The sequence below is a fragment of the Microchirus variegatus genome (assembly GCF_963457635.1).
Source record: "Microchirus variegatus genome assembly, chromosome: 7".
NCBI classification, from domain to species: Eukaryota; Metazoa; Chordata; class Actinopteri; order Pleuronectiformes; family Soleidae; genus Microchirus; species Microchirus variegatus.
Window position 1 is genome coordinate 10,966,976 of NC_139808.1, and position 144,179 is coordinate 11,111,154.

At 39.7% G+C, this 144,179-nt stretch overlaps 8 protein-coding genes across 16 annotated transcripts in view; 3 read left to right on the forward strand and 5 right to left on the reverse strand.

The window, feature by feature from the left end:
- The first annotated feature begins 12,413 nt into the window (after window positions 1–12,413).
- Window positions 12,414–20,348, forward strand: tnnt2b (troponin T type 2b (cardiac)). 2 transcript variants are annotated; one of them, XM_083892988.1, is made up of 12 exons: window positions 12,414–12,523; window positions 12,617–12,680; window positions 15,562–15,579; window positions 15,709–15,724; window positions 15,809–15,872; window positions 15,954–16,070; window positions 16,169–16,246; window positions 17,113–17,214; window positions 17,337–17,446; window positions 17,540–17,630; window positions 17,809–17,849; window positions 19,961–20,348. In XM_083892988.1, the coding sequence occupies exons 6-12, from the start codon at window positions 15,972–15,974 to the stop codon at window positions 19,998–20,000; spliced, it is 561 nt and encodes a 186-aa protein (XP_083749114.1). In that variant the 5' UTR covers window positions 12,414–12,523; window positions 12,617–12,680; window positions 15,562–15,579; window positions 15,709–15,724; window positions 15,809–15,872; window positions 15,954–15,971; the 3' UTR covers window positions 20,001–20,348. The 2 variants fall into 2 exon arrangements, with proteins under 2 accessions (XP_083749114.1, XP_083749115.1); XM_083892989.1 differs by lacking the exons at window positions 12,414–12,523; window positions 12,617–12,680 and having other exon boundaries at window positions 15,559–15,579.
- Window positions 20,349–23,147: 2,799 nt separating this feature from the next.
- pkp1b (plakophilin 1b) lies at window positions 23,148–34,970 on the reverse strand. Its single transcript, XM_083892381.1, has 13 exons — window positions 34,731–34,970; window positions 33,048–33,142; window positions 30,986–31,374; window positions 30,751–30,889; window positions 28,377–28,584; window positions 28,104–28,251; window positions 27,678–27,795; window positions 26,788–26,964; window positions 25,709–25,879; window positions 25,465–25,618; window positions 24,365–24,551; window positions 24,092–24,176; window positions 23,148–23,734 (listed from the first exon to the last, which is right to left on the reverse strand). The coding sequence occupies exons 1-13, from the start codon at window positions 34,921–34,923 to the stop codon at window positions 23,660–23,662; spliced, it is 2,139 nt and encodes a 712-aa protein (XP_083748507.1). The 5' UTR covers window positions 34,924–34,970; the 3' UTR covers window positions 23,148–23,659.
- A 3,349-nt stretch (window positions 34,971–38,319) lies between these two features.
- smpd2b (sphingomyelin phosphodiesterase 2b) lies at window positions 38,320–47,948 on the reverse strand (the record flags this gene model as incomplete). The annotated part of the gene is made up of 11 exons (XM_083892657.1): window positions 47,886–47,948; window positions 45,352–45,468; window positions 45,173–45,269; window positions 42,423–42,499; window positions 41,877–41,970; window positions 41,511–41,600; window positions 41,258–41,340; window positions 40,924–41,056; window positions 40,332–40,436; window positions 40,045–40,222; window positions 38,320–38,738 (listed from the first exon to the last, which is right to left on the reverse strand). The coding sequence occupies exons 2-11, from the start codon at window positions 45,399–45,401 to the stop codon at window positions 38,320–38,322; spliced, it is 1,326 nt and encodes a 441-aa protein (XP_083748783.1). The 5' UTR covers window positions 45,402–45,468; window positions 47,886–47,948.
- A 2,091-nt stretch (window positions 47,949–50,039) lies between these two features.
- tead3b (TEA domain family member 3 b) lies at window positions 50,040–83,472 on the reverse strand. Of its 8 annotated transcripts, none has more exons than XM_083892168.1 (16): window positions 83,339–83,472; window positions 82,732–82,902; window positions 66,832–67,086; window positions 60,720–60,784; window positions 59,051–59,113; window positions 58,845–58,907; window positions 56,731–56,742; window positions 55,578–55,703; window positions 55,448–55,491; window positions 55,242–55,295; window positions 54,560–54,624; window positions 54,313–54,449; window positions 52,420–52,593; window positions 51,831–51,974; window positions 51,566–51,718; window positions 50,040–51,269 (listed from the first exon to the last, which is right to left on the reverse strand). In XM_083892168.1, the coding sequence occupies exons 3-16, from the start codon at window positions 66,836–66,838 to the stop codon at window positions 51,156–51,158; spliced, it is 1,221 nt and encodes a 406-aa protein (XP_083748294.1). In that variant the 5' UTR covers window positions 66,839–67,086; window positions 82,732–82,902; window positions 83,339–83,472; the 3' UTR covers window positions 50,040–51,155. The 8 variants fall into 8 exon arrangements, with proteins under 8 accessions (XP_083748294.1, XP_083748290.1, XP_083748291.1 ...); XM_083892164.1 differs by having other exon boundaries at window positions 54,313–54,463; window positions 54,559–54,624; XM_083892165.1 differs by lacking the exon at window positions 83,339–83,472 and adding an exon at window positions 83,033–83,126 and having other exon boundaries at window positions 54,313–54,463; window positions 54,559–54,624.
- Window positions 83,473–87,462: 3,990 nt separating this feature from the next.
- On the reverse strand, window positions 87,463–97,077 carry LOC310930142 (uncharacterized protein; the record flags this gene model as incomplete). The annotated part of the gene is made up of 13 exons (XM_083893070.1): window positions 87,463–87,596; window positions 89,266–89,437; window positions 91,129–91,227; window positions 91,319–91,427; window positions 91,519–91,631; window positions 91,718–91,882; window positions 92,016–92,098; window positions 92,176–92,346; window positions 92,456–92,587; window positions 94,670–94,786; window positions 94,874–94,990; window positions 95,106–95,238; window positions 97,063–97,077. 13 exons carry the CDS (start codon window positions 97,075–97,077, stop codon window positions 87,463–87,465), a joined length of 1,560 nt encoding a protein of 519 aa, XP_083749196.1.
- Window positions 97,078–118,859: 21,782 nt separating this feature from the next.
- Window positions 118,860–120,676, forward strand: LOC310929652 (adenosine receptor A1; the record flags this gene model as incomplete). The annotated part of the gene is made up of 2 exons (XM_083892470.1): window positions 118,860–119,215; window positions 120,040–120,676. 2 exons carry the CDS (start codon window positions 118,860–118,862, stop codon window positions 120,674–120,676), a joined length of 993 nt encoding a protein of 330 aa, XP_083748596.1.
- Window positions 120,677–123,622: 2,946 nt separating this feature from the next.
- Window positions 123,623–125,923, forward strand: rplp2 (ribosomal protein, large P2). Its single transcript, XM_083891853.1, has 5 exons — window positions 123,623–123,748; window positions 125,091–125,214; window positions 125,303–125,351; window positions 125,438–125,539; window positions 125,790–125,923. The coding sequence occupies exons 2-5, from the start codon at window positions 125,092–125,094 to the stop codon at window positions 125,864–125,866; spliced, it is 351 nt and encodes a 116-aa protein (XP_083747979.1). The 5' UTR covers window positions 123,623–123,748; window position 125,091; the 3' UTR covers window positions 125,867–125,923.
- A 17,396-nt stretch (window positions 125,924–143,319) lies between these two features.
- Window positions 143,320–144,179, reverse strand: part of LOC310929809 (potassium voltage-gated channel subfamily A member 10-like) — a gene marked incomplete at both ends in the record, with an annotated part of 1,659 nt that continues 799 nt past the window's right edge. Inside the window, one exon of the mRNA XM_083892658.1 lies at window positions 143,320–144,179. This exon is cut by the window's right edge and continues 799 nt beyond it. Coding sequence (XP_083748784.1) covers window positions 143,320–144,179 — 860 coding nt within the window.

Here is a 144,179-nt window from a genome sequence, read left to right on the forward strand (position 1 = left end):
ATAGTCTGACTTAATAAATAATACATTTTATTTAGTATACTATTCTCTATTAGAACTAAAACCCACAAAGTGCCTCACAAAAATACATTTTTAAGCTATATTAAATATTATTATAATATATTATAACTTAAAGAGCCTTAAAACGCAGGGTTTCGTGAAGATGGGGGCATTTCAAGATGTGTTCTGTGCAGTTAAAAACGACAAACAAAAATCACATACATTGCCATGAGTACTCAGCTTTTGCTTATATTCTTTTCTTTTTTTTGTGCATGAATGTTTTAAATTGTAAAATAAAAACATATATATACATACATTTTAAAAGGTTCAGAGTGTAAGATTTAGGACGGTCAATAGCCAAAAATTAAATATTCTATCCATATAAGCCTATATCATTTAGGCAAGGTTTGCTTTACAGAGGCCATTATGTTTCTGCAACAGCCCAAACAGACAAACCAGCCCGTGCCTGTGTTGCGTGTCTGGAGGAAGACGCATACAACGCTAACAAAAGCTAACTTCCTTTCTGGTACCCAAAGCCACCACAGTTCCACAACGTGCATGGGAAAGATAGGGGTGAACGGAAGAGTCCTACATGTTATAATCTGCAGTCTCACCATTAGATCTCATTCCCTCTTATAAAGTGGACCTTTAACAGGCCAATTTGTTTAAAGCTGAACAATTCTCTTTCTCATAGACACTGTGTCAAACTTGGTCATCGGATCAAGACCCTCACCTAGCTGACTGGTTAAAAATCTGCTCTAAAAATGGTTGTTTTGGCTGGTGGAGATTTGTGCAATCCATCCAAGGTAATATAGTTGGGATTTTTTTCACTCTTCTTTCAAACCATCTTCTCTGACCAAAGTGTTCAAGAGTTTATCTCCAAAGTACAGACCAGGAGTTGAGAGTTTGGTTCATTTCCTGTCATGTCAGGTACATTTCAAGTTGAAGGCAGACTTTGCTTTGAAATCGATTCAGTTTCTAATTGTTGGCAGAGGCTGTTGGGTTCACTGGCCTTAGCATTTGTTGTTTTTCTGGTCCTGGTGTCATCGAAAGAGTGACCTCCGGCTTGCACTGCAGTTTGCAGCCGAGTGTGAAGCGGCTAGGGTAAGGATTGGCATACAAGTGTGAGGCAACCTTATCAGCCAAATGGTGGAATGCCTTTTTCAAATTGGGAAGGGGCTGCTGGCCCAAATAAGAGTTCAAATATCTTGTGGTCTTATTTGTGAATCAGAGGAAAATAGAGTAGAAGGTGGACAGACGGGGTTGCATTCAGAGTGATAGTGCACGTAATATGCCGTCAGATGCCTGGAGACTTCAAACAATTGTAACCCATGGCTGTCAGTTGGGAAACAATAATCTGAATAAATCTGTCATGTTATTAAGTATTACAGTGTATGACCGACCTCTAAATAGTACAAATAGAGACCAGTTAATTTTTGACACAATGCATAAGCCAAGCATGATAGATACACCAACAGACGAGCAAAAACAAAGACCAGTTCACATCTACTGCAGCGTGGCAGCATCACATGTTTAATTGTGCAGCCTTGACCAACTGCACTCTGGAAACCATATTCCTGCTTTAAAGCAATGGCTTAGCATTGTTTACAGCTATTATCCTAATCAGGTCCGCAGGGGCCCTGCAGCCTCAGAGCGAGGAGCTAATTTCTAACTGTACTCAACAGGGAGGAAAAACACAAACTTGGTTTGACTTAAAGTCTGCCAACATCAATACATGGTTGAGATGATCCTACATAGAGCTTTAAAACAGCTGACCAAAAACTAATGAGGTTTATGAATTAACGCTGTCCTGGTGTGCATAAACATGCAAACAAATTATAAAGAAGCAGAAAGCGGTGATCTATCAACAGAACACAAGCATCACAATCACAGTCATCCTGAGACCATCCCGTCTCACGGTGTGTGTGTGACTATTTAAGTCTCCATATGTGAGGAGGGACAAAGGGAAGCCAATGGGACAACGTTGATTAAATATTCTGTCATGTTCCTTTCTCCATCACTTTCTGTCTACTGTATCACCACATCATCATCACAAAAGGTAAGACCCTGTTTCTCTCCTGCATTAAATCAGTAAAACTGTATTTATTACTTCTGAAATAATAGTTATAATCCATCTCGTTTGTGCTTCAGTTGTTAAGGTTTTTGTCTTGAACACTATACTGATTTTTATTGAGTTCTTTTTTGCAATTTCTGCAAAGAATCAAATTTCAAAAAACTGTATGACTGTATTGATGCAGTATTTTGCAATATTGGCTTAATAAAAATAGTTGTAAAGCAGTATGATTTGTTGTTTCCCCGTTGATCTTTCTAATGACCTAGTAACACCCAGTGACATAAGGCAGTGATGTCACAAGGATTAGAGAAAAAAACTAACTAATAAATCCACATAAAATTGCTTTGTTTGATTATTAAATAATGAATAATCAAGAAAATAATGTGTATTTTGCAGCAAAGTGTCTTGGTAAAGTAAGTAATCCTAAATTAAATCAATCTTACCCAAGTTCAGTTCTGAGAGGCTATTTTTGTCTTCAGCTAGTGAGAACATGGGGTGAAAGTGGGAAATCTCATCAGTCCTTGCATGTGTCTGTCATCACTTTTCTCTCCGGCAGGGCACTGTGCTATCAGCACTGGGGGTGATGTGAAGTTGATTCTGTTTATGAGGCTCTTTGAAAAACATGCCACAATGACTGATAAAGATGTGGGAAAATTCACATTAAATAAATAACATATAGTTTCTGATGTTAAAAAGCGATAAAGTAAAAATTAATCAAAAGGTAAACAGATCTAACAACGGTCAATCTGCACTGTATCATTTACAACAAACTAGTGGAAATAAAAAGAGAGCTAAAAAGGAACCACCATAAAGACCCACTGGAATTACATTTCAGAGACAAATGTCATTGAGTGGAATTGCAAAGTTCTGCAAAAGACAAAGCCCGTAGCACAGTGAAAGAATTCACATTTCTTGTGAAATGGTAATCGACAGCTGAAATACCAGAGCTTTGGCTCTATCCAATATATAAAAACATCTTTGATGATGTAGGCTGGCTTAAATCCTTCTTTCTCTTCAGGTCATAATCCCAGACACAACTTCATGACATTGGCTGCATGCTTGGGGTCGTCATCCTCCTGCAGAATAAGTGTGGGACCATTTGGACACCTCCCTGATAGTACTGCATGATTGATAAGTATCCATTTCTTATTAGTAGGGATTCCAATAATTCAGACCAAATCCTCAACTCCATTTGCAAAGATGCAGCCTCAAACTTGGAAGTAACTTCCATCCATTATACAATCGTTGCTCACATTGTTGCAGTACCATTCTCCAGCCCTTTGAACAAACTGCCCTCTGCTACAGCCAAATACTTTTAACTTTGACTCCATTCCAGAGCACCTGCTGCCATTTTTCTACACCCCATTTCTTGTGTTTTCAGACAGAAGAAACTATCCTCATTTCTCACAGATCTACACAAATATCACACAGTAATCATTTCAAATAGAGTGTTTTAACGGCGCATCATCATCACGTCATCAAACCGGAAGTTCGGTCATTTGGAAAAACATTTGGAGTTTATAGATTACCAGAAGTTATAACAAATCAGGGAGAACAATATCAAAAGTTATCAGAGAAAAGGAGGCACTCAACTGAGGCAAAAATCTGGACAACATCCAAATTTGTTAGGCCCATTTCTTGTCAGGTAAGTGAATTGTTGAGCAGCTGCTCTTAACCCTTTTTAACCCTTGGCTAACGTTACACCTTGGGTATTCATGATATCATACAGTTAAGGTTAGGTTGAATAAAGACGTTATTGAATGTTATTATATAGAGTACCTCCAATATGGCCGCGCATCCGGGTTACTGCCACGAACGTGACGTAGGTGAAAACCCCCTGTATGCTATACATATGAAAATGACCATTCCCACATATCTGGAATTGTATCTCAATTGCACAATTAGCCAAAAATAATTACAATTATTTATTTGTATAAATTCGTTCAGACCGACTAAAGCATGTTAAAAACCACGAGGAAAACGGGGTGAAATAAGAACGTGTGGTTAGGACCTCATTGTCATAGTAGCATCAGGAGTGGCTGTTATTGGCTGTTTATTTGAGCTAAAGTTTGAAAAATGTCAAAAAAGAGCATGGAAGCTAAATTTGGAGGACAACAATGACTCAAAACCTTAAATGAACCTAAGCTCTGTGAATAACACCAGAGGTAAACATGGACACAGTGGATAAAAGCAAACAATTAGCAAAGAGCATAGAGACCATGAGTCAGCAGTATAGTGTACTCACGCGCAGACAGACGTCGGTGGTGAAATGACGTCACCTGACATTTCAGCGACGAATACATCCCATAATTCTGCAGCCAAAGACACACACACACACACTCTTTCTGTGAATCAGCCTCATGACAGAAAAAGACACGAGCCTGGTTTGTCCACCACGCAGTTTAAATAGTCCGCCTCACTGACAGGGGTGTGTTTGATTTGCTCTGCAGCGGCTCATGTGTGGGTGGAGTTTCAGCAGAGGCCTTCTGTCAAATCATATTAACACTTATCTACAAAATAAAGAAACGTTAAAAGTGAAATAATGCCGATTATAAATCGATATAAAAGGTATTTATTTTTGATTCAATGCGTACAGTTTTCTGGTTTTCCTGTTAAAGGTACTGCAGGTGGTTAAGATACATTCATACATTATCAAATTTATAACAGAGATACCATCATTATCTTCCTGTAAGATAACATCCATTCACCAGCCACTTAATTGGGTACACCTGATCAACTATTTATTTTGCAAATATATCACTTACCACACACGATTTTTTTTTTTTTTTTTTTTTTTTAATAGGAAAAAAATGTAATTTAAGTGACTGGACATGGCAATGTTATTTGAAGTCAAACAGGCTTATTTTGAGTATTTTCGAATGTCAGTAAAGAGAAAATATCTGATAAGCAGCAATTCTCTTGATGAAAATGCATTGTTGTTCAAAATTATAGTCTGACAATAATTCTACAAAATACCTTTTTCTCAATGCACATCAGTAGATCTCACCTGACCAGTTCATTACATACACATCATGCTCCACCAATGTGTAAGAGAAAAGCTTTTGGCTGCAGTCTTATACTCTGCCACCAAGTGGCAGTATCATATCACATAATGACTTAAACCATCCATCCATCTTCTACCACTTTATCCTCCACATGAGGGTCCCAGGGGACATGAGTGCCAATCCCAGCTAACATATGGGGCAAAAGGCTTGGACAGGTCGCCAGTCCATCACAGGGGGCCACATAGAGACAGCCACCAACGCATTGTCAATTTAGAGTGTCTGATTTGCCTAATCGTCAAATCTGCATGTGTTTGGATTGTGGAAGGAAACCGGAGAACCTGGAAAAACCTACGCACACACACACACACACATGGAGAACATGCAAACTCCCGTGCAGAAAGGCTCTTGCTCTGATTGGGTCTTGCAAAGGCAAGAGTGCTAACCCCTACACCAACCGCGTGGCCCTCGTCCAAACCAAGTAGATTAAAAAAAATAATAAGAGAACAAAATAATTTTGAGGTTATTATTATTGATATAATGAGTCTTACGCATATTGAAACTTGTCCAGGCTGAGATTCCTTATGTGCCACGTTAGGGTTAAAACGTCATTAGTAGGCCTGACTGCTTTGTGTTGTTTGTTTTGGTGACTCCGGTTCCCCCCCCCCGAGGGCCGGGGATTGAGGCGGCTATAATGTGTAAATCAAAGCAAAGTACATGAAACTCAATCCTGTTATTGTCTGACACTTCCTGACACTGTGTCACGGCTTTTTGTGTCGCTTCTCTCAAAGCTTGGGCATGAAGAAACACATACTTAAAGATTGTTTTACTCAGGCGTGACTGAAAACGGAAGAAGTGAGAGTATCTGCATTACACCATGATGTGTTTTATTATGAATGTGACATGAATCTGCATGTGGACAAACAGCACAGTACGTATGACAGCTGAATAACTGGATTTTATGTCAGAGAAAACGTTGATTGATTGATTGATTGATTGATTGATATCTTTATTTCGATCATGTAAACGACAGTGTAAAAAAAAAAAAAATATAATAATAATAAATAAATAAGATAAAATAATAATATAATAAGTGAACAGAAAAAATGTATACACAACATCTCATAAGCAACGCAGTTTACATGAGCAAAAAGGAGTAGGAAGAAGTATAAACTTATCTAATCCTACCCCTATAATTTTAACTATATGTTCTAATTAAACATTTTACACATTACACATTTTAATCCAAATAGTAAGTAATCAAACACCTTGTGTGAATTATTCAATGTACCTCTGGAAAATCATTTCTTTATGTCTCTTTTTAAACATGATTACACTCGAAATGTTTTTGATTTCAGTACTCATATTATTCCACAGTTTTACTCCACAAATGGTGATACAGAAACTTTTCATTGTTGTACGAACTCTACCAACCTTTAGATTTGATTTCTCTCTTAAATCATAACCTTGCTCTCTTTCATGAAACATTCTCTGAATATTTATTGGTAGCAGATAGTTCCTTGCTTTATATAATACTTGGACTGTTTTATGCTCCACCAAATCAAACAATTTTAGAGTTTTAGATTTCCAAAATAAGTCATTGGTGTGTGCCCCATAGTCAACCCTGTGAATAATTCTCATTGCTCTTTTTTGCATTATGAAAAGTGGCTGAAGTGCAGTTTTGTATGTGTTTCCCCATGTCTCTGTACAGTACTCTAAATAAGGAAGAATCAGTGAGTTGTACAGAATATAGAGTGATTTATGATCTAGGACATGCTTTGCTTTTACCAAAACTGAAATACTGCGAGACAGTTTAGATTTGATATGTTTTATGTGAGGTTTCCAGCAAATTTTGTCATCTATTATCACTCCCAGGAATTTATTTTCATTTACTCTTTCAATATTTACACCATCTATTTGTACCTGTATTTGATTGTGTATTTTACAGTTTCCAAATAACATGATTTTTGTTTTGTTCAGATTTAGTGATAATTTATTCTTGTCCAACCATTTTTTAATTTTACTTAACTCTGAAGAGATGACATCCAAAAGTTGCTGCAAATTTTCACCAGAACAAAAAATGTTTGTGTCATCTGCAAATAAAATACATTTAACTAGACTAGACACATTACAGATGTCATTAATATATAGGACAAAGAGTTTGGGTCCCAACACTGACCCCTGGGGGACACCACATGCAATATCCAGACATTCTGACGAACAGTCTCCCATCTTCACATATTGCTGCCTGTTTCTCAAATAACTTCCCACCCAATTCAAGGCTACCCCCCTGATCCCATATTGCTCCAATTTATAAATCAATCTATTGTGGTTAATTGTATCAAATGCTTTTTTTTGATCAATGAATACTCCTGCTGCATATTGCTTTTTATCTATGGAATCTGTTATAGTTTCTATAAGTTCTGTTAGAGCAAGTGATGTTGAATGGTTTGATCTGAAACCATATTGACTGTTACTGAGTAAGTTGTGTTTTTCTATAAAACTGTCCAATCGGTTATTAAAAAGTTTTTCTAATATTTTTGAGAATTGAGGAAGAAGAGAAACAGGCCTGTAATTTGTGAAGTGGTGACGATCCCCAGTTTTGTACAGCGGTGTTACTTTTGCTAGTTTCATTTTATGAGGAAATTGCCCGGTTTGGAATGATAAATTGAAGATATGAGTGAGTGGTTTAGAAATCCCAGCAATAACCCTTTTTACTGTTTTCATGTCTATGTCATGACAGTCAGAGGACATCTTATTTTTACATTTATTAACAGTTTCTATAATTTCTTTTTCTTCTATTGCTCTGAGAAACATAGAAGAAGGATTCCTTTCTATGACCTCCTCATTGGTACTTCCAGTCATTGGTGGATCTGGGATTTTTTCTGCCAATTTCGGTCCAACACTTACAAAGAAATGATTGAACTTATTAACCACCTCCTCAATATTATCAACATTTAAATCATTATCAATAAAATATTCGGGGTAATTAGTCTGTCTAGAGCCATTTCTTATTATACTGTTCAAAATATTCCAAATACCTTTAATATTGTTTTTGTTGTTTTCTAATATTTCATTATAATATTCCTTTTTACGTATTCTCATAATGCTAGTTAATTTATTTTTATATTTTTTATATTTGTTTTCAGCTTCTGCTGTTCGATGTTTTAGAAATTCTCGATATAATGTATTTTTCTTTTTACAAGCGTTTTGAAGTCCCTTTGTGATCCACTGATTATCTTTATGATTTTGTTTTTTTCTATATTGTTTGATTGGACAATTTTTATCATAGAAAACACAAACAATTTTTAAGAATTCATCATATGCTTTGTTGCAGTCATTTTCTTTATATATTCGTTCCCAGTCTTGAGCTAGCAAATCATTTCTTAATTTAACCATAGACTCTTCTGTCCTAACCCTTCTATATTGTAGTTTGATATCCTGTTGGTTATTCATGTGGCTGTTGTTGTAAGTTGTAAAAACAGGCAAATGGTCACTGATATCACAAACTAACAGTCCGCTCACTGTGTCATTATCTATTTGATTAGTGAAGATATTATCAATAAGTGAGGCACTATGGGAAGTAATGCGGCTGGGTCTGGTGATTTTAGGATATAGACTTAAGCTGTATAAAGTGTTGATAAATTCTTCTGTCATTTTGTGTTTATTTTGGTTTAGTAAGTCAATGTTAAAGTCACCACAGATAAACATGACTTTCTGACTTATTCTTGAGAAATTTTCCTCCATCCAGTCCCTGAACAAGTCTATGTTTGAACCTGGTGTTCTGTATATACAACTCACAATAATATTTTTCTTTCTCTCCATTACAATTTCTATAGTAACACATTCAAGAAGATTATCTACTACTACTGACAACTTTTCATCAACCTTGAAATTGAATTTCCTGTCCACAAACAAAGCAACACCACCACCATTCTTGTTTTTTCTGTTTACATAGACCAATTCATATCCATCCAGTTCAAAGTCAATAGCCCGTTCACTGTTCATCCAAGTTTCTGATACAGCAATGATGCTAAAAGGCTGTGTGATCTGGCTTAGGAAATATTTTATGTTCTCAAAATTGGCATACAAGCTCCTGCTGTTAAAGTGGATTATTGATATTTTGTTTCCAGATTTTATAGTGTTGTTGAACTGTTCTTCAGTGTAATAGTAGCAGTTGTTCTTGATGTTAGGGAAAAAGTTGTTTTCTGGATCAATATCATTTTCTATGTCCTGTGGATGATGCTCAGTATATTGAAAAGGGTTTAGCTCTAGATCCTCATATTCAGTAATATTTTGTGTAACATTATTATTTCCAGAATGTGTTTGGGTTGTGTTATCATTAAAAGTATGTGGGGTTACCCATACCTGCTAGGCTTGTTGCTCTTGACTATTTTGGAGTACTGCTGCGAGGACGAATGATCAGTTTGTCGTGCCGTAGGTAGGCAATGTCCCCCCTCTCTCTCGCAGCTCTCAGATCTGGCATCAGTTCTTTCCTCTTCCTCCTCACAGCATCTGTGTAGTCCTCATTTATGTAGATTTTACTTCCCTTCAGGTTCTTGGTGTGTTGTAGAATGGTTGATCTATCCTTATATCTTAAAAACCTCACTACTATGGGCCTGGGTCTGTCACCTCCGGGTTTCCCTGTGCGATGGGCTCTCTCCATCTCCATGTCCTTCTTTAACTGTAGCTTTTCAGCCAGAACCTTCTTCACCTTTTCCTCTGTCTCAGCCCAGGTTTCTCCTGGTGACTCCATTATCCCATCAAAGACCAAATTGTTTCGTCTGGACTGTCCCTCTAAATACTCCATCTTGTCAGTGACAACTAGTAAACTGTCACACACTCTAAACAAATCTGTCTGCATGGAGTTGCAGCGATCAGCTTGATTAGCATTATTTGTTTTGATGTCATCCACCTCTTTTTGGGTAAATTGAAGGCTTGTTTTTATGTCTTGTAATTCTCGTGTTAATGTTTCCATTCTGGTGTTCGTGGAGTCCATTATTATTTTAACAAAGCCTTTAAAATGTTCTTGCTGTTGTTGAAGTAAAGCTGTGAACATGTCCTTCTGCTGTTGTAGCAGTTCTGATACTTGTGTGAGTGAAACATGATCTTCATCAGATTTTCCTTCTGCTCTTAATTTAGGTGGCATTTTTAGCTCTTAGTAACAGTACTCAAACAAAGTACCTGCCCTAGCCTGGTAGCTAGCTGCTGCCTGCAGGTGGCTGCTTCTGGGCTGCTCCTGGTGGCTGCTCCTGGGCTGCTCCGGTGGCTGCTCCTGGTGGCTGCTCCTGGGCCTGGTGGTGGCTAGCTGCTGGTGGGCCGGGTGGTGGCTAGTAGCCACAGGGCCTGGTGGTGGCTAGCTGCTGCTGGTGGCTAGTAGCCACTTGGCCTGGTGGTGGCTAGCTGCTGGTGGGCCTGGTGGTGGCTAGTAGCCACAGGGCCTGGTGGTGGCTAGCTGCTGCTGGTGGCTAGTAGCCACTTGGCCTGGTGGTGGCTAGCTGCTGGCGGGCCTGGTGGTGGCTAGTAGCCACAGGGCCTGGTGTTGGCTAGCTACTGCTGGTGGCTAGTAGCCCCTTGGCCTGGTGGTGGCTAGCTGCTGCTGGTGGCTAGTAGCCACAGGGCTGGTAGTTGTCTGACTGCTCAGATCACTTCAATTCACTTAGGGTCTTTATTTCAAGTTTTGTGTTTAAAATTGCCTCGTGTGTGGAACAAGTAGACAATTGTGAGCATAAATAGTAACAGTTGAGTGAGAAAATACTCAGGATTACCAAGATTTCAAGCAGATTTTCAGGAGGATTTGCTGCTGCTGCCAACTATACTATGTCGTCCAAAATTTAACCAAAATAAAGTTATAAAATAACTACTTTTTGGGGGTAATTTCCACATTCTGTTACAGTACAGTATGTTGACTATTTGTGTTCCAACACCAAGCAACAACCACAGAACAACATTAACAGCTGACCTGTTTTAAACTCAGGAATATTTGTATAATATGTGAAATGTCAGTCAAATCCATATCAAATATTACTTTCTGCATACCAATGCGCAAATGTATGGGTGTCAACGTGCACTTCATTATACACATCATAAAAGTGTACATGCCCAGATTGCCTCCAGGTGTCCTTAAGCCTATTACCTGAGTTACAGCTGCATTAAGCCTGTCAAAGATAAAGCAGAGCACATTTATTATTTATTATTCATCATGGCAAACATCAAAGTGAAGAATCTGGCTATGAAATTAGTCAGTACTGCACTCTTAGAAATAAAAGTGCTAAGTAGAATTGTATAAGGTTCTTCGGCTTGTCCTCATATGAGAAGCCTTTTTGGATCCAGGAATAAACTTTTTTATAAAGGTTCCACTTGGAACACTTTTGGAGGGTTCCACCAAGAACCCTGGAACTATTAGTGTTACCAACAACCCTTGAAAAACCCTTTCTTCTGGAAAGGGTGGTTCCAGGTAGAACCTCAGCCCTTGTAGAAGGACCCTTTTGGATCCCTTATTTCTAAGAGTGTATCATAAAAGGTCATCTCGTCATTATTATATAAAATTATCTAATGTTTGACTTGTAAAACATAAAAAATCAACTTAACGTGAGATGTTCTTTATCCTAAATCTTGAAGAATAACAATATGCACTTTTGAATGGAAGGCGCTCAAATGTGACAGAACTTGTTTTGACTCGACTGGAGCTGGCCTCCAACGGCGCGAGAATTTGCTTGAACTTGCCAAAGGAGTCCTCAAAAAAACATGATGTGCCTTTTGCTAAAGGAGAAGACAAAACACATGAGGCAAACCTCACAAATGAAGTCTCTGTTGAGTCACAATCCGCTGGGTTCGAACACCGGGAGAGCAACAAAAGACTTGGCAGGTCATGAAGGGTGTCACTTGTAACACGTCGCTGCATGCGAGGACACATGAGGGCAGGGATGCCAGCTGCAGGAGATGCAAAGTGTTATGGTTACGCGCTCACTGTGGGAATGGAGCGCAATTAGCTTGTTATTAGATTGTGTAACACTTCCAGTTTGTGTAGCACGCCGTGGCTGTACAACATTACAGTAAATAATGTCTGTCTTCACTTGGAAATCAGAGGAGATGGAGTTGTATTTGTGTTCACACAGGAGTTGGTTTACAGGGATTACTTTTGAACTTCTCCACGCCAGCCAGACCTAAGACACTGAAACCTTTTGAGAGCAATAATCCTCCGGTGTCTGGTCTAGGTTTTTGCCATGTAAAAATAGACAATGCAAGTCCATGGGGGAATACATGTTTTCCCATTCTATTTAATGCCTTCTGCCATCTGTTTACAGGTATGTGCCCACCCATTGTAGATATGGGCAGCTTTCTGCCATGTGACCCCACTACTGGGCTTAAAAGCTTATGGCCAACAGAGAAGGGCACAGTATACAACTCCACATTGAGTCACGTCTGAGGTGAACATCGCACCACCTGGGTAAGTCTGTGCATTTTCCATTGCATGTTAATATTTATTAATAATAATTGTATTATCTCATCATAATGCAGTGGCGTGCCCTTCTCTGTCCAGGTGCTGCATTAAAAAAAAATAATCATGTCAGACACCGAAGATGCATATGAGTGAGTACATGCAGGTTTTCTGTAAAACGAGAATATTGATATTTTTAAGCGAATCAATCACAATTGTCTTTGTTTTTTTTTTGCATGTTTCTCTTTTTTTCAGGGACGAACGTAAGTCATACTATTCTTTCACTGAACACACGCTCTGTAGTGAACTGGCTGTACATTCATGCTGCTAGATCAAAACCCCGCTTCATCCCCTGCAGCGCAGAGAATTGCAAAGGAAACGCATGATTAACCCGCTTGAATGTATCAGAGATTTATTATCCCCTATAGGTTTGATTGCTTTTTAACTTTCAATGTGTGTGTACAGTGTGACGGAGAGGAGGATATTATTTGTATTGATGACACCAACAATATCTGTAAAGTAGAGAGAGAGAGCACTCTGAGAACACAAACCTCTGCCAAGGCCGCTCAGTTTCCTACAGGTCAGTTCACTGCCTGTAAAAAAAACAAAACAACCTGAATCTGTATTCGGATTATACCAAACAACATTTTCTTGACCTACATCCCCAGAAAATGTCATCTAAAGCTCAAAACTCAGTGGAAAACATAAACTCCTTGGCAGAGGTATACGGACGTACTATATCAATCCTAAAAAGCTGGTTGCATGTTTTTTTTCCTGCTACTTTGTTACCTGCTTTACACACTTGAGCCTTGTATTAAAGCATTGCTGGTTACTTAACACACTGCATCCGCTAAGCTCTTGGCTTCACCGCAGTGTACTGTATTTTTGGCATGCTGGTGCCACTGTAGAGGCAGCTGCTGTGCCTCAGCTTTTCTGCCAGACTGACCTTTGTGCGCTCAGCGAGTCCCTCTCTGCCCAAGGCTGAAGATAGTTAACCTTGAATAAACATCCCAGCGGATCTGTCCTTTCGATTCAAACGGTGCATCGGGTTGCCTTTGCCGAGATAAAGGGCCGTTCCTCTATTTCTGTCTCCTTTGTGAGGCCGTCTGTGCGGGCCCCTCTGTGCGGCCATGTTGTCCCCGCAGCCAAGCATCACCTGTCTTTCTGTGCAGAGTGGAGTCACTGTTAGAGACAAATGTAGGTCAGATTCTTAATAGAGAACCCTGGGGTAGACAGCGGTGAAAGCACAATGTCCACTTTCACTTTTATGCCCATTAAAGACCCGATATCTGCAGGTTGGCTTACGTTCTCTGCAGTGGAAACAAAAGATTGAGTTTCCCTCCCTCTGTGGTTGAAGGGACTAAAGATTTGGTGTCACTTTTTTTCTCGAGAGGCCCAACAAGGAAAGCGATAGTGGGAACAAAAAAAGAGCCCGTCAGTAAAAAACTACTGTGCAAAAGCCCTTCAGTGGAGGAATGCTGGTGGCTAAACCAGCATTAGATGCAAAAGATGCACAAAATCATTACAAAACAATATTTAATTACATTTAAAGGTGCATTATGTAATAAATCTAAAGCAACTGGCCATAAAATCCTCCTAATATGTCACAGAGACTCAGGAATAATGTTCATATAACAAACTGAACTCACCAACAACAACAGTACAACCAAAATATTTGCATTAAAAATATATTTTGCAGACTGCAAATCATGTTTATGGTTTGAAATCATGTTTTGGCATGTGGCGCCACCTACCGCCGTCTACCAATCATTGCAGTCAGTGGAGTCTCAGCTGCCGAGCAACCACGGGTTGCCAGTTACGTCAGAAAACGAAACCTAAAAGACCTCGGTATTTTGAATTTGAATGTAGTAACCGTTTTTGGCCACATTCTTACATATGGCACCTTTAAAACATTTTACATCCCCATTGCTACAAAATATTAATGTGGTGATGCAAGTAGATGACTAATTTACTGATTAAATGTTGAAAGGAAGAAGGAAACACTGAGTAAATCCTATTACTGACATACAACAAATTGCGTTTAGAGATTGTCTTGTTTTGAAGGGATCATCAGAACTGTCGCTAACCACATACTTGCTTTGCACAGAAGAGGAGGAGGAGGTGGAAGAGGTAGTAGAGGACGAGGAGGAGGAGGAGGTAGAAGGTAGTACTGCTTATGCTAATATGTGTACCCTGCTTGCATGTTAACTGTAAACAGATATCAGTCAAACAGTGTTTGTGAGCCTGTGGAATAATAACTGGGAAACCATGCACAGTATGTCCGTGACACTGGCGCTTCACAGTCTGGTTTCAGTCACATGTCACAGCGTTTTTTTTTTTTTTTTACATATACAGATACATATTTTCCTTCACACAGTGACAACAAGCCTGGAGGAGTAATGTCACACTCTCTTCAAAGCTGTGCATGTACCCTGTGATGAAAAGTGGGGAGTTTGCTGTAATAGTTGAAATTTCCATTTCAAGCTGTATAAGCTGTAGAAGATGCTCTTTGTTTCTTCAGGCCAGGGCTCAGAGGAAGTAAACATCTGTTATCTGTGATGTTATCTGTGGTGATGATAATCTCAAGCAACTTTCTCTGTCACTGCTCAAAACCACACCCATCCTCCCTGACAGGAGGTGGTCAACAAAACACTGCCTCATTCTTCTGAGCTCATCCTCCAGTTTCAGTGATACCTTCCTTTAAATGACAGACAAACAGGATGGCAGATGTGTGACACCTGTTTTGTTTGTTTCAAAACTCACTGAACCAGGAGGTATTTTTTTCAATTTATCATATCAATATCAATGCATCATAAAGTTTTTTTTTAAAACCCTTAATCTTACCGAGAATCACTCCACAAATGTTTTCTGCACGCAAAGCTCTTAAGTGCAGAACTTTTTGCAGTGGGTGTTAGGAAGGGTCATGACCTTTGACCTTTCGGGCTTGTGCCTCAAACCTGTCGAGAGCGTATCATTGTCTGCACATCTGCACACATGCTTCACTGACACCTGACCTTTCACTGGCTCTATTCTGTCAGCAGATGCAGGAGAGGAGAATGACGGAGGTATGGACAGATTATTTAACAAAAAATACAGATTATACCTGTGTTTGTGTGAATAATCATGTTGTCTATGTGTCTTTAAATTGACTTAAAAGCTGTACAATTTCATTTGTTCGTTTTGTGGACGTGCAGAAAAGCCCAAAATAAAGTAAGAAAAAAAAATGAATTGAAACTAAATCAGAGAGGCATTTTTAAATATATACTCCCAGTGATATTTGTAAATCCTCCGCAGGCCTGGTTTCGTCCCTGGCCTGGCAGCTCCAAAGATCCCAGAGGGAGAAAGAGTGGACTTTGATGTGAGTTTATCTCAAAGTTAGAACCTTTATTAAGCAGTTGCTTTGGACAACTCATTTGTCCGTCTTTTGCCGTCGTTTCAGGACATTCATCGAAAGCGAATGGAGAAGGACATGAACGAGCTCCACACTCTGATTGAAGCTCACTTCGAGAAGCGCAAGAAGGAGGAAGAAGAGCTCCTGAGCCTCACAGATCGCATTGTATGGTGCACAAATGACACATGCACTCATATATAATCATCAAGTGGTGGATGAAAAGATGAAAGATGGAAAAAATGATCTTTGTTTTCCTGCTGCAGGACAAACGCAGATCGGAGAGAGCAGAGCAGACGAAGATCCGAGCAGAGAGAGAAAGAGAGCGGCAGAACAGACTCGCTGTGAGTGAACTTTCTGGTCAGCATAGAGATGTGTGCTTTGTTTCGGACACTTTTCATGTTATTCATTAAAATCCTCCTCACGTAATTTGGACCACATAGTCATGTGATTGGCTCGTGGACCAGTTTGTCAAGCATCGACATGCCTGCCTGCAGAGATAACAGCGATAAGTAAGGGAATGAGTCAGTGACTGACAAAGGGCAGAGGAAGTGCAGCCAAAAAATTTTACACTTCCAGTACAGACAACAATTTGGAGCGTTTTGGTGGCGGAGCTTTCATGGGCGTGTCAATGGACGTACCAAGCGTAGCTTGTTATCAAGCGACTCGGTTTGTTTACACTGCCATGTTGGCAGGAAAAGTGAACAGTGCCAGTTTCAAGGTGTCAAGGAGTTCACTGCACACTTAAAATCCACCTTGCTCAAGCAATATATAATCGCAGAACTCCCTTATAACGCCCCCCTGGTGCTTTTCACGGGTATGGAAACAGACCTGCAGTAACGTCACATCTTCAACTTTCTGACATCTTTCCATCGTCCTGTAGTATTCTGTAGCTTTGAGCGTGTTTTATGGCAGTGATCTGCCGTCTCTCTGGATCTCTAATGTTCTGGTGAAACGTTTGAGTGTTTGTGCTATCCGTCCGCTTCGGCAAAGTTGCCCACCATATTGCCTGGTATAGAGGTTATACTGTATGTATCTATGGATTAGAACAGTGCCGTTTCCTGCCAAAATGGCGTCGCTTTTGTTCCAATTGTTGCACGATGGGATTGCATGACATCGGCTCTATTATTAGCTTCCATCCAAACAAACACGTTGTATCAAGCCGCTGTCGCTGACAGATTAATGGCCCTGTACTTTTTTCCCTCACCAGGAAGAGAAGGCGAGGAAAGAAGAGGATGAGGCCAGGAAGAAAGCAGATGATGATGCCAGGAAGAAGATGATTCTGTCCAATTTGAGCTTCACTGGATACAAAGTGATTTCTTTTTAATTTCTTCCCTGAAATTGACCTAATTCAGACTCAGACTGATAGGGGAACATGTTGTTCTGTACAACAGGGACACAGTAGTCAAACTCTGCCCTCTTCCTCTTGACTAGCAAACACAACCTGGAGCAAAGAAACAAACTGAGCGAGAGAAGAAGAAGAAGATCCTGAATGATCGACGCAAGGAGTTGAGCGTTGATCACTTAAGAGAGGACAAACTCAAGTAAGTCCCTAGTTTAACTTCTCGTGAAGACGAAAATGTCGTTGTTCTTTGCAATCTGAAGTCTTCTGAGCATTTTCATCTGCACTGAAACAGGGAAAAAGCTAAGGAGCTGTGGGAGAGGTTGCGTGAGCTGGAATCAGAGAAGTACGACCTTCAGTGTCAGAATAGCAAGCAGAAATATGAGGTAATATGTCATATATATACTGCATATGTCAGCACTATACAGTATATAGTCTGCATCAATCTCAAATAAACATATACACAAATGTCACATTCAATTTTGGGTGATATATTTGTATACAGTGCAGCGTTTCTGCACTATAGCATATTTCACACTTTGTTTTGAACCCATCTTTGCACAGGTCACCGTGCTAAGGAACCGGGTCTGTGATCATCAGAAAATGTAAGTGTGCAATATGACTATCATGATGCTTTATGGTCACTTTTGTAATACAGTTGTCTGACTTGAAGTGAATTGACATGATGTGACCAAGTGGCCAAGTGGGACTCAGACTAAACCACTGACTATATTAGGTCTGGACTAGAAAATAGAACAACACATGACAAGTGTTTTCACAAAGACTTGAGTATGTGTGTGACGTATGTGCACGTCGTCTCCAAGGAGAGACGGGCTTGTAATGGAGATGCACAGCTGAGCGAGCTCATACCTGGCATGTGATATCATCTGTGTGAATGTGCCTCACAATAAAACAGTGACCGACCCCCTGCTGCCATCCAAATCATGTCAATCCTTTCTCTGATCTGCAGCTTGTGTTACAGAGAGAGCTCAGTCTCTGAAAGCCTGGAATGAATATGCCTTTAATTCATATTTTTATGATATGAATATGAATATTTCTCTTTGTTTCGTTGGAGCTGACTGAACTAAATCTGTAGACATTCATGAAGTCATCGTTTGTATTCATGCATTCATATATTCACTCAGAGTCATACATGTACTGCAGGTGTCCAACGGTATAGCAACAGTCGATAAAGATAGCAGTCGATTGGTAGGAAATTCCCTTCCAACAGCAGCAGCTGTGCAAAGCTTACTGTGAGGCAGTGGTAGCCAAACGCAAGAATAGAGCCCCTTGTAAGGAGTCGAATAATAACAAGTTGTGAAATATAAATAAAAACTGGAGTAATTAAAATCCATAAAACACTTTTTTCTCTGCGTAATGATTACCGCATTACTGAACAAGCAGAGAAAAACAGCCCTTTTTGGAGTTGTGGTTCCTGATTGGATTAAGTGAAAAACACATCCGATATGTTTCCATTGATGTGAATCAGATTTAAAAAAAATATTCAGGGCTGTGTGGACACAGTAAAGGCCTTGTTTAGACTGCAGCACAATTTGGATTTTGTTTTTAGCATAAGCACATTTGATTTGTTTGACAGTCTGAACAGCTTAAAAAAACACATGTGAAACGATTTTCCAAAGCTGATTCAAACCACATTCTGATCGGATTTTTACACATCCGTTTCAGTCTGAAAGTCTCGGTCAATCAGGATTTCAAAGTGTCTTCAAACAATAACACCATCTAAGATGTAGATCCAGAGACGCATTAAATTATAAGGGCTACAGGTCCACATAACCATTCGGGACAGAAACAGGCAAAGATTTCTATCGTCCATTTTCTTTGTTTTGCTTAGACTACTTGTTTTTCCGTGGCGTTGCCTGTAACTACAGAAATCCATGTGGAAAACTAAACTAGACAATGTCAGTATGGACAGGACACATGCAGATTGGATCTGATCACTTGTGACGTATAATATGAACAGCTGATCAGGGAGATCAGATTCTGATTCGGGTAGGCTTACAAATCCAAGTTGGGCTGCAGTCTTAACGCGGCCTAATAGTCTATTCAAGTTCTCAAACCAGATCTGAGTCACTTCGGTCTGTTGTCATAGATCAGATCTACACGAGACGTGGTTGAAAACAAACTGAATCATATGGCTAATACAACAATAAAAGAAGAACAATAGTCTAAGGGACCCTTAAAGGTGCATTATATAATAAATCTAAAGCAACTGGACATAAAATCCTCCCACTATGTCACAGAGACTCAGGAATAATGTTCATATAACAAACTGAACTCGCCAACAACAACAGCAGAGCCAAAATATTTGCATAAAGAAAAATATTTGGCAGACTGCAAATCATGTTTATGTTTTGAAATCATGTTTTGGCATGTGGCGCCACCTACCGCCATCTACCAATCATTGCAGTCAGTAGAGTCTCAGCTGCCGAGCAACCACGGGTTGCCAGTTACGTCAGAAAATGAAACCTAAAAGACCTTGTTATTTTGAATTTGAATGTCGTAACCGTTTTTGGCCACATTCTTACATATGGCACCTTGTAGCTGTCTGAATATAGAGCTGTTCAACATGTATTTTAGCTTCGGTACTTTCATGTACAAAGTATAGGGTTCAAAACAATAATGCGATTTCAAAAGAAGAACATATGCAAGGTTCAGTGTGCAGTGTGCGCCGGCTGATGTGTGCTTTTATTCTCAGCTCAAAGGGCGCCAGGAGCAAACGTGGTCTGAGGAAGTAACATTGGATATAAACAAGAGGAAAAGTGGCTTCATCTGGCATCAGTGAATTCTCATATGTATACAATGTAATACTTGAACATGCAATAAAAAGTTACAGTTCTGAAAATATTATACGATGCTCTTAAGTAAATTGCCTATGAAAGGGTGTCCAGGTAGATTTCTGATCAAAAACAATGTGGTGCATCTGTGTGCAATGTTTTTTTTAGCTTCTTTAGGGAGAAGGGATGAATCCAGAATTCCTAGTCCAACACTGAATGTATCACTTGAAATATGCAAAGTGATGTGGAAATTAATCTTGTGTGTTGGACTCTGAGATAACAAAGAATAAAAACAATTAATTTAACAAACCAGGTGTGCTCTCTTTCTCTTCGGTTTTTAGGTACTTGAAATAGCTAAACAACAACACACAAAGCTGGGAGAGGTTAAATTTAACATACTTCTGTGGATTGGTGCCCAATAAGCAGCTGTCACAAAAAGTATAGCCCGGGATTGGGGATGCTGCTGGGGCTGTCATCAGCTCCCCCTGGGTCAGCTAATGTGACATGGGTATGAGAGGTTGGGTGTTGAGGGTGCTGGTACATTCTCTACTGGAGGATGGTGCACCATGCCCAGGACACACACAACAATGGAAACATGAATACTGTGGCCTTTCTACAGCTCTTACGATATGAGCTACTCACATTATCATCTTTAACACGACAATTATTTCGTAGACTGTGCACGCCTGCTTTATTTTTCACTCGCTGCCAAAGCAGCTCGACTCTGGTGCGTCATGAAAGGTCAGGATTTGGTTGTGCAAGTTTTTTGGTTGAAGCAGTTTCTGCTAACCAGAATGGCAAACTGCAAGGCCAATCATCCATCCATCCATTATCTAGCGCTTTATCCTCCTGTGGAGGGTCGCAGGGGGGGGGGGGGGGGGTGCTGTGCCAATCTCAGCTGACATAGGGCGATAGGCGGGGTACACCCTGGACAGTTCTCCAGTCCATCACGGGGCCACACATAGAGACGAACTACCATTCACTCTCACATTCAAACCTACGGTCAATTTAGAGGCCCTTGTTCCAACCGGGGTTTCAAACCTGGGTGTTCTTGCTGCAAAGGCAAGAGTGCTAACCACTACGCGAAACAAGCGGGCAAGCACGCAAGTAACAGTCACACCAACACTGACGGTGAAGATGAAACCTTTTTGAAAGGTTGGCAGAAGTATAAAGGCTACACCTTAATTCTTTGCCAAAACATTATGAGATCAGTTTTCTTTAACGGATTGGCAGTTTCACGTCATTTTCTTATGCCACTTTATGCTGGAGACACCTACCAGTTTCGGTCATAAATCCGTCAAATTAAATAAATCTGGTTAAACTCTCCACCATAACCCAAGAACTCTCGTGGCTGTAGAGTAGACGGTGTGGTTGTTGAACTGCAGCGTTCCAAAGTTCAAATCTGCTTACTGATAATTCACAGATAAAGCAGCCGTCACGCCTGGTTCTAATCACTGCGTCTTGGGCTGCAGAAAAAAAAAATTAATTACGAGGGTGGAGTTAACTGAATTTGAAACATGTGTGGCTCATCTGCCTCCAAGCATTTCAAACATAACAGCCAAAATCTGAATGGGTGTGACAAAATGCGAGCGAGTGACAAAACTATGGTGACAACCGACTGATCCAAATGCCAAACTTATTGGTGGAGGGATGGGCCGTAAATCAGTGAGGGACTCATTAAATATCAATTCAAATCAGGTCAAAGGGGCTGAACAGGGTAGAGTAGAATCACTACAGAAAATGGTTAATTTTGAGTTATAGCATTTTGGAATTGCCAAAGCTTCTCTCATAAGATGATCACAGACAGATGCACATGATTCATACACAGCAGACGACCCGAGGTATCTCTAAAAACTCTCTGTTGATAGTGAAACTCTTTTTACTTACTGACCTGTATGGACAGAAAATAAGTGTCAGATTTCCCTAAGACTGAAAACAATGTGAGTCTATACTGTAGAGGAGGTGCAGAATTCTAGTTCTCTCTTCAGCCTCTTTCACACTGACGTTAGCAGGAAATGTTAAGATGATTTGTTCTGCCTTGTGGTTTTTCTTTTTCCCACCCATGTTACATATTTGTGAATTGCAACATCATAAATGTGCCGGAAACAAAACAAGTTCACTCACTCACTCACTCACCGTCTACTGCTTTATCCTCCATGTGAGGTCCAAGGGGAAGCTGGAGTCGATCCCAGCTCACGTAGGCTAAAAGGCAGGGTTCACCCTGAACAGGCTGCCAGTCCAAAACAGAGCTAACCAATACAAACAACCATTCAGTCTCACGCCTACCTAGTATTAACCTCTGAATATTTTTGGACAGTGTGTACCTAGAGAGATCCCACACACACACGCATGTACACGGGGAAAACGCCACAAAGGGCTAGCAACAACAAAGCGCTAGCAACAATTCCGCCATGTTAGCACACAAAATAAGCTGGAGATAATGTTGGGGGTGATTACTATATTGCATTTTTTGCTTCGGTCTCTCTTTAAATGGATTGTTTGAATAGTCTGATTGATGAAATTAAAGTGCTTTGAAAGAACCGCTACAAACTTTAATGCTAAAGGCTATGCTCACAGCTACGCTAGTGGCAGGAGGATGAATGTTGCATGAGGAAATGAGTGTGTTCACTTGGGTCCTTAGTTTTCCACTTATCAAAGTACCATAGTTGATAAATACCCTTTTGTATCTGTGAATGCTGATTAATAATCCCTGGTGGTGAAAAACACAGATTAAAGTGGTATTTTAGTGGTAGTTTAACTTGGTAGAAATTACAATTTAAAAAAAACACATTTTGCTCAGTTTTTTTTACTAGAGAGGTTTTAAAATATATTTTAAAACTCTTCTGGTCAAGCCCCAGCTGTACTTTTAGTGTCCACATGACAATATTTTTATTTGTCATTATCTGAATTAACCGACCTTTGTTTCTATTTCAAATAAAATTTTCTTGTCTTTGAGTAGCACTCCATTTAAGAAGAGTAAAATAAAATAAAACTATTATTATTATTATAATTATTATTATTATGATAGACTTTCATCAGCTTTATTGACACATTTTGGCATATACATTTTTAACAATTACACGCATATGAAAATACATACACCACCGAAAAGACGTAACATGTAAACACACATCACTGCTTAAGACGATAACTCTTACAAACTCTCCAAAGACAAATGCTCCATTTTTTACATTTTACATTGTCAAATACAATCTTATGTCACGATATTAAAACTGGAATTTCAGTGCAAAAATAAACTGTTAACCCTCATGTTTTTCCTTTTTTTTTTATCAAATAAAGCAAGCAAATGGTCCCTTATTACACAATGCAGACACAGACACATATTCCTTAAAAACGTACTAAAGCAAATCTGCCGGAAAGGCAAAAATCTCATCTTATTTTTTTTCCGACAAACAAAGTCACCGAACAGCATATACAGGTTTGTGTAATCATCTGTTGATGTTTATATGGATTCGTAGATTTAAAAAAAAAAAATGTCTGCAAGTCCTTGTGAAATGAAAAAGGATGCTGCTCAGCCTCTGTGCCTCTACGTCGCGTCAATGTGCAGAAACCTTGCAGGAGAGTTTCTCCTCCGTCTGTCGTCAGTTAAAGCCGCAGCATTAATCGACCACTTGAATCGACCTTAGTGCCGACGCGGTGGCGTCATTTATGAACGAGGACTTAGTCATCCCTTGCTGCGGGACAGATAAAGGTTAATGAGACTTTCACTTCTGTAACTTCACCTTGCACCAACAAATTATCACGTTCAAATGTGCATTTTTCAAGTGTGAAAATGCATCATGCAAAGTCCTGCAAGTGTTACTTAAAACCTGAGCGGCGAGATTCCTTGGCCGTGCAATTAAGTATCTGCTTCACGCTCACTGGGGCATTTTCGAACCTAATCCTCTCAACTTTATCCCTCTGTTTCTCACAAATACCAGAGGAAGGTGTGGACTTTTAGTTGAAGGAAAAAAAAACAAAAAAAACAGAGGACACACCCAAACCCTGACAGATCTTGGCACTCAGGATTAAACTGCAAAACTGCAACTTACCTTTTTCAGAAAGCTTTGTAAATCCTTTTCTGACCACAGGTTGTGAAGGAGCAGGGATGCAGCCTTGCTGGATTTGGGGAAATAGCTGAAGAGGAGAGACAATGATAAATAATAGATCAGTATGGACTTGTGGAAACCAAACAGGGTGCTAACCACATTCCCAAGTGAGTCACAGGTTTTTCCCCACATCTCATATTATTGTATCTATTGGTCTAAATGCATATGCAGGCACATTCTCTTCCTCTCTCTCTGCACACAAACAAACAAACCTACTTGTTTTGGCTGAGATCATTCAGTGACTTTATCACGTTGCTTTTTAACAGCTGTTTGCCCATCTCAGGCTCCTTCATCAGCAGGCAGTTGGCAGCCTGACAGGTCATGGACAAAGTGTCATCAGACTCATTCCCTCCCTTGGTGCCGCCACCGATGATGTCCAGCAGCTCGGGGAGAGCTTTACGAGCTTCAGTAACACGGAAAGACAAAACCCACAGACTGTTTAACACGTAGTATGCACATGTTAAACCACACCAACAACTTCATCGTGCCTGCTTCTTGCTGCCGATTTGGGCGGATTGAACCTTTAAAACTTGAAGTATTTTTAGACAAAGTAGTATTTTTATGAATAAACCTTTAAACCTTGGAGAGAGACTCGCAAGCCCATCCCTGTTCCCAGCACCTTTTTCTAACTGTCCAAAACCGGTGAAAAACAGAGAAAACGGCGTGTTTTAAAGTTGTCATATTTCAAGAATGGTTGATGATAGAGATTCAAGATTTGGTTTCTGAGCGTCAGGAGGCTTTCAGGAGCTCCCACACAAATTTGTGAAAAACAGGAGTTAATTGACAGAGAAATTACAGTTTTAAAATCAGCCTCGTCTTCATTTTTTTTTTTTTTTAAACTCCAAAGCAGAGTTTTGACATGGGGGTCAATGGGAGGTTTGACCAGAACTCTCTCTGTGCTCTGGGTGATTTTAAGAAAAACTGCGGACGCGGAACAATAACAATGGATGCTTTCTCTGCAGTGCAAACCCATGAGGACTCTAGGGGAGTTCTCAGTGGTGTGCATTGCTGAGCAGGCACTCTAATAATGGAGTTCTGGGTAATGACACCAAAACTGGTCAGTGGAAAAGCTTGCAACAGTTGTTTTCACTGCAACCGATGACCCCACTCCCTCCTTTCGGCCCAATTTTCAAAGCTGTGCCCTAAGAAAATGTGGCATGAATGCATTAGAAGTTGGCATGTTGTGGTGAAATGTCACTCTGACAATTTGGCTGACATTTCACCACAACATGCCAACTTCTAATGCATTCAGGTCATTGGTAGCTTTTGATGTGTGCACTGGGTTACAACTAAAACACAAAAAGTGGATACTTTACCTATGGTATTGTGAAGGTTCGGGTTCTTGGTCAAGTTTCCTACCAAAGCCACGATGTTCTTCTGTAAGTTAACTTTGTTTGACTTCAAAAGGGGACTGATAACCTGCATGCCATTCAGCTTCTGCACAATGGTCTGGCTCATGACCTTGGATACCTGGGGTTAAAAAAAACAAATGTAAATCATTTTTCTTCAAAAGGGCGAACATTTACAACGATGGTGTCACGGAACAATATCCTCACTCACGATGCCTTCATGTGCGGTGAGGTTGTGCAGCGCTCCACAACAGGCTTCCTGTGTGTCAGACTGCTGGCTCGAGTCGAGCAAATTCAAGTAGCTCTGCATAGTCTTGGAGTGGAAGAGCAAGCCAGCTCCGCTCGGCTGAGAATCCTCAACGACCGGGAAGTCGAAGCGATGCTGGGTGAGAAAGATCGCGATCAACATCAGCTGTATTGGTCAAATGGTTGACCTTGTGTAGCACGTTATCGTGTTTGAATCCTTAATGTTATTTTGCATGTTGCACTTATGACTAAAGCAGCTTTTATGTTCAAAACCAGGTGGTAAAAGATTAATCCAAATGTAAAATCTGCCAAGAACAACAACACACATGCATGGTGCTACGTCTTGAACCAACAGCAAAGCAGTGCAACTAGTTTCATGCAGTACGTAATCTATATTTTTTTTTTCCCACAAGCACATTGTTCCTCATCTGAAAACGCATTGACGTGTTGACATGTCGCTACACTGAGAAATTGGAAGAACAGCTGCGTGATTGATGAACCTGCTCTAAAATCAACTGTACAATCCATTATTGTTATTTTAAGCGCAGCACAGCACGGTAACATCTGATCACAAAAGTGGGCGCTCAGCGTCTTTTTTTTGACACATACCTGCTCATGACACTGAAAATTAAAATAATTTCCTCTCAAGAGAAGTGTTAATTGTCACTAGCTGGAAAATCCAGCAGAGCAAATGGCAAAAGTGCAGTTTAACGTTTTCAAAGAACACGCCAGCGATTAATTATAAAAGACTGCGCACGGCCCTTTGAAACCACCTGAAGCAGCTGTCTTTTATTTTTCCATTCTTGAATGAAGTGAGGATTTAGAGACTCCCTAATAACACATGCTTTAAAACAAGTGCTCACAATATCAAAGCAGACCATACTATACCATCAAAGCCTTATAAATGCTATAGTGTTGAGGTAAAGGATTAACAACACTAACAGATTATGTCTAGACAAACTGGCAGGCGATGTCTAGACAAAGTGACAGTGAGCAATGAGCTGCAATACGTGAAATGATCTTCATCATTTCTTCGGCGCACACCTCTTGCTCCGAAGACTTGTTCTGTGGACTGAAGCAGCCGATGGGGCCGTTGTCGCTGTGGCTGTTGCTCCTGTCCACCGTCCTGGCCAAAGTCGTGATTCTGCTGAACAGAGCTGGAGCCTCGGCCTCCAGCTGGAAAGTCAGGTTGTGCAGGATGCACACGCAGTTTTCGACAGACTGTTTCAGCAGGAAGGAACGACACAAACGATAACATTAAAAAAAAAAAACGATTATAAGACAGAGAGGGAGTGGCAGTCGTAAAACGATGTCTATCAATGTGTTTTCATTGTGGTGCAGCCCATGGCAAAGCGGCAAAGGGAACTTTAATCGCTGGGTAGCCAATCCCCATTGTTCCATCATTGTTAATTGGACACTCTAAATTGATCCCAGCTATGGGGACACATCCAGAACCTAAGGCCGGATAAACAGGAGGGTAGAAGGGCACCCGGCGTAAACTCATGTAATGTACCGATTGGATAGCTTTATAGCCTATTGTGCAGGTGTTGTGCAGGTTGATAATTACTGTAAAATATGATGTTTTAAGTTAATTTGCTATGGGTTTGCTGTGAAATTAAAACATTTTAATGCAGCACACTGTATAATATTACTGTAAGCCTTTGCAGCCTGCTTCACAAAGAGCTTTCATGGCCTCACTAGTTAGCTGTAGGCAACTAGAGCAAGCAAGGAGTGAAGAAGCCTCTTGGATAATAGGTGAAAAGTCTTCAAACTTAACTCAAGCGAGTCCAGTCGCCCAACGACTAACTACTGAAGATGACCTGGATGATCGAGAACCTTCACAGACATTATTTCAGTGTTCCACGTGTAGGAGCAAGGTGAATGATGGGTAAAGTAAAAGAGGATTAAACTGATTAAGTATAGATTTTTTTTACCTTATCGTCTGGGTTTCCCGCTTCCACACAGTCTTTGACATAACCGACCAAAGAGTCGACCAAACCCCGAGACTTTCTCATCACCTGTCTGTTGTTTTGCTTTGCGCTGCTGAGGTTTCTGATGAAAAATAAAAAAAAAGGTGTAATGATTTCAGGCACTGCACTGGGTTTGTTTATTGCCCCCAAAGGAAAACGGAGCAAAGATTTCATCTTTGTGATCTTGTTTGATATGAGTTACACCATAGCCAACAATCACAGCTTTTGTCTACAGTAAATGAAACAGGAAGTCACTCGGATGTTTCCATCACAACCGCATGTTTGCTGGCAATGCGAGATAAGATGTTACCACCTGTCACTGTGGTTTCATTGATGTTGGCATTAACTTTAATGCCTTCTTTCATGCTTTTCTTTCTTTCTTTCTCTGACCTTAGAAATCCGGTGGAGTTGTAGAAGACTTCGGGATCGTGGCTGTTGGTGTTGTAAGGCAGAATCACGCGCTCCATGACGACAGGCAGCGCGCTCTTTAGCAGGTCTGGCTTCAGATCGTCTGCGGAGGACAAGTTCCACAGAAGACCTGCAGAAAATGGGGGGGGGGAAAAACAACACCAACAACAACAACAGCGATGAGCTCAGCAAACCCAACAGCTGCTCAGTTACTAAGTAAATATTTAAGCGCGTAATCGTCGTGTTGAATTGTACCCGTGAGCTGCTTCTGTATCTCCACAGAGTCTGTTCGTTGGAGCAGAGCCACAGTCTCCTCGATGCCGCCGCTCTGATGTATCGCCTCCTTGCCCTTGGGACTTTTGAAGGACAGGTTACGGAGGGCGGCCGAGGCGGTGTGGCTCACTTGCGAGTTGTGGCTGCGCAGCAGAGCCACCAGAGGAGAGATCCCCTTCAGCTTTAACACCTGTGAAACATACAGGAAAAGGCACAGCTTAGCACAGCTTGGCAACACGAGGATTTACCGCAAAACCCGACCACAGATGAATGTTCATGCCTGCCATTAAACATCTGATCCGAGTACATGCTGTACAGCACATGTGGACGCATCCAAGAAACATTGAGATCAGATTACTCACACTTCAACACTTTCAGCGCTGCTCCAGACCTCATATTAATTAATCAGTGAGTACCTGAATGTCCCTTGGGCGAGAATGAATGACAAGCTGTCTACTCAGCTGGAATAAGAGGACGTACATACTTTGTGGCAAATTAACACAAGTCACTCAAACCATGGGGGGTTGTTTCATCTGTGGTTTCCAGAAAAATCTTAAATAAATATAACACAACAGCAATTTCCTGGAATAAGCCAAAGTTGGCTGCCTCCCAACAGTCAAAAACCTTCATTTGTAAATAAAGACAGGCCGATCAGACGTTTGCAGCTTGGATAGTCGTTTACCACATTAACAGTGTATAGAGTGTATTTCTGATTCATTTAATGTTACATTCATTGAAAAAAGGTGATTTTCCTTCAAAAATAAGGACATTTCTAAGTGACCCCAAACGTTTGAACAGTAGTGTATGTGTCTTAGAGGTGACAATGTAAGTATGCAAACTGCAAACACGCAAAAGTCCGGTTGGCCCAAACATGTTTTTGCCTCAGGGAGCCCTGAACAGGTTCATCCAGCTTTAAGTCAGGGATCAGGAGAAGGTCATAGAGTATATTTAATGAAGAAACTAACTAACTTCTTTAAGTTGTTAGTGAGCAGCTCCTATTTGGTGACTGCTGCAAAGACGCGGCAGAGGTAAGACGCTGGTGTCTTTCTTGGACAGCCAGTGTGTTTCATTATATTGTGCCACTCCTACGACCGAAATCATACCCCTGCATGTTCATGTGACTGGTGTGTGTTTCCAGACATGAGTGCTGAATGTTTAAAAAAATTAAGCAGCAGGAGAATCAAGTCTGCGGTCTGTAAACACAGTCAGCATTCTCCGCAAAACTGTGTCCTGGTAGCCAAGAGAACAACAAAGCAGAGCGAGGATCGTGTGTCATTTTAAAAAAAGAAAATGTCATGCAAACAACACGAGACAATTCATCTATTCAAATTCTCAAACTTGCATTGGAGTATATTAAATATCCAATGCATAGAACTTAAGATTATCTATGAGCAGCAATTTATTTAAAAAAAGAAAAACCTAACAAACTATTTAAACTGATGCTGACGCAAGAGCAGCAGAGTTGATTGATGACAGGTTCTCATGATCAGCTCTAACCTTTGGATTTGGACTGAGAGGTTGAGTTCAGAAGCTAATGATGGATTTCTTTTTAAAGGATTCATAATATACCCCGTTTCTCCAAGTTAACCTAGTTCCCTGGTGTCCTAATGAACATGTCTGTGACATGCTTTGGTCTAAATACCATACGGATGAAGCGCCACAGCAGTTCAATCACTCTGCCAAATCAGCCCTGTTCAGAACACTCTGTTTTGAGTTCCTGTCTCTTTAAATGCAAATGAGACACAGTAAACTACGTCAGCGTCACTGAGGCTCCGGCAGCTTACAGCAGTTAGCATTTGGAAAAAGCGATCATTTGCAGACTCTAGCCGGCACATTGACGTCATATGTAAAACTGGACAGATAAATCCTCTGAGGTTGGAAGTTTGTGTAGAACTCTGTGCTGCACTGTGGAGCCAAGAATAGAACACTTCGTAGACTTCCGCTCTTCTGGATACGATTGCCCTCCCCTGCACTCTCACGTTTTTTTAGGGACAAAGCGGAGCTCCGCGAGACACAAATTCACAATGAGTGCGGAAGTCAACATTGCGTGTTTTATTTCCTGTACTTAGACTGAGGAGGACCACAAAAACATGACTGAGACATCTTTTTTCACACTTTGCTAACTGATAGGACCTCCAGAGTCCCAAATATCAGTATTCAAAATGAGTAAAAAGTTGATTTTGCAGAATATTTCCCCTTTATCACAGTCAGATAATTGTTCAGCCCTAAACACCATTCAAAATCGAATCATTTTCGACATAATGAAAAGTCTTGTCCAAATTGTTCGTCTACATCAGTTCTACCCTTTGGGGGTTTTGGGTTATAAGATGAAAAAACAAACAAACAAACAAAGTACCTCCTCCTTTGCCCCGTCGTCAATGAAAGTGTTGTGCTGGATGTAGGATGCGCCGCAGTGCTGATAGGTCTCATTGCTGCTGGAGAGACACTCCACAGCCTCCTTCATAGTGTCTACAACACTACTGGTCCCATTCGTCCTGAAGGGAGGAAAAAAAAAAAAGTGTTATCTACAGGATACTTCAATTTCCCCAAGGGGATGAATAACGTCCGTCTGCTCGTTTGCTGACACTCACCCATCGTCTCTCTTTGTTTGCTTTGGAGGCATTTTGGATCTGTGTCCATCTGTTTCACTGTATTTGACCTGGGAGGTTGATTTGGAGGTGATGAAACCATTCGAAGTGTTCTGAGCGGGACCTTTGGACGGAGTGACAAACATACTGCTGGGCCTCTCCGTCTTCTGGGTCACTCTGCTGGAGAGGAATCTCTGCATCGCGACGGAGCGTTTCGGCGCCGGCACCGAGCGATGCCGGACCAAATCGGGCTCGCTGCGGCTGGGCTTCGAGTTTTGAGTGGGGGCAAAACCCATCTCGTACTGATGGGTAGAAGACACAAAATTCCTCTTAGCAGTGGATTCCTTGGCGATGTTGACGACCTGCTGTTTCATGTTCTTCTCAAGGGCGAACTGCAGAGCCAAGAGACACATGGGTTTTTAATGAAAGAAAGTGTTGTTTTTCTCTCTCTCTCTCTCTCTCTCTCTCTCGAAGGCTTATTTTGACAGCAACGGAGCAAAAGAGTTACTGACACTGGAGTTGGCAGTGGAAAATGAATATTTGATTGAGTTTGATATAATGCCTGTTACATAAATGCCTGGCTGCTAACAAGGGAGCAGAGAGAAAACAGATTTCTGACACTCGAAGTGACTGGAAAACATGTTTTTGAGAGAGAGCTGGGAGAAAAGTTTGAGTCCCTCTTTCTGGTTAGCAGTAAACTGATAAAAAAAAAAAAAAGCGAAATAATAAAGCAATTAGAGCTGCAACTAACGATTATTTTTTTTTTTTTTATGTAATCGATTAATCTGACGATTATTTTCTCGATTAATCCATGAATCCTTTGGTCAAAGAAACCAAGAAAATATTCACATTTAAGAAGCTAAAACAATCAGAAATCTTGTTTTAATCATGAAAATAAAAAAAAAACGATTATTATCGGGTTTTTGCAGTTATCTGGTTATTCAAGTGCTCATGTAAACGGAATAAACAGATATTCATTATCGCTTTATTGCCGTTATCGTTTCACACACCTAGTAGGTTTCTGTCAATATTCGCATTTCCTACAGACAAGTATACACCTTAAACCATTGGCTCTCAAAGTGCGGCCCGCGGGCCAATGGCGGCCCGCAGAAACATTTCTGGCGGCCCGCAATGAATTACAGTCGATAGTTTTAACCCAGGAGCTACGAAGCTTGTTAAATATTTATTGGACATTACTGGATACAGACCAAAATAAAGTGTGAACTGTAGAACTGCAATCTGGTCATTAGAATTATTACAAATGGGATTTCTTTCCCTTTTTTTTCCTTTGGCGGCCCTCAGTTAACATTGGGTTCCTAAATTGGCCCTCAGGCATCAAAACCCCTGCCTTAAACGGTTTATTCCAGTTATTCGATCATTGCAAGTAATCTTTTTTTTTTTTTTTTTAGTCTGCATGTAAACACGCTCACTGTCGTAAAGGATATAGGTATTCTTATTTTCCCTGCGTCATAATAAGCACACCTGTGTGGAAAACACACGATAAACACCGGCTGAATGCCACTCCACTAATAACTGCTTTAGATGTGAAGTAATGCTGTAAGTTAAGTTGTAATTTTCCCCCTATTAGGCGAGATAATAGTATGTGAAACTAATTGCCCTTTTCCTGTCAACGTTTTATTATGACATGTTCAAAACGTATCTATTCACTCTAGCCTTCAATTAGCTCTTTTTATTCCACCCTGTTGAGTTTTATTTGGATTTTTGAGTTTATTTTTAAATTAAAACAGGGTTTTTAACCTCTTGACTAAAGCCTTTTCCTATTTTATCGCATGCTGCGAATGTATTTTAGCGTTTTTATTTGCAGCTTTTGTTTTATTTCAAAGATTTTGACTTTAGACCTCTTTCCTTTTCATTCCACCCTGTGTTTTTGTTCCCTGTTATTGTCCAGCACTATGAGCTGTAATTATTGTATGAAAGGTGCTTACACATTTGTCTATTTCTGCTCCAGTGCCTCATCATCGTCTCTATAACAACACTGTGACGGTAATAATAATAATAATGCACCAGCACTGCTACTAAAACGCAGACAAGCGTCATATCTCACCGTTTTATTGAGGCCATTCCCAAAGAAAACGCTTCCATTAGACACGTTCAACTGAGACTTCACAGGCTCCATAAACACAGGCTCGTACAAAGGACCTGAGGACAAATGAGCTGTTATCAATGACACGTAGAGGAAATAGCTGAGATCAATGCCGCAAACTGATTACCTCAGATAATGTATTACATAAGTTATTTATTTAGATAGTGGGCAACTAAGTGTTATCTAAATCTATAACAGTAGGTCTGTGCTCTGAAGAACGTCCAACTTTGAAACTGGAAACAATCTTTTTTTTTTTTTGAGTTCATTCCAAACTCGTAAACGACTTCATAAAACCAGGCTTGTAAACACTGTAACGTAAGGTAGGCGGTGTCTTGTTCAATAAACCAATCAAGGTCATGTGTCGTTTGGAAAAATGCCAACAACGTCACCTGACGACTAAAAAAATTATTTATGAACTTTTACATAACACATTTATGCAGAGTCATTTCAAAGACATAATCCGCCAAAGTGTGTATACAGCAAATACTGTCGTACTACAGCTCAAACATGACTCGGCTAAAATGCTTTTGCTGACTTTTATTTTTTTTCAGTCTGTGCATGCAACATACGATTTGGAAAGCATCTGTTTTTTTTTATTTTTATGTCCAATATCCGACCCAGTATCAGACCGATACTGATTCCCATCCCTAATTTAGTCTAGAAGAAATTAAATTACAAAACTTGAACTCCAAGATCTCCAATTTTTTTACAGATTTTCCTTATTTTATAATATTATATAATAATATAATTAACATTTATAATTCATGTGGGACATTTTCTATGGAAGCCCGTTTCTGCCACAAAAACTGCCAGGTACAAATGTCAAAATTATGAGATTTAAAGTCAAAATTATGAGATACAAAGTCATAATTATGGGATAAAAAGTGAAAATGATGAGATACTATCTCATAACTATGAGATGCAAAGTCATATTTATGAGAAATGAAGTCGTAATTTTGAGATTTAAAGACGTAATTTTTAGATTTTAAATCATAACTATGAGATAAAAAGTCGTAATTTTTAGATTTTCAAAATTCGACTTTTCATCTCATAGCCTAATTATGACTTAAAATCTCAGCATTTTGACTTTCAATCTCACAATTTCGACTTTTTAATCTCATAATTATGACTTTTTATGTGATAATTTTGACTTTTTGTCTCATAATTCTGAGTTTCCTATCTCATAATTTTGACATTTAATCACATAATTATGGCTTTAAATCTCAAAATTACGACTTCATTTCTCATAACTATAACTTTCTATCTCATAATTTTGACTTTTAATCTCAAAATTACGAAATAATTTCTCATAATTTTGACTTCTAAACTCATAATTATGACTTTAAATCTCAAAATTATGACTAAAAATCGCAAAATTACGACTTCATTTTTCATAATTATGACTTTCTATCTCACAATTTTGACTTGGTATCTACCAACCCCCCCCCCCCCTCCCCCCTCCCCCCCAGTGGCGGAAACGGACTTCCATAAATGTTTAGCTTAGTTAAACCAGACAAACTTATTAACTATCTCTTAACTCCCACTGAAACAACCACAAAGTGTTTGTTAAGAGAAAAAAAAAACATCCAGTGAACGGCAGGTTTTTTCTCCCCTCTGAGGTGACGTCAGAGGACGGTTCCTTACTTGTGGGGGTCATTGATGTCGATGCGCTCCTGCTGCTGCTGGACTGTCTCGACCTCGTCCTCCGGATCGTCTGCACTTGCTCCAGCACGCGCTGCTGTCCGGACTTGCACTGGTGCGCGGACGGCACCGCCAGAGACGTGTCGTCCACATTTCCGATGGAAATGACGGATTTCAGCGGATCCTGAGTCGTCATTGTTTTTGTGCGGGAGGTCGACGAGCGGAGAGTGGCGACTGTGTGTCTATGTGTGTGTTTGTGTGTGTGTGTGTAGTTATTAAATCGTACCTTGCCCTGCCCTGAACTATTAGACCGCGCCCATGAACACACTCACACACACACACACACACACACAATAGACGTTTGAGACACAGTGGTGAACTCTGCGCACTTTCTCTCACTATCAGCTGCTGATCTCGTGTCAGTCAGTGCGGCAGGTGAAACTGTCACACAGCAGCACAGGCAAACAGGAAGTTAACTTCTAAACTTTATTTAAAACAAGGCAAACGCAAACATAACACACTGTAAATAACTGGGACAACCCTGAGCTCCATGGGAAATCAAGTCAGTTTTAGTTGTAGAGTACCAAATCACAAAGGAATTTAACTAATTGACTAATTCTTTTAAAGTTAAAGGTGCATTATGTAATAAAGGAACAATAAAGGAACTGGCCATAAAATCCTCCTAATATGTCACAGAGACTCAGGAATCATGTTCATGTAACAAACTGAACTCACCAACAACAACAGTACAGCCAAAATATTTGCATTAAAAAAAATATTTTGCAGACTGCAAATCATATTTATGTTTTGAAATCATGTTTTGGCATGTGGCGCCACCTACCGCCGTCTACCAATCATTGCAGTCAGTAGAGTCTCAGCTGCCGAGCAACCACGGGTTGCCAGTTACGTCAGAAAAACGAAACCTTAAAGACCTTGCTATTTTGAATTTGAGTGTAGTAACCGTTTTTGGCCACACTCTTACATATGGCACCTTTATACTTACAGTTATCAATCGTCTTGGCCAGTAGCTTGCACAGATAGGGGACATGGGAGGCAATGACCCCCCCTGGTGCCCTAAAGGACAAACAGGCAGCACGCTAGTGCCCTCTTGAGTCACAATACACACTAAAGTTCCCTCTAGAAGTGTTAAAAACGTTACCTTACGGGTAATATGTGGCATCTAAAGCAAAATATACATGTTGAAAAAAATGGATCGTTTCTAAAGCCTTTCTGCATGGAGTTTGCATGTTCTCCCTGTGTGTACGTGTGGGTTTCTCCAGGTTCCTCCCACAGTCCAAAAACATGCAATATAGGAATTGGGTAAATTAGGCACTCTAAATTAACCATAGCGCGTGAATGTGGGAGTGAGAGTGAATGGGTGTTTGTATATGTTGGCCCTGTGATGGACTGGTGAACTATCCAGGGTGTGAGGGTGTCAGCTGAGATTGGCACAGCACCCTCATGTGGAGGATAAAGCAGTAGAAGATGGATGGATTGTTGCCTTTCTAGTGGAGAAAGTGATGCAGTGTCCTATAAATTGCACTTGCAACTATGCTTCCTAAAGGTGTCCAATCAAAAAAGGCTGCCGTTATGAAGTTCCCTACTGTCCCTACAATGACAGTGTCCCAAAGTACTGTAAACACAAATGGACAAAGGACACTGCATCACTTTTCTCCACTAGAGAGACAGTACTTTACTTATGTCTGGATACAAATTGAATCCAAATGCACAAGGCACAACCGTTTTACCGTCTTCATTGTGCTAAAATTCCCCTGATGCACAAGACGACAGCCAAAAGAGACAAACTTCATCAGCGTCTTGGAGGAATCTCCTCTACTATCAAAAACCACATACACAGATTAAACATGAAAACTGGTTCTTGTGTTATGTCCATATATTAGTAATCTAAACAAAACAAATTGAATATTTATTTACCTGTGTATATAGAGTGCATTTTTTCTCTTTTGTATATTTACACTATTTGCTTTCGACAAAGCTCATTCAGAAACATGCACACACAGTAATTCAAATGTATCTCCATCTACATCGTCTTTAAAGCACAGCTGAGCGCATTGTTCACTGCTGATTATATGTTATATATCAGAATAGGTTTACATGGACTATACACACACACACACACATACATATATAGGTGTATGTATATATGTATGTGTATATACACATACACACACTTTGACTGGCCCCTGCTAAACAATCTGCCTCAAAGCCAGTGGTGATGTTTTCAAGAATCAAATGCAAAAACATGCATACAGGAAATTAACTGAATGTTCTGGTTTCTGTTTCTGAGAATGAAATGAACTGAACTCACCACACCCATGGATGGACTTCCCCTGGTCGTGTACATGCCCTGGCTGGTAGGTTTGGTTTGGCAAATTCTGGCATCTCCTCCCCCATGCTGCCAAAGAACCAGTTTGGTTGATGGTTTTCAGATGGACCTGATTGCTGTGGAAAGTTCACCAGTCAAGATATTCGTTCATTGCCCTCTTGTGGTGAATGTGTGAACCTGTGGTGCATCAGTAAATATCTGCAGTTGACATTTCGTATCCTTGAGTATGATTTTATTATTTTCATAAAATATAAATAATTACAATTTCTAATAGGAATGAAGATCAGGTATTTTCTGAAAATCTATCGACCTTTTTTCCTTCTTCAGTCAATCATGTTTCTACCACAGAGGCGATAAATAAGAATTCAAAAATAATCATTTTTAGGTTCAAGTCTCTTATGGTTTTAAGTTAATTTCCCAACACACATAGAAGGGAGTGGATTATCTGGTTAGTCAACTGAGTGGACACATACAATCATTCATTTTCAGCTGCTTTGTAAAAAATAACTTCTGTGATCAAATTAGTTCAAAGTTAAGAATATACATCATGATACAGAGTACATTCATAATGCCACACTTTGGGATGGAGGAGTGAAGACAATAATCTAACATCAAGAAACTTTAGGTGCAACGAGTCTAAACATGGTGAATGTTTAAAGTGCTACTCCAAGTGCCTGCACAGAAATTAAAAATACTGTAAACCTACAACTGGTGGAGTGTCTTTATCTTTTGTGTACTTCTTCTGTGTAAATAAACACATTAAGTAGATCTGCAAAACACAGTATTTGGACCCACTGTGATCGTATAACGGATTCTACAAATCACAAAACGGAAGCATGAGATTATAAACAGAAATAACTGGTCCCGATGGTACTGGTAATACTGGTAGGTGGAATGCAAGTAGCACCTGAGGCTTTAAAAACAAACAAAACACAATGGTCATATAAATGACCTTTAAGCACAGCAGTAGAACAGATGTATTTAACCATTTGATAGGAGGTGTATTTGTGGAGGTGCATAGACTAATATAACAAAAGACTAATATAAAAGTGAAATGATTGTGTGAAGCACTACTATCAGAATCTTTCATTGATTATAGTTCAAACCTTTCAATTTACAGTAAAAATCTAAATCTCTTTTGAGCATAAAACACTTTCAGAGGAGCAAGAATTCCCTTCATCTTAAAAGCTCACTTCAAAGGCTTCATTAAAACCAAAGTCCACTTTGACCCAGTTGGCTCCGATATTACTCCTCCGCGTCCACGACCCTAACACCCTGTGGAGGCTTCCGCTGGGGGACGTGAGGCTGAGCCAGAGGAAAACCCCTGAGATTCTCTTGCAGGCTTCCGGCAGCAAGTCTCATCTGGTCTTCAGCTCCCTGAAGAGATTTCAGCTCCATGGTGTAGAGGACGTACAGCATGAATGTGGTGAGCAGGATGGCGAAGCACAGAGCAGCCAGCAGGTAGAAGGAGGTGAGGGGGAACGGCTGTTCAGCCCCCAGAGCCAACCAGGGCACAGCGGCGATGGCCAGCTCCAGCAACAGCAGAGCCAAACCCATCACGCCGGTGCGTGCTGCCGTGTAGCGCATGCTCTCTGTACAGTGCAGGCCTACTTTGACTTCAGTGCGAGCCTCCGTCATAATATCCACCAGCTCAGCCACTCGACCTTAGAACAAGAGATTTAAGAGAATGAGCACATAAGATTTTTGACAGTTGACTTTTATTAGCTTATTAGAGGACTTATTTGTTGGGCCACACAGTTGGTGTAGCAGTTAGCACTCTTGCCTTTGCAGCAAGAAGACCTGGGTTTGCAACCCAGTTCAAAAACATGCAATATGGGGATTAGGTAAACGTATATTAGGTATAATTTCAATACCTTTTTAAGACTTTTTCAAGACCTTCAAGAACAACCCTCCAAAGAATAATTTAAACCAAATGGCACTAGTATTTACGATTCTGGAGTTTATTTTGTGCGATTTCAGATATTATTTCACGCCAGGAGGAGCGCATTCGCTGTCGTAAGATGCGTAACGTCACTTGTACGCACAGAGCCCCGAGCCAACCTCGCAGGGAAAGTGTACCTACGCATCGTTGTTTTTAACAAACGCGGGGGGGGGGGGGGATAAATATATTCATGCATACTTTTTGCAGTCGAAATTTAATACCTCATGAAATCACAATTAAGATTATTTAAACTCTATTTAATGGCCTTAATTTTCCCAAAATTGATTTATCAACTTTTAATACTTTTTAAGACCCTGCGGACACCCTGATATTGGACACTCTAAACCACTGGTTCTCAAAGTGCGGCCCGGGGGCCAATGGCGGCCCACAGAAACATTTATGGCGGCCCGCAATGAATTACAGTTGATAGTTTTAATCCAGGAGCTACTAAGCTTGTTAAATGTTTATTGGACATTACTGGATACAGACCAATAAGTGTAAACTGTAGAACTGCAATCTGGTCATTATAAATTATTACAAACGTTTTTTTTCCTTTTTTTTTTTCCCTTTGGCGGCCCTCAGTCCAAGGTTAGGTTAAATTGGCCCTCAGGTATCAAAACTTTGAGAACCCCTGCTCTTAACTGACCATAGGTGTGAAAGTGAATGGTTGCTTGTCTCTATATCTGTCCAGGGTGTACCCTGCCTATCGCCCTATGATTGGCACAGCACCCCCTGCGACCCTCATTTGGAGGACGAAGCGGTAGAAGACGGATGGATTTATTTGGTGCTTAATACTTAAGGCACAGTGTGTAAAATTTAGAACCATTTCCTGGTGAATTTGCAGCTTCGCCCATCCCCTCCAATGTGTTGGAGAACCTCTGCAGACTTCAGCTAGTATAAAAACTCAAAAGCTGTTTGTCAACTGTACACTTCTGTAAAATATTAAGGGGGTATGAATGTCATCCATTGGATATTCATCAAATAATTGTTAAAGAGAGACAATTTGATTGCATGATGGACAACAATACCTGCAGCAGAGTCCTTCTCTTTAACACACTTGTCTCTTCCAGTCTCAATGTGAGTGTGTGACTCCAGCCTCAGTTCAGCCGTCAGAGCCTCGTGATCAGAGTACGGGAAAGGGTGATCGGGGACAGAGCCTTTGGTGGTTGACATGGAGTCGCAAAAGACGTCCACTTTAGAAGAACCCTGTAAATAAACAGGAGGGAGACATGCAGTAGGAGTTAAAGGACACTGCAAAAACATTATGCTGTGAACACAAACGCAGCATGCCTGACAAAACGTGGCTTTTACTCACTTTGAACAAGATGTAGTCAATTCGGATTCCCTTCTCAAAAGGACCGAGCTCCTTTTTATTGATGAAAGGGTTGTCAGCTATTAGAGTGACACCATCCTCACAGCCCTGCAACAGATGATTGGGTTTAGCATTTATCACCACAAGGGAACTTCAGTTTCACCATTACAGTTAGTTTTGGTAGTGTTGATAATCACCATCTAAGAGTGATGTCTACAGTTCAACCAAAATGTTCATGAGGTAACAGCAACAACAGACAGGAAGTTAAGCAAACGTTAGCAAGAAGGTCACATTTCTGACAGCATTGCTGTCACAGTGACACAACTGGCAACAACTTACTGATTAGATATACTTATTCAAAATTGTGCAGGCAAGAGATGTCAGGGGCCTTGGAGGATACCAAGATTTGATCAACCAAACAAAACAATATAATGATTATTGTTTCTTCTAGAAATCTTTAAATGATAGATGAAGGCAAATGTTAAGTCTGCCTCTTTAATCCTTTCTGTCCCTTATTTCATAAATAAGGTGGTAAAATGTAGACGTAGCCATCACAATAAGCAAAATCACTTAACTTAAACTTGTCAATACCTACATGAAATGTATCAGTCTCTAAATAAGCATCACGGAGTCCAGTGTAAGATCTCAGTAGCCTGCTTCCAAGGTCCTGAGGGTGCATGTTGAGGTCACCGCCTAAAATGACCACATCTGCTCCAGCAGAGGTGTGCCTGATAGAAAACACATCATTACAGATGACACACAGGGAAAAGTACTCTCTGATTAGGATTTGCTTTTGATGCTAACCAAGTGGCAACAGGTGGGGGGGGGGGGGGGGGGGGGTTTATACGAGATGAATGAATCATGGAGATATTGATCAAGAGAAAACAAATGTCCTCCTCAAGCAGAGTTAAAAAGCAAAGACACTCTACCGAACAAACTGCTGCAGCTCCCAGGCCTGAACCACTCTGTGAGGTAGATAAGAGTCCTTTTCTCTGCAGTACTCTGCATGCAGCTAAAAATCAACCCACAGACACACAATCAATCGATTTACATTTACTCAACCGTCACACTTTTATTTACACTTACAACTTAGGGACAACATAAAAAGCCAACCAAATATCTGTTTGGTTTTGCATCCTTTATATTAATATACAGCTGAGATCTCCTGTTATGTAAACTTACATGAGTGACGTAGACATTAGCAGTCAGACCTCCGATGCCTAGAACAGCCATTCCAACAGCTTTACCTCCGAACCAGTCTCCATGGTGGGCCTACATATAGTGAAAGATAGAAAAATTTAAGAGAATAAGTGAAATATAAACATGCAAAAGGTATAAATAACAAAATATAAAATAAAAATAACAGTAGAAACTGAATAAGGTGGTCATACTCTCATCTGTTGATGTAAATCAACGCCAAATAACCCACTTTACCTTCAACACAACACATCATAATTCAGATTTAATTTAATAACTAATCATTCTTTCCCACAGTTTGAAGTATTTCTTCCTCATGTGTATAAAAAAAACCTCTGGCATGAGACTTACCATGTATGGGTAACCATTCAGCGAGAAGCGATAAATAAATGTGTCATGGATTCTGTGTTTGGAGAACATGGCCAGGCCGCTTCCTATGACTCCACTGCAGGATGAAAGTAAAAAATCAACACGTGAGCAGAGGTTAAAACTGTACTCCAGCTTCAGCAGCATGTGCTTATCATTATAAACATAAAATAATTCTCACAGATCTACTTTATCAAAAGAAGGTGTTATCGGTCAGAGGTGCAAAAAATTTATGGACCTGAGTCGACATTTTTGTGAACTGCAAAAGGGATTAGCAAAGCAGGACCTTTGATTAATCTGCTTTGTGTCTTGATCAGGGGCTCAAGAAAGAATAAAGCCGCAAAAGTTAATCTTGAAGGTTAAGTTAAATTTATGCATACGGACCAATGCTGTGCAAGAAACCTTTTCTGACAGTGATTTACAACCATGTCAAATCGTTTATGAATTTTAATCCCAAACTCAAAGGTCTTTGAGGGTAACAAAATAAGAAAAATTACATGACAGCCATAAGAATGAGAATAAACATGTTACCTTTTGAAATAATGAGAGTGAGGATGGCAAAGGGAAAGTTTCTTTTTAAGGAACAGGTAGTCTTTCTCACTCCACACCTTAGAAGAAAACAGACATATTGGTATATTAAATAATATTATTATTAAAACAGTCAAACAAATCAAAATTGTCCTATACATTCTACTTTCTAGAGTTTTTTCCCCACATTCTCAGTGTAGATGTTCTTCTGTTTCTTTTATTTCTATGTTTTCGTTTTATTTATTTATTTTGCTGGAAAGTGATTAAGTAGCAAGACCATCATTTTTGTGGCTATAGTTGGATATTGCCATAGTTCATCAGGGCAAATGGATCATTTCCCGAATTTCAAAAATTCATTAAAATTATTCCTTTGCGAATATTTTCATCGGATCCTTGTTCAGGGTGATGCTGACTATTATTCTGGAAAATTTCATGGCATTCCAAGATACTTTTTTCTTTTTTTGAAGAAAGTCAGTTCACTGTCAAAGTGCATCAGGGCAAATGGATCATTTCCTGAATTAAAAAAAAAATATTGAAAATTATTCCTTAAGAGTAGAGCTGCAACTAACGATTATTTTCGTAATCGATAATCTGTCGATTATTTTCTCAATTAATCGATGAATCGTTTGGTCCAGAAAATGTCAGAAAATGTTAAAAAACGTTGATCAGTGTTTGATGATGATGAATTATGATGTTCTCGAATGTCTTATTTTGTTCACAAACCAAAATGATTCAGTTTTAATGATTTCTTTGTTATGTGGAGCAAAGAAACCAAGAAAATATTCACATTTAAGAAGCTAAAACAATCAGAAATCTTGTTTTAATAATGATAAAAGTTTCAAACCGATTATCGATTATCAAAATAGATGGCTGCAGTGGCCACGCCCTTTTGAATCTGCAAAAGTTTCTGATAACTTTTTATCTGATAAAGTGATTAAGTAGCAAGACCATCCTTTTTGTGGATATAGTTGGATATTGCCATAGATCAACTTTTACTTATGATCTCATCAGCACCACACAAGCCATCGGCACAAGGGTGCACTACAATACAGAGGTATAAGGGGGCCAACAGTCAGAAGAGCAGCTGAAAGATTCAGTGGATTGTTCTCAACTAGTCATGGCTGCATTACTTCAACTTGTATTTGAGGCAAATTGACAGCAAGGATAAAACTATTCACCCTCAACTTGTTTTTCTTCCTGTATTGCCTGTCTGTTCTCTGCCAAGTACACAAGACATATCAAACAAGATAAATCAAAACAGGAGCAGGGCAGAGAATGTGTGGCAGAAACCTTGAAGCAGAGCACACTCGGGCCCCAACTAAGTGAACTTTAATTATGAGAAACATCAGAGTTCATTAAAGTGTTAAGTAAAACCTGGGCCTTTCAATCCACACGGACAAAGCTCCATGTAGCGCAATGCGTCCAGCGACTCACATTTTTTTCATCCACAAAATGCTAGTACGTAAATGCAAGAAAGTATGACTCAGCCCTAATTCTACCACAAACCCAGTAACAATCTCCGCACAGCACATGAAGATGTGTGTATCTTTAACTGATGTGCTTAAAGTCCAGGCTCGAAGGCTATTGCCACTGATTACACATCCAAGTACGAGCCAGATCCCAGTGTGCCAGAAACTCTTAATTCCTGCTCTTTAAGATAAAATCACAAGAACTGGCTAAGACACAGGGTCAGGCACAGGCTGTCCAAATTTTTTTCGTCAGATAGTGATTAAAATAAATTCAATCGAGCTTTTAAAATAGGCAGAATAACTTTATTCTTTATTCAAATATTTTATCATCAAGCACAACCTTGATTTAATACATTTAACTGTAACTGGGAAGACCAAGAAGCCGTTATTATTGAATCTACTCCCAACTTCAGTTTAGAATGCATGCGAGTGGTGGTCTGATTGCCATTTTAAAGATTTTAACCATTTTGCTTCAATGCAAAATGATTTCTTATGGAGTTGTTGCTGCTTTTGCATATGTGGGTAACTTTTCTCAGACTATATTCCTAAACTTCTACAAGTTACAAACATACTATACAACATTATGACTGTGGTGAACCGCTTGTTGACAACCCCTGAGACAGAAATACAAAAAAAAAAAAAGGACAGATATGCAGATACAGATATGACCTTACTCAGCATGTGACGTGGTCCACAGATAACAGAGGACACCGATACCTGCTCTCTCTTTTGTTTTACTTAATAAGGTTGTAGATCACATCAGTTCCAAAATGACAAAGGTCATAAATGCTAATGCAAACAAGGTAAGAAACGGTCTCCTTGAAGAGATGTTTCACTGGGCAGAATACAAAAAGCTGGATGCAAGTCCTGAAATTACAAATCCCCAGGTTTCTTATGACCTTTATTAAGGGATAACTTCAGCATTTATAATATGGAACGGAGAAATGGGACACAAGCCCTTTGCTCTGATCATCATCACCAAAATAGTTATTGCAGGCCTTGCACCTGAATTTCTGTACCAAGGGCTGCAAATGCTGAACAGTTTGGGGTCAAAACACATTTCTGATCTGCTAGTATGTTATGAGCCATCCAGACTCCTCAGGTTATGATGAGAAACAGGTTCAATTTCTGTCCTCACAGTCATAACTAAACACGAAGAGGCAGTGCTCAGTTTCAAACTCAACAAAACTGCATGTTCTAAATAATAAAAATCATCATCATCTCTAATGAATCACATCTTTAAACATGCCTTTTTATAAATGAGATAATTACTAAAACACTAACCTCTTGCAGGAGGACAACATCATGCTCTTCTTTGCACAGCAAGTCTCCAATCATGGCATAGCGTTCAGTACAATGTTTGCTAAGGAACCGGATCCCCCTTAACAAAGAAAACAGAGTATGTACATTGACTTCCTGCATAATGTACAGTATGAAGAGAGAAAACAAGCATGACCACTGACCAGCAGTTCAGAGAGAAGACCCGGATCCTGACAGAGTCTGCGTTCGTCATGCTGGCAGATCAGTCGATGAAATTATGTGGTTTCAGATGTGGAATATCAGGTAAGAAGACTCAGCACCTGATGATGCACATAAAATTACTTGAAAATGTTTGAAGTCGGATGTTAGAAGCTGAATTTGACATTTGATCTCAAATAGACAAAGAAGGTGACCTGTCTCAGTGCAGCATATACACATAAACAGTGTAATAACGGCAAAGGCAAAGCAATTGAGGAGGTGGGGAAATACTGAGCATAGGGTAAATGTACACATATAAATCAATATTCAGATATGAAAATGCACACAAGTCACGAGTCTAAGGGGAAGATACATACAGCTGCACAGTCAGTACTTAAAGTGCAGAATAAGCAGACTTATAGCTCCACTTCTAAAACTTTGTATAAATGATTCAGCACATTTCCTGCTTTTAACTGCTCTATTATATATCAAACACAAATATCTTCCTGGTGCTGTAAGTGCAAATGTTTAGTTTTTGTTGATATGAATTATATTATATGTTATGTATAATAGAATAAAGGACAGTCTAACAAAATTAAGAGAAAAAGGCAATCAAGTATATTTTGTTTATTAAGTTATATAACTGAGCAGATCGAGGCGGCCTGGCTCACTGTGTGACACAGTCAAATTCAAAGGCAACTGCATTCCCTCCTTTCTCCTGGGAGTGCAACAATACACCGGCCCCATACAAAGTGCTGACCTGGCTTTGCTCTGTCTAGAGAGAAAATGGGGAAGCAGTAATGTGGAAAAAAGAATCCAGCTTTAGTGTCAGAGGTAATAGTTGTTTTGAACAGGCAACACTAGTTGTTCTTTGTCTGTCAGTACACAGAATGCAATGTGAAAACAACACAATTCTCTACTGCAAGTCAAAGATGAACACTAGCCTGAATTTGTATCCAGAATACTGGGCAATAATGTATGAAATAATAGGTAAACATAACATACAAAGTAGCCCAGATTGCTCTCATACAAGATTACAAATCCAGAGATCTATTCAGTCATTAACAAGACAATATTCTTGTATTGTCCGCTGTGTAGAACCGGATCCAAAAAGACAACAGTAAATTTCTAGGCAACAGAGGCATGGAAAGTGTCAGGTCATCACACCACACCACACATCACTTAGCTAATGGTTGCTTTCTATTTAATAGTCTGGACAAAGTAAAAAAAAAAATCATTGTATCTGAAATATTTTGAATCGTCCTGTATGTTGAGTGATTCAGATTTCCAACAACCTATTTGGCTTGATCAATTTGTTTTGCCTTAGTGTTTGATGTTAGTATCAGTATGAGTTTGAGCTTCACAAAGGAACCCTTTCGAAGTAAGAAGATATTACATGTATATCCCTTTAAAAAATGTTGTGCTTTTTTGTCACTGCTCAGTTAGAAGTTATCTATCGACCGACCTTAGTTCAGATAAAAAAAAATGTGAGATTGCGAGTGTGAATGGTTGTTTATCTAATGCACGATGGTCCTGTGATTGATTGGTGACCTGTTCAACGTGTACACTGCCTCTTGTCCAGTTTCAGCAGGGACTTTAAAATTGACCTTAAAAGATAGATGGCAGAGAATAAATAAATTCCTTTACTATTCATGCCTACATCTGATCAGCCATATGGCCGCAACTCCATGCATTTTAGCATGCAGGCATGGTCAACCGGACCTGCTTAAATTCAAACCACACATCAGAATTGGGAAGAAAGTGACATTGAATGCGACATGACTGTGGTTTGAGCCATAATCTGCTGATATACTGGGATTTTCATGCACAATAATCTTAAGGGTTTACAGAGAATAGTCTGTTAAAGAAATGGTATCCAACATAGGGAAATAAATATAGTATAAATACTGTAGATGTTTAAAGCTATGTATTTTGTTCATGTACTTTTCTGTCTACTATGCAGCTTCTTGAATATAATATTAAATGTGGTTCAGAACATTGCATTTCTTTCAGCAAATTGAGAATTTGAATTAATTACTCCATAACTAAATTGTCAGATTATTTGACAATTAGCTGCTGAGAATTGGAAACATTCATAAAACCATCAACAAAAACAATCGACAGAATAAAAGTAACAACCAAATAAATTAATAACGTTCAGGCTGAACTATTCAGGCTCATATGTAAACTTTACTCCAAACGCATTTACTTTATTTTCTCAATACTGGAATTTACTTGTTTTCTTGTTTAACTTCAGGTAGAAACAACGTAGGTCTGTAGGTGAATCGCGTTACATTTTGCCCATTTCCTCCGTCAGTATCTAAGTGAACACTTTCTTGGGTTAAAGTCGATGAAAACACTTGAGAAATGTCAGCGTCTCTTCTAAACAGTTAACTGAAACATTCATTCGCTGTATCACCTAACATGCCCACAGATGGAATGTTATCAAGTGTTACACAACTCTACCAAGCCATGATGCTAGCCCTGCTACGTTAGCTTGTCATTTACACTGTTTGTTTATCCAGCTAATTAAACTCACCTCATGAAGCCGTTGACGTCGCTGAAGTTAACAGGACCGTTTCATGAAACCCACAGTGCAGCAACGTTACTTTTTGGGCTTAACACTAAAACACTTGTTTTTTTTAGCTTGCTATGTGACTGTTGTTGGTGACAATTAGCGACATAAATAACTAAAACTAACTTCGCGGTGTTTTTTCTTTAGCCACATTAACTGCGAAGGGGTTTTACTTCCCCGGTGTCACAGACGTATTGTCAGAGCTAGCGTGCAGTCCAGTCAGCTGGGATAAAAATAATTGTTACAACTTCCGGCTGCATTTCCTTCCTTCAAAATAAAACAGTTTAACTGTTTCTGTACGGCAATTAATTGTATAACACTAGGGGAACGTGTTGGTCGAATTTTACTGAGCCTCGAATAGTAATAACACAACGAGTGCATTTTAAATATGCTTAACTATCGCTTATTTAAATTACCACTTTTGTTACTCTTTTGAAACTTTGGTTTCCCGTTAATGGCTGCCTCCGCCGCTGTTCATTCTGGGAAATTGAGTTCTTTCACACGGAAGCACTGGCAAAACAAACCTGTGTAAAATAATGAAGCACACTCAGTTACAGTACTGTAACTACGTCTTAGTTGCACTTTTTAATATTATATTATATTTTATTATATTTTATTATACAAACCCAATTTTACTGTTTATCGACATGATTACTTTCCACATGTATAAATACAGTATGTTGAGCTACATTAAATAACATATCAAACTAGTTGTTTCTTTAGCATTTGTTTAAAGTGTAAATAGATGTTTAAGGCCTAAAGAGGTCCTAATGATAAGAAATGTGTACTTTTATAAGAAAGATTTTGAATACCCACTTTTCTATAATATACAATATACACACAATCTTGTGGCTTTTGATAATAGTAAATGGCAGGGAAAAAAATGCTCATTATGACTTTTAGCTTTCCTTTTTCAAATATTTACATGTCCTCATGTACTTGTTCCAATGGGGTTCCAGGTGCATTTGGGGTCTCACCTGTATCATGTTTTATGACATGATCAACCAAGAACTGCAGATTTTGTGATGCTGGGTAAACCACATTATTGTTAAATGGGATTTTAGCAGTTTATAGTGCACACATGATATAAACATACAAAAAGAAACATTGTACACAATACAAATTTACAAACATGTTTAATACGTTTTTAGGGGGGAATGGCCCCAAAGGCACCATGCGTCTTTTATTGTTAGATACATTTGTTTGATTATATAGTCCAACCTCTACTTTGAAGTATAAAATTGCAATGCACAATGGTAACAAAGACAATATTAAACCACCTTAAACCAGAAACAACAACAACAACAAAAAAAACGCCCACACCATTCAGAATATGGTACATTAGATATCTCATTATTAATTTCAATATCAGCACACTCACACATTATTTTCAGTGAAGCATATGGCAAACACTGAAAGTCAAAAGACAACAAAACATTAATCTTGATAATGGGGGGAAAAAATGTCTGTATAAAAGATAAACTGAGAAACCTGCTAGAGGAAGAGTGTTTTTGTATGTAGCTTGTGAAATTTGACATTCAAAGCCAGGTGCAATTCTTATTGCAACGTACAACATCTTTTAATTTTGAACTTTTGTAGCAGAATTGTCCAGTGAACCACATAGAGTAGACCTATGTCTGGCAGGACTCATGGGATGACAGGCAATTCCCTGTCTGTAGTTTGAGTCCTGCAATACTTTTAACATCTCCATCTCAATGGAAGATGATCAATACATCTCCAATACCCGGTCCCGCCCTCCCACTACTTGGTAACTAACCTTATAAATAACAATCAATGGTCATGCTCCACAGCACAGACAATAGCTCTCATTCAAGACAGTTAATTAAGTTTGACTTTAAAATTAATTCATGTGTAATGTCACAAAAAAAGTGTCTTAAATATCAAAATTGAACCTTTTTCAATGAATGCAACCTCTCCGCATTACATTACACAGAGAAGGGTGAAGCAAACAAGCCGTCTTCACAGCATACAATCTCTTTTTTAAACAAAAGAAACAGTGATTAACTTCTCTTCACTTTTAGCCATGGTCTGAGTTGAGTGCTGAGTTAATTGATAACAAATATGAACATAAAGTCCCCCCCCCCCCCCCCGCCCCTCAGAAAAAATACTCCTATGTAACACATTTTCCTTTAGCATCCACTGACTCACAGTACAGAAACAATTCTTTTTTTCTTTTCTTTTTTTTAATTAGGCTACATAACTCAAGGCGATAGAAAATAAGCAGTGCTGTTGATTCAAACCCCCTTTCTGGATCTTTTAAGTGCAACCAAGCACACGTCTTCAAACAAAGAGGAAAACAAAAACAGGGGATCTCATAAGGATGGTAACGCCTCACCTTAATGTCCGGCTACTAATGATACAAGGCATCCTTAGTGTCAAAAGGCAGTTATAGATAGATGCTTGTAAGACCTGATTTTTTAAAAATTGTGTAAGAAAATATTAAAAAAGCAGAACTTTAAAATATGGTAACACAAAAAAAACCTTCTCCCTGTACACTCTAAAACAAGGGACACTTTTTTTCTTGTAAAACAAAAGGCTACATGAAAATTAGTCATCCCATTCCTCTTTCTGCCCAAATACAAAAACTGCCTCCATAGATGTCAAACCAAATACCAATTTTCTTTCTTTCTTTCTTTTCTAACAAAATACACCAGTATGACTATTTACTGTTTATTCAAAAACAAGAGGTAGTAATAAAAGGCAATCCAAAGTGGCAGGCAATGATATAATCTTTGGAGAAAAGGCTCAAACCTACTGCTACATCACCACTTGGCTCTGGTTTTCCCCTTCTGTGGTTCTGCTCTCTCTACTCTTTCAATCGTGTATACACGTGTTACTTACTGCTCAGAGTGTGTTCCCTTGGATACCGAAAGGGTCGTTTCCACCCTAAACACTTTCTCATTCCCTCGATAAAACATTTCAAGCTCCATCAAATTACCTTGGCAAAAAAAAAAAATGACCCACTTCATCTAAAGCATAGAAAACAGCTAGTCTTTCAAACATTTCTTTGCGTGTCAGCGCGGTGAGATTCACTCTTTTTTTTTCCTTTAAAAAAAGCATCTGTCCTTGTTAGTCTGATGTAGCATTGTTTGAATGTCTTCTTAGTTTTTCTGTTTTGTTTTCCTGGGCGGTTGAGCTGGTCAAAAAGAGGGACTGCGTCATGCTTTTTAAAAAAAATGTGTCTTGCTTTTCCAAGACCTCCCTGAAGAGCTGTTAGTCTTTAACAAGTCTGTAGACGTGATACTGCGCTCCGTGTTCACTCGTGGAAACCTCAAACACAAACGCTATACAGAGCAAGGTCTCCTGGGTGTCACGATTCGTCACCACCTGAAGGGCGAAGACAAAGAAAATGTTGACAATGGAAACGGGAAAAATACTGCAGAGGCAATCGATTGAAAATGCTTAAAATCATTAAAAGAATAGTTTGATATTTTGACTCTCAACCACATACCAGCAGCTCTATTCCTCATTAATAAACTGGTTAATTAACAGTGCAATTTGAATAAAAACTCTCCAGAATTCAAAGTGAAATTGATGTCCTTATTTAACTTTTGGTAGAGAAAGTAGATGTAATCAATGTTGACTGGATTATTTTATGTACACTCAAAAAAGCTGTGCGTTACCTGCAGGATAGTGAAGTTTTCAAGAACACTGTTCATCATGTATTTTTCGGGCAAGTGTTTGAGCTTGTGGATGAAGTTGATCATATATTCGCACATAGGAGAGCGGTGGATCCTGTAAACACACTTCCCCCCCTCCAGGCGGGCGTACTCCGTCTGCAAAACACACGCACACATGCACACAAAAAAGGACAGTCAAAAACATCTGGTAGGGACTTAAACTCAAGCTGAGGTCTTGTGTCGGATCCGAGTTCCTCCCGAGATTTACCTCTACTTTCTCGACGACCTGCTTTCCAAACGAGCAGACTTTGGTTGAAACAGTGATGGTCATGTTCTCAGCGCTGCTGTACTGGCTGCTGACGCCATAAAAAGAGCCAGGGCCGTCCTGCATGCCGCTGCTGTTCAGGTCCGCCTACAAAGTACACAGATTACATTACACTGCAGTAGCCGAAGTGCACAGTGAAGTGTACAGAATGAAGCAATGTCCTATCTGCGCCTTTAACTTCACAGGAGGAGGAAGCAGTTTTCACCAGCTGTAATTTACGATGATAAGTTATTGTGGAAAAACTACTCCCTGAAGTAATAACAGCAGTGGTTGAGGAAATAACTGTCGAACATGCATCTCGATTACAAGGGGTATTTAAAATGCAATTAAATGCATTATCACTTTTCATTTAAATGACTACAATTTGAACTGATTTTAAAACCTTGCACTGTTATTGCCTCCCACTGAGCTTAACGGCTGAATGAATAAGTGCTCACATAAAGCACAACACAAAGTGGCTGACAAGTGTTTATTAACAGCTAATAAGTGGCAGATGATGATGATGATGATGATGATAATGATGAGGACCCACCCAGAATTTTACGAGGAAGAAAGCGTTCTGAGGCCCTTTCTCATAAAGTTCCTTGAGTCCGCCTTTCTTCTCAGGGAACTTGTCATAGATCTGCCGGATGTCCACAGCCTCAAGGAGCGGGTCACTGTAGGAGGGGTTAGTCTGTCCAATGTGGACAAACAGATGTTTGCTGTACTGCAGTGGACAGAGAGGAAAGAACCATCAGAGGACTTGGTTAAAGTAACTGTAAAGTGACAAAGATATCACTTCTGACTTCGTCACCCCACACAAAAATGTTGTTAAGTGTTTAACAATACGGTTTTAAATGTAAAATTTAGCTTCTGAGACGGTGAGAGCGTGGCCACAGCAGCCTTAACACACCCACAAACTACTCCACTTGCTCAAGTAGGGACCAGAGTACGCAAAAGTCACAGTTCGTCAGTGTGTGTATGGAATATAAACGCAGGAAACAAACAAAGTGCCCCAAGGGTTTTTATATCGTAACAGCGTTTGAGGAGGCGTTTTGCTAGCTATGGCTACTGTGCGTCATGGAGCTATAGCTAGCATAACTTGGATAGCAAAAGGGTCGTTTCCACACTAAACACTTTCTCATTCCCTCGATAAAACATTTCAAGCTTCATCAATTACCTTGGCAAAAAATTGACCCACTTCTAAAGCATGTTTAAACACATAGAAAACATGTAGTCTTTCAAACATTTCTTTGCGTCACTGTACGGAATATAAACGCAGGTGCAGTAGCAGGCGCAGATACTCACAGCAAACAAAGTGCACCAAGGGTTTATATATCGTAATAGCGTTTGAGGATAGCTAGCCATATAATATATGTATATATATATATATATACATATAATATATGTATATATATATTATATGTATATATATATATATATATATATATATAAATATTATGCTAGCTATATGTTATATGTTGTGCTAGCCATAGTTATGCTAGCCATATATGCTAGCTATATGTGGGGTGTGGAGCTCCAGGGTAAAGGGTTAGGGTTAGTGTTAGGGTAAGGGGTAGGTTCCTATGTCCCCCTGGTCCTTTTGGGTGAACAGCGGGGAACATAGAGAGCCCTTTTTTAGAGAAAGGGTCCTATGTTCCCCGGTCTCATACAAAGCGGGGAACATAGGACCCGGGGAACATAGATACTTTCCCGCTATATGTTATATGTTATGCTAGCCATAGTTCTCCTAGGTCAAAAAATCCTGAACAAAAAACTCAAGAGAAACGACATCAATGTTTTTACTCTTATAATTCTTCGTCTCACAGTTGTAATTTCTTCCACATGTTCTCAGCCACTATTTTCCAACATACTGTGTATAATGTGCGAGGAGGAGAAACTCTGCATTTGCTTTACAGGGTCTTTAAGTAGCGAATTAAGCTTTTCCCTGTTAGCAGCTTTCTGACATCAGATTCATACCGAGCCATCACCACATATAATATTTTCTGTTGTTTTAGCTTTAGACACTAATGATAATCCGAGCTAAAGCTTTTGTTCAATGGTTGGGTAGCTGCATGTTTCTTATACTATGCCTCATTATACGATGAGGCAAGAAAACATGTGCAGTGGTCCAGTCCATTCTGAATGAAAATATAGCTGGTAGCTCGCACTTGAAAATCTGTGAGCTTTTTTTCCCTTGGGGCAGAAAGATGCACTGATAACATAGTGTAAGACAAAAAATAAAATATAAAAAAATAAAAAAACACCCCCCCCCCCCTCTGGTTTTTTGACAAATCATACCCTGCCTGGAGACATCATGGTCACAGGTTCAACTCCACCCCTTAGCAGGTTATATTCAATTCCCTTGCAAGTCCCTTTGGATAAAAGCATCTGCTAAATGACATGCAATGTTTGGTTCCCTTTAGGAAAGAAACGTTTGACTCACGTTGTCTGGGTCTCTCTGAACCTCCATGAAGGCAGAGTATTCCAGCATCCGCAGCTTAGAGGAGGCGATGGTGCGGTCCTGCCATACCGGCACCGCAGTGGCAGTTGGTGCAGGTGGAGGCGCCAAGGGCTCGTAACCTGAACCATGCAGCCCCACACACACAAACAAACATACACATTTTATAGGAACACCATAACAGCATGTTTTCCGTTTTTTTTTGTATATATCTTTAACAGATTTGTCTTACTTGGTATGGACTGTGGTACAGGACCTCCTAGGCTTGGGTACGGTGGCTGTGCAAAAGGTTTGATGCTGAAAAACAAACAATGGCTTATAAATAATGTAGAAAATAGTCAAATAAAAACAGTAGCTTGTTTGTAGCACATGGGCCTCACTGAATTTATATTTCTGCCAAAATTCTATTTGATCATTTCACTCACTGTTATTACTGCAATGACAATTATGTAAAACATGCTCATCAGTGATGTAAAATGTATGAAAACAAACTCAGTCAGAGAAAATTCTTCAGTTCAGCACACAAACAAGTTACAAAAATAAGCATGTGACAATGAAGGCATGTGTTGCTGCACCAGCTAGGCGTGAGTCCACCTGCTTCATAACGTCTTAATGATGCAAAACAGCATCGGTTCATGTATTCATCTCAATATATACGACATAAATTCTGTGACCTGAAGTTGTCAGTCACTGTGAGGAAAAAAACACTTGATAGCACTTAGAAACATGTGAAAAGTGCTATAAGAATGAAGTTTGTTATTATCATTATTCATTTTCTCAATCAAATCTGAAGCAGTTATTTTGCGCATCGGTGGTTTGCATTAGTGCAGGAAACATACAGTTACAATATAAGGAAGAAGGAGAGTTAGTGCTGCTTTGTGCTCAAGGGTGGAGCTTCGCTAAGGGGAACTTACGCATGGCTGGTGCGGCCAAGACCAGTCCTTCCCGGGTTGAGATCTAGAACCAGCCTGGTGTGCAAAAATGCGGTCTGTTAAATCAATACCCACCTGACATGATAAACCTAACCCTGTCATTTAAGCATCTCTCTTTACAAACATCATACACCATGGTGTCTCCTGACAGATATCTCTCGTGGAACCGCTGGAGGTTATTTACTTACTCCTGAGAGGGTCCAGGCTGTCCTGGGATTGGAGCAGGCCAGAACTGTAGAGAAAAACAAAAAAAGGGTCAGCGGCTGCTTAACCCAGATGTGGTTTGGTGCTCTAAGTGAATATGGATGGAGGTCTCACTCTGGGTGGTTGATAGGGGGCAGGAGGCAGCGGTGGAAGGTGATTCTTTATTATACTCGGTGAGACGATCTGGGCAGATGACAGTGCGGCCATGTTCTGTAGGGCTTTGTCTTTTGATGCCTGATCCTGTGAGTTGACAGAGAAATCCCGGGGTCAACCACAAGGGGGCGGCACAACTATACTAAATGATTACGGTATTTGTCTAGTGTGTTCTATGTGTGGTTTCTATTGTATTTATTTGTTGCTGGATTCTAAAATCAATACATTTTAGAATCTTGTGTTATAATAAACTAAGCAAGTGTTGAGATTATCGATAGAATATAAATAACAAGAGTTAAGCTTAGCAGACAATATTATTGGTTATTTTTGGATAATAATCAATTTATGTTTTAAACAGTCATCAAAAAGCAAGAAGCAAAAAGAAGAAGAGAGAAAATGAAGCAGCGTTGCCCCACTGTGTTGTAGCTTTTCACATGACAGAATGAGGGTCTGTTAGGTCTGAAGAAGTGTTATTAAAATCACCACAGGGGAAAAAAAAAAGAATAAAAACAAAAGTGTAGATAGTGTGCTGGCTGGGAATGCAGTTTTGTATTCATGTTGTTAAAATATGCACATAAATATGTGGATTAATTTGTTTGATGTACATGAAATAAGTTGCCCAAAGGAAAAAAATAAACAAAGCAAGCCAGTTCATGTCAACGGTGCATGACGCAGTCTACGATCCACAAACACTGTTTACTTGGAATATTTCAAACTTCATTAAAAATGCATCCTATTGCGCTTTTTTTTTTTTTTTTTCTTCAAGAATGCATTTCAGCTGACTCAGCTTTTTTTTTTTTTTTTTTGTCGATTAAGAAGAGAGATCCCAAATCAAAGAGCAACACCTTGTGCAAAGCAAGCGAGACTTTTTTGGCTTTTGGCAGAGGGCTGTGCGGGATTACACTACGTCAGATAGGACACGCAGCAGTGGCGGTTTCAAAGCGTGACGGGTTTCCTGAGCATTGCTTCTATATGGGACAGCAACGGGGGGCGGGGGTGGGGGGCAGGGGGGGGGAGGCCATGCCAGCTGAGGGCAGTAGCAAGGGGACAGTGTACTGGTGCTGCCAAACGCAGGGGAGGAGGGAAGCATATTGCACAAGTCAGATTCACTTACCAAATTCATCGCCTGAATCAAAAGAGAAAGAAACCATTAGTGCTGTGCAGTTCTAATGATCTGTTAAGATTAGTTGAAGGGTTGTGTTTTTAAATAACTGAAGGATTTTTCCCCCCAAATATTGTGGTCATGATTATATATTTTTAAATAAAAAGACAAGTCATATACATATATTTTTTTAAGAAACTGAAATTCATAAAAACTAAATCAATCTAAAAAATAAAAGCACTAATAAAAACATGTATATACAGTAAATAGGAAAATTCCTCTATCAGAAAACAATAAAACGTAACGTAAACACACAATGTGTAGCCAATTTAGCAGTTACACTTTTTTTTTTAATTTTATGTTTGATGAGCTGATTAGCAGGAACTACAGTATGTTCTGTTAAAAAAAATTTTTTTTTGGAGCGTTTCTCTACAACAGAACAGCAGCTGGCTTTATAAACGCTGTCAACCGTTGAAGAGAGCACATTCACCATGTGACGTTTAATATTAGCTATGAGACAGCGTTGACTAAACTCATTAAAATGACCTCATGAGGCCTAAACGACTGAATTTAAATGTGATTTGTCATATTCAGTTTGCTAAAAAAAAAAGAAAAAGAAAAGAGTCACACATAAGTGATAACAGGAAGAATTAGCACAAGTTATTATTATTATTATTATTATTCATTACATTTCTAGAGCGCTTTTCTAGACACCCAAAACGCAAAATGATTAATTGGTTAATTATGATTAACCCCTTCGAGCAGAGCAGATAAAAGTCGACTTTAAGTGTATATTTAGCCTTAAATAAAAATAAAATAAAGTGTGATTAGCCTCAAACACTGCAACATTAGGAAAATGTATTTGGACAGTGATTTTAATTTGAAGAACTGCAAACACTGCAGCTGTGATGGAGCATTCCCACATCATATACCATCATACCATGTATGAGGCAGGGCATTTATTCACAGCCTAACATCAAGTGTTTGTGAATTCTGTTTCCTGACAGGATTGAGTATTGTGGGATAGAAATTGGAATTTCTTTAAACCAGGCCCTAATAATAAGTAGGTAATTCCATTATGAAAACAAATAAAACCTGACCAACAAAACCTGGGTCACGTGCTGCATAATGTTTATCCCAAATTGCAGCCTTTGCCATTTTGCTAACTGCACTGTTACAGATTGTGCGTTTGATTTGAAAAAGGATAAATAGTTCACACTCAGTATCCGACACGAGGAAGAGATTAAACACAGGACTCAGCATGAACAGTTCTAAGCTACACACACATACAATTACTCTCATTTTAGGTCATCACATTATGAATGGACTCATCTACACATGACACAAGTCAAAGAATGGCGTGGACGCTGATGTCCACCAAAGCATTAGTCTGCATGAAGGGGTTAATTTAAGTTAAAGTTAGCTCTAAAAAAAAATGCCACAATGTCTCTAGTGTTAACTTGTGTTTGAATTATTAAATGAGAATATGCAACAAAAAAAAAACAATAATTAAAAGCATGACAAAAACCAGAGGGTCTAGTATTGAGGTAAAGAGCAACACAGTGACACAAATCAAACTGATGTTCAGTTTTTCTTTTTTACTGAAGACATTACAAACAGACACATTAGAGGAATTTAAAAAGGTAACAACAACTACAGTCAAGTGGAGAGAATTTTAGAGAGAGAAGTCTGAGAGAAGTATAGTATCCAGCAGAAGCAATGCTGGCACAGAGGACGTATACAAAGCTGTAGCATCATGCAGCTAAACAACCTTTCACTGAGCCTATCAGAACAGCATGTGTGGCATTCTCTAAAAGCAGAACATTCAAAATCACCTGCTGCACCTGAATGTTAAGGATTAGATCAGGCTCATTCTTAATGCACCTCAGACTGAGAGAATTAAAATGCTTTGACTGTGGTAATTGTGCGCTGCATGCACGATACTGTGGTTAATATTTTAGATTAAGCACACCATTTTTTTTTCTTTGCTTGCCAAGCCTGGTTCCACGTATCTAGCAGGAACTGGACTTGTGTCAATGCAAGGGGTTGATAATATGCACAGATTAGGTGGTTAATGCAAAGCCAAGCCTGTACAAGCCCCGCCGAGCCCGCGGTGAAGCGCATACCTTTAGCTTTGACTGGATCTCGCGAGATTTTCTCCGGGCGAGAACCTGCAAGTGGCTAGAAACCTGCACAGAAGAATAGCCAAGAGAAAGGAAGAGGAAAAAAGAGACAGGGAGAGAAAAGACAAGGAAAGAAAGAGAGAAGCCGTAACCAAAGAGGAAAGAGACGCTCAGTCAGTGTTGCCCGGAGGCAGGTTGGCGAAACCTACCTTTATACCCGCCTGGTATTCGCGAACTTTCTTCCGTGCTAACACCTGTATGTGACTAGACACCTAAAAGGGTGTGAAACAGTTTTTGAGGATAAAACCAACATTCGCTCGTATACATGCACACGTACACATATATACGAACACGGACATGTATACGGACATACCCACACACACATAATCTTGTGCCGCTGACTTAGCGAGGACACAAATTATCATTCAAGCCCTTACATTCATTCGATCATTCCCTACTGCGTCCTGTTTGAGAGTCACAAGAGGGATGAAGCCAATCACTGACTTTTGGTTATATGCAAGGTACACATTGAAAGTAGAGGGCCAACATACAGAGATATTCACAGTCATACCTATGTTCAATTTATACAAAAACGCCTGGCTTTGGACTGTAGGAAGAAGCCCATCTGCAGACACAAGCAGGACTGAAAAAGAAAACTCACCACAGAGCGGTTCCTCCCGGTTGAACCAGAATTCAAACCAATAGTAGTAGTACTACAGTGCAGCCTCCACTAAATCCTAAAACTTAAAGGTGCCATATGTAAGAATGTGGCCAAAAAACGGTTACTACATTCAAATTCAAAATACAGAGGTCTTTTAGGTTTCGTTTTCTGACTCTACTGACTGCAATGGTTGGTAGATGGCAGTAGGTGGCGCCACATGCCAAAACATGATTTCAAAACATAAACATGATTTGCAGTCTGCAAAATATTTTTTTAATGCAAATCATTTGTCTGTACTGTTGTTGTTGGTGAGTTCAGTTTGTTATATGAACATTATTCCTGAGTCTCTGTGACATATTAGGAGGATTTTATGGCCAGTTGCTTTAGATTTATTACATAATGCACCTTTAAGCCTTAACCTTCAAACAGACTTTTAAAAAAGATCAAACCAAATTGTCCTCACCTTACAAAGTTAAAGGTACAAGTGTCTCTCACACACACACGCACACACCCTCTCTCGCTCTCTCTGTCAAACACATACATTAAAAATAGTGCATGCAAACTAAAAAAAGTATAAAATATAAGCTGGTGATATTCTATATAATTTTTTTTTTCTGAATGTCAGATCCCATGAAAACACCATAGACAACAATAACTGGAGCCCGTCTTCTAAACATGAACGGACTTGACAAAAATCATTATATAAATGATCGGAAATAATGTGTATCCACCAAATAATGTGTAAACCTCTTCACTGTGAACTTAAAGGACCAGTGTGTAAGAAACCGAGCAAACGGCTCCTCGACTCGTGCATACTTTTCCCAATTGCTTAAGGAACTAGAGTGGCCTTTGCGTACCAGAAAGGATGTTGTTCTTTGTTTGCATAACAAGCTTTCACTTCAAAATGTGAAACACACGCTTGGGTTGGGTCTTTTGCTTGGACTGCTGTAGAAATATGACAGCACAAGATGGATGCCTCCTTTCTCCCTTGTCTGAATTACATTTATAGTAAAAGGTTTAGTTTAAGGCAAAAAAAAACAATCCTTTTTTATTTTTTTAAAAATCAGTTTTCGTCTTATTTATACAAACATGCTTACAGGTAGTATATTCAATTTCTGCTGATAAACACCCCTAACTTTTTACACACTGGATCTTTAAGCAAAATGAATAAATTTCGGTGCTGCTGCTGCCATGAAAGAGTAGTAAATGAAATTTACCTGTTTTCTTGTCCGGGTTTTGCCTGTCCTCAGCTTGATGTACCTTGCTATCAATTCATTGCGTCCTGCATAACACAAAAAAACAAAAAAAAACAAATGGTCAAAGACAAAGCGAGATCTACACACCATCTCATTCTGAACAGACGGTTACATTCTTGATAAACCTTTATGTCAAAGGAACAGCAGTGTGACCTTTCCCAGAGCTCTTCAGACCCAAGGCAAACACCCTTTAAACACAGGTCACAGGTCACAATCACACCTCTTTTCCCCTATTGGAGTTGTGCATATTTAAGTTTTTTTTCCCTCTTTGTTTTCATTATCTTGTTTCACACCTCCTTAATGTCTGCTCACATGGGCCTGTAGCCTAATTACAGAGGGTGCTTAGAAAACAGAACCATGTTTTCATGACATAACATCTACTCTCAACATTTTGCACAAAGAGTTTGCGTGGAGAACAGGCTTCTATTCTGGGCTTTCGCGGCCCTATTTACATTCAGTGCTGAGCGAGGGCTGCGCAGCAAGCAACAGCTTGAATTGAGCAGAAATCATCTTTAGTGTATGTGCAAAAAGCATTATAATGTCGTCTCAGGGGAAAAGTACAGTCCATCCGAGCTTTTAGTTCTTCTTGGTGCCAAGTCACGCTCTCTGAGGTTTTGCAGATGAAAATCAGGCCACAGAGAGAGGTTGAACCACTGTGTCATTATAAATAATGACCCAAACTCTTTTAAACTTGCTGACAGAAATTTTCACCAGCAAAAATTGGTCAAGATGTGAACACACACACGATAGACTGTGTGTCTAGAAGGTCTTGGGTTTAACAGCTTTCAGACTATCCAGACACATAATGACAGGAGCAATAAGTCCTGTTTTTTCTCACACTCTTTGGCATTTAGCCTCCAGAAATTGCCATAAAAGCACTGAAGGCCATCTCCATCAGGGTTACTGAACTTCCCATAGTGTTCAACCAGTCAGCCCGGCGCTCAGCCAGCAGAGCAGAGCTGAACTGTCTGCCGATACTGTGGTAGCCCCTCCTCCTCTTCTGCCCTGGGCCAAGGATGGACACGCCTGCTCCAGCGCCTCCGCATTCCTAGCATTCCTCTAAGCCTGTCACATCTGTGCTAGCCAGTCTGATTGGCCTGAGCCTACGAACATAGCCAGGGCCCAGGCTAACACACACACACACACACACACACACACACACACACACGCTCATATGCAGAAGCAGGGGTTAGAGAGCTGGGCTCGGGGCCATTAGGTTGGGGTAGGGGGTCGTCAGTCAGAGGGGCAAAAGGGACAGCTGTTGCCGTAACTCTTAGAAGAAATACAAAGCCATAACTGACTCTGCCAACAACTGCCACCTGGCAGAAAGACAGCCCTCTTTCCCAAAACAACACCACTGTGTGACTCCACATTCAACGGACAGCAGCACCTGCTGCTGACCATCCCACAAGAGGATGGCAGAGAGAAAAAAAAAAACAATGCCAGTTCAACCCCCCGCCCAACTGTCAGTCTCAATCTTTTTAGCTCAGGGCCAAGGGGAAAACAATATATTGTCCTGCTTCAGCCACAGAGCTATGGTATTTATTCTAAAGGCATACTGTGCTATATGTATTATAAGCTATGGGTGTGAGAGGTTCTCAGAGAACGGTGAGCTGGATGTTAAATGTATAACTACAATTATAGTGATTCATCAGATAAATCTACAATAGCAGACCATACTTTTTCTGTACAGTAAGAAAATCAGTTTGTTTTAATATAGAGAGGTCGTCCATTTATAGACATATCTGTTATTTATTTATATACATATTTTAAATCCCTGCTTTTGTTTTGAACTCATACGGACATAATAACTAAATCCGTACACTGTAACATCTTGCAAAATTTTAAATCACAAATTCGCTGGTTAGAAAAACTCAGTCAGAAGGCCTGTGTTGAACCCAAGACACTCTGAAATAAGAAGGGTGAGCTAATGCCTACAAAATAAAAACCTACAGCTGGACTTCATTTAGTTATGGTACAAAAGGAAAAAAAAAAAATCACAACGCAAAAAAAGAATATCTTCAAAAATGATAGCAGGACTTTGAAGCAGCAGCTGCATAGCATGCCCATGTACATTTCATGGAAAACTAATAGATATGCCAACTACAACATGTTATTTTAGATGACCGCATTTAAGACACACTGATCTATCAGAATCCAACAGATACAATATCAAGGATATGAGCCGTGTCTCATCCATCTGCAGTCGTGGCAGCCAAGATCTGCTCTGACTTGTCTCAGTGGGTCAGAGAGACGGTGAAAAGTCTGGCCCACACAGTAGGGGATCATGACAGGTGCATACAAACAGACACACAATACAAGTCCTCGGCCTCTAATTTCCCCCCACACTTGCCGCCTTCCCATCTCGGGGGTAGACAAATGGAAAGGCGGCGAGCTGTTCGTGATTCTCTTGTCGATTGCTCAACACCCACTCAGATCGCTGCAGGCTGCCCTTCTTAACCTCTCCAACAGGACACGCCTATCTCTTTCTTTTACTACATGATCGCTGGAATTTTCCACTTCCACGCACAAGATAGTGAGCAAAAAAGGTGATCTTTCCGCCCACCCTCCTGCTCTGCCTCTCTCCTGAACCCTTTTTCTCCACCCTTATTCTCTTACCCTCCCCTCCCTTCTCATAACATTGAGGTAATCCTCAGTTGCTAACATACTGCTCAGCCATGACTGAAAACATTCCTAACATCTCACTGAGGGGGCTGACAGGGAAGCACCTCAGTCATCATCACAGGCCTCTTAGGGCTCTTTCTTCTATTGTACCTTTTCCACAAGTTTCCCCACCACTCTGTCCATGCACTGGACTCACGGTTAACTCCTTAATGTGACTTTATGGGTCACACCTGACACACAGCTCCCCCCCGGCACTTACATTTTTGCATTATGTTGTACCCAGAATGCTTTGCAGCAGTGACAGCTGCAGGGCTGTGAGGGGGAGAGAGAAGTGTGTGCTTGGAGATTGACACACCTGTTGAGGCCGGAAAAACGCAGGTGAAAAACATGTCAGCACAGCCCCACAGCAAAACAAGACAGGCCGCATTTTTTTCTGACACACACGCATCATTTGAAGACACTTCCTGTGAACCTTGGGGTGTAAAATGTGCCAACTGTTGGATTCAGCCAAGAACAAACACATCAGAGTCACGGCTAATCTTTAATTGTTTTGCTTTTGCTTTGTCAAATGTCAAAATAAACCCCCGCACTGGCAATTTCTAACTGAGACTCTAACTATTTTGGGAAACTGTATGAAGTGCTCCAGCCAGCTGTTTGTTTACTCAGTTTTGCATTAAAATGAACAGGTAGCATAATCTGCTAAAACAGCGCAAAACTCCACCATGACCAATCAGTTTCCCTGAATGTCTTATTAGTCATTATAACCTATATGAGATACAAATAAGATTTTAACACATCTCCAGAGGCGCATATTTCATGCCGTTACAGCTCTGATTAATGTAAGCTAATTACTGTCTGAAACCAGTTGCCAGGAGCTTAGCATGGTCCTGACAAAGAGGGAAAGGACTAGCTTAGCTATGTCCACACAAAGTAAATCAAAAGCTCAATACTTTCGAAGTAATAAACTGTTTGTTAAATCGGTGAGTGATGAGCTCAGGTTATCCGTTTCCTTCTGTTTCAGGGCTACGTGCTGTGCTATGCTAAGCTACGCTAACTGGCTTCTGGTGCTAGCAGATGTGAAAAACGAAGGAAATACGATGGGAAAATGTGATCATGCTGCTACTGACTTGGACTCCTCTCCTGAGATTGTACTTACAAAACATGAAAATAACCTGACATACAGTGACACATGTAGTCTATTTAAATTGTTCCAACTGCCTTACATCACAAACTTAAGTTTAGCGTCTTTAAGTGTTACTCATGTTCAGAAAACTATTATTCACATGTGGGGTTTATTAAAATTGAGAGTTTTCCTCCTTTGAACTCTTCGTCACCCCTGAGCTGATCAAATGACTGGAAATGCTGCTGGGAAGTCTAGACAGGTTTGCAGAGCAAAGAATACACTTGTATCAAACAGTCCTACGACTAATAGGAATTTGCAAATATTTTTCCCACCAGCTGAGAAAAAAAAATAAAAAATCCTGGCAGAAAAAGTGGAATTCCCAATGGGAGGGATGACTTGCCTGATTTTGGAGGCCACTGGGAGTCTGAGACTGCAAGGTAGACAGTATTACATACAGTGCAATCGTTAACATTCCCCTAACCTCACGTCAGGGCAGCTTTTAGATGTCTGAGGTAATCGCCGTGTGAGAAGACTTCTTCTGGGGCATGCCTTCGCTCTGGCAGCAAGAGCCTCAGATGACTTATTGTAAATGGAGAGGGTGTTTAGTGCTCCACAAAAAAAAACAGGCCTCTAAAAGGGGTCCCGAGACTGTGTTGCTAAGGGGGTAGGTTTGTGCACGGCCTGCCTCTTTGTTGACATTCTCATGACAAATGTATGTAACCTGGCCCGGGACACAACACTGGTCTGCTAAAGGACATTGTAGACTTATTTAGATTTTAATAAACTGATGGCTGCAATGGTTTATGCTTCATCTTTAAAGAAAAACTAAAATCAAAATATACTATAAACTATTCTGTAAAATGAATACTAATGTGTAATAATATTATGTTTAATGTGAATTCTTCACATCTACCTAAAATCATCCAAATTGAATAAAATGCAACTGTAACTGTAAACAGAATGTTATCCTTTGTTCAGCTACATCTCATATTTACATAACAAAACAGCAATAGAGGCTGCAACCTTGGCTGAGTTATCTCAGGTATGCCATTGCTCTTGAATATCCAAATCTGTCTGGCAATTTACGAGGATTATATTCCATCGTGGGTGAATCACATTAAAATAATCTCATCTGACGTCTGGCGAGGAAAAGCCATCCAAGAAGCAGCACTTAAAAAACAAACACTCATGCTCTTAAAACAGTGTCTTGAGATCTTGGTGGCAAAGACTGATGGTTTTTATGGTTGTATTAAAGCCGGAATCAATTTCACATTTTTCAGACATGATGGACAATAATTAAAGGGCAGGGAATTCTCACAAAGCATGGCCGCAGGGAGCTAAATTACAATGGTGAAACGAACATAATTTCACAAAACCAAAAAGGAGGTTTGTTGAGGACAAGGCAAAGCAAAACAAAACAGTGAAGAAAGCAGCGCAGTTTCTGTCAATCAATATTTACAGCCCCTCAGCAAAAAAACCTTTAAATGCCATATCTAATTAGGAATGGCTGCACTGTCTCCAGAATATGAACGGGAAAGTGAGATGAAAATAATGAGAGACAAATGTGTTCCTTCACCTGGATGTCTTTGATTCTACTGCATGACTTGCCAAAACATTAATCTGGAGGTTTTTTAGGACATTAAGAGCTCAACACCTGCTATTTAACGAACACACCGCAGGAAACAGCATAATTATTCTGAGACCATAAGGATGTTAAAAATCTTCAACAGAAAAAAGCATGGTGATGTCATGTTTTCGTTCGACCGTCTTCATACACACCGCGCTAATTATCAGTGCTTTAAATGAGCCAGTCATCATCAAACAACAACAGTTCTCCAGAAACCTCCTAACAACTGATCACCTACAGGCAAATCTCTGCAAGTAATACCGGTGTGGGCAGAACGAAGTGTGTGATGCTGAGCGATAAAAACAAAGAGCAGGTTTTGCGAGTGAGAGCGTAATGAGGAAGAGAAGAAGCCATAAAACAGTAGGCATAAAAACAAGCCGCAAATTAAAAAAAAACAAAAAAAAAAACGCTCCGAAAAGAAAAGACAGGTGTAAATCACGGACAGCAAAAAGTCAGCTCTGAGAATGCTGGTGCAACTGGAAGAACCTGCCCCTGGGTCACAGCACTGCAGGTACAGACTTGTTAAGGAGAGTTCTATGTGGAAAGAAAACCCTCTGTGCTCAAGAAAGAGGAAGAAAGTTATTTTTCTCATTTCTTTTCAGGCCACTATGATGGATGTTTTGTGTTCTTTCGGTTACAAATCTTTGAAGACGGGATGGTTGTTTTTTTTTTGTGTCTCTGTTATTCATTGAACTCACCATACATCTTTCCTTCATCTGACAGGATTATTTTTCTCCTGCCACAGGGAGGGTAGATGGCGAGGGCCTCCTGGAAGCTCTGCTCAATATCCGGGCTCCACACGCCCTCGGCATCCCCGTCAATGTTCTTGTCCCCGGTGTCCCCGTCCAGCCCATCTTCTGGGCTACCGTTGGCGCTCCACTCGTTGGACGCAATGGTGGCGGCTCCCACTGGGCCCAACCCCGAACCCTAGTATCAAAGGATCTGTTGGAGATCTGTGGAAAACAAAGACTCTAGTTAGTTTAGTCTAACTTAAGGTAGTGTTATCATCACAGCAAAGTCCGGGAATATTAAATATTCTTCATTGGGTGAACAAATCCCAGGAGAGAACTGGAAGATAAGTACTTTTTTTTCCTTTGACTAACATTGCTGATTAATTGATTCATTCATTCATTGTCTACTGCTTTAACCTCCACATGAGGGGTTACAGGGGCCACTGGAGCCAATCCCAGTTTACACTGGGCGATAAGGTGTGGTACACCAGTCCATCGTAGAGCAAACACAGAGACAAACAACCATTCATTCTCACATTCACACTTACGGGTAACTTTAGAGTGTCCAATTAACCTCTGCATGTTTTTGGACCGTGGGAGGGAATCGGAGTACCTGTAAAACCCCACACACACATGTGGAGAACATGCAAACTCCATGCAGAAAGGACCTTGATCGGACTGGGTCTTTTTGCTGCAAGGCAACAGAGCTAGCCACTACTCTGCCGTGTGGCCCACTAACATTGTTCGACAAAAGAATAATAATACATCAGTGAGTCACACGTGTTGTGTTTTATCATGAACATGATCATGACAGATACTTTTGTCAGTCCTTCACAAACAGATCACAAACACCGTTCTGAATCTGTTGCCACACCCAATAGCACCAAATAGACAAAAAAAATACATTATTATGTTTACATTCAAAATATTACTGGGATAAGCTCCACTGCGAGAAGTAGAGGCACTGCTGAGTCTGTTTTAAATTCAGATATCAGCCTTATCAAATCAGAAAATAACGAAATATCAATCATCCCTGATTGGTAATTATTTCCTGATCAAGACATGTTTGCCCATGTGGCCACAGCTGGAACTGCTGGTCATGTGATCACATCCTTGAGACAAATCCAACTTTTGAAAATATGTCACATACAATGAAAATCATCTCTTTTATTAGACTAGTGCTGTGCCCGTAGGAAGTATGTATTTCTATAGTGGGAGCTGCACTTGACGGACATGTGGGGCTAGGCGATGACACGCGTCAATCCATTACAAGTAGGCTATTGTCTACATTATCGCAGGGTATTTCACCAAGAGAGCAGTAGGGTATTCGCGACCTGTAGAACCGCGTCCATTGTGGCCCCATCCATGCATTTTTAAAACACCTACTAATGGTAAAACTATGTTTTGTCACAATAAAATACTCATCAGTCCTTAAAGTTATGAGCTTGTACACGATGTCTGTACAACAAACACATTTTTTTTTTGACACTGTGTTTGCAGATGCATTGTTTTAAAAGTAGCCTTAGAAGGGGGGACTGTGCTTACTATGAAAGACAAATCCTGACGGCGCCCCTGCCTGGTGTAGCGTGATGAATCAGCGAAAAATTAAAATGACTCCAAAAAAAACGTGAAAATCAAGGATGCACACCATCGGGCCATGCTCAACCCATAACCAAAATCTTAGGTCGACCTGACTAACGGTGAGCGAGATACGCCCGTCACAGACACACACGCAGACACAACTTGCTTTATAGATAGATTTAACGTCATTTTTTTACGATCTACATTATCTGGTCTGGAAAGAATGAGTAAGCCCGAAATGGTGCTCAGAATACATCCATGGCTGTATTGCTGGCATCGAAAAACACGCTGAACTGTTCTGACCTGTAAGCATAAAAGGTCAGCAGGACACACTGCTGGTTGCAGTATCATAAAAACACAAGAGAATATTTCAATTTAATTACGTCTACAACCTAATTAACCACTTCCATATGGAGTGATTTCAATCCCTGCCAAATTGCTCTGCTCCTTTGTGTTTAAACATCTATATAAATTTAATTATTTGGGTAGCTGCATAGATGGACCAGAACCACATCAGTTCATAATGAAGATGCAGTTGGAAAAAGGAATGTCATTCATCTACTGTATAGGTCACATTCTTGGCTTGTTTTGACATTCTCTTTATTGCTGTTATTAAATGTGTATGGATAAACAATGTTAACCATAATTATTACTATCATTTCCTCGATTTTATTTCTCTGAAATGGCCAAATGAATTCAAGATATTCCATAAAATGAAGTTTAAAGACCTCACTAATCAGTGCTGGCCTCAAAGAATTCTTGTGGTCTGGGAACTGTGTCCCAATGTGGTTGGCTCATGGCTGACTGCAGGCAAAGATCTTAAGTATTTTTCAAGCTGCCTTCTCAGCATTGTATTGTTTCTGAGATGGGACTCAATGAGGTAACCATGATCCTCAAAGGATGCTCACGTCTCTTGCTTTAGCATTTCTGCAGTTGCTGGCAAAAACTTAATGGCTAACTACAGAGAGTGCTGTCGGGGGAAACTTCAACAATCAGATCATACAAACATTCAAAAAGTATTAGATGTCCTCTGCTTTAGGTTTTTCCTATTAGAGACCACATTTGACCTCTTTTGTACCGATGATCGTCAAAGAATATTAACACTGAGGTTCAGAAACCAAAACCAATGCGTGTGTCTACCAAATCTGACTTTTTGTTCAGTTTATATCTCGTGTCTGAGGATGTAGACGTCTCGCAGTATCTTCAAGTTTCGAAGGAGGCTTAGCGACGTTTCCTCGTCTTTCCCAATTAGAGACGAGACCGGTCCCTGAGTGTTTAACAGATAGCCGCACAAGTTACAGTGTGCTGCTGCTACTAAGTTTAGCTTTAGAGGACCCCTTTTGGTGGACCCTTTTGGAGAAGGGTCACACTGTTAAAACTCAACACTGAAACTGAGCCCTCATCAGCAACTCAAGTGATCCCTCTTCAGTCCTAACAAATCACATGGCTGGCTGTCCACTAATGCCAACTATATGCACAAACACAGTTTGGTTTAGTCTGATCACCCTAACCCCAACCCTAACCCTAACCTGCAAATCGATCACTCGATATTTATTTTCAAATAGTGTTTTGGAATCATTTAAAATCCATCTAACCTCGTAGGTGTTTTCTTAATTGAAGCTGCTACTAGCGACTTACGTCTAACTCACTGTCCATTGTTACTGTTAGCATTCCCTTCTCTCCTCCCTTCTTACATCACCCCATATAAGTGTTTTGTGAGGGGGCATTTATTTATTTATTGACAAACAGCCTCTTTGTGTAGCTCTTGCTCCTGATTGGATAATGTGTTGTGGGAATGCTAAAAAGTTCCTCCTAGATTTACTGTGAGAGCCTTGAGACCTATGTCGGTGATCAAAACGCTCTAGATAGGTGATAAGTGTCAGAATGTTGAGCTATTTAACACATATTTCAACTGAAATAGTTCTTTAATTGTTTTGTCTGTAAAATAAATTAAAAAATATTCGATTCACGATTCTAATCATCCACGATTCTGAATCGATTCATAAACTTCAAAAATAATAAAATGTTTTATATATATATATATATATTTTTTTTAAATAAAGTTTCTATTTTGAAAAACCACACAAAACACCAGTTATGTTTTTTTGTGTACAGTTTATTTTTTGTAACTTCTGGGAGAAAAAGGCAGCTAGCCTAAGCTTTTATTTATGAAAGTAATTTTTTTGGACAGTAAGTAAGTTTTTATTGGTTTTGAATGAATAAATGTTAACTTTTGTCTTAAGTTTGCCTCTGTGTGATCACATTATCACATTATCTTATACAAACTGTATAGTTTTGATGCCACAATTTGCATAACACACTATGCATTGTATCAATTTTTGAATCGAGAATCGTTTGAATCTAATTGTTTGAACCGAGAATCATTTGAATCGAATCGGTTGAATCGATTCTAACGATCTTAACCCTAAGAATCGGAATCGAATTGAATCGTGAGCCACCCAAAGATTCACATCCCTATTAGTTATAATTAACAATAATCACAGTCACAATCACAAATGTCATTCTATTTTGTTATACTACCAATGAACCAAAAACTTAAAGTTCTTTACTTTTATGTTCACAATTCTCAAAATGGAAACAGACATATTTTTTTCTTATATTTAAAAAAACCGACTAAACCAATGTGCAGTGTTCACAACAATGGAAAACACATTTCACTGACCTTTTCATTAACTCATCAACAGAGCTCAAGTTTGAATATTTATTAACCTTTGTTGATTAGGGAAAACTGAGATGGGCTTTTTTGAATAGTTATGTTTGAAAAGCACAAAATGTAATGTAGCCAAATTTAAAAACCTAAATCAAATTAAAACTGAAGTCACTGCACACCATGTCAACATTTATCTCTGTCATTATAGGTAATGAGTTTGCTTATTTCACTGCCCTGCCTGCCTGTACAAATTAAAAACAGACACATTTGCAGACAATGAGCCACTGACTTCAACACCAATGTGACATTTAAACACTCTTCTCTTTCTCGGGCCTGAAGCGTATCACTGATGCCGTTTGTGTGGTGTGGTATGAAAAAGTCAGCCAGGCAGCCGACAGTATTTCATTAATGAATGCACAGGTGCTGCGGGGCAATAGCTTCAGTGACGCTCGGGCAATAATCAAACACTGGTGGTGCGGGAAGAGGGAAGGGAGGGACGCGCACCCACTCTATTTTTTTAAACGCCAATTATAGCTGAGAAAACAGGGCAAACCACCTTCACACCGAAAGCTGTGAAGAGCAGCAAACAGCGCTCGGCATAACACAAGGGATCCGATGACCTCGGTGGAGGACTCGCAAAAGTGTGTTCAAGTGAGGTGCTACGAAAGAGAGGCTCTTCACCAAGAGAGGAGAGGGGCCTGAATTCCAGACATGTCCTTATTAAGAAAGAGCTTGTGAGTGTTCACTGTTTCTCCTCCTGCCTCCCTTGTGTCAACCCAACGCCCTCCCTCCTCCGCCCACCCCCCCCTTCTACCCAGCGCTCAGAACGTCTCTACCCAAATAAGGACAGGAGACCAGGAGATGCGTGTATGGGAGGAGTGGATGGTGGATTGGTTGGTTGGTTGGTTGGTCGGACAGCAGAGCAGGGGAAAGGGGGTGTGTATGTGGGGAGGGGGGGTGTCCAATTTAGGCGTCCACTTTGGGGTCTGGAAAACAGTGGGATTGTTCCAGCTGGAATGCAACATCAGCAGTGAACACGCTCCCTCCCGCTCCATGACACTCACAGCTCAGACGAGGGGAAAGGCATTATTGTCAATGGGGCCGTTTTTCAATAACGTCCTCTGATGGAGTCACAAGATTTAAATCAGGACATCATAGTCGTCATGACAAGGCCCCATTTCAGCGACTAAAACGCAACAGTTTTCACTAACAGTTCCAATAAAGTGATTTAAGATTAAGATTTTGGGGATTTGGTTGTCCAGTGTGATATACTGCCAGCAGCACATCATTTGTGAAACAATTAGAACCTTTTGTAATATTATAACAGCTGTTTCCAGAGTGTCGTAATGTCCCTTTAAGCCAAGTTCGGTTGAGAAACTCCATTAACATAATATAATTATCGCTCACACAACAAACTCAAGTTGCACACACGGCCTTAATGAACACATTAAGAAGCTATTCTGTTTTCAATGGGGGGGCGGCAGTTGCTCGAGTGGGTCACAGGGTTGGAGGTTCAATCCTCGAAATGCCTGGTCTTATATATTAGCGAGCTGTCAAAGACTTCAACTCGTGCAACATGTGTATGTAATGCTCAAGCATGTCTTGAATAAACCTGGCGTAATAGACGTTTTTTTTTACAGCAGATATTTCTTTAAATGAAATAGTAGGACAAATTAAGGTTCCACTCAGTATTAACAGAGCCATGTTATTGTTCAATTGGATCATGCTAAATACTTGACACCTGTAGAGGATGTTTTTTTTTAATAATTATTATTTTTTTAAACAACATAAAACTGCATTCATATTTTCTGGATGTGTTCCAGTAAAGCGAAATACAAATAATGATCCTCTATTGTCAAATCTAATGGTGGCCTAAGACTTCTGCACAGTACTGTATGAGTTTTAGCTGCTACCATGGTCACAAGCACAAACCAGATGTTGACTGAATGACACGCTCCTCTCACATTAAACACCAAAAAAAAAAAAAAAAAAATCAATGACACACCTCTCGGCTCACTTTCTGGGATTTGGGCCATGAGATTCTAAGACCAACATGCTACAGAATTCCAATGTGCAGCAGGAATGTAAATAACAAAGCGAAGCCATGCACCTCGCACGTTCATTCAAACGACACCATTCATGCACAAGAATCCCTCTTTCCTTCTCTGAACGGATCACATTGCAAGTCCAATTTCAGCAATCAGCATATCTCGGCTCCGGGCTCCATCTATGAAATGACCAGTGTTTATTGGCACCCGTACAACATTTTTCCCCCTTTTTTTCTCGCTACACAGGAGGAGTGTGTGTGTAGAGAAATGTACAAATGAATTCCAGTAATACTTCTGAGTCACTCTCAAGCTGCTGGGTCACACAGAGGAAAAGCTGCCGGTACAGACTAAATCAGGGGTAGGGATTCCTTCACAGACAGTTAAACTGTGCCACAGACGCTATGAGATCTCTTCTTCATACCTACGGGGGAAAGTAAACAGTCTGTGTGTTCAGTTATAAACTGAAAATTCAGCAGTCGGCACAGTAACATTCCTTCTTCCGCTGAACATGAGCTCACAGTGCATGGTGTTTGACCAACCACGTGGATTTATACTCTGTGTAACTCACTATTCTGTCATGTCTCAGACTTTTTTTTTGTCATTTTCAAACCTACCAGCAACTATTTTGACCATCGATAATCAGTTTGAAGCTTTTTCCATGATTAAAAACAAGATTTCTGATTTTTTTTTAGCCTCTTAAATGTGACTATTTACTTAGTTTCTTTGCACCACATAACAAAGAAATCATTCAAACTGAGACATTTTGATTTGTGGACAAAACAAGATATTCAAGAACGTTGTCATTTCCAGGTTTGACAAACACTGATCGACGTTTTTTTATTTTATGAACCAAACAACTAATCGACAGATTAATCAGCTCTATTTCACACCAAACATGACTGATCCCACCATTATAAAGAAACAGAAGCTTCAGCAGCCCACCATGACAGCCATGTGAGCCCATTGAGCATTAGTAACAGAGACAACAGTCAAACACAGTGTGTGTGTACAGTACAGCAGGTAACTGCAAACCGTATTCATTTCATTTTGGCGACCTTTCACTGCCCCAAAATCATCTGCGGTATCCTCAAAGCAACTCATTTTCAGCAGCAACACAACAGTCGGAGAAAATCCGATTTTAATGATGTCAAGACGGCCTGAGCTAGATGCATTAAAAAAAACAAAAAAAAAACACAACCTTTTTGATGTTACTCATTAAACATGTTGTAAAAACCAGACAGCAACACAACAAAGAGATATGTGGATTTTCTCAGGCCAGTTCAGACACAAAGGTTGATGCAGGAAATCAGCGAGTACGTTTTTTTTTTGTGCCATGGGCCGGGATCAGCACATGGCAACAATGAAAGAGGTCATCATCTTTATGGGAAATAGATACAAAGAAAAAAAAAGAAGGGGCGGTGCAACGTGCAGATTAAGTGTTAGTCACTTCATGAGCTTTTTAAACACACAGTCATGATGTGAATCTTTTGAAATGGACATTGATTTTGTCCTCACCAGAACCAGGCTAGAAACGTATCCACACAACATTGCATGTTTTCATAGTGGTCATCCAAGCATTTATTTTTAAGTTCACATACGTACAGAGAACACAGTTGGTGGAATTCTAGTATTAGTTGATATTTTAATCTAATTTTATGGCTGTAATTACTAAATCATAACAGTTTCTGGTGTGTGACTTTGGGAGACGCACAAATCAACATTTTACTTACATACTCCTTTACTTTTGAGAGATAATCTGACTGTGCATAGCTTAACCACTTCCACACGACTGACACCGAGTCCTTCCTCTTCATCGTCGGCCATGCTGCTAGCACAGGTTGAATCATTTTTCAAATATGTCTCTCATGAAAAAAAAAAAGGCTCTACGATAGAGACACATGGTCTGATTTGGCGCAGTATTCCGCTTGGCAAGCATCCTGTTGGTCTATGAAATATTTTAATCTCTCTGATTCCCTTATGTGGAAGATTCCAAGATGAAACACTCAGATCGCCAAACTCTACTTTGGGACTGTGTGCGAAAAGCAGTAATCACAACAATACATGCGAACAATCACCTTATCGAGTTAATATGGCAAACAAAATGTGGTTTTACACATCTGCTCGACATGAAGCAGCCATAATTTTCAGATTTAAGTCATGTTTTTCACTATTTAAGATCAATATTCCCTTTTCTTTTCATTGTTTGAATATTAACTTTGTGTGTCATGTGCTAAAACCATAACAGTTATCTGAAAGGTCATCGTTTCTGCACAGTGCCTATAAGCAGATGAATACTTCTTCAGATTTAAATAATACAACAGCATTAAGTCTAAATTAATGCTGTTTACCTGACAATTGCACAATACAATACAATAAAATCCTGTGCTGAAATGCAGATTGTATCCATTCACATTGTGTGTAACTTCATTAGGGACCTCGCACACAAAGGTGGTGAGGAACCAATTGAAATTGCTCAGATTATAATACTTATTATCTATCTATAAAGCAAGTTGTGTCTGTCTGTCTGTGACGGGTATATCTCGCTGACCGTCAGATCGTCCTAAGATTTTGGATATGGGTTGAGCAAGGCCCGATGGTGTGCGTCCTTGATTTTCACGTTTTTTGGAGTCATTTTAATTTTCGCCGATTTATCACGCTACACTTTCGCCAAATTTATGACGCTACACCATGCAGGGGGCCCCGTCAGTATTGCCAGAGTGTCAACAACGGGTAGGCAGGAGCAGAGAGATGGGAGTGAAGAGGCTGTCCTCATGGCATGCTACTATTTTGCGGCTAACTTGGCGAACCTGTTTCCAAATGTAAGCTAGCGAGGCTATGATTAGCATTAGCGTAGCTAGCTGTACAAGGCGTATTTGATAATGTTAGCCTTTACGTTCCTTATCATGCATTACCATAACTGAACATCTTCTTCAGCTCCCACTATAGGAATACATACTTCCTACGGGCAATGCACTAGTAACTGAAAATTAGCAATACTGACAGAATCTAAACAATACTTTGACTGAGGGAGCATGTGTCAGTGTACAGTGGCAGCACAGGGGTGACAAGAAGCATTTCATCCGTGAAACTGCTGAGAAACAACTTTATTTGCAGGAGTCTCACTTTACTAGCCCGGTGCTGCTGTTGCCTCCATCTGTCTTGGCATCAAATAAATCACTTCCTGTGTGCAGTGCAGGAATGTTGCCGGGTGGCATAAGATCTTAACGCTGAGAAACCCAGAGGGAGTTCAGCGCTGTGTGAACTCGTTTCACAATGGTTTGGATTTAACTGACATTTGGTTCGATTTAAAAATTGATGCCATACAGTTTTATGTCACGTTAGATTAAAGCCGTCGTTTCTGACTGACCTTTCATTTCTTGTTAACAAAGGTCAACGTTGTGCAACATGCAAGCGATACATTCAAATAACCTCCACTCCTCTATCCATACCTCCGTTTACCCCCATTGCCACAATCTTGTTTTACTGACTCATGTCCCGAAGCAGATTGCTAACAGATTTCCATCAAATCTGTCTGTTCTGCTGTTGATCCACGAAGCCTTTCGTGTTTGCATGCCTCCGCTATGCCCACTGGCAGAGTGTATTTACCACCATCTGTTTGCTAACCAATGCGCTACAAGATTTATTCCTTTCTTCAAAAAAGCAGCCTTTGTTAGGTTGCTGCTCGAGTTGGGACACTTGTTGGCACAGAACAGACCCCTGCTGGCAGCCCAAAGACCACCCCCCTGCTCGGCAGAGAGCTACACACACCTCCAATCCAATCTAACACTAACAAATCGGCAGGCCTAAACCTCTCCTCCATGAAAACTGCATGTCTTGTTAAGGTTGAAGGGTGCACACAGATGTAGAGTGAACGTTCACCGTCACAGTGAGGAACCCCCCCCCCCCCACCACCCCCCACTTCAACACACACCAACAGCCTCACAAACACACACTTGAGGAAACAACAGGACTTGGCGGCAGAAGGAGCAGCTGCTCTCTAAGGTCAGATTACAGATAAAGAAAACATTTTAGGTTCCACGCCAGGAAAGCTGCTCTCTGACAAGAACTGGAAACGCTGGCTTATTCCTCCCGACACACACAGAAACGCACACGCAGATGCATTCGCAGCAAACACACGTGTTTAAATCAAGGCACCAACTTGGAAGGTGACGAGGCCCCGGACTGAACGTGGACCCGTCTGCTCCACGTTCAACACCAGCGCCTTTCTAAAGACTTATGAAAGCACGAGCTTCAGCTCCAAAAAAAAAAAAGAAGAAAAATATCAGAGTCGCCACCCTCTCTTCTCCCTCCTGTGTCTGTGTTTGGCCCTAATAAATTCTCTCCAGCTCCTCCAATAACTTCCTCCTACTTCCTATCTGGCACGGCACTCAGGAAACAATCAGAACTGAGAGTGAGAGGAGGACTGGACAGCCAACAGCTCACATGGTAAGAGGCAGCAAGAGAGAGAGAGAGAGGGGGGGGGAGAAAAAACTGAGACAAAAGAACACATATGAACACACATGCCACATGCAGCCCTTGTCAAGTCAAACATTTACAGTTTGATAACAGCTGCCCAAGAAAGAGAGAAAGAAGCTCAGTGTACCATCTCGAATGCTCGTCAGAGAGAGAGAGAGACACCTATAAATATAATATTACTAGACAAATAAGTACAAACACTCGCATTTGTCTGAGATAAAATCAATCTATTTGTTTCCCTGTAAACAAACCCCGCAGCGTGGAAATAGGCAAACGCACTTTGAGGTAAGAAGAAGTTTTCGCAGTTTCCTGAATGAGTCACTGTGAGTGAGACAGATAAATAATCATCAAGACATTAAGCCAGAGAATGAACATAAGGCTTGATTCATTCATTCAATCATCCATTGTTCTTGTTTTAACACTGTTGGCGATGTGGTTTTTTACCTTCATCTGTCACACTTTTAAGAGAATTAACCTTTAATCCAGCAAAAGAGGGAAAGACTGACACAAAGCAGGGCGAGTGCGGTGGAGTGTTTTTCTTTGACTTTTTATTTTTTTTTTTTTTTTTTTACAGCCTGAATCAGCATTTTAATCGGAAATTTTCCAGGGAACATAGCAAAAGAAGCCTTTCTAGCATGAATTGGTCATTTTGTGGTGAGGGGAGTGATTTAGAGCCATAATCTGTGAAACCTTTAAGACATGCATAACTCTGCAGCAGAATGAGCCAGCCAATAACTCATCGGACTGCATAAATTGTGACACGCGAGGCATTGAAAAGCAGCCGTGACTCGATCGAGAACTATATAAAGTATATTTTAAAGAACTCTCACTACGCTTTGGCAAGATTCCTTTTCACATACATGATAATAAAGATCAGATGCGTTCGTTCAGCGAATACGTTTCCATGCGCAGTTAAGTTGAGCTACTGTTGCCGCTCAAATTTATAAATAAAATCAGTCTCCTGCTGCAGAAACGCATGATTCGCCATGATTTTCCTCACACATGACTTCTTCTTATCTCCAAACTACACTACCGTTCAAAAGTTTTGGGTTCACCTATGCAACTTTTTCCATTAAAACTCACACTTTTATTCATCGAGACATTGACAAGATTAGAATTAATTAATAATTTTATTTTTTATTCAAAACAATCAGTTTGCCCTTTCGTCAAAGAACCAGCAAAACTGTTTTCAGCTGTGCCAACATAATCGCACAAGGGTTTTCTATTCATCCAATAGTAGTGGACCAAAAAACGGTCACTACGCTCAAATTCACAATACCGAGGTCTTTTAGGTTTCGTTTTTCTCCGCCATTGTAGCTCATACGTAACTGGCAACCCGTGGTTGCTCGGCAGCTGAGATTCTACTATGGCTGTAGGTGGCGCCACATGCCAAAACATGATTTCAAAACATAAACATGATTTGCAGTCTGCAAAATATTTTTTTAACTGCAAATATTTTGGCTTTACTGTTGTTTTTGGTGAGTTCCTGAGTCTCTGTGACATGTGCTTTTCCTTCAAAAATAATGACATTTTTAGTGACCCCAAACTTTTGAATGGTATTGTATATTATCTTGCCGCATTAGCCCAACTTTAGGAAATATGATTTAGGGCAATTTCATAAATAGTGACTCAAGTTTGTGAAGGCTCTCAGTCGTGCAGGTCCCAGTCTGCTTCAGGAGTGAACTACTGGACTTCATTGAGTAATGCTGAAGACTCACGGTACCTGCATTGTTTTATACAGCATTAGAAACAGCTAAAATGAGAGTAGATCATCCCCCACAACTCAAAAAAAAACAAAAAAAAACTGTGAGCACGCGGATTAAAGGGGTTTCACATGAGTGCCCTTGGGTCACTGGAGCTCCAGTGCGACAAACAGGTCACACACACACACGTAACTCTGAAACAGCAGACGGCAACAGTGCATGTGTTATCTCTACAACGGAGGCTGAAGGAGCCACAGACACTGACACACACACACACACACACACACACACACACTGCAACTCCCAGAGATGCCTCGACTATACTTAAGTGGAACATCACTAGTAACAGTTGGTCGCCAGAGAAAGAACAACTAAAACGTTTAGCAACTTGGGGACAGCTGACACAAAGACTACACTGTTCTAGGCCACTCCCTGGCTCCTCCCCCACCCCCCCCACCCCCCCAGTGATCCGAACAGGAGGCCAGAAAGCTTATCTGCTAAAACCTCGTGGTTTGGAGGACATGTAAACATGTGCAGTGCATTAACATGAATACAATGTTGATAAATTGTGTTACCGATGACTTTGAGAGCGCAATAGCTTCGACAAGAAATAACGAGTGTGTGTTTTGAGATATATTTGATTGCTTCCAGTTGGTGTTGGAGCTGCATGCAGATGCTGAAATCCTTCTTCGCCGCTTGTATCATTTTCATAAATAGCCCTAAGCACAGTTACGCTCATCAAGAACAAAAGTGCAGCCAGCCACTTATAGTTAGCATCAAACTGCATATTGTATTCCAGATTGTCATGAATGCTTGTGCCGCTGAGAGCTGCGGGGCTCTTCTCTGAGGCCGTCTGTGTCCGGACATAAGTGGTATTTGTTCAGATCTGAGTTGACAGAGGGCTAAGTGTCCACCATTTGGACGACCACTTCTGGGGTTGGTGCTAAAAGGCAACCGGGGTCTCTGCACAAATGGGCGAAAGCTCATTAGCCATTCTTCTGCGGGTTTAACACAAACAGGTGAAGCCGCTGGTGACTAACAGTCAACAGACCTGCATCCAAAGTAAACACTGTGCACTGCAAAGGAAGGATGCACCATGAGAGCGGGGATACATACAGCCTTTCAACAGCTTTCTGATAAATAACTATATACACTACTGTTCGAAAGTTTGGGGTCACTTAGAAACGTCCTTAATTTTGAAGGAAAAGCACTTTTTTAAAAATGAATATAACATTAAATGAATCAGAAATACACTCTATGCATTGATATTGTGGTAAACGACTATTCTAGCTGCAAACGTCTGGTTTTTAATGGAATATGTACATATGTGTATACAGGCCCATTTCTAGCAACCATCTCTTCAGTGTTCTAATGGTACATTGTGTTTGCTAATCGCGTTAGAAGGCTATTGGATGATTAGAAAACCTTGTGCAATGATGTTAGCACCGCTGAAAACAGTTTTGCTGGTTCTTTGACGAACGCAACGTTAATTATTTTGAATAAAAATCATTGTTTCTAATCTTGTCAATGTCTTGACTGTTCATTTTGCAACTCTTTTGATGAATAAAAGTGTGAGCTTTAATGGAAAACACAAAAAAATTGTATAGGTGACCCCAAACTTTTGAACAGTAGTATACTGTGTATATGTAGAGAGAGAATCAGAAAGATGGGAGGATTACAGTATAGATTTGTTTTTCATGAAGAAAACACATGCTTATTAAGTTTCCTCTGAAAGAACACAGCTGGTGAGAAAAAAAAAAAAAAAAAAAAGGACTGGAACGGGCCACTTTGAGGGTATATTACCCCAAGTAATCTAATTGACCTCAATGACATGGGTGTTGTTGTAAAACTTTCCTCCTCGTTTCTCTGACTCTCCCACAAGTTACAGAACGTACACGGTGAATCCGCAACGGCAGAGAAACGACAGAAAATACAGTGAAGGAGAAGGAAGAAGAAGAAGAAAAAAAAAAACAGACCGCATTGTACATTGGAAGGCCTGATGCGTTCATGCTGCATAAAAACAACGAAGGGGGAATCTGTCAGAGCAGCAGAATGCTTAATCCTTTCCAGATTTACCCATCAGCATCGAAATCTATTATTAGGCATCCTGGCGTGTCTCATTTACCAAGGACACATTGTTAGTTTCTCCTGGAAACTGGTGCTTTTACTTCACAATATCATTTCCACATGTTAATATAAAGACCATGGCAGAACTGGTACGTGTCACCACTCAAGCTCAACATTACATGACCAGTGATATGAAGTAAAGAAAAGATATGGGCTCATCCTCTGTTTCAGAGAAGGTGTGTGTGTGTGTGGGGGGGGGGGTGTTGCATTATGTTGATAAAGGTATGTCGCTGCAGTAAGAAAAAAAAAAAAAAAAGAACAACATACAGTAAAGTTAACAGGTTATTCTGCTCACTGTCACTAACCTGTCAGACTGCATTCTCTAGTTAAGTCAAACCTGTTGACTGGCAGTGATTTAACGCAGCAGCTCATATGACCATTTAGGTGCAAGGAGGTGCTAACAAGACGTTTTTTTTAAAAACGCTCTTATCAGTTAAAAGGAAAAAAAAACAAAAAAAAACAGGAACAACTGTGATGGAAAGAAAGAAAGAGAGAAAGAAATGCGCCTATGTAAACTCATATAAATCATAAATATTTGGCTAAATTTAAGTGATGAAATGTCAAGTATTTACCCTTACCTATAGAATAATATGAACTGACACACGTGTGATGTGAGCTTTAATAGAAGCAACAGCTGGAAGTCTATCACTTTTTTTTAATTTATTTCACCTGAAAGTGAATAGGATTAATTATGTGTTGCATGTTTTCATGCTGTTTTTGTTTTTTTTTTTTTGAGAGAGAGAGACAGACAGACAGACAGACAGCAAGAGAGGCTGTCTTTTTCAAATCCAACCATGTGGCACATGAGCCGTGATGATGTAAAACAGATATTTCTGCGGTCTGAAAAAGTGGTGTTTCAAGTTGTGAAGCTACACCCAGACTCACAATGGTGAGTTATTAGTATTCGGCTGATCTTCTATTATTTTATGGGTTGTTGTGTTTTTTTGTTTTTTTTTGGTCTGTATAAGGTGCTGCACATGTCAGATATACCATATATATATATATATTTAAATGGTGGGTCTAGTTGTTTGAAAACCATCTAAAACTACAAATAATTCATTTAAAACCTGGATTTATCCACGTGTCCTGTTGTCTTTTCGGGAAATCGAATCAAAGTGTAATGACAGTGGTAGTTTAACATTATGATGTCACTTATTTACTTTTTAAAAACACAAAAACTGAAGAGATGTTCTGAATTTAAACCATGACAACAACATGACTTTAATAACTGTGCTGATGACAAATGAAGAGCGTGTCTTACCTTTAGGATGCAGAGATCCAAACCACACTGAAGTCGTGTATTCCTCCAAATCTGTTGTATATGTGTGTGTGTGTGTGTGTGTGTGTGTGTGTGTGTGTTTGTGTGTGTGTTTGTATAAATGCTGGACTCCTGTAAAGGGACCAAGGCTGGAAGTGTCTGGATCCAGGTAAACTGTGTGGGACAGAAAGAACAAACATATTGGCCCATTTGAGAGAGAAAGAGAGACAAGCCTTTTCCTATCTGTCCTTCTTTTTCCTTTCTTTCTTTCTTTTCTTTCTTTCTTAACATTGAGTGTGAATACCGGTGGCAATATGATGAGACACAGCCTGTCAAACATTTCCCTGCACAGTGGGAAAGTCAAACACAATAGAACCATCAGTCTGCGAATGTTTTCTTCCCTCCCCAACGCAAGGGAGCTCCGCGGAAAAATGTAAAAAATGACAATGATCTGAAAACTTCACCGAGACGAGCGGCGTGAAAACACACACACACACACACACACACACACACACACACACACACACACACACACAGAGAGAGAGAGAGAGAGTCCCGCAGAAAACGGCTCCAAAGACACAAGCACAGATAACTTTAGTGGAGCACTTACCTTCTTTTATTTTTTGGCACTCACTTTCCTGTGTGCGCCCCCCGAAAAGCAGCGGGTCAATTTGGTGAGTTTGTTGTAATTTTGGCGCCTTGTTGTTTTCCGTAATATTTCTCAGAGGTTTGACAGTATAAGTGGAATGTTAAGTATGACTTTGGTATGAAATCAACGCACTACACTGGAAGACGAAGGGGGAGGGAGGAGAGAGAGAGAGAGAGAGAAAAAAAAAACACACTTTCAAGGAGGAGCCACTGGTGCGCGTCAATCAACAAGCTTGGAGGGCGGGGTTGTCGTCACAGGCCACGCCCACTCGCTCCTCAACACCCAACCCTGATCAGCGACTTAAGGCTTCCTGTCTCTTAAAATAATTGAAGTAAAAATACAATGCAGCTTATACTCAAGGGCTTTACTGAAGAACATTTTTTCTTTTCTTTTCTTTTAAAAAATAAAAAATAAAATAAAAAATATTCATTGATTGAAATACAGGCCAAAATAATAACAATAAAAAAAACAAGACTACACCAATATGTACGTAGCCCCGGACAGAGCTGGTTACAATACTCAAGTTACTGTATTGTATACTTTTTTTGTGTATTTGTATTTTTTAAGTACAATTTAAAATCAGAATTTTGTATTTTACTTGAGTACGCATTGACTCAAGTATTGTACTTAGTTACTTTATAAATCCTATCCGTTACGGAGTTAAAAAATAAAACCAGCACTGGCGAGTGAACATAAAGTGGCGTAATATCCTGTGTCGTGCCGGGCGCGTGAGCTCCAAAATAATTTTGGATTTCTGACCCCTTGTCATATTTCTACTACCCTCACACCCCACGCAAAGTAACTAAGTAACTTTTACTTCAAGTACATTTCAAATGAACTACTTTTTACTTCTACTTGAGTAAGATTTCATCAAAGTATCGGTACTTTTATGTGAGTACAATATTTTAGTACTTTTTCCACCTCTGGCCCCTGACATGACATGGTCAAAAATAATATTTCAATTCATTTTAATTATTTTTTGACCGTGTCATGTCCGGGGCTCCGTAAATATGTCCTCATATTAGTTTGTCAGGATCACAGTAAGAACACACATATTTTATTTAAAATTCTTTCATCCCACACAGCAAACAATTATAGAGTGTGTTTCAAGTATCTTCAAGTATTTGAAGAGGACACAATGACAAACCTAAATCATCCTGAATTTAAAAGTTGCCGTTGGGTTTTTCCTCACTTTTATTTAAAATAAGCAGTTGTGTCTGTTCACTCGATATGGTTTTTTTTTTGTTTTTTTTTCTGAATTACAAAAGCTTCGATTTGTGCCTGGTACACAGAAAATACTGCTCCTGCAGAAATTCAGAAGAATTATTTATTTATGCACGCATCTCTATTTATTTGCTCAAACAGAAGTCTAGTTATGCTATTGTCGAAAAAGACAACGAGCCATATCGGCTAAATAATCAATATGAAATGACTGTTTGCGAATCTAATATTTGCATCAGTTTCAAAATTACACATTAGGTTTCGCCCTGACATTGAAATAAAATATCAAACACTCAATCAATCAGTGTTTACCATCTTATTTATCAATATACACGGTGATTAAGTGGATTTCAATTATTATTTAAACATTAGTTTTGTGTTTAAAATGCCAAGCCATGGAAGTAAAAGCAGACTCGTGCAAACATTTCCTACAGGTCCCACCTTCCGTCTCTACAAAGACACTTTAGGAACAAACTGTTAAGTAAACTCTCTTATTTGGGCCTTTTATTATGATAAAACTCTACTTGGAGTTAGTGCTGCATATTCTGTGTAACAAAGGCAGACAGACGGGTCGGTCAGGGGGCTCCTCCTCCAGCAAGTTTATGAGCTAAAACTTTATAGAGGAAAAACAACAACAACAACTGTGGGTTCAGATGATAAAAGATCAGCACGGTGAAGTCTCCAGAATAATGAAGCTGGTTCAGGACAAACCGCAGAGTGAACGTGAATGAAATGCAGAACTAGGTTTTGAGGGAAGTTCTGCAACAATATTTGATTTACTGCAGAAAGACATCTCAACAAGATTATTTTCTGATAGTCCCTATACTTGTTATACTCACAGTTCAGAAAAAGAATGAATAATTACATTTTACAAATCTAAATAAAGTCCTAAAACTTAAGCCCAGTAGTGCATCTCATACTCATACATAAAATGATCTAATCTTGGACTGGATTAAGATGATTTTGAATATTCAAAAACATGTTAGATGACAAACATTTTGCTTAACACTGACTTATTAGAGGAAAAGTCTCCCCCTACCTTGACACTGAGCACACCACTATCCTGCAACAGCTCCTTCTATTGGTCAACAGTGTAGCTGCAACGTGTATTTATAGACGACGGTGACACTCAAGCAAAAGCTACTGTATAATCTGATTAGGTGTGGAAATGATAAGCCCTTTATGAGTAAGCATTTAAGGATGACAACACCAGCCTTGGCAGTTGTTTGACGGGATATCACATTTAAAGACAATAGTGTGTGTGTGGGGGGGATGAAGAGGACTTCACCTTACAGCATCTGTCCAGAGGAGCAGCCAGCGTTCATGCTTCATTTAATCTGCGAGTTTGGACAACTGCCTGAGCAGGTTCAGGCAGCATTCACACCTCGCTCTGCTCTCAAGGCCTTTGGCTCAAACTGGTTTTTCATCCCCGTGTAAAGCTTTCATGTAAGCTGGAGACAAGTGTGGGTTTCTCTGCAAACATGCAAACTGTCCAGAAAATGGGCAGTTTGATTATGTGCCAGCAGTATATGCACAAAGCAGATGATAATGTCAAAAACATACTCGGTAATAAAACCAAACCCCACAGTGTGGGACTTTAAAAGAGAAAGGTTTGGGGGTGGCTGACTGACTGTAAAACCAATTTTCTTTTTTAAAGATGATTCTTTTGCATTTATGTGATAGGAATATCTGGTATATAAAGATGACATGCAGGGAGAGACGGGGTTAGTGTAACAACCATCTGCCACTGGAATCAATCCTAAGAACGTCGGGTTTTATAGTATCAAGTTTAACTAACCACTTGCACAACATGATCCATTAATTTCTATTATGGTATTGTTGTCAGGCCCTTTGGGCCACATATAAGAAGCAGTTATCACATGGAAAACAAGGAAAGGTAAACGGATTAATGCATTTATTCTTCACTAGAACGCATATCTCTGACGAGGCCCAACAGTCCGACACATGCGAAAAATACAAACTGGATGAAACAAGTGGTTTGATCAGAAGTAATTCTTTATTTCTTATGAAATATAGTGAAATACAATTTAAAAAAGAGAAAGAAATCTGTTTTTCCCAATTTTCCCCAAACCTAGACCCTCCTTCAAATCAGTGATGAAAACATAACTTCTGGTCGATGTGCTTCACTAAATAACATCACAAGAAATACAACAAAAGGCAGTGTTCAGAACAATGAAAGTAAAAATATGAAAATCTACCTGAGATCGAATCAGACAACGACATTATCACAAATACAGAACAATTATATGTAAATATAAAAATTTCAGTCAGTAATGACTAGATGTTTAGTATTCACTATTCCAGAGTAATACAGAACGTCTACATAATGTTACTTTAACAACACTGGCTGATGTTTGGAACTATAAGATATGGATGGTCTGTTGTGTAAGACCACTGCTATATTTAATAATAGAAATAACCTTTTAATCTCATCTGTGTCACTTGTGCAGCTCGTAAATTTCTCTCAAACCCTTCAAATACAGAATAGCATCCAAAAGAAAAATCAGTTTGACACCTGTTAATGAGGTTCGTATTTTGTGACACCTCCATCTTCGAAGTGTATCCCATCAAAAGAGACGTAACCTTTCAGTCACTGGGGACTTTCCAACTGAGGTAATGAGAGTGAAACCAGGAACGTGTCAGTGTCATGCAAGATCAGACAACAGTTCCATGTCTTACTCCTGAAGATGACAGCACAGCAGCAGGTATTGCCTCATCCAAGGAACCAATGTTTTTAAAAGGAACATTGAAGGCAACATCCAAAGACTTGGGTCGTCAGTGCTGGTGTTGTACATGCTGATTTCAGTGTTTTTGGGGCCTTTTTTTGTGGGGGGGATTCTTTATTATTCACAGGCAATTTTGCCATCAAAGCTGGAGAGCGCGATGGCAAAGGCCTGCACGGCGCACATTGGATAGTTGAAGTCCAGGGTGAAAATGTCGTCTGCTATTCGTCCAAACTGCATCACAATGTAGTCCACTGTAAAAGACAAGGACGTGACAATATGTCGATGTTAAGATACACTTAAGGAGTCATTTACAATTTAAAGCTCCCATTGAGTGGTCCTATCACACATATATGCAATGTTTTTATGGTCAAAAACCTCCTAGTTGCTGCAAACGAGCCGAGAAATCTCTCCTCACTGAAGCTCTCGTCAGCTGCGCTGTTTCAGACTGAAATCTCACACCCAGAGGATAGAACTGTCTTGTGATTGGCCAATACCTGGAAGTGACGTTATCAGCACACCCTGCTCTCAGAAGTGCAGCTCCCCCCTCTGTAACGGTGGATGCAGTGCTACTCATTATCAAAACATTGTTTTAACAGTGTTTTAAAATGGCTTCGTCACAACTCCCTGCCGTGACGAAGTCAGAAGACGCTGTCGCAAGTGAAACACCTCAACAACGGACGTTATTCTTCTGTGGTTCAATGTATGCAACTGCATGTGCCCACACTAGTACCTGGAGCAGGAGCATCTGCTGTTCAGGAGAAACGTAGCCAGAATGGGTTTTTTTTCAGAGATCTTGCAGAGCCAGAGATTACACTACAACACAGAGTTATCAGCAGTGGCACAAGTGTTTGTTTCGAACCTTCAGGGCTTCATAAACGAGGTAATCGTGCAGATACAGAGTTAATTGGAACTTCCGTTCTATTGCCGCTTTAAACTTCAGTGAGTGAGGATTGATCAACTGATAGGTAACCCCGTTAGGTCCCACTTTAAGCCGTTTTCAGGCATTAACTCAAAATGTCTGGAAAATTAGATCTGAGAATTATCAGGAGTTGTTCAACTCAGCTGCTTTACAGAAGATTATCTGAGTCTGTTCTTTTTTTTTTATTATTATTATTCAGGCGAGCAGTTGCACCTGAGTCAACCATGCAGGAGGCAGGATACACACTGACTCACATGTTGATTTTATTCTCACATGAGCTCAATCAAGCTCAAGTGTGTGTGGCTCGAAGAAGTTCTGAAAAATATCCAAAAATGACATTTGCGCTGTCAAGTACAGACCCCAATGCACTCATGACCTTTTCCTGATATGGTCTAGATGTCAGTGCATGTCTGAAAGCAGCTATTTACGTCATATACTGGATGAAATTAACACTAAACCAGAGGCCCAGAGAAAGAGAATGTCACATCTGCCTGTTGAATTATAAATGACAAAAGTAGCTGAGATTCTTAATAAAATAAACATGTTTTTTTGTTCTTTGAGAAAAGGAAAAAAAAAACATATACACAGTAATCTGAAAAGGCGAACAAGACACGGGTTTCGTTTCTTTCTGTGCATGTCTAATCATTTGTTGCTGTGGCTGTTACATTCATTTCACAGCATACTTGTTGTGAGTACTTGTTGTTTTCAAAGTGACTGTTTTATTCAGACTCTTCGTCACACACACACACACAGGTTTGTGCAGCTATTCCTCTTAGGACACTACATTGATATCCATTTATTTCTACAGGCCAAAATAAGTTTTATCCCTGACCTTAACCATAACCAGTTAATGCATCCCCCTTAAACCCTTAAAAGTTGTGGGGGGCAGACAAAATGTCCCCACAAAGATAAGTTTTTCAGTTTTTTTGGACCTCACAAAGATATAAATACCAGTACACACACACACACATACAGACGGAGTAACTCAGTACAGAACTCACAGTCTTTGTTATGGACGATCTGGAAGTTCTTGATGGACGCCTGGGTGACCCGGCCGTTGAAGTTGAGCACGTGAGACCCCGATTCTTCGTTCCACACTGGAGTCTTGTTGCGAAGCTCGATCAGATTTTCCGTCCTTCTGCTCTGGTGTCTCAACAGCAAGCCGTCACATTCCTGCACAAGAATTGGCAAAAGTCGCTTAAGGTGACGAAGGCCACGGTTTTAACACACTCATAATTAACCGACAACATTCTATCAGTCGAGCTATAAGCAGTATAAATATCACTTGTTCCAAATGTGCATGACAGCAGGGTTCCAGGACATTACATTATATTTTGTGTCATCTGATAATCACACATACTGTACAAATCACCACGTCTAAGGTCTGATTTTTAACCCATAAGGACCTCACAGTGTTCAGGAAAGTCACTAATAAACCTTGATCCTTGATTTTAACTCGTGAAGTCCCTAAGTGACACCAACTGCACATCCTGTTGGGTCATGTGACTTTGGGTTCCCATAACAACACTTCTAATGTGTCTGTGTGCTGGGCTAACCCGTCTGACACAACTAGCTTATTTTAAAATGCTAAAGGTAAAATGCAACTCATTTAACAGCTACAATGCTAACATAAGATGTCCCTGCTTACGTGTAACCTGTTCTTGACACATTTATTGAACTAAATCATTAAAAACGTAATGAAAAGCATAGTGTGACACATATGGCACAATAAGAAAAATGAATAGTAGTAACAATTCACTGAATGGCCACCAGGGGTGTGAAACCAGTGTATTAACCTCCTGGTTGACTTCTTGCTCGGTTTCTTTGGAGCATAGGCAGTTTTTGCTCATGCTGGAATTTCTACGAAAGTACAACTACCAAGAACAGCCAATGGGAGGCTAAAACAGAGTTAGGAGTCTAGTTCTCCGTTAAAGGTGCATTATGTAATTAATCTAAAGCAACTGGCTATAAAACACTCCTAATATGTCACAGAGACTCAGGAATAATGTTCATATAACATACTGAACTCACCAACAACAACAGTACAGACAAAATATTTGCATAAAAAAATATTTTGCAGACTGCAAATCATGTTTATGTTTTGAAGTCATGTTTTGGCATGTGGCTCCACCTACCGCCGTCTACCAATCATAGCAGTTAGTAGAGTCTCAGCTGCCGAGCAACCACGGTTGCCAGTTACGTCAGAAAACGAAACCTAAAAGACCTTGGTATTTTGAATTTGTATGTAGTAACTGTTTTTGGCCACATTCTTACATATGGCACCTTTAAATTACTTGATTTCCACTACCGTTCAATAATCATTTTGCCCTTCAAACTTTGCTTTTGTCAAAGAACCAGCAAATCTGTTTTCAGCTGTGCTAACATCATTGCACAAGGGTTTTCAAGGGTTTTCTAATCATCCAATAGCCTTCTAACGCCATTAGCAAACACAATGTACCATTAGAACACTGGAGAGATGGTTGCTGGAAATGGGCCTCTATACACCTATGTACATATTCCATTAAAAAACAGCCGTTTTTTTTCTCTTCGCAGCTAGAATAGTCGTTTACCACATTAACAATGTATAGAGTGTATTTCTGATTCATTTAATGTTATATTCATTATAAAAAAGTGTTTTTCCTTCAAAAATACGGACATTTCTAAGTGACCCCAATCTTTTGAACAGCAGTGTACATTATGGAGATTATTATGGAGTTTTGATCAATAACCCTATAAATGTGTTGCCTACTCAAGTTCTAACTTCTATGTGGTGTCTATGTATTTCATTTTTTTCGAAATGTTCTTTGAATAAAGTACAGAAGCTCTCTCAAAGAAATTATAAATAATAAAAACAAATATCTCACATTTCTTGGTCGGAGTGGTACTCGATTGTTGTCCTTGTCCATTCCTGGAATGACGATAGTCATCCTTCTGGGTCCTTTTATTCCCAATACATTTGTTTCCTGAAGCCAGAAGTAAATTAAATCTTAAGTGTCACATAATAACACCAGGTAATAGTGATTAAATGAACTGCAGACAATTAAGACAACTTACATAGATGATGCCTGCCAGCTCCTGCCGTGCGTTCGACATGTCTGGAAGAGCTCTCTCTGGATGCAGAGCGTTGTCAAACACTGTGAACTTAGTCCCCATTAAATTTGACCTGAGCAAAAGTATTGAGAAAAAAATTAAGAAAAAGAGCTGATGCTTTACATTTTCTATGCTACTTTTACTACATTTTCTTTTAACTGTACCTCAGCTTTCCCACAAAATTCTCTCCACCCCTTGATAAATCGGTGGAGTCAATGGAGATGAGGTAATTTGAAGTTGCGCTTCTCTTTCTTTTCCTCCCAGCCAACAAGAAAGTCTGCAAAGGAAAGGAAAGGCAACGATGAGCAGAAGAAAGAAAGTGATCAAAGTGAGGAAATAAAAATAATTATTCCTATTGCTGACTTTTTTTTCATTGTCCAGATGAAGGTAATACAGCGGATAGAGGCTCTTGTCCATGCCCCTCTGGTCTCGAGTGACTCTGCATTTAATGGTCGTGCCCTGTGGAGCTGGCTGCAACACAAAATTCTCCAGGTTTTCAAACTCAATCTCAGGTGATGGAGATCTCTCCTAAGACGCAAAAACATGAAGACTCTTATTAAAATCATGTGTGTATTTTTGTGCGTGCAATAAAATATGCTCGTCTGTGTAACATGACAGATTATTTTGTATTCTGCGAGTGAATTGTGATAACTTAAGACACCTTTTTCTTCTTCCCTTTGCCTTTTTTCTTCTTTGATTTTTCTTCTTTTTCGGACTCAGAGTTGTCACTCTCGTCCGCTTTTCCTGAAACGCAGAAGCAGACCAGTATATGTCAGTACACACGTGACACAGCGACTCAAACAGAGGAATATGTAACTTGCCTTTCTTCTTTGTCTTCTTCTCTTTGTCTTTGTCTTTATCTTTGCCTTTGTCTTTGTCTTTGTCCTTGTCTCCTGATGTTTGGAACATGGATGAAGGGGCAGCAGTAGGTTTCTTCTTGGATTTGGTCGACTTTGTCTCTTCTTCGCTCTCGTCGCTGTCGGATTTGGCAGCTGTTCAAAGAAGGGACATAGAGATCTTGAAATAAAAATAATGTCAGCATAAAGACACCTGCAAAGATGTGACATTTTGAATCGTAGCACTTCACCACAGTATAGTCACCTTTCTTCTTGGTCTTTGAATTCTTTTCTCCGTTTATTTGAAACATTGATGCTGGCTCTTTTTTCTTTTCCTTGTCCTTGTCCTTCTCCTTTGACTTGGACTTTTTTTCTTTGCCATCAGATTCTTTGTCTTCTGAAAAATTAAAAATCAATGATCAGCAAGCACAGCAACAACTAAATTCAACCTACATCCTGACTTTGGTTTAGCTCAGTCTTAAAATCTGCTCTCATGTTTCTCTGATTCCGAAAACACTGAATTAACTTCAAGTCCCGTATATATTTTAAAGGTTCAGTGCATGAGAATAAGTAGCATCTAATGTTGAGACTCCAACAAACGGAGGACTCCTCCTCCTCCTCAGCGGTCAGGTGACTTTTCCTGACATTTCCTCCTTATTCGTTGGTTTGTGTATTGGTTATACATGTAGCCTTCCTTCTGCATTTGCATACCAAGCTTCTGCTTGAAACATGGTGGCACAAGATGGCGACCGTCGTAATGCCAGGCCCTTGCCTTAAGGGCATTTTATTTGCGTACATAAATGGAGATTTATTTATTTATTTACCATGCATTTCAATAGGAAATCACACTGAGATCAAAATCTCCTTCATTACTTGATTAAACCAGGTTAATCCCCTTGAGATTGGGAGACCTGACCAAAATAGCAGCAGCAGCACAGTTCCAGTAAAAGTCAAAACACATCAATCAACAACATTAAAAACTTGCTCATATAAAATTGTGATTGCACACAGATGACTTGGACTCAAAACTCAACGGGTAACTAGGTTTTGGATCAGACTGTGTATTGGTCCAACAACCTCAAAGCTTTCTTTTCCAGTTCAGTCCAAAGATGCCCAAACAACAAAGATTATGACTTTCATTGTTCCATCATTTTTAAATAGAACTCCCAGGCTTCAGAATTTGCTTGGATTCAAACCAAGGCAATAGCTTATTAAGTGCAATGGGAATTAGAGCGTCATAACTCGTGGAATTCACACTGCTCTCAGATATCCAAGTCAAAACTGAGAGTTCCTAATTTTAGACTAAGGTCCTCACTCAGTACGAGATGCGTGGGTAATGAAGACACGTGTGTCGTGTCCTTAAAACCTACTTCACTCTCTCAGAACTCTTAAAACTTGGACTCACAACTCGACTCACTGACTGATTACTGCTCAGCATAGTTTGCACTGCCTGAAATGAAAGTTTCATTGACTGCTGAAGTTGAAAAATCTGTCACCTCACTGTTCCCTTCCAAATGTGTAGGAGAACTTATGTATCCATCGTTTAGCATCAAAACTACAACAATATTTAATTTATCCATTGTGGGCTATTATTAAAATATTAAAATGTGGCAGTCCAAAATGTCGGCCTCTGTAGAGCTGACACGGCTCCTGATGTAAATATGAAAGGCTCATTCTGGAGTAATGGAAAACAAGTACAATTTATCTTCATTTTCTGCTAAATAAAAACAATTCACCCACATTTTAGACACTGGACCACAGGACAATTGGAAATCAGTAACAGGTTTGGTATTATCATCTTTTCAACTTAATGCTGCCACAATAAATAAATCCAGCAGATACCATGATAAAATAAAGTTCCATCCAATACAACTTCTGTGGGATATGGGTCTAATTAGCGGCTAAATGTCTTCATATATTAATATAGTTAGATAAAGAGCTTTTTTGAGATTGTTTAAAAACATTTACTGCACAATGTTGTTGGGTTATCTGTATGTATAACACAACAGAGCAAAAAGTCCTAAAAATCTTTAAAATCGGATTGAAATTGTGAAATTTGGAAATACATCACAGTTCTGTTGCTGATTTTTATGAAAAAAAAAAAAAAAAAGTCTAATTTTGTGACAATTACTGCTACTTTATATCACCACTAAAAATGTAATATAAAATGATTTTAACTTTGACTCAACAACACATACGGATACAAAAGCCCTCGCATTTTTTAAAGCCTGAATATGTGACCTATAAACACCCCCCCAGGCACCTTTGCAACAGTTTTAATTACATTTTCCACAGTAATCATTTAAGGGGAAATTAGTTGCTTAACTGTTTTAAGTTTGCAATCGAAAGAGTGTTCCCACTCACTCACCATTACACTATAAACTCTAATCTAATCTAATCCTTTTAACCACATTAGACTGATCATGTAAGTGTTGTTTTGAGTATAATTAGAAAACGGTTGCCCTGCTTCTCTCCATACCTTTAGGTTTAGATTTCTTGTCTTTGGTGGATGGAGAGCCGTCCTTTGTTGTCTTTTTCTTAGTTTTCTTCTTGGGGGTGTCATCCTCATCATCATCATCACCATCAGTGCCTGAGCCTAAACAGATGAGCAGGTTTCCCTAAGGGGCCGACAGCAAAAATACTTTCATTTATACTTCGTTCGGATGTGATTATTGTCTCAAACCTTTCTTCTTTTTTGGAGCACTTTTGACTTTCTTTTTTGGTGCTTTCTCTTTTTCTTTGTCCTTCTCCGAGTCTTCCTTGTCCTTTTCTGGTTTCTTTTTTTTCACCTTCTTTCCATCTGTTATGTTCATAAGAAACAATGATGAGGCTCAATTTATAAACAAAACATAACATATCAGTTTGCAGTCACCCCCCCCCCCCCAAATAAAATAAAGAAATGCATAAAGTATCACTTTGGATGGCGGGGCTCTCGTCTTCTGAAGCGTCGTCATTTTTCTTGCTCTTTGTTTTCTTGGGTTTGGCTTCAGTTCCGTTCAGCTTGATTACTGTGCTGCCACTGTGCTCCTCTTTTTTCTTCTTTGGCTTCTATGAAAGTCTTCGAGAAGAAAATGAGGTGAGGAAACAAACCATTAGCTACATTTAGGGCAAACATCTCAGGGAGTAATAATATCTATCTATCTATCTATCTATCTATCTATCTATCTATCTATCTATCTATCTATCTATCTATCTATCTATCCATCCATCCATCCATCCATCTATCTAAATACATATATACACACATATGTACATATACTTACATATATATACACACACACACACACACACACACACACACACACACACACACACACACACACACACACACACACACACACACACACACACACACACACACACACACACACACACACACACACACACACACACACACACACACACACACACACACACACACACACACACACACACACACACACACACACACACACACACACACACACACACACACACACACACACACACACACACACACACACACACACACACACACACACACACACACACACACACACACACACTTTTTATTATTTATAATAACTCACCATGACAAAGCCAGATGTGAAGGAAAGCAAAGAAGGAAAACAAAGATTACTTTGTTGTTTCTACATCTGATATAGTAACACAAAATGTATAAATGTTATATTTTGTCATTCATATTGACTTAAAAGATTATTCACACAAGTACAGTCATTTATAAGTCAGTAGGTTATTTGGTAAATAAATACAATTACTAGTACTAGTACTATTATTAGATTCTGATATACAGTTTTGTAACACATGTAGGCTACTACATGTATTTATAAATGTATACATATACAGTCACATTTGAAGTTTACAAATGTGTTTTGAAGTGATTAACTTGATAAAGCGATAATAACCCATGCTGCCTGACAGAAAGAATGTTTGATGAGAGCCAACAGTGTAAAATAAAAGCATTTGTCTGTCGCGCACATTTAGCTTGAGCAGAATTCTTCTCTAAACTGTCATTTTCTCTTCATCTTCCGTAGCACTGACTTTCATCAGAATGTCTAGACACAAGCTTAAAGTATGGTCCGAATGGGGCTTTGATCCCTGACCCTTTGCCCTCAAACACAATCTCTACACCCATCTGATGTTCTTTACGTTAAAATGCATCTGTGAGACTATACAAAAAAATAAATAAAAGTGTGAGGTGTCTGCAAAATGGAGGCACTAAGCAAAGTAACAGGAACAATATGTCTGTGTCACACTGAGTCACAGAGACGGAGATCAGTGTGATTGTGGCCAGCAGAGAAGGTAAATGTAATCTGATTAGACTTAGATCCTGTCGCACTGGGCGTCTATTTGTGTCCAAAGGTGATCCACACCTCGGAGTAACGTAAAATGTTTTGGCATGAATGAACGTTTAGATGGTTTAGCTGTCGTATATCAACAATTCATACATTACACTTGAAGTAAATAAGATTATGAGTTGGTAATCCATCATTTTGGTGATATTAATCTAAAAAAACAAGAAAAACATAAGGACACTGTTACACAAGCCTTGTTCAGTGGAATGGTGTAGCTGGATTATCCACTGCCTTCAATCCCTCATGCATGCTTGTGCAGATGCTCAGCAGATAACCTCCATCAACTTGGACACCGCCATCCAAGACGCGAGCCAACGCAAGATAAGAGTTGCGGTATAAAACCTATACAATGGCTTCCTTTACAGAATGATTCCACTTTAGTCTCAGTTGGATAACCTCGTCTTTGCTCTGTATCTATAAAATATCTTTAGTGTCACGACGAGGCAGCTGAACAATGAGAAGAGCTGAAAGTCAATAAAACAACAGCCACACAATTGTAACGCGGGCCCCCCTTTACCTTTTCTGCAGACATGGCTATAGACCTTTGACTTCCACTCCACCACTTCTCCTTTTCAGAGGTTAGGAAATAAAAAAAGCAGGCATCTCAGTGGAGATAATGAACGAGTGAGAAAGCCCTGTACTCAATGTGTCTCCATCAGCAGAAAGTTGTTAATAGGATTTATGTGTAAAGCCATCTGCTCTGTAGAAACACGTCAACGGGAGAAACCAACAAAGGCCAAGGAGGAGGGGAAAGACTTGTGTATTACATGTGTTTACTATCTTATGCCGAGGATATTCATTCAAGTTCATGAGTTGTTTTCCATTTTTTTCTTTCCTTCCCATCGATGACATTTTACAGTATGGTCCAGAATGCTGACTTTAGTTTGAGTGAGTTCATTCATTTTGTTTTTACAGTGTCAACTGAGATTTCATATTTCCTGCCACACAGGGTTTACCTGAACCTTCAGCTGCAGGGCCAAAGCAGCATCCTCATTTTCTTGAACCCTGCAGCAAAAAAAAATGAAGAAATTGTATCATTACTTTATTTTAAAATATAAACATTAGAGCGGCATGGTGGTTAACACTGGTGCCTTCCTGCTACAAGGTTGTCAGTTCAGCTAAGGCATGTCTGTGTGGAGTTAGAAAGTTCTTGTTGTGTCTGTATGCATTTTCTCCTCCAACAGTTTTTTTTTTTTTTTTTTTTACAATTATTTGACCTGTCAAGGATGTACCCTGCCTATCGCCCTATGTCAGCTGAGATAGGCACAGCACCCCCCCCGTGACCCTCCGGTGGAGGATAAAGCAGTAGATAATGAATGGATGGATGGATAGATGGATGTACCTATGCATATGTGTTTATATATTTGTGAGGACCAAAAAATGTTCACCAAATCTTTGATCTTGTGGGGATATTCCATATGTTTCCCATGGCTTTAAAGGTCTTTTTAGGTTTAAGACTTGGTCACCAGAGGGTCCAATCCGGACTACAGGATGACTTTGTGAATATTTCGCAGTATGATTAGAATCTAATCATAATTTTCATAAATGATTAGAATCTAATCAGAATGTCTAACACACAATTTTTTATTTCTAAATACTGGTGATCTTTAGGTTGTAATGCACTTGTGTAAATGCTAATAATGTTGTAGAAATTGTACTTGTTTTTCTCAAGAAATCTCAAGACCCATGATATGTGAAAGGATATTTAAATGTAAAAACAAAGGGAAACATGTGGAGTTCTTGTTGATTATAAGTTATTATACTATTATTTTACTGGTCCGAGCCACTTGAGATCAAATGTGGCCCCTGAACTAAAATTCTAAAATGAATTTGACACCACTGGTTTAGGGAATGTATCATATCTATGATATGCATTAATAAATCTTACTTGCCTTTTGCTGTAAAGCACATTGCATTTGTTGTAATTTTGCCATAAAATGAATTAAATAGCCATTTAAAATACAAATGTCAACGTTAACTTCTATAAAAGGTTCCACGTGAATTGTTCTCTCAAGTTAAAACAAAGTGACACTTTTTTGACAACACCAGCAGCCACTGGTGATGATATCAGTTTACCTCTTCCACAGTCTGCGAAATCTGTAGTGTCATTTCTACATCAACAGGTAACACAGGTTATGGGGCTTGGGCTTGACAGCAACAATGCTTTCGCTCGCTGCTTATTGGTTGAGCACTACACTTGGCTTGCACGAGTGGAAAGTGGGTGTGGTGGAGCAGGAATAGCCATTCAGAAAACCTCAAGGCCTCAGGTATAGAAGTAATTGAAGTTAAAAGACATGTTGCATGCACGTAAAAAAAAAATTTGCATGACAAATTAATGTGGCAATGCTAATTATCTTTATGGGTGATGTGATGATGATAAGGTTGACATACCTGTCCTGTGCCCAGGCCTCTTTTACAATGTGACTGTGCAGAGGCATTGTTGCTGTAGTGAAGGCTTACGTCCACATTTTGGTTTTAACAAAGAAAATATACTGATTTAAAACAATCTCTCCCCCACACAGTGCTTTTGCCAGGTAGCACAGTGACCGACTCTACTATATCCAGCGTGTGAATAACCACGAGTCTCCATACACATCCTGTTGCTCACAGGCAGGGGGTGTGTGTGTGTGGGGGGGGGGGGTTGTTATCACATGACCTGACTTCTAAGAGGATTTTTAACAAAACACGTCCCCCCATCGACTACAACACAGGCAGGAAGTTCTGTCCCTTTAAATAGGATTACTCTAATGAGCCACTCACCATCTGTGAGCAATCTTGAGAGTTTTCAGAGGGAATTTGCGGAGATTTCCAATGAAACAAAAAGGCATGAGCCGTATGTGTACATTCAATTTAACACGGACGTCCATTTTAATTTTAAAAGTGCATTGCGTAAACCATGATACATTACAGTGAGATTGCTGCAAACATCTCCAATGTACGTTGTTCTGAAGTGGCCATTTTTTCTACTACTTCTTATTCCGCTATATTGTTTGCCTGTTCACTTATTTAGTTCCAAATACTTCAACACAGAAACTACGTTCAAACTTCAACACGTTCAGCTCAATTAGGGCATTATTCCTTTGCATTTTGCTCATTGGAATATTTCATAATTTCCAAAAAATATTCAAGGTTTTTTGGCACAATTCATCTTTTCGTTAAAAAAACTAAACAAAAAAAACCCCACACATTTTCTGCTTCCTCTTTCTAATTCCAATTCAATGTACAAACTTCAATATTCACAATTTGAACTGAGACTCATCCAGCTTCCCCATAGAGCACAAAATAAACTGACCTCTTCCACTCCAAAAGCACAAAAGTCCCACATTTCAAAACTGTTATTTCGCACCCATTTGCGACTCCTCACAAAACCTATATCAGGGACTTCATCGGTGCATTATGACACTCACTGTGAAGACATTTTAGCAATATGAATGAGTAGTTTGGAATGTGTCGGTGATCCTCTCTGTGCCATCGCTAGAGCAACCACTACCTACAGGTGCCACACAGCTGATTCAGATGAGCAGATTAGACTGCACACAGGTAAACACAGACAGTGACATAAAATATTCAGTAATTTCTGATTGCATCTCCTTTCTGAATTCTGAATAGACTGAATAATAACCAAAGTGAGCTTGATGTGATTTAAGTATGAGAAACGAGTAAAAAGCTGAAAATGTGTTTTTAAATATTGCAATTACAAAAATACAAGCGCAAATGTCCTGATTTAGTTGAGCGTTTTGAAGATTGAATTAAGTTTCTATGTATTGTGGAACCAGTAGTAGAAGTAGAAAAAAATGGCCGCCATTGAGCAACATACAGCTCCCTTAAAGAAAGTAGACAATAAAGCAGGACACGTAGGAGTGAACACCAGTGTGACTGACAGCTTGGTTACAGGTGACATGTCAAGTTCAGACTCTTGACGTCAATACCGGTTTCCACTTGGGACAAATATGACACGTGTGTCATATGGGAGCTGATCCATGGCAATCTCTCCATCTCTGACATGTTCAGTGAATGTTTAATTGTCCTCATCTGTGAACTCTTTAATCTTTTCTTTTAATTATGCTTATTTGCAGCATATGAAGTAGATGTGAGTGCTGGAGCAGCAATATGATACAACATGAACATATGATATGTGTTCTTGCTCTCTCTTCTTTAAAAAAAAAAATAAGATGAAAAAAAAATCTGATGTAAGGGTAATGAAAATGTTCCTGGCTTTACTCTGGAGGAAAGGAGACAAAAGTGAAGTCAAGAACAAATGTGAGTTCATTGACCTGTGTTTGACTTTGTGTGCAACAGTGCGAGTTTGACGCATCATGAGGCTGGAAACACGAGACTCAACAAAGACACGGTAGTGAAATCATTCAGTAGAGCGGTGCAATTTCTGCAGTCAACCACCAGATGCTGCTGTGCCCCAAGAGACAAAAGCACACCATGCAAGGAAGAAGCTCTGAGGCACCAGGGGGCACATGGAGGTCCTGTAATTTCACTCATGCATATTCTCAAAGCAACCGAACCATTTCCCTTTAGCTGCAGTGTTGAAATTCTTTTAATTATCCATCAGAATGGAAGCTTTCTGTCTCAGTCCTGTCTGGATTTATCAGATGGGAGGAGAGTAATCGCAGCTTAAGCGAATGACAAGACACGATCAAGAAGGAAAGTCTTTGTCTCCGTCTTTTCAACAGATCTGCTCACACTGTCCAGACTTCTGACTGCTGAAAAGGGCTCCAGAGACCCAGTGGCCTTACTGGCATTTCTGAAGATGACAGCAACATGGCAGTTGGCAGGTGGCCTAAGGAAGGCCCGTGACCTCCAGGGAGCAGCAGAGAAGCCATCAAGATAAAGATAAATAATCTACAGTGCCAATCTCACCCCACACGCACACCTTCCAAATCATTTTCACGTCAGTTGTGTTTTATTGCTGCAAGCAAGAAAGTAAACAAAGCTGCAGCAAATACGGAGAGAGCACCAGAGAGGCTGTAAAACCAGCTCTTACTATAACAACAACTGTAACAACAAGCCTGACTGAAATGAAAACACATTCATCAAAGTTATGGTGAAACAGGGACTACTCAACACAGTTGTGCAAACACAAAGCCAGGAAGAATTATGTTGGACACATAAAGGTATAGCTTCCAGTGGCAGTGACCTGTGCTTGAGGAGGGGGCAGTGAAGACGGTATTTTAGTTCACTCGTGGGTTTAGTGCTGAAACAGCACGTCAGTGAGGATGTGAACTCGATGGTACTGTACAGCCGGGTGAATCATCAACTCAGAGAGGGCTCATATCTCAGGAAGACAAACAATGAAGACGAAACAGGAAAATCTGTGTTAATCTATTCCCAAAGGAGGAATTGTTCAAGGAATGTGGAGGGATAGAAAGAGAGACAATGCCAGGAGGTCTCGTCCATTCATTATAAATGGAAAGACGCTATTCAGGAACCAAAATAGCCTCTCGGGTTGAAGATGAAAATAAACTCACAATCTGACCACTGATCCAAAAAGGTTGAACAAGGTTGTCGGCCTGTATCGTGTGCCAAAACTGGAATTTTGACATGGCTCACGATGTAAACGGTCTAATAAATATTTACTGTTGATCAAGAAAGAAGGGAGCATAGAAGTGGCTGCGTTTGGCTGTGACCTCGCAGAGAAAGAGGTGGTAGTGGGGAGAGATTTGCTAACCCATCTTTTCCTATATATCCAAACTCCATGCAGTAAGGCCCTTGTTCCAATGGGGTTGCACAAACCCAGGTTTTGCTGCAAAGGCAAGAGTGCTAACCACTAGCCTACACCAATAATGTGGCCCATTAGAAGTACTTACTTAGCTAAAGCTAATGCTAACCATGCACATGTTTGTTTTTGTAAAATACATCAACATGTAAGCTTGAAGGTGCATTATGTAATAAATCTAAAGCAACTGGCCATACAATCCTCCTAATATGTCACAGAGACTCAGGAATAATGTTCATATAACATACTGAACTCACCAACAACAACAGTACAGCCACAATATTCGCATTAAAAAAAATATTTTGCAGACTGCAAATCAGGTTTATGTTTTTGAACCATGTTTTGGCATGTGGCGCCACCTACCGCCATCTACAAATCATTGCAGTCAGAGGATTTGTCACGGGTTGTCAGTTACGTCTGAACTACAATGGCGGAGGAAACAAAACCTAAAAGACCTTGGTATTTTGAATTTGTGTGTAGTAACCGTTTTTGGCCACATTCTTACAAATGGAGACTTTAAAATGTACCACAATTGATTTTTTTTATGCAAATATTTTGGCTGTACTGTTGTTAGTGAGTTCAGTTTGTTATATGAACATTATTCCTGAGTCTCTGTGGCATATTAGGAGGATTTTATGGCCAGTTGCTTTAGATTTATTACATAATGCACCTTGAAAGATAACCATTTCTACATGAGCAGGAAAACAGGTAAAACACTCAAAAAGGTTCATTAACATGATATCAAAAATATTGTGATTGAATTATTGCTGAAACATTCAGCAGATGTTGTCATATATTTTATTGCAACTGCCAGATGATTGGTCGAAGCTTCCTGTGACATTAACAGAGTCAGTTGTAAGGCTGTAAAGTTTGTGCAGAAGTGATTTCCCTCTCAGATCACGGTTTAATCATGTTGAAAGGAAATCATGGAAATTCTGAACACAAAGAAACATATGTCTACCTTTAAGTCAACTCCCACACTGATATCCCAATAGAAACCTCAGACACTGGTGCAAGTAGACAATCACAACAACAACAACAAAAAAAAAACCACCTCAGTTCTGATTATGCTATAGTCACACCAGCTGACTCTGCTGTACCGAGACAAACACTGGCAGCTACCTGCACGGACGACACGTAGCTGCTTACCGTAAATTCCAAAGACATGCTTTGACACTGCCTTAAAAGTATCTGAAGCCTAATCACTTTTACAGCATGCACTTTGTGTTGCTGATAGTCGTGTGCAGGCTAAACTGGAGTTTCTGGAGCACAGATAGGAGTTCCGTCTATTCTGTCATGTATGCAAAGCAGATATGGCAAAAACATATGGAAGTATGAAGTTAAAACTCCATTAAACACTACAGAGGTGTGAACATACTGCACTTTCTTTCACTACCTGCTCTGCTGTTTTTAAGTATTAAAGTTTAACTTTGCATTGAAAAGAAGAATGTTAAAACAAAGAATCCCCGAAGGAAACTCAGAGCAGAAATAAAGGCAAAGCAGCCGGAACCTTGTGAGTTGTAACACAAGCCGCGCTGAGCCTCGTGAGAGCTTGACACACATCTGAAATGGAGGACAAAGTATTCAGGAAACAGTGTTGTAGCATGCATTTCCTATTCTCTGTGTATCTGTGGTGAAGACCAGTTACCCCCGGGGGCCATCCGGAACACTGTGAATCACTAGCAGATGAACAGATGTCTAAATGACTGAGCTGGCACCAAGTTGGCATTGCCCTGAAAGCATAGAGTAAAAGTCATTGCCCCGAGTCCCTGAGAGAGAGAAAGAGAGAGGGAGAGGGAGAGGGTGGTGGAAGGGAATGCAAAGATCCAACACTCCCTCAGCAGACTTGTCCCCACCATTTTTCTAACAGGCAGTGCTCTTTTGAAACGGTGCCAGTGGAGGCTGGCCCAAGTCCTTGCAGCTGAAACTTTTACAAGCTTGCTGTTTTGCGAGCAGGAAGAGAGGGACACAAAGTGAGATTTGTAAAAGGGAGTTTGCGGCTCCTCTCTTCTCCTCTCCTTCGCCTGAAATGTCACCACTGATTGATTTTTTTTTTTTTTTTTAACTTTCAGCGTTCTTCAAGACTATAAACAGCATGTTTTGGAAAGAAGACGTCATGAGGACAGAAATCAAATGAAGTATATGTAAGGATATAATTGCTCTAAAGAGGAAAAAAAAGAAAAAGTGTCAGTGACATCACACAAGAAGCTGCCTTGGATATTGCCTGAGGAAAGATACCGATGAGTGTCCATGGCACTCGGTGGTGACACACTCACACTGTCCCTTTTTCAGGACATTTACACTGGATTAAGTGCAGTGCTTTTTTTCGTTTCTTGGTGGTGACCCTCACTAAACATTGTTTTTGGAGATTATTTTTTGGAGACCTTGCCTTTATTCGTGCCTCACCCTTCATGACTTCAGGATATACTGTGGTAAAACATCCACGACCACACGTCTGTCATGTTGACTGCAAACACTACGACACTCAAATTTAATTACAAACTTGGTGGACACCGTCTTCTTCTGTGTCACAAATCTGAATTAAAAAAAAAAAAAAAACGCAGGCAGGTGCAGAACAACCAAAGACGTCCTGAATGACGACTGAAAATGGGAACTGTGAAGCATGTACTACCTGGGAATGATGCCAACTGCTGACAAAAGGCTTTACTGCACGGCTCTGAGAGGAGCATGAAACTCATTTGCTCCGAGATGCTTAAGGAACATCTGGCACTGAACTGTTTGGCAAACTGTAGATAAAATCTATCAAACCTGTCGGCTTTGTTACAAGACAGCATGTAAGTACTCACTGCTGATTCTTTTACCTGAGCTTATTTACCGCACTCTGTCTCGCTTCCTTCTCAGCTTCTAATCCTACTGCCAAGTAAATGTCTTTTTGATGACACACACACACATCGACAGTTCCACCTTTATTTGTCGACAATACTCAATCAACTACATATTTCCTCAAAAAATTCCATGTGTTTAATCAGAGCATGGAAGCAACATTTTTACGATTTCTTATCCTGTTTCGCCTTTTCCTTGCCGTCTCTCCTTCTTGGCAGAGGGGCAGAAGTAGGCAGGGAGAGAGGAGGGCATGGTCAAAAAACTGCTCTCAATCCCCAGCCCCCTGTTCAAGTGGGGTTCCTTGCTGGTATCATACTCAGCCTTTCCCTCGTTTTGCAAGCAAAGGAGAGGAATGTGGAAATGCTTTTTTTGTCCATTTTTTTTTTTCAGTAGCCACCATGACCTTCTTTGTGGGTGAACAGTAGCCTGACCTATGCAAAAAAAGTCACCTCCAGGTATTTCAGATTTTTGATTTCTGCTTCTGTTTGGGCCTCGATACTCGTCTTTGTGCTCGGTCTCCTTTTATTTTCTGTCTGTCACACTTTTCTTACGGCCATCGTCCATCGCTGTACACGTGTCTGCTTTGCTTGAACTCCTCACAATGCCTTAATCGTCAACGTTTTTTTTTTTTTTTGCTCGGCTCGTGGGTTAAATACATTACGAGTTAATAACATATCATTTGTAAATAATGAGCGGTCTGTTTATTACAGCTATGTTTGATAGAAAACATGTCGTAGGTCAAAAAATAAGCGTTAGTGGTTGTGTTACTCCCTCTTAAGTACAGAACTGCAGAAAGAAAAATGCACAAAGACATTTCAGGGCCTAAAGACACTGCAAAGCCAGTGAACAAAAAGGTTTCATCCTCTCATAAAAGACGTCATTATTATAACCTTAAAAGACTGAAATCGGGTCATCCCTTAAGGCATTATTATATTCTGGTTTTGCAGAATCGTTTTCGTGCGAAATCTGCTATCCTAAACTGTAGCGTGGCCACTGTTCACCATTTTACCACAAAAGAAAAAAAAAAGTATAATCACAAATGAGGAACTAATATGTGGTTTATATAAACCGTGTGGTCAAATCGTCTGATTAGTGAATTGTTCTTGATGCTGCTCCTGTTTGATAGGTTTGCTCAAAAAAAACCAGTATGAACCAGATCCCTGACTTACAAGCATTGTTCTATACATGAAGGGGCTTGCATCGCAAGATTGCAGGGTCTCGGTTTCGGATCAAGTCTCACCGGTTCATTCGCGGTTTTGTAGCCACAAGAAACATGGACACTGTAAAAACAGTGATATTACATTTACTTGGACATATCGAAACAGACCAATCTCTTATATAAAGTATTTTTTCTTTCTTACAAAGTACACACGTGGGCACAGTTTATGTGGCTGTGCAATCATTTGTGGTCCTATGTGCCTTTAGTTCAGTACGCTTGGCGAGTTTGTGTTTCGAGTGTGCGATATCGACATATTGAGGCTTACTGTACAGAGATAATGAAGAGAAAAAATGGCAGAGGGACTGAGGGGAAGGGCAGGCTAAAAAAAAAAATGAACTTACTTCCTCCTCCCCCTAAGTTCTCCTCAGATGAACTCGCTATGCTGCTTGATGACATGTTGTTTGGAAAGCCATATCCTCTGCTATTTGCGTTACTCTCCTCCCCGTGGTTAGAGTCACTCTGTGGTTACCAGGATCAAAGTCTCTTTCTTCTGCTTGTTGCTTTTATCAGGTCACACTGTATACACACACATTAGACTCTTCCTGTTGTGTTAGCATAAATGGCTTGTGGCACATAAACATCATCGGAGCGGAATCTTTCCAATAGAGTATCATTACTGTAATTGCACTATTCACACTATACAAAGAATCTGTTTTCAATGCTATATCAAACATAACATCTATTACTTTTATCCCTGTAGAGCCAATAAGCCATCTGTTAAAGGTGCCAAACGGTTACTACGTTCAAATTCAAAATACCGAGGTCTTTTAGGTTTCGTATTCTGACGTAACTCGGCAGCTGAGACTCCACTGACTTTGGCCCACATGCCAAAACATGATTTCAAAACATAAACATGATTTGCAGTCTGCAAAATATATTTTTTAATGCAAGTAGTTTGTCTGTACTGTTGTTGTTGGTGAGTTCAGTATGTTATATGAACATTATTCCTGAGTCTCTGTGACATATTAGGAGGATTTTATGGCATGTTGCTTTAGATTTATTACATAATGCACCTTTAAATCTTTATGTGGAATATCAGGCAATGTGAGGACAGAGCCACATATTAGACACTTTACTAAGTAAGCCATATCCTGTGATCAAAACTGTGACAAAATAGTCAAATTTCCAAAATAAAAGTGTGGTAATATGGAGATAACATTGCATTGTCATGTTCAAAATAATATCTAGTTCATAGCTTGATAATGAGAATTACTATAGACAGTTGTTGGTAGGAAAAGCTTTACTGCACAATTCAAATCCACAGAGATCTAGCAATATATTGTACAGAACTTGACAGACTGAATATATCTGAACCTTGTAAATTGTCCCGCGGTGCTTTTCACAACTATGAAAACAGCCTGAGTGGACATGATTTCACACCTACTGTAACACGACATCTTAAACGTTTTAATAAACTTTCCTTCATCCCATGAGGACGCTTAGAAATCACAATAAAACATGCAAAATAAACAAGATATTAAAGTTGTTTAGTGTTGGATTCTGAACCTGATATGAAGTAATCATTAAACAAGTGGAATCTAGTGCCTCTGTTCTATCGCTCCATCTTTTATGCTTGCTTCGAGCATGTCTTTATGGCAGCTGTCAACCTACACCACCTATCGGGATCTTTGTGAATCCTTTAAAATGCTTTCCCATTTGTTTTTTCCCTTATGTTTCATAAGGTAAGGTTGCATAAGGTAAAAGGGCGAAAGTATTGAATAAGTGCAATATCCTAAAAGTAAAGGTTACTCTGGCACCTCTTAACAGTAAAAGGTAATTCATATTCCCATTCTTGTTATTTTATTCAGTCCATCCAATGACAAACTGACATACTGTAGGGGAAATTGTCCCATGGCCCCCAGTCTGGGGTCTGGATCCCCATAAAGAGCTGCAGGATCAAAGGGTCACAAGGTCATTACTTGGGATCAGTATTTGTCCGTTTCGGCTTTGGCTAAAACTGTTTATATGACGATAGTTTCCTCTATCACAATAATTTAATTTTAAAATTGCTAAATTTAGCTTTAGAAAAAAAACAAGAAATGTTGAAGAAAGAAAGAACGCATCAATCAGGAACACGGCAAAAAAATTACTACAACTGAAGAAAAGACTCTTTTGGGGGCTGAAAACCAAAAACAGTCACCCATTCAACAAAATTATCCTCCTGATTTTCCAAGACAGTCACGGTGACAGCAGCACAGTCTGCAAACACTAAAATAGAAGATAAAATGATTTTAGACTGCTCAGTCTATTTGATGCTTCGTTGAAATGACAAATAATTTGAAACCTCTGCTCCTTAATAAAACTCAGATGGACGTCAGAATTGTTACCGCCGTTGAACGATGAATGGCAGACTGAGTTGGTCGTGCCAGATGGACGTGAACTGACTGAGTTTATTAAGCAGGATCACAAATGATAGCACTCAGATAAAACCACAAAACACAACCACTGTTCTAACGTACGAGCAACGTCTGTTTGTACAAAACAAAAGGATCTTTCTCTAGATTTGGGAACACAGAGCTCATGTAGCACAAACAGCACCATTACCTTCCTGTGCTGGTGTCACACCGCCGTCTTACATGGCATCATTTCATTGCTTTGCTGCTTCTGCTCTCCTCCCACACCCCCCCCAGCTGTGGATTCAGCCATGTTGCATCTCCGACATCGCCCCCCCTCCCCCCTTTTCTTGTCTCACTGAAATTCAGCTTGGCACGCAGACAATGCTCATTTCTTGGCACCAAATGTTGGCGAGAAACCGCACAATCGTCCCTCAAATTCCACTGATCACCATGGATCATCGCCAACTTGTAATGGTATTTTTTTTTTTGTGTGTGTGCCTTCATCTGCTAAATTCCCACTTTGAGAGAGTTGCCCTGGGCATTTCGGTCTGCATTAGCGGTAAACAAACAGTGTCAGCGATGCGTTCGCTGACATTTTATTTGTTTCAGGAGCAGTCATGGATTCATATCAGTTCTCCTTTGTTGTACTCTTTCAGATAGCAGCCATTTTCCTATCATTAGCAGCATTGGGGTTTCCTATGAAAGTTATACTATTAGTTATTACTCATTTAGTTATTGGTTACCCTCATAGTACTATGGCGTCTTAATGCAGGTGTTAATTAGTGTTCATATTTGGAGACAATAAAGGTATAAATTGCCAGTCACATCATTAGATTAGATATCTGCTGACTAAACTGACCAGAGATTAAAATACGCTAAAATGTAGATTGTTTTACATAACCATATTAGATATTACCAGTTAATATTGTAAATATTAGATGTGAAAGAAATTGTTAAAGTTTTCTAAATTGCTGTATTAAATGGATCCTCCAATCCTCTAAGAAAATCCTGCTAGCATAATCTTGCTAAGACACGACAGCCAATACATGTTAAACAACAACTTGGAGAAAGGTAACAAACATGTGTTTAGTTGTATTGCCACTGCCTGTTCTGTTAACCCTTTAAGGTACTACTCTACTCACTAACACTTTATTAATTAATGTGACTTGTTCTGAATGTTGTACTTTATGAATTATGCAAACCAGATTTATTATGAATAGAATATCAATAGACATCTCAACCGTTTGGTAGAGGCCTGTATCTAAAATACTGTAGGGTCTAATTAAAAAAAAAAAATATATATATATATATATATATATATATATATATATATATATATATATATATATATATATATATATATATATGTCATTGTTATCATAAGTAAATAAAATAAAATAATAAAAAATGCAAAGAAATAATATTTCCTTTGCTTTTTTTCTTGGTGCGTACCTTAAAGGGTTAAGTGATATTTCTAGTTTTTACGCGGTGGCGTGTTAGTTCGAAGAGTTTGATACATTTACAGTCAAAATGATTCAACATCTCAATTAATGCCTCCCAATTCTGATGCCCATGTGCCTTTTCATTCCGCCCCAGTGAGGACGGCCTGGCACTAGCTGCGGCCACACAGTCTGCCAAAACATTTCAATCACTGTCAGTATAATTAGACCAAAGAGGAATTCAGAATGTTAATGAACTGCCCAGCCGCTTTTCAACCACCACGGTTCACATGCTAATTTATGCAAAGTGTCCGGGCCTTCTTATGGGACGTCTACCGCCATCTACAATAACAGTGTCTGGGCTCAGTCAGCTCAGCCGGAGTATGGCACTGTCGGGGCCAGACAGTTCTGCCCAGCTTGTGTCCCAGACTCCAGCTGGCACAGTAAATAGACATTGACATGAAGTGCCTTTCACGCTGAGCAAAAAGGACAATTCTCTGAAGTCAACTCTTCAGCCTCTCTCAAATATCCCCAACCAAAAACCAACAGCAGGATTTCTTAGCAGCAGCAATCAGCTCTGTGAAAACATTTATAAACAACAAATTCCTTTAAGTCGCTTTTAAAAGAATATGCTGCACCATTATTTGGAGAACATAAACTGTATATAGATGTGAAGGTGAAGTTTGGACGTTAACAAGTTGCACCACAGATGTTGAGTATGGGTTCGAACCTAAAATGGACAAAGTACTGCCATGTGCCTTTTTTTCTTCTCTGAGCTTTGCATTCGCTGCTAATAAAGAAACAGACGGAGAGGACGTCCTTAAACTGAACAACTGAGCTATTTTGTTCTGCATGTCAGGAAGTAGGCACTAATTCTTGGCACAGCTGCCGCTCATTATGTGCCAACTTGCCATCTGAATACAAGTGATCTGTCCACCAATCGCCACACTTTCTGATTGTTAAGTGCATTATGACTGAGAGTAATAATAATTAATAAAGATGTATTCCTTTTGTACATTGGAATTGGTCAGATGCCATACATCACTTCAAAGGCTTACTCTAAGACAGTGTTTTTCAACCAGTATGCCGTGGCACACTAGTGTGCCGTGAGAGATCGTCAGGTGTGCCGTGGGAAATGATCCAATTTCACCTAATTGGTCTAAAAACATTTTTTTGTAAACAAATAATTAATTATCTGCAAATAATATGGATATAAATATTCAAGACACTTTGATAAGAATTACTAAATTGTTAATATAGGCTACAGAGTATAATTTTTTAAACATTTTTGTTTGGTGGCGTGCCTCGTTATTTTTTCAATGAAAAAAATGTACCTTGGCTCAAAAAAGGTTGAAAAACACTTCTCTAAGAAACAAGACCATTTTACACATGAAGTTATTGCACTTGTCACTGTTGCGTCTATACAACGAAGCTTTGCTAACTTCCTGTCTGTTGCTGCGGGAGTCGTCATGCATCATGATGAGACACACTGTAGTCGGGCTCCACCTGGTGAAGGACTGTGTAGCGTTTGACTCTGCGTTTCTGGTCGCTCATATAGTGTGAACTCACAGCAACTCCTGATCAGAAGACAGCATGTCATGTGGTGGAGGAAGCACCGTGATGATCCTACAACTGAGAATCATGTGGTGTCAACCCGATGACTTTACCAGACTAACCTCATTCCACTGGAGGAATCATCATCGATGGAATAATGCGGTTAAAGGACATGTATGCATGTGTTAGAAACATTGCCCGACATCTCGAAACTAACTTGGTTCCTCTTTACTTTGCCTCACAGTTTGACTGACACGGTCCAACTCACTGTGACCTGCAAAAGCATCTGTCCTTAAGGCTGAGGTAGTAGATTGAATAGTTGTGGGGTTTGTGTCCTCCCTCTGAGATAACTATGCAATCTACTGTCTTTCCTAAGGAGACAGGACGATCTGCTGTGATGCCAAAAGTCTGCGTGCATCTACAAAGCTCCATGGATGAAGGGAGTCACCGACAATGGTGGAACGGATGCCTTCTAACAACTTGTTCTTGTTTTGTTTTTAAGGATGCTGTGCTTGAGGTTGAGCCTAGCAAGGTGAGGTAGTAGGTTGTATAGTTTGTGGGATGGAGATGATCCTACTCAGGCGATAACTATACAGTCTATTACCTTTCTTGAGAGGTACAATGAGTGCTTGGGACTTAACCATCTCAGTCAACACAGAAGAGCCACTCAAATGCCATCTTGTGGCCAAAGTTGATCATTACCCTGAACACCACAATAAAAGCTAAATTCAATGAAGCACTTTGATAAAACTCCTGTTGGTCAAAGAGTAAAAACATCAAGAATGTTAACACTGAAAGTAGCCTCAAACATTTGAAATCCATTTATTCAGGATTCACTAGAGTCAGTTTCAATAAATCAAAGATGATCTATAGTAACAACGGTGAAAACCAACAATTTGCAGTGCTAAGCTAAGAGTAAATGATGATGATTGTTCTGCATGTATATTCACTGCTCCAAAGTATCATGATTTCTTTTAAATGTAATAAAAATATCACATGCTGCCACTAACACGTTCAACAGCAACATTTGAATTAGTTTCACTGCTCGTTATACAATAATGAAATCTATTTGAATTGTAATTCATTTGGTCCTCATGCACCTGTGTATTATTGAATTTCTGCTCATGTGACCAAACCCAAGTTAATCTTTCAAAGATAAAGTTTGAAGTTCATCATGTTTTTTTGCTGAAATTGTTGTTCTTTGTCCGACTTGATTAACATCCTTAATTTTCTTCCCCACACGCAAAACGCTTGTCTTCAGATCTCCTGATAAGCTTTTCTTATCCTCGTATTTTGAACGCATAGACCACTCGGTTTAAAGCCGAGTAAGCAGGATGCCAACATGAAAAAGCTGACTCGGGGAGTTCACTCGGCTCGCTAAAGTAAACGACGCAGTTCATTATGCGGAGTGGGAACCAGCTGAGTGCAAACTACGCCAATACTAGAGAAAGAGATGCCGCCAACTGTTTCTTTCCTTATTGGTAGTTGAGTCTTTGCCATTGGTTTCTCTGTGATGTTGGGAGGACAAAGCCATGAAAATGAAGCAAACAAAGTACAATATGGAGATCACACAATATATAAACCTGCAGTATATCTTGGAGTTGACTGGAATAGGTCTTCTTGTAGCAAATCTGAGTGGAACTGCAACAAACCAACATTCAACAAATGGATCTGCATCATTGAACGTTGAACGGACGCCAAATTAAGCTATTTTACATACTTAGCACAATGGATACATGACTATTTTTTTTATATATATTTCAGTTGATAAACAATTATTGTGCTAAAATATTTAAGATTGTGGTAACTGTTGAAAAAAACTTTAGCCACTTGTTTTAAATGTATTTGCGCAACAATAAATCAGAAATTAACTATTTTTGACATTAGATTAATCAATTATCAAATTTCAGCTTCTCTATGACAATAAACTGAATTGGACAAAATTGGGAAACAATTTTCTGACTTTTTATGGCACATTAGTGGATGCAGATAAATAATAATTGCTGTATCTCAGCGTGTTTGGACACTGTACAAACATTATGTAAATATACTGTATATTGAACTTTTGTTATAAAGCTATTGAAGATTAAAATATTGCAATTATTTGCTGTTTTTGTTGTTTGTTCAGTTCTTCAATCAACCATTTCAAAAACAGACACATACCTGAGGGGGACGTACACCCGCAGGTCTACGGTCAGCAATAGCTGCTGGACACAACACCGAGACTGAAGTCAACGGGGTGACCACACAGCTGGTGAAGAGACAACCATGAAATGAAGTCCTCACACGTCTATCCACCACCACAGCCAAGTGCATCCAACCATGAAGTCAACAACAGCCAGAGAGACAATCAAGGAGCCAAAACGACAGTGACGAGCACCTCCAACCGTGTTTAGATCACTTCACTCGCACTCATTGTACTTTCTAATGACTGATAGTGTTGTGCCACCTTTTTATCATTTATCTCACTCTTGTGCCAGATTTGAGGCAGAATAGTATAGTGTACTATCTTAAACAAATGGTTTATAGATTAAATAAGGTGCATGAATGTTCAGACTTATTAATGTCACTTTGTTACTTTCTCCCTCTTTGAAACTAGGTCTCTGCTGCTGGACAGGATTAAGATTACTACTTGCTACTAAGATTATTACTTCTACAACGCTGAGCTGGAAAGTAACTTTCAATTAATATTTACAATTACATGCAGCAACTAAAGAGGGGATGTTGGTGAAAAGTCCAACCAAAACCATATATTTTCGCAGTCAGTTACAGTGAATACTAAATTATTCTGATCATATTAACCCTTTGTTTTCTAACAAACATGCTTCTAATCCTAATCTAAATCTAAACTGCTGGGTTTTTGTTTTTTTCACACCTGTGGTGTTTTATGTTTATGTCACTCATAAACTGAGGGATCTAGAAAGATGAAGATAAAATTGTGCTTATCTTCATTAAAACAGAACAATCTCACAGGAAATTCTGCACCACACCATCACAGGAAACCACACTTATACTTGATCCTGTGAACTAAACATGTTTTGAAGAACAAATTATTAGTTCCAAAAACTTTAATCCTAGAAATAGTGTTCAGATTAAACACTTCTCCCTCTCACAGGAGCTCTGTTCCTAACTGTAATATTAAAAGTTGACCAAATCTAACCACTGTGGTTACAAAATGTGATCACTGTGTGTACGTTTGAAAGGCTCACGAGTTCACACCAATTTCGCTTCCTTAAACAGAGGCTGCTATTAGAAGTGGAAGCAAAGCAATCGTTGCTTTCTCAAAAAAAAAACCCGAGATCACAAATAAATCAGACAGGTAAATACTTACTTATGCATATTTATAATTATACGCATTGCTTTTGCACCATGTCAGCTGGGATTGGCACCAGTGCCCTCTACGGCCCTAATGTGGAGGATGAAATGGTAGAAGATGGATAGATGGATGGATTTACTCATTTCTAAAAATCCCAAACAACACAGACTTATTTTCTGAGCTCATGCACTCACTTGGACACTTTCTTGGCACCTGCTCGAGACTGCATATATCAAATCAGCCAGTCACATGTCAGCAACACTGCATGCATTTTGGCATGTAGGCAAGGTCATCATGATGTGATGAAGTTCAAACTGAGCAGAAGAAAAGTGATATAAAGCTAGTTTTAATGTGGACTTTAGCTGGTCTGAATATTTCAGAAACTGCTGACCGACGGGTTTTTTCCTCGCACAATCATCTTTAGGGTTTAGGGTGGTTCAGAGAATGGTCTGAAAAAGTGTCCAGAGAATAGAGGAGAATGGCCACCAATGGGCTGTTTTTATTTATTTATTTTCTTATAATTTATTAATCCCTCAGGCAATTTCTTTCCTTGAATTTAACCCATCCTCTACTAACTTTCCTAGAACTAGTGGAATAAAAATAGGGGAAAAGGTAGTGTTGAAAGCCAACAGTAACTCAAATAACTAAATTACAACTATGCAAAAGTAATCTCTAAACATTGACTACATTGTCACTCTTGTCACTTTATTAGGTTTCCTCTATGCAAATAGCTGCCAAATAGGGGGGCAATACTACACCAAATCACCACTCGACATCCCAAAATAAAAAAAAACAAAAAACATAAGGAAATATGAAGTCTTGCAGTAATATTTCAACGTAATTGTTCAAATGTGATTTTCCCTGATGCTGCAGATGTGTCTGTATGTTGTTTGACACCTTCTTGACTAATCTGAGCTTGTTTAAAAAAATATGATTTGTTGTTAGTGTTAGCAACATTAGCAGTTAGCTTCCTAAACAGCATGTTGACGTGTTAGACAACCCACTCCTCTCAAATTTTCGTCCACAACATTTCTACTAGCTAACAAATAAGTTACTGTTAAAGTGTGTGTGCTTTCTTTCGGGCAGAAAACACACTGAATCCAGTTCTTGTACAAGTATCTATCCATCATTGGCCAAAAAAATAACATGTGGGCTACACAAACACTCACCACGTTCAGTTCATGTCAGCCGGGGCTTCCGTCCTCTGTGACTCTCTTCATTACCACCGCTAAAACACTATCATCTGTTTTACTTCTCACTAACTCTGAGAGTGAAGGAAAGCATCCACATCACAGCAGGTGAATCACAGGTGTGACATTAGCCTGGTGCAGGTGTGCAGAGGGGAGGGGCCATGGAGACACAAGGCTACAAGGAGATGGGAGGGGCAAAAGTGGGGATATATATTTATTTATTTATGGCAGGGGTCTCAAACTGGCGTCCCAGGGACCACATGCGGCCCCCCAATCGATTACATGCGGACCCCCTCTTAATCATGTTATAATGAAAACATGGCCCACGACCTCAGCGTCTTTTAAACACAATGTGTAGCTGAGGCACAGCTGCCAGTGAGGTGATAGAATATAACATATGTTTGCTCGCAATGTTACAGTAATAATAAGACATGTGGTCATAATTATCAAATTATTAAATGTTTCATATACAACATTTAATTACATATATAAATACACTTGTTAGGGCCCGAGCCACGAATGGCATTGGCCGAAATGGCTCCTGGTACGAATTTTAATTACAGTTGTCGACACTCTTATTTATGTAATTTTAAATAATTGTCTGTTTTTGATATTAATACATTCATTTTGCATCATAAATAATATTATTAAGTATATATATATATGTTTTTGTCAACCGGCCCCCTCCTGACCCCCTCCTGACCTGGGGGCATTGGCCCCATGAGTTTGAGACCCCTGATTTATGGCGTGGTGAGCACAATTGTATGATTATCAAAAGCCACTTGGGAATGTTTTAGCAGAAAAGACACAGGTGTTACTCATCACATTTATGATAACTACCTCATGATATGAGCATCAGTGTGTTCATGATGTCAAAAATGACAACAGACAACATCTCATTGTCAATATAACAAGTAGAAGTGAACCTCAGAGTTTAACGTACGAATGTGTTGTTGTCTTTCTGACCCTTAACTGTATGAATTATTTGTTGATTGATTGATTTCATTATCTAGATTTGGGGTAAAACATCTGTATTTTTGTACAGAAAGGACAGTTATACAAAATATACAGTAGACAGTGTTCCGAAACAACACCCTGACTCATTGATTCCTTTTTCTTCTTCAAGAAAAAGAGAAGTCATCAGATGTAATTATTTACAAGCAGATACTGAATGTGCTTCCTCAGGCAACCACAAAGTATTTTAGTGAGTGCTTCGTCAGTGATGCTCGCTGCCAAATGTCTTTTCATTCCCCAATGGATAATTAAATCACGTTTTTTTTTTTTAACGCAAATGTACATCAGTTGGCTGTTTGAACTGCAGACAAAGATTGGGTTTCAGTTGTGAGGAGAGAAAATGAAGAATAGATATGAAAATGTAAAGCTCTCCTTTAGATAGCAAACACAGTGCTGTGTCTGTGTCTTGTTTTAAAGAGGCAATAGTTAAATGAGCCCTTTTATGGATGGGACACACGATCGCTCCCTTTAGTGAAGCCAAAACCATCTCAGTTGCCATCTGGTGGCTTTTTGTTCAGAGGATGCGGAGCCACATTGTCCAAGCCATGATTAAATTTATGCACTGAAATGTGCACTTATTGGTGATAATGGTTGGGAAAAAGCTGCCACACCTGATTACGTAACTCCAGTCAGCTCCATATTCTTCAGGCTAATGACACATGTTAAGTGCAACATGTGCAGTTTAACTAATCAATCAGGAAAAGAGACATTTCAGTCATATTAAGAGATGATGAATCCCAACAGGAATCAATCCTCAGGACCCAGGGGAAAGGAGAGCCAAAGAGCCAGAGCCAAAGTCTATTACAGGCATAACATCTATTGTGTTAATTACTTCAATTAATGCTGTATAATACGTCAATTCTTTTATATCAGAAGATTGACGCTGACCAACAGCACCTGCAATTCTAACAGGTTTCTAATTCATTTAATTTGTGTTCAAAATAAACATTAAGGTAAACAATATATATAAATAACAAGTGCATTTTATGGTGTATCACTCTGCAGACTACGAATCCCGACGAGGAGCAGTGAAGTCCGAAAGGTTGACCAGTATGAGCCAAAAATTCATGATTGAAATATAAACTGAATTACTGTACAAACTATTTATTTATATTTATATTTATAAGACATATGATCAGGCTGTTCTTCCTTGAGAATTAAACTTGTCAGTGCTGTGGTTGGTTCTGATAATAATGACACATCATTTTCCTGCCATTGCACTTTTCATGATACTGAGATGGACTAAAACATCAGATAAAAGTCTGTTTAGTTATTGCCCAACACCCCCCACACCAGAGAGAGAGAAAGAGAAAAAGAGAGAGGGAGAGAGAGATGCATCTTCATGTGAGTAAAGGTATTGCTGCAGGCTGCTGCAGGACACAAAGTCCCTCCCTTTGATTTTATGACTCACTCCAGTGGAAGAGAGTGAGAGTAAGCGTGTAACAGTGGAAATGATGCACTTGTGCACAGTCCTGTGTAGAGCTTGCACGGAGTTCTATTCATTCAGCATCCCTCAGTTTTTTTAAGTGCCAGTTATTATGAAAAGTAGTTTCAGAATGGAAGATGCTTCCGAGCTTAGACAAAAGCCAAAGTGGAAACAAGAAGTTTCAGCATCTCATTTTAGTTTTATGCAAGCTGAGTAATGGTAAGTGAAATCTGCGAAGAGGAGTAAAGATGTCTTCCTCTCCCGGCATCAAGTCTCGGGAGCATGTGGACATGATGTACATCTCCATTGAGTCAGCTATTGCCCTGGCCTCTGTGGTGGGGAATGTGCTGGTGGTGCTGGTGGTGTGCGTGAACAGGACTCTACGCAACACCACCTTCTGCTTCATCGTGTCTCTGGCCGTGGCTGACATCGCCGTGGGGGCTCTGGTCATCCCTCTGGCCATTATCATCAGCCTGGGATTCAACACTCAGTTCTACACCTGCCTTTTCCTCTCCTGCCTGCTGCTTATCATCACTCAGGGCTCCATCCTGTCCCTGCTGGCCATCGCCATCGACCGGTACCTCAGAGTCAAGATTCCCACCAAGTGAGCAATTATTTTGAAACCACTTATATCGACTTTTAAAAGCGTTTGATGGGTTTAATCAGGATATTTTTATATAAATGTAGGAAAAGGGGATACGTTGGTTTGGTACTGTTGACTTTAATGGCTATTAAGGACAGTAACTTAATTATAAAGGAAATGCATATTTTACTGGTTGTGATTTATTCCAGTCTATTACAGAAATTACTGATGTGATTTAACTATTGAACATATTTGTTCATATTTGCCTGAATTCATTAGTATTCTCCCTATACACTTGAAAAGCAATACAAATAACGTTTCCTTAGAATGAAAATGACAATAATGAATCAATTGAACCACTTATTTTTCTGATTAATTTACTTTTTAAATTAGGCGCCAAGAACATTCTTGTAAAACAAACAATCATAAAAGTACCAATACCTTCTCTGTACCAACTCTTTTATTGTTTGGCGTCACAGAGTTAAATGTCTTTTTCTATCATCAAGCAAGTAAATCAAGAGCAGGAGGTTTATGTCTGACATGGTACAATATATTGTTGCTTGGTTTAATGCAAATCAATGGACTAGACATCAGAAGCTTTTAAGCAAATGAAAATGTGCCTGTTTGCCGGAATACCTGACATAGGCAGAGTTTATTTGGCTGTTGTCCATGCTACATTTTTCTTTATGGGTTGGATCCTGATGGAAAATGGGACAAGAAAAGTACTTTTTGTGAACAGTAATCTACAAACTGGCGCTTGTTCAAAGAAAACAATTACAGTTGTGTTGCTTTTAGATTATTGGTAACATCTTCTTTTTGGCGTCTTGTCCATCATCCATGTTCAGGTACAGCATCGTCGTGACCCAGGGGAGGGCCTATGTGGCAGTCTGTCTGTGCTGGATCCTGTCCTTCCTCTCTGGATTGGTACCAATGGTGGGCTGGAATAACCATGATTTCCAAGGGAACATCAGCAGTTCAAGTGAAATCATTTGTGAATTCACAACAGTCATCAGGATGGACTACATGGTGTACTTCAATTTCTTTGGCTGGGTGGTGGTGCCGCTGACCATCATGATCGCTCTGTATGCAGAGATCTTTAGGGTAATCCGGAGGCAGCTAAACAAACGTGCCGTGGCCACATGCGATGGAGAAAGGTACTATCGGAAGGAGCTGAGGCTGGCCAAATCCCTGGCCTTGGTGGTCTTCCTCTTTGCTGTGTGTTGGCTGCCGATACACGTGATGAACTGCATCAACTTCTTCTGCCCACAGTGTCACATACCAAAGATTGTGATGTACATCGGGATTTTCATGTCCCACGTGAACTCAGCCCTGAACCCAATGGTTTACGCATTCAGGATAAAGCAGTTCCAAGTCACACTGGTCCAGATCCTTCGTCGCTGCATGCTATGTAAAGCCACGCAGCCCACCCCGTGCCCCACCAGCATGCCAGCCCTGACAGAAAAAGCGGATGTAAACCTGTAAGAAGAACTGGAACAATTCTTTTGGGAGGATCCAGTCATGAGATTCAAGGAATTATGTAATACTTGGAGATGTCAACCGATTTAAACAGACACCAAACAAAGTGATGGACAAATCATACTCTGATTTATTCTCATTTCTTCGGGTCAGACATTGAGAAAATAAGACGATAATCAAAGAGAGAAAAAAACAACATATCTGTCATTATTTTACTTTCACTAAATGCACTTACTTGATTCATATTGAATTATGCCAACATATAACTTCAAGAATTTCATGTTCAAAAAAGCTTGTTCATTGTCTCACAATGTTCAAAACAAGACATGCACTGAAAACTTGGCCAACGAAACCTTTCAGGATGTCGTCATCTCTTCACACCAATGGCTATTGGTGGAGAACATTCTCTCTCTCTTCTCGCCTCCTTTGAGCAGTTTAATAAAGAGATCAGCTCATCTGATGCATCTGTGGCAAATGTTATTTCCTTAATTGCAGCAAGAAATCTTCTATACGAAGAGGTTGACACGGACCATGGAGTGGAAACAATGAAAAGTGCGCTTTTGAGCGTCTGTCAACACGTTTTTAACTAAGATCTACTCGGATCCCCTGCGTTTCATCCCGATTGTACTCGGTCCTCATCATAAAGATCATTACTTGGATGTTCTTGGTTTCGGCCAACAATTTTCATTTCGGTGCATCCCTATTTAAAACACATTAAACGCATAGTAAATTGACTACATCTTAGCATGCTAATGTTTGATAATTGGCATAAAAACATTGGTTTAGACTGATTATGACCCTGTCCCTCTTCACTTGTGCAAACGTAGGTGCTTCCAAGTCTTTTGTGGTACTTTTGCATCCAGTGTGGCTCAGAGGTTTTGCAATAATTCATGTCAGTCAGTCAGTCACCTATAGGTGTTGAGACATTTCAGTGATGGAGTGTCATACTGCTGTCAGGATGGCTAAAAATAGAATAGAATTTATCAAATACATTTGCTTTTGTATCATAACCTATTGGATACTGCGCAATTAAGAGTTCACAGAAAGCCACTCAACGTGGGGTAACAGGCTCTTCCTGGAAGCCGTGCAGTCACAAAACCATATGAAACAGCAATAATAACATCACTGCAGGATGTAGGCACCTCTTTAGCTAATTCAATTAGTCCAAACCATATTTCAGCAGCTACAGCAGAGTGATGAATAGGCACTGAAGCATTTGAGTGAATTACCCACAGAGCATTATACTGGAGTGATTGAGCCTATTCCTCCACAAGCTTCTGCTGAAGCTGTGTCACTTCTCCTTCATCAGCAGTTCGACTTCAGTCACACTATTTACACAAACTGGGTCTAGAATACACAATTTTTGGTCATTTTATGTATTTAAATCACCAGCTTTGGATGACCGGACAAAACCTCCCTCGTTCTCTCTGTCTGTCCCTCCTTGATAAACACCACGTATTCTACCATCTGTCACCTTCATCCCGGTTGAGGGATTTGAAACTGCTGAGTGCGGTCTAATCATCAGCACTCATCTTAGCGAGGAAGGTGCCACATAACAAATCTGGCATTCACGGCCCTCACACCTGTGGCTGTCGGCCTTCTGAATGCAGAGGACGCACGAATATGGTGTAGAGACAAACACAGACTTTATGTGTTGGACTTATCTTCTGTGAGGTAAGACCTTTCACATTCATCCCACGACAGCTGCAAAAAAAGAGAGACACTATCTTTACTTTTGACCAACCTTGACTAAAGTGAACTTCAATTTGCAGCACCAAACCAGTAAAATGACCGATACAGACAGAGAGGAGGACGGTCAGGACCTGGAGGCTCCAGTGGTGTATGAGGACGACCAAGCTTTGCTTCACTTCAGTGCTATCAGCGAAGCCCGACGTGCACTTCCCTGGGAGCAATGGACCTTCAGAGAGAAGACAAACTATTACATAGACCGCATCTTCCTTGGGGTACTTGTAGTTTTTTTGCTCATGCTGTTGGGAGAGTTTGGCTTTAAAATGTGGTATGTGACAAACGTGACACAGATTAAAACTGCAGCAGTTTTTGTGTTCAACTGGCTCTTCCCACAGGAGAGACAAGGGGAGCTGGGTGAACTGTAGTTTAGATAATCCAATGCTCTGTGTGCAGGATGATGAATCAAGAGTGTTTTCTATGTTTTTGGCACATGAAGAATCAATTTATAGCCACATTGAAACTGAAGATAAATGATGTAATTAATGGGCTTTATTTTTGATGCTGATGAAATGGAAATAAATAATGCAGCAGGAGTAATTATTTGTAGCATAAGTAAGTGTGCTTCAGCAGGTGCACAATATGTCAATTTGGCACAACAATATGTTTATTTAGATATAAACGCTATTCAAGAGAAAATTACATGTGGATTTGAGCTACTATGTGACAACCTCAATTGCCTCTGTTGTCAATGTATTTTCATTATTTGCTACTTAATTGCTACTCTGTTGTAGAGAGACATTATGGTACTTTTTTGTAGTATTTACTGTTTATATGACAGTCCATCAGTGACACTGTGTTGACCTCATCCTGACACTTCTTGATTAAAATTATTTGAAAGCCCATACATATCCATTTTTTGTCTGTATTATAGAATTTTTTTTTTTTTTTGACACAAATATCAATATGGTATATATTTGCTAGAGCCAAAAAAGCAAACAAGTATAACGGAGTAAACAGAAGTGAAACAAACCTGAACATTACAAACTTTAAGGGAACAAACAATGAAAAAGTAATTTAAGTCACTGTCAACAATCATATTCAAAATGTGTGTGTTTTTTTGGGATAAATTAATATAACACTTTCCATAGTAAAATAAATAACAAAACGTTTTCCAGAATAACTGTTAAACTAACTATCATGATTATGAATCATCATCAGTTATTGTTACATGGAAAACTCAGTACCGCGTGATATCGTGACGTATGTGTCTGTCATCCAAACGGACCAATGAAATTGACGCATTCCGTTCATGTAGCTCTTCAACACCGCCCCTTCCTTCTCCTGGATTTCCTGGCGTGACCGACGTTTCGTGTCTCTTTAGACTTAAAAGTAAGTCAAATAAATTGAACCATAAAACCCAGACGCTTATTTTAACGTCTTCGTATGGCGACACTTTAACCTGTCATGCGCTTAACGGCCATTTTAACATGTGCTAAATGTGACGCAGCTGAGGTAAAGTGTGTGTAGAAATGGAGGAGAGACGGCCAAACATCGGCCGCCATGTTGTACTATGTGAGCTGTACAACACGTGTGTCATAGTTATTACGGTGTATCACTGTGACGGTGAACTAACGTTAACAACAACAACAATAATATCAATATCATACTCAAGAATACGCTTCCGTTCACTCCTGTACTTACTCCGTCTGTGACACGCGTTTAAACCCGGCCTTGTGTGTAGACAGCAAAGCTAACGCTAGCTAAGACAAGTCCATCTCCCCAAGCGGGCTAGTCTGACCCACTTTAAGTGGTTTGACTGACCCTCCATTAATAATCCGCTATAGTGCTGTTATAATGCTCGTCTGTGCTAATGTAAAACCACATTACTGATAAATGGTGTTGAGGTCGTTCTTCTGATTAATAAGAAGTGACAGCCACCTAGTGGAGACTGAACGCCATAGCAGTCAAATACCAATGTCCAAAATCATGAAGGTCCCTTTTCAAATAATAGTTACACTAATCTATAACTTAAATATAAAAACTTTTTAGATGCAGTCCATATTTTTTAGTATTTTGTACTGTTTGTTTAACATACAGCAAACCACTTACTGGAGGGAGAAAATCAGATTAAATGATAATCTCATTTCAGTAGTGAATGAGTTTAGGACTTTTTGTCAATGAATATGACTGAAATAATGAAAAAGTGGTGGTTTGTTCTAAAGTCATCGAATTGTCTCAGACATATGTCAAAATCAAGTAAATGGTCTCTCTTTTTTGATTATTGCATATATTTTTTCCCACAATTACTAATTTGGTAATTTTTGTCAGAAGATGTTGACTTGCGCCAATCTCTGATTACCAGAGCTCAAATCATATATTTAAATATATCAAATTTACAGTAAATAATAAAATGAATCCACACATGATGTATGATGGTTTTAGAAGGCCCACATCCAGTGTACTCCTAGTCCTGGTCCAAAGCCTGGATAAAATGGGGGGCTGCATCAGGAAGGGCATCTGGCTTAAAAATCCCAGCCAGATTACACATACAGTTATTTTTATAGAAGCTGAAAAGAAAAAAAAGGAAAAGACAAGAAAGCTGTGTGGTCAGTGAGTGGGAACCAGTTTCTCCAAGTTGATGGGCCAAGACTTTTAAGTTTTGTATTGGCACATGATGAAAAAAATCATAATGTTCACCTGCCATTTTGTCTGATTTTTTTTTTCTCTTTAGAATGCGTTACGTGGCCGCTTACCTCCTGGCTGTCCTTGGTGGAAACACCAGCCCGTCTGCAAAAGACATTAAGTCCATCTTGGGCAGTGTGGGAATAGAGGCCGAAGATGAACGCTTGAACAAGGTTTGCCATTTTGCATTTTAAAAAGAAACAACTGTATGTTTGATGTTGGTGATGTGTCTGGTATGAGCTCTTCAATATTTCTTTGCAGATCATCAGTGAACTGAATGGAAAAGACATCAATGAAGTCATGAACTCCGGTAAAGGCCTCTGAATCAACTTAAAGATTTCAAAATGTTGTCAATGATGTTGATTATTAATAGTTTTCTTCTTTTTCCCTCCACAGGCCTCTCTAAGTTAACCTCTGTACCAGCAGGTGGTGCTGTGGCGGCTCCTGCCGCTGCTGCTGCTGCTGGGGCCGCTGGAGCTGGGGCTGCACCTGCTGCTGGTATGACTATAAACCCTTTCATTCTCCATCTTCTGTCAGAGAAATTAAACTGCATTTATGCTTCATCTATTTCATTGTCCTGTTGGACGTTGATCTAGTTTCTGTTGGTGTTGTATTCATTTATAATGTCTTGCCTTAATGGCATGGAAGAAAGTTGAACATTTGCTGTCACAGGTTTTTAAGTGCTGCTGAAATATTGATTCTGAAATGTTACAGGCATTTATTTTTAAATGTTTTTTTCTGTTTCCAGCGGAAGAGAAAAAGGAAGAGAAGAAAGAGGAATCAGAAGAGTCAGATGAAGATATGGGCTTTGGACTCTTTGATTAATCTGTATTCTCTGTCTAAAAAGCAATAAAAATGTAAAATGTTTACACAAATCACAAATCTTTTTGTCGTTTAATACAACTTGCAAAGTATAACTGCACACTATTTATAATGGTAGACACTGGTTGACCTTTCATTAGTCCAGAGCCTAGATGATTCAAACAAACAAATACATCTTTTAACCAGATTTTGTGGTAAGTGCATGTCCTCCAAGGACAGAATTGGCCTGTTATTTTGAATGGTATATCCACAAACACGCAGTTTAACAACTAGAAACAAGTTCAAGATGGTTCAGTGACCACAGCTGATTTCTCACAATAAAATAATTGACTTGCACAACAGCAGTGTCATCAGCATCGTGATTTAACTCCTGCGCTTTCTCTGCTACGAGCCAATATTGTCACGAAGGTGATCTGTCATAAGGTGTCGAGATGCGTCATCAATCATAAAACAATCATTTCATTGACTGATCGGTTTTGATTTCACATCAGCACTATTAGTCAGCATTAGGAAGGTCAGACTTCAATTTTTCCACTTACTATGTCTTCAAATGTCTTTAGATGAAGAGACATAAATTGTGTTTAATAGAATAGCTTTTCCACATTAGCAACAAAAAGAAACTGAACAACCTCAATGTGACACGAGGACAGTTGTGTACAGAGTGGTGTTTTCATTTTTTCTTTTCTTGTCTCCTCTCCCTCTCTCTGGTGAATATGTTGCATAGCGCTGAGATGCACAAAGCCCCCATGTGAGCCCATTAATTGTGACAAGGTATACAAGGTCTCCAGCCTCCAGGAAAACCTGTTCCACAGGTGAGAGACACATTTCACCTCACAATTACCTGTCCGCCTCTGTGCTGAGAGTTCGCTATACATGCTGTTAACATTTAATATTTATCGCAAAGAAGATATCACACCGTGCATGATGCGGGTGAGGCGATTAAAGCCTTGAATCGTTCATTTCAGTTCTTCGTTGCTGGAGGAATGCACTTTTGGAAAGAAAACACTCGCTTACCGGCAGGCTGTTTTCTCTGGAAAGGTGTGTCGGAATGACGGTGTCATTAAAGGAGCAGTTTTTTTTTTTTTTTTTAAAGTAGGTCAAGGTAACTTCAGAGCAGTAAGTCTTTTGTTTGGTGAGGAAAAAAATGGACTTTGGTAAAGGCTTTACAAAGTGACAAATGTCGGTCAAGACTGTTTTATGGTAAGATCATGTGGTGAACATATTGTTAAGATAACGTACACGTAAATAAATGTGTGGGCTATGACCATAGGCACGCAGATCCAGTGGGGTAGTTCACCATAATTTATATTCCAGTTTAAAAGTGGAAAATGTAGCAGTTTGACAACACATAATGCTAATTTATCTTATCACCCATTGATGCAGTGTGCTATTCAAGAGCTTGGGATGTCAAAAACAGCACTAATAGTCATAAAAAGAAACACTCCCTGCCCAAACTCTTTGCCTCCCCCCAAAAAACAGGCCCAAACAACTTCTTCTCCTGCAGCTGTTTCCATTCCATTTCACCAGGAAGAGTAGAGAACAAAGGGTCTGTCTTTGCATAGCTATGGGGATAAAAGTTTCATAATGACAGAAAATAAAAGGTGTACTAAATATTTTATTTATTAATGGTGTCATATGAACGCCAGCACTCATATAAACAAACATTTTACATTTTTGTTCCCATTTTTATAAATACATTTTTAAAAAACCTATTGCACAGATTTGTCTTGCTTACATACATCACAGTTTTTTTTTAGTTTTTTTTTAAAATCATGTCTCTTTAAAATGAATGCACAGAAAGTATCTAATTTAATGTTGGATTAGAAGCACCACATAGTGTTTGGCATCACTAGTAAAAACAGCTTAATGAATCAGAGCAACTGAAGCATGTGTTGATTCTGTGCGCGAGTGTGAGTTCCACTGCCCACAACCTGCATGCTGGAACATAGTTTCAGCATAACAAGTAAGATGGCTGCTGTGTTTGATGAGTTCGTACGCGTCTGACAGCTCTTCCTTTCTTACAAAAATATTTGCAGAGGTAACTGACGCTTGTGGCAACAACACTCAAGAATCCGAGGGGGGTGGTGACGTTCCTTCGTCATCTCCGTCGAATCATGGATGATCCGACATTGCCTGCAAGAGAGAACAAGAGTTTCAAGCCAAACCTCTTTTTCATATTTCTGTGTGCTTCACATATTGTATGCTCTGTAGCGAAAACAAACAAACAAAACTAGCAGGCTACAATTTGAAAAAATGCAACTGGTACATTCCATCCCCTCCTGTGGGGCCCTCTAATCAAAGCTCCAGACCCAACACACCAGGCAAGTCACTGCCTGGAGTAGAACTGTGAATTTTGGCTGCTCTTCTATCTGTTGCCGTTTTTTTTCTGTGACCTGCTTTCTAACTTCTTAAATAATTAAAAGAGCAGTGACATTTCCAGCAAAAGTTTCTCCTAATGTTCAGTGTCTCCTTCCACCTGATCCCCTACCTGTTCATATTTGAATCGTTCCTGCAGATAGTGGTTCCCCAGGCTGGTAATGTGACCTATGTTCTGTCTGGAGAGAGCGGCCACCCTTGCTGTGAAGTCGAGCGTGAAGGCCAGCTTGACCAGCTCAGGCGCCGTTGGCAGGACAGTGGGAGGATTGTGCGTGGGTGACGCTTCTTCCTCGAGATAAGCATCAGCCAGTTTCTGGAAGGAGGAATACGTCATTCCTTGGAAGAAGTTGCTCAGGGTGGGATTATCTTTCAGCTGGAGGAGGTAAGAAAAAGAGTGCTGTCAGTAACTCCAATAGACCTATAAAGTTTTAGTTGCCATAAACCTGTCGTTTTTTATGAGTCTTTTCTCTGGTAAAGGAAGATAATGTAGCATAAAATGTCACATGGTAAAACTAGAAAAGCACTCGGAGAGCGCAGACCTCCGCCAAGGCAGCTCAGTGCCTACAAAATACACCCTGCCAGCGCACCTGGGTCAGAGTGTTGTAACCAGTGATAGCGTCTGCCATAATTGAATCACTTAATCTTGGTCCCATTGCAGACATTTCCTGAAAATTTCATCCAAATCCGTCTGTGACTTTTCGAGTTATGTAGCTAACAGACAGAAAAAACAAACAAACTCTGGCAGAAACGTATACGGCCAGTTGCTTTAGATTTATTAAAGATCACTTGTACAAAATGAATATTAAAGAAAACTATCAGTTTGCATTTCAGTGAATAACCGCTGTAGACCAACATATACCGAGTATCAGTTTCTCTTTCAACAATAGTGTGAACACAAACATCATTGTCGTACAGTCACATGTTACGCCGTGTGTTGCATAGCAGCGCTCACATGCCCTTTTTTGACATTGTCACCACTGAAAAGGTGGTTTTACAGAACAGAAAGTTTTTAACTTGTTGTAAAAAAAAAAAAAGGCTTGGCTTCACCTTTTTCCTGTTATTTATGCGCATTATTTCATGAACTACAAAGACATGACAAGTCTGAGCTGTCAATCATAAAATACCTTTTTTTTTTTTCTTTTAAACAAATAATGAAGCTTGAACATGAAGTACACCAGGTTGATATGTACCACATCCAGCCTACATGGTGCGATTAATACGACAAGGCTTCAGCTTTCACGAGCTGTATCGCTGTCTATCTTTACATAGACTCCATGAAGTAAACTATCTTAAAACGTACACACACTTATACTGTAGGTGATTAAACTCTTATACCCAAAGCAGTGATGAGTACTGACCTTATTGTCTATGGCGTCACCTTCCACCTTTGTCAGAGCGATGATCCTGTTGATTACATCCTCTGAGACAAAAGGAAGAGGAAATAATCAATGTGACAAGAACTCATGACACCATAATCTGTTTTTAATTATAATCTGAAGGAAGGAGAAACACTGCTTTTTGTTTCGTTTTCTTCTTTGCTACCAACGATTTCTCCTTTTCTCTGTCAATGTTTACTGAGAGTCAAGAGAAACATTTTCTCACCATCTGAAAGACCCTGCTCTTCCTCTTTTTCTTTTTCTTTGACCTCGAGGACAATTTTCTCCATTTCCTCCGACACCTTCTCATAGTAAGAGTACGTTGGTTCGACACTAACGACAGCTGCAAAACAACGTTCAGTGATATTGTTAGTTGTTACAACATCACATTTCTACTCAGACACTGCTTACAGACACATAAAATCGTGTTGAATCCCCCAAGCTTACCTTCAAATTCACCGATGTCAGCAGGGATGATGCGACTGTCTCTTTTCATCAGAGACAGTCGTCTTTTGGAGAACCTTCTCCTTAAGGACTTTCGTCTCGTGACCTTATGTGAGGCGGCGGGAGTTGTCGGCAGACAGTTGGCAGTAGCATCAGAGACCACCTCTGATGACATTGACGCCTTGGCCGACTTATTGTCCTCCTCCTCATCTTTGTCCTCGTCACTCTTCCGAGAGAAGAAGCCAACTATGGATTTCCAAAATGAGGGTTTCTTGTCCTTCTTCTGCCTTTTGGTCACCTTCTCTGGTTCTTCGGGGAATGGCTCAAGTATATTTGAGTGAGGTTCGACAGCAGAAAATGGACCGAGCTCGCCGTCGGTCAACCCCTCAAAGTGAAGCGAGGGGTCACTGGAGTGTCGCCGTTGCCTTATGGTCACCCACTTTGCTTTGCTCTCGTCTCTCTTGTGTACCTGTGTGCCATCGTTTACGCTGAGGCTACGCTTGACGTAAACCTCCAGCAGACGGAGTGTTTCCTTATGAGGCACCAAAATCAACTGGCCATTACTGAGCATTTGTTTTTCCATCTGCGGTTCCATGGCAAGGTGACTATGGGAGATGGAACAAATACAATAGGTTTAAGTAAAATTGCTTTTCATGGAACTGTTGGCATTTTCAGTCACATGTCAATGACTAATGAGGGTTTGAATTCAAGCTGTTGACTCTTCCATACAAAACACAGCGCCGGTTATATTCATGTTTTAAGTATGTTTGGGGTTTGAAATGTTGGTACACTCTTAGAAATAAGGATTCCAAAAGGGTCCTTCTACAAGGGCTGAGGTTCGACCTGAAACCATTTGCTTCCCCTTTTCAAAGGGTTCTTGGTGGAACCCTCCAAAAGGGTTCCAGGTGGAAGCGTTATAAAAAGGTTCTACCTGGAGCCAAAAAGGGTTCTCCTAAGAGTTCTACTTAGCACTTTTATTTCTAAGAGTGTACAGTCTTAGAAATAAAGGTTCCAAAAGTGTTCTTCTGCAAGGGCTGTGGTACTACTTGGAACCATTTGTTTTCAAGGGTTCTTGGTAACACTATTGGTTCCAGCTATTCTAGCAACTATTTTGATCCAAAGAACCCTTTAACACCTCTTTCCTGAATAAAGGGTTTTAAAACACTCAGGAAAGGTTCCACCTGGAGCCAAAAAGAGTTCAAGCCGAAGAACCTCATACCGTTCTACATAGCACTTTTATTTCTAAGAGTGTAGGATTAAACAAGCCAAAACAAACTGTATTATAGATTAGCTACAAACTTAACTTTAAATTAAGGCCGCAACAGTCATTGTTTTTAGGATTACAAAACACAGTTTCACAGCTTTCAAGTGTAAGGCAATGTAAATAGTAAAAATCTAAAATAGTCAAATATAAAATAAAGTATAAAATGTACAATTAAATATGAAAAACTGGTAAACACACAGATACTTATTTCCAGTATCCTTTAGAGAACACGCTTTTTGAAAATGTTTGGCTATTTTTGAAGCAACATAAAGATTTCAGCTGTGATTTTTAGATTAATTTCCAATAAATAGTGCCACAGTCCAATTCTTAGTCCAATGAATTTGTCATATATAAACAGAGTTTGGGTGGAAGAAAGTTCTGTTTACTTTTCCTTAATTAGCTGTTTACATTAACACACCTAATATTCCAAATATCCAAATATTCTGGTGGCTTATTCAGCTTGCTTGTTTGCCTCACTAACAGTTACACGCACAAAGATTCAAATTCAGAAGGTGCATGCGTGCACGTATTTACATATGCACGTACATGTATTTTGGTATGGGTATACTTTATACTATTGTTTTTACTAACCTCCACAATGACAGCAAAAGGCTAAACCAATACAAATGTGGCCACAAAATGATCAAAATATCTTTTGTTACGCCCTAAATCATTCAAAAGAATATTGTTTTCCCTTATCTGGGTGTACGTGTGAAAGTAGAGCAACACTGCATCTCACCCGTGGTCACTGATATTGCAAATGTTCATTTAGGAAGCAATAATAACAATAATAATAATAAGCAAAGTCTCTGTATGTACTGTAAACTTCAGACTCTGGTTGTTTCAAAATGAAGTGACTATGTAATATGATATGTAACTTAAGCTGATATGTAATGTAATGGAGGCAACTTACAAAGAAAAAAAAAGTTTTGTGACAGAAACACACAATTTTTTCACAAGTTTAAAAAAACCCCAACAACATTAAAGCTAAAATAATATTTAAGACTAGATTAGTTCAGTCTACTATCTAGTTTACATAATCTTATTTGCTTTTAATGTCATACAAAGGGAAACAAAAGGTTGATTGTTCCACTATACATTCCCTTAACAGCTGTTTTTTCTTCTTCTTCTATCTATGTTCAGTACAGTCAGGTGTACTCACCTCTCTTCAGTCAGTCTCATACAGCAGTGTTTTCAGATGTCCAGCAGCAGTTCATAAATGCGTGTGAGTCTCAGTAGTTTGAACAGCGTTTTTCTCTCTCATAAAGGAAAAAAAGATTATCCAAAGTGCACATACCTGCTCAACTACCATGTTTGGACACGTTGTCATCGCCTCCCTCCTCCTCCTCCTCCTCCTCCTCCTCCTCCTCCTCCCTCACCTGTGCAGTCGTCACTACGTCACAGAGGGTGGAAACATTATCACCTTGTCGTCGTCTTCCTGCTCACGTCAGGTTTGGTTTGAGCCTGTTTACGGTTTCGCCCTCGCTCTCTAGTTCCTGCTTTGAATGCACAGGAACAGGAACTTAAAGAGATTCAGCTGACTTTTCTTTTCCTGGTGTGACCTTTAAAATATGACGTCACAAGCCGCAAAATACAGTCGCAAAAAGTCATTGTCAAGCCTCATCGAGGATAGATAGATAGATGGATAATTCATATTTCATATGAATTCATAGTAAACATGAATTAGTAAGTTTTACTAATTCATGTTTACTTCTTCTTTCTTGTTTTATTCCCCATTTTATTCTTATTGTACATGAATCTATCTGTAATACCCCCAGTTTTTATATACTTCATGTTAAACACGAGCATGTTATTAAATGTTAAATGTGTATGATTGCAATCCACTTTTGTGGGACTGATTAATTTAAAATTATTACTACATGAAACAATACACTGCAACAGTATCTTATATCAGAGATGCCTATTTTAAGGCCTTGTTAATCATCAGAGTTGTCCCTTATTATTATTATTATTTCATACACAGTTTTGTCTTGAATTTAGAGAAAAGTTTAAAAAACCTCAGGAAGCTACATATACACAATTCAAATGATTATAGAGACCAGGGAAAAATAACTTCATGATATGGTTGCAAAATTGAATTGTTAATTTAAAAAGTGAAGAAGAGGCAGAGAATGAATAGTTATTCAGGCATTTTATCAGTAGTTTCTTATGAAGCAAAGAGCGATCAACAACCCATATCAGTTCATAAATGTGTTTATGAACAATTACTGTAAATCATTGACCACACATGTGCATGCCAGTGACTTCAGCTTCAGTTTCACCAGGTTTTGAAATCACTCCTTGTAGTTTTCAGACATGAGCTCATGAGTGTTTGTGTGAAGTGGTGCCATAAATCTCCAGGAAGAGATTGGAAAAAAAATAAAACTCTTTTTCTTTCATTTCAGTTGATATCCCTATCAACCTGAGATGTTTTTTTTTTTTTTCAATGATAAGTGTGTGACTGTATACGTGAGTCATCTCTAATCTGACCTGTTTACCAGAAACATGAAACCTTCTCTGTAACTAAAGCAGCATCACTGTGGTGCTTTTCCAGAGGTGGAACTGTTTAGTGTCTTCCTTTGTTTGTCACGTAACTGTGGCAGCAGCAAACGTGCATTTGGTCGTTGTCGGCCTCCAGTGACCGTCTGACGTTAATCCATCTATATCATCAAAACAACACTGACTATTAGTTACATATATTAGCATCTTTTAGAATCTTTAGTATTAACATAGTAATTACTATGGCAATATATCTTCTTATTGCCAAAGTAGGCCAGGGGTTGTCAGACTTATATGATCATATTTTGTAAATAATAAGGAACAATGGTGTTAAAAAAAAAAATATATAAACTTCTATGTCATGTTGAATGCAGACTGCAGCTATAAGAAACAGAGTCACCGTCTAAACAGTCTAAATCAAATATTAACATTAACTATCTTCAAAATCCTTCTTTCTGAGAGCAAACATATTTACACCAATTAGTTAACATGAACATTCCACTGGTTTACTTATGTGTAGTGTCACAGTAAAGCCACAAGATGTCACCCCTAACACTCAAACTCAGTTGGGCTACATTTTCAAATCAAGACATTTAGCTGGGCCAGACAGTGAGACACAATATATACCATCAGAAATGTACATATAAATATGTAATTTATTTGAAACAGGCACATCAAAAAGTGCATTTTAAAAAAACGATCCATCCCTGAACAGAATCTGAGGTCATAGCAATGACCTTTTCCACTTTGAAAGTAGAATATTTTGGTCATACCTGTCCTTCGCACATCTAAAACAAAAAGAGTGCACTATATTAGCAACATCCTTCGTTTTCGTTTGAAATAAGACGTCATATGTGACCCAGACGTATCTCAAAGTCCATTTACGGAACACATAAAAGCTATCAATGCTACATGGAGTGCTGCATTCATGGTCAGAACTACTCGATTTAATGTAGGAATATTGAATGTACAGTGAAATGTGTTTTTCTTGTTCTTGTCTCAGTGTTTGTGATGGTGGTGCTGACCAGTAACCCGGGACTCTCAGAGGTTGCTTTTGGTCATTTGACCTGTGTGGGATTACTCCAACATATAGTGCTTGTAGGTATAACAGTAGTGTGAAACATTACAGCCCAAGCAACTAAGCTTAAAAAGTGCAAAATTAAATACAGTTGTATAAAATCAGTGGACGGTGAAAAGTGAAAACATTTATTTATTCATTTTTAATGACCTCTCCTGGTGTTATGACCACGCCTAGAGGAAAAGAAAGAGGACACTCCCCATTCACAAATTCCCCTTCTTTATCTCCTGATAAGACTGTAACTGAGAGGTTACATGTCGCCCTCCGTGTCATACATCATAGTTGGCCTCACTATATACCGTGTTGTAAAACCTTTCCTTTCACTTTCGTTGCTATCATTCTGTCACACGTCACCCTTGACACTCCACTCCACCCTGCCTGCACTCTCTTCTTCACTGCTCATGTGCAGATTATTATAACAGATAGTTTGACATGAAGTACTAAGACAGACACAGCTTTGACCTTCTTTTATTATCAATGCACACATGTAGATTCTTCAGAACTAAACCATGTTTAAATAATATGAAGAATGACTTGAAATGACTACGTCCCTGTCAATATTAGATGGTAAAACTTCAAAATTATTTCAAATTGTATCATCATTTGTATTTTATTTTTGCAGAAGACAGAGAGAGGTGGAAACAAGTTCAAGTAAAAGCAAGACCATGGGGTATTAACACCTGCAGTACCTTCAAATCCCACCAGGGTAAGTACCTCAGAAAATGAGATAATTCTCTTGTTCAGTAATTAAAAAAAATAATAATAATAGTAATAATAATAAAAATAAATAAATAAACAGCTTCTAAAATTCAACAAAATAATGATGCATTGCTTCAGCAGCAACATGATGGTAATCAGATTATATAATCTAAAGTAACACCTTCCTTTTTGATACTTTAATGTGCATATATATTAGTATGTAAATGATCAGAATAGTCCTAATAATCCTTTACTGTGTTGTTGTTTGAAGGTGACCTCTCAAACGCATTTCTATCATCCAGCCTTCACAGGAAGTGAACACAGTCAGACCTCAGAAGTTCATCATCTTTCATCATCAGATTGTATATATAAATATATGAATACATATAAAGTCTACAGAATAAATCATAGACCACCAGAGACGTTTAGACAGAATAGATGCAAGTTTGATATCAGATTTCCACCTTTCACTTTGGTTAGTCTTTTAGTCTAATATTGATTTAGATAATTATCTTTTCAATGTTTCCATGTTTGTCTCTATATTGGAAGACAGCTACATAATCTATATTCTGTATAAAAACATCACTTCCGTTATCTTTGACTGTGTAAAAAAAATAATTGTTGGCTGTCGCGGATCTGACAGGCAGCGTGTCGTCTGCCGTCTGATCCCAGGTGATACTTCAGGTCACCTTCTTCATTTTTTATGGGTGCTAAGCAGGACAAATGTGAGACTCACATTTCGTCCCACAAGGTCTGGTCATTGACCTCCATGGCTGACACGCTGCAGTAAAGCAGTCACGATGCAGTTACCTGTCGTAAATCTTTATCTCCCTGAATCATTTGTTGCCCTCTCTTAAAAATGATAGATGGTTAATAAAAGCGGGTCTGCAATGGAGATTCATTCCAATGCTGTTGTGACTGCTGCTGCTACTGCTACTTGGTTCAGACACTTTTAATCTGTGTCTGTTGCTGACGTGCAAAAAATGAATGCTTCAAAACATTTTGACTTGGGATTGCAGTGCCCAGTTTCTAGTGGTTGAAGTCACTATTATACATATTACACTTCTACTTCATCTTCTTTAAAGCAGACCTAGACCGGAAGTTCCAAATAACGCTATTTTTTAGTGTATCTGCGTCATTACCTTGTTTACGAAGCCCTGAAGGCTGAACAAACAGTTCAGCCATTGCTGAGAAAGCTGTGTTGTATTGTAATCTCGGGCTCAGCGAGATCTCGGGAAAAACTCGGTCCGGTTACGTAAACAACGGTTCTCCTGAACAGCAGATCCCCTAGGTCCGGGCACTAGTCCGGGTACATCCGGTTGCGTACATTGAACCGCAGAAGAAGAATAACGTCCGTTGTGGAGATGTTTCACGAGCGACAGTGTCTTCTGACTCTGGGTCTGACTTCGGGTCAAAGTCATAAAAGGGACTGTGGCGGGGAGTCGTGACAAAACTATTTTTAAATATTGTTAAAACAATGTTTTGATAATGAGGAGCAGTGCATCTATCGTTCCAGAGGGGGGAGCTGCGCCTCTGAGAACGGGTGTGCTGACTATGTCACTTCCATGTATTGGCCAATCACAAGACAGTTGGGAAGGCTCTACGCTGGCTGGCCGGCCAATCACAACACACTCCGTCTTCTGGGGGTGAGATTTATGTCTAAAATATCGTGGCTGAGCACAGCGTCAGAAAAGAAGGATTTCTATCGGCTCGTTTACAGCAACTAGGAGGTTTTTGACCATACAAACAAGTTAATGTATGTAAGTAGACCTCCATAACTCACATATATGTGCGATAGGACCACTCTATGTGAGCTTTAATAATACACAAACAAGAAAAGAAGGGACAACTCATGTAGACATCCTTGACCAATGCACTATATCAGTGCACAGCTGAACAGTCAAATCAATATTCTCAATATGCAATATTGCTTCCCCTCTACCTGCGATGCTTCAAAAACAGCAAGGTCACTGCGGTGAGAAGAGACCGACCGCGGTGTCACTCTTGCGAGCTTAATTTGTGCTGCATGGAGGAGAGTTACGGTCACTGCAGAAACTGAAGACTTTGGAGGGATTCAGTACAAACACGAGCCGCTCGGCTCCAAATGACTTTGCCCTCTGGAGGGCCGTGGGCCACGGTACACAGGCTGCTGTCTGTACAGCTCTGAAATTGGCTCATAACACGTCTGCTGACGAAACAGTAACCCAATCCACTGGTAAGAGACTCACTGACTAAGCTCTCGTGTTGGGATGCGTCCGTTGGTTTCCTTAAACGCAGTGGGACGCAGTATGTCACAGAGTAATGGGAAGAATGGTTTTTCACGCTGTGGTAATATTGTTAGTTATTGTCATGGATTAGCAGTGTAACGGTGGCTCATACATACACATCCACCTACATTTCTATACTTTTTTTTTTGGCAGAAACAAGAAAGTAGGTGTCATTAACAGTCAGTAGGTAGATTTACAAGCATTGAAAGATAACATGACTTCTGGAAAAACAGGTATCATATGCGCAGTCAGGGGTTGTTACAACAGTTGGATTTTCACTGTTTAAATGTTCATTTGTGGGCCACAAACTCTGTTTATGTCTTGTTTTGGTGCATTTTCCTCCTCAGAGGAACAAGGAAACACTTGTTGCTTGTTGCTAAAAGCTTAAAATATGAAGAAGCCCCAGAAGCCGCCCGATTCATTTGACTTTGAAAATGAACGTTGGCGTTGGAAATAAACTTTCAGCGTTCACTTGAACTTTCAAGGCAACGTCAGCAGCTGCAGTAAAACCACAGCTAAATATGAATAAGTGTTGTAAAATTTGATATAGTTTTGTAAATTACACCAGGTTCTATTTACTACATCATTTCACTCCAATTATTAATTCAACCATAAACACAGAGCAACAGCTCAAAAACAATTATATCTTCATTGGAGACCACTTCCTCCCACTCTGTAATATTACACGTATGCGGAACTGACCTGCCATTTAATTTATCGATAGATATTTTTGAGTGTTCCCACGACATTGTGGACCGTTCACAAGGTCAGTACAACTAAAACATTATGGCCAGAATCGATCATACATGGAAAAAAAAAGGACGGAGGAAACGATATTTCACCAAGTCTACAAATGGAAACACACCGTGAATTATAGATGACCGACTCACATTGGCGTTGACCTTGTGGAGCCACCTGTCTGTTGAATGCCAAATGTTATCAAGCGCTGTCTTTGGGATATCGCACAAGGATCAGTGATCATCAGGGCAGAAAGGTGACTCACTGAGCTGCCCGTTAACTATAGCGATTAGATTAAAAGGCCTCCAAAGAGTCCAGTTAAACCACAAAATACTTCACTCACAAGCAGGTACACAAAATACCAGCTATAAACGTACTGACCACGCACGTCCTGGGATGTGACGGGGAAGCAGCAAAGTGAAACAGCCAGTTAGCCTTAGCGTTGAAAGATAATATTATACATAATTTATTTGTTCTGCATATTTAATCAGGGTGCTTTTGCTTTTGAAGCTATCGCACACAAAGACATTGTTGAGCCCACAAGAGGTAGGCATTATTTAGAGTTGACGCGCTTGGCACAAAGCTTGTTTTTGTCGAGGGAGGTGGAAGAACCAAAAACAATGATCACGCATTGTTTTGATTTAAACACAGACAGCAGTGAAAAAAAAAAAAAAACATGTTGTAGAGGGCCTAGCTGTAAAATAAAACAGCATTCCAACTACAGTGAATATTTCCAAAGATTTATATACTGTCACACAGCCCTTTTCTTAGACTCAGTGTTTTCTTAACACATCCCTGTGTATAGAAGTGCAACAGAAGCTGAGCTATGATGTGGCAGATCAGATGTTTGGGTTATACATCAAAGAGCAGCATTGGTTTGGTAGGGGTAACGTGTAAGGAAACTAACAGAAAGAGCCTTTAATGGGGACATATTATACCCTATTTCTCCAAGTTAACCTAGTTCCCTGGTGTTCTAACATGTCTGACATGCTATGGTCAAAAGGATGAAGCACCACAGCAGTTCAATCACCCTGCCAAAACAGCCCCGTTCAGAACGCTCTGATTCGTAGTATCTCTTTAGGGCCACCTTAAAAAAAAGTAAAATAAAACTTAGGGGACAGGAAATGACATCAGCCACAGAGGCTGCTGGGCGCTAACAGCAGTTAGCATTTGGAAAAGTGATCATTTGCAGGCTCTAGCAGGCACATTGCCATCATATATAACATGTATCCACTGGACAGATAAATCCTCTGAGGCTGGAAGTTTGTGTAGAACTCTGTGCTGCACTGTGGAGCCAAGAAGAATAGAACTTTTCGCACACTTCGCGGACTTCCGGTTTTCAGATACCGTTGCCCTCGTCAGCACTCTCGCGTGTTTTACGGACAAAGCGGCGTGTGTTTTATCTCCTGTACTTAGATTGAGTAGGACCACAAAAACATGAGTGACTCATATTTTTTCATACTTTGCTGACTGATAGGGCCTCCAGACTCCCAAATATAAGGATTTAAATGACGAAATATATTATATAATGTCCCCTTTAAAACATAAACCCAGTTCTAAAGTGTATCAAAAGTCATAGAAAGTCAGTAAACAGGGGGACAGACCCAAACTCAAAGACGGGCCACTAAACAATCTGAAACCCAGGTTTTTTTCTCATAAACACAAAAACCCCACAGAGAACTTTCCTCTCTGGTAACACAGACCCAAACTGAGGAAGGAGTCATGAACCTCTTTATATCAGGCAGTGTTAATCATCCTCAGCTGCGTTTCTCTCACTGGTTAACTCAGCTCATCAGCTAATCCGCCCCAGCTGTGGTCGACTTATCACAGGTGCAACCTACAACTATCCAAACAAAAGGAAATGACTTTGAATGTTTTTAGTCATTTGTTTCTAAACCCATCATATAACAGGGAGATACTCTGCAGTTGGGCATCATACAACATGTATTCTCTGCTGTCCTCATTCACACAGGTAGTGCACTGGATACTTTTTTTTACCATCTACAACACACTGAGTTTGCATAAAACCCCCCATACAGCATGCTTCAAAGCACCTGAACTAACCCTTTTTACATTCCACATACCACATTTGTCCATCTGCTGCATTTTTTTTGTACATTGTGATAATTCTTTCTGATCTTCTGTGGGAAATGTTACATTTGTACAGTCTATGCAAAGTTACATTTTCAGCAAACTTTAACCTCTGTGGTGTTCTTTACTTATCAATTCATTCATTTTTATCCTTAACTTTCTTCACTTTTCTGCCTATTTTACTTTCTATTGCATCACACCAGTGTACACAACACCTGGTAACTTTAGTTTAAAAAGGTGCCCCATAAATTAATAAAGGTAATCTCACATAAACACAAGTGATAGACACTCCAAATAAAAATAAAATCCTCAGAGGGAAACGTCACCCAGTTAGAATACGTGTTTAATGAAAGGCACTCTTTACAGGATAAATAAAACATAGCAAATTGTGACATTATGTGGACTGTACAGTGTTGACACATACAGTAACAGTCCTCAAACATTAAGTGCTCCTTGACAAATAAAGTGCTGAGTACTCACGTGACTAAGTGATGTCACCTTATTGCATTTTGTTATTATTGCTGCTCTTTCCACGGGCGTTCGTCGTCTGCGTGTTATCATTATTGCATATTGAAGGATTATTAAAAAGACATTCAATGCCATTTCAATACAAGCTGCAATTATGTGTATAATAAACTCACATACAGTACATATTCACAATTCAGATGTGGCATGCATACAGTTGATAGTACCAATTTATATTGCCTATTAAATGTTCTTACCTGTTGTCATCACAAATTTAACGAGGTATTGGCTTTCCCTATCACATGGACTACAGTTGTCATCACATATTATTAAAATACTATCGTGTACTTAGCTACAATAAATATATCAAACTGGAGTTACTGATGATAAGAGTTGAACCTCATTTTTCGGCACACTATGCCATGCAATATAAATGAGAGAACAAAGGTAAATGGAGAGAAGCTCAACGGTTTCAAAGGTTCTCCGTTCTCTCAGGTGGTTTACAAACATTCATCTCATCTTACATTTCTAATACATGTTTTCCCTGACGACTGCTGATGGTGTTAAGCTCCAAAAGTGCTCGAGAGATATGTGTGGGGGGGTGCAAAAAAATAAACTCTCAGTGCATTATATTGATATGGTTTTTAAAGGACAAATTCACATTATAATAACATGAACCAGCTAAATCCTCACAACGTAGTGCAAAATGCCAATTAACCAAAGTGCATCCATACACAGCAGTTAAAATGACCTGCAATTCAAGAATGGAAACTGCTGAACGCTCGCGCTATAATACAGCTGATGCCGAGCAGTTTCAACGATTTACTTCATATTTTGCAGACCGCTGTATCTACGGGATTAATAGCAGACATGCAAACGTGCCAACTGTTTATCACACAGATATAGTTACGCTGTGTCAGATGAAGTGCCTGCATTGAGCTATAGAATTGCTGATGAGACACTGTGTGTGCTGATGTCCTTTTCTCTCTCTCCGCATACAGAACACGTTCACGTCCTTGAGAAATCCTTCAAAGTTATCTTTCACTTTTGCTGAATACAAAGACGTGTAGACGAACGTATGGATCTGTGATGTAATACGAGCTCTGAGTACACGTTCAGCTTGCAATGGTTGTATTAAAAAAAACAACAACAAAAAAAAACATATTTTGGAGTCGTTTTTCTTTTGTTTTGCAAACCTCTGCTTCTGATGCAGAGACATTGCAACAGTGCAGGCAGCTGCCTGTGGACCTGAGCTGAGAACTGCTGACGCACGTTAGCTCAGAGCTACTAACAATTGTGTGAGAACCCCCTTAAATGTTAGGATCACTTATGTACAGCAGGTTACAATGACACCATGGTTGAAACCTCCAAATGACGCCCAATGCTACTAACTTGCTTTGAGCAATGGGGACCGTATCTATGTTCCCTGGGTCCTATGTTCCCCGGGTCCTATGTTCCCCGTTTTGTATGTGACCGGGGAACATAGGACCATTTCTCTGAAAAAGGGTTCTATGTTCCCCGCTGTTCACCCAAAAGGACCTAATGAACTTTGGACCATTTCTCTAAAAAAGGGTTCTATGTTCCCCGCTGTTCACCCAAAAGGACCCGGGGAACATAGGACCCTACCCCTTTACCTTAACACTTACCCTAACCCTAAACCTAACCCCTAACCTAACATAGGACCCTTTTTTTAAAAAAAGGTCCGGGGAACATAGGTACGACCCCGAGCAATGCTACTAGCTAGTAGCATTCAATGTAGTTCCTTTTGCCTGGGCCCCCCAAGAGGTTTGGGGTATATACCCTTGCTTTCATTCCCTCTGTGTATTTTCAAGGTCAAATGTCTTTAGTTGTCTACGAGTGAGAAAATAATTTTTTTTCTCTTCACACTGCACTGGATTTCAAATAACAGCAGTAGTTACTAAGTTGTATTAAATGCACTTTGACACATCCACAAATAGACAGACAACTTGTGTAAAAGGGCTGTCCCACCACCACACAGTGCCTATCAATACTGTAGTAATATGCATGAATGCTGCCATGTTTGGAGTACAAAATAGTGATGAACTGTATGTGACTCACGGACAGTGTTTCGTTTTTTTTCACGCCGTAGACATAAATAAACAGCTACTCTGTCAGCGCCTTCTATTCTTCTTCCCGTTCTAACAGGTACCGTTGCTTTTGTTCAGCGACGGCGTGCTTCCGGACTTCGTTTTAGCAGCTGACATTTTCTGGGCAGCCTCTGCCGCCGCATCCAGCACCTGCTTCTCCTCCTGCTCAGTCTCTCTGTGGTAAAAATAGTTGAAGTTGGAGACGATGACAGGGACAGGCAAGGCAATGGTCAGGACACCAGCAATGGCACAGAGAGTGCCGACCATTTTGCCTCCCATGGTGATGGGGCACATGTCTCCGTATCCCACTGTGGTCATTGTCACCACGGCCCACCAGAAGCCGTCAGGGATGCTGACAAACTGCGTTTGGGGCTCATCCACTTCTGCAAAGTAGATGGCACTTGAGAACAGGATGACTCCTATAAAAAGGAAGAAAATGAGCAGCCCCAGTTCCCTCATACTAGCTTTCAAAGTCTGGCCCAAGATTTGAAGGCCTTTCGAGTGTCGGGAGAGTTTGAAAATTCTGAAAACTCTCACAAGTCGGATGATTCTTAGTGTTGCTAATGACATGTTCTGACTTGCGTTCATGTCGTCATCAGGAGTTGTCGCCAGCTCTGTGCACAGGGTTACAAAGTAGGGAATAATGGAGACAATGTCAATTACGTTCATAATGTTATTGAAGAAATCACTTTTGCTTGGGCAGACCACAAAGCGGACGCCAACTTCGAAGCAAAACCAAATGATGCAAATGGTCTCCACAATAAAAAAGGGGTCTGTTACATAAGACATGAAGTTTTTAGTGGCAGGACGAGACACAGAACCATTGATAGTTCGGGATACACCCAGGATAAAATCATTGTCCTCCCTGAACTCTGGGAGAGTCTCCAGGCAGAAGATGAAGATGGAAATGA

Bases quoted from the DNA above. Each gene is read 5' to 3' on its own strand.
- tnnt2b (XM_083892988.1), top strand. From the start codon at position 15,972: ATGGAGAAGGACATGAACGAGCTCCACACTCTGATTGAAGCTCACTTC. The intron at 17,215-17,336 runs GTGATTTCTTTT...CCTCTTGACTAG, and splicing joins TGAGCTTCACTGGATACAAA to CAAACACAACCTGGAGCAAA. The intron at 17,631-17,808 runs GTAATATGTCAT...ATCTTTGCACAG, and splicing joins ATAGCAAGCAGAAATATGAG to GTCACCGTGCTAAGGAACCG.
- pkp1b (XM_083892381.1), bottom strand. From the start codon at position 34,923: ATGACGACTCAGGATCCGCTGAAATCCGTCATTTCCATCGGAAATGTG. The intron at 27,796-28,103 runs GTCAGAGAAAGA...ATTTTTCATCAG, and splicing joins AACTCCACCGGATTTCTAAG to AAACCTCAGCAGCGCAAAGC. The intron at 26,965-27,677 runs GTAAAAAAAATC...CTGCTGAAACAG, and splicing joins CGGGAAACCCAGACGATAAG to TCTGTCGAAAACTGCGTGTG.
- tead3b (XM_083892164.1), bottom strand. The intron at 58,908-59,050 runs GTAGGTTTCGCC...TCTTCTGTGCAG, and splicing joins AATACCAGGCGGGTATAAAG to GTTTCTAGCCACTTGCAGGT. The intron at 52,594-54,312 runs GTGAGTCAAACG...TGTCCACTGCAG, and splicing joins TTCAGAGAGACCCAGACAAC to TACAGCAAACATCTGTTTGT.
- rplp2 (XM_083891853.1), top strand. From the start codon at position 125,092: ATGCGTTACGTGGCCGCTTACCTCCTGGCTGTCCTTGGTGGAAACACC. The intron at 125,215-125,302 runs GTTTGCCATTTT...ATTTCTTTGCAG, and splicing joins AAGATGAACGCTTGAACAAG to ATCATCAGTGAACTGAATGG. The intron at 125,540-125,789 runs GTATGACTATAA...TTCTGTTTCCAG, and splicing joins TGGGGCTGCACCTGCTGCTG to CGGAAGAGAAAAAGGAAGAG.